This window comes from Lagenorhynchus albirostris, chromosome 2, assembly GCF_949774975.1.
Source record: "Lagenorhynchus albirostris chromosome 2, mLagAlb1.1, whole genome shotgun sequence".
Classification (NCBI taxonomy): domain Eukaryota; kingdom Metazoa; phylum Chordata; class Mammalia; order Artiodactyla; family Delphinidae; genus Lagenorhynchus; species Lagenorhynchus albirostris.
Window position 1 is genome coordinate 158347276 of NC_083096.1, and position 128796 is coordinate 158476071.

Genomic DNA, 128796 nt, shown 5'->3' on the forward strand with positions numbered 1-128796 from the left:
GCTTCCCACTAGCTATCTATTTTACGTTTGGTAGTGTATATATGTCCATGCCACTCTCTCACTTTGTCACAGCTTACCCTTCCCCCTCCCCATATCCTCAAGTCCATTCTCTAGTAGGTCTGTGTCTTTATTCCTGTCTTACTCCTAGGTTCTTCATGACATTTTTTTCCCTTAGATTCCATATATATGTGTTAGCATACGGTATTTGTCTTTCTCTTTCTGACTTACTTCACTCTGTATGACAGACTCTAGGTCCATCCACCTCACTACAAATAACTCAGTTTCGTTTCTTTTTATGGCTGAGTAATATTCCATTGTATATATGTGCCACATCTTCTTTATCCATTCATCTGTTGATGGACACTTAGGTTGCTTCCATGTCCTGGCTATTGTAAATAGAGCTGCAATGGACATTGTGGTACATGACTCTTTTTGAATTATGGTTTTCTCAGGGTGTATGCCCAGTAGTGGGATTGCTGGGTCATATGGTAGTTCTATTTGTAGTTTTTTAAGGAACCTCCATACTGTTCTCCATAGTGGCTGAACCAATTCACATTCCCACCAGCAGTGCAGCATGCATGTCCCCCTGACCAGGGATTGAACCTGGACCCCCTGCATTGGGAGCGTGGAGTTTTATCCACTGTGCCACCAGGGAAGTCCCCTACTTGGTACTTTTTAAAGGTGCTTTGGCTTATTCATAAATTTTTGGTTCATTTTTACTTGCTTGTGTATATATATATATATATATATATATATACACACACACACACACATATACATACATACATAGAGCATAAACATAAGTAAATTATATGTAGGTATATTTAAATCAACATACCCTTTACAGAAGAAAAAATACATGTGCATTCACACCTCTACTTGCAGATACACATATAACTCATTATTAAATGTATCATATTGTATTCATCCTTTTATTGTATTAAAGCTATTTTTCTCTTTTCAGTCTTAGTATGGATGTATAACCTTTATAGATTTGAATTATTCCAATTAACCCAAATTATGATGTTTTACAATCAAATTATTACAAGTTGGTCAGAAGAAAACATAGGCATAAATCATAGCAATATTTTTTGGATGCCTCCTAAGGCAAAAGAAACAAGAGCAAAAATAAACAAATGAGACCAAATTAAACTTAAAAACTTTTGCACAGCAAAGAAATCCATCAACAGTGAGAAGACAACATACTGAATGGGAGAAAATACTTGCAAATGATATGACCGATAGGGGTCAATATTGAAAATATACAAACAGCTCATATAACTCAGTAACAAAAAAACCCAAAAAACTAAACCAACAACCTGATTAAAAAATAGGCAGAAGACCTGAATAGACATTTTTCTGAAAAATATATATCAGATGGCCGAAAGGCACATGAAGAGATACTCAACATTGCTAACAGTCAGAGAAATGCAAACAAAAACCACAATGAGATATTACCTCACACCTCTCAGAATGACTATCATCAAAAAGTCTACAAATAACAGATATTGGTGAGGATGTGAAGAAAAGGGAACCTTAGCACACTCTTGATGGGAATGTAAATTGGTGCACCCACTATGGAAAACAGTGTGGAGGTTCCTCAACTAAAAACGGAACTACTATATGATCCAGCAATTCCAATCCTTTGGTTATATATATGAAGAAAACGAAAACACTAATTCAAAAACATACATGCATCTCAAAGTCTATAGCAGCATTATTTACAATTACCTAAGTGTCCATCAACAGATGAATGGATAAATAAAATGTGGTATATATATATATATATATATATATATATATATATACACACAATGGATTATTACTCAGCCATAAAAAAGAATGAAATTCTTGGGAATTCCCTGGTGGTCTGTGGTTAGGACTCAGTGCTTTCACTGCTGGGGCCCAGTTTCGATCATTGGTGGGGGACTAAGATCCCATAAGCTGTGTGGCATGGCAAAACAAAAACAAAAACAAAAATACCTAATCAGTAGGGAAATTGAATCAGTAATAAGAAGAAAATCCTCAACAAAGAAAAGCCTAGGACCATATGTCATCACTGATGATGAAAAAAAGAATGGAATTCTACCATTTGCAATGACATAGATAGACCTAGAGGATATGATGCTTAGTGAAATAAGTCAAAGAAAGACAAATACTTTGTGGTATCACTCACATGTGGAATCTGAAAAATAAAACAAACGAATACAAGAAAACAAAAACAGACTCACAGTTATAGACCACAAACTAGTGGCTACCAGTGGGGAGAGGGAATGGGAGAGAGACAAGATAGGGGTAGGGAATTAAGAGACACAAACTGAAAAGTAAATAATTTAAAATAAAATAAAATGAAATAATTGCAAGTTGGTCAGTGAGCACATCTTTAAGCTTTGGCCTTTTAGCTCTGCCCCTGACATCCTTGAAACACTCTTGACACAACAGAATGTTCCAAAGCCATACTGATTTTTCTCCTGCCCCATAGAATCATCTATTCTGCAATGAGTTCCAGATTCTTTTGGTGGGAAAAAACCACCAGAGACCAAATTTAGGTTTCAAGGGTGTACACAAGAGTAAATGTTGGGCAAAAATATTAGAGCTGCTATTGGGCCTCTTTTAGTATTGAAAAACCTGGAAAAATATATGTATTTTAAGCTTATGGCAAATCTGTAGTCATCAAAACAACATGGTACTGACATAAGTATTGACATATAGGTCAATGGAAAAAAATTGTGAGACCAGAAATAAACCTTCACGTCAATTCATTTCCACAAGCATTCCAACATAATTCAGTGGGGGAAAGAACAGTCTTTGTAACAAATGGGGATGGGACAACTGGTATCCACATACAAAAGAGTGAAGTTGGACCCCCTACCTCACACTATATACAAAATTAACTCAAAATAGATCAAGACCTAAATGTAAGAGCTAAAACTATAAAATCCTTGAAGAAGACATAGACATAAATCTCTGTGATACTGGATTAGGCAATGGTTTCTTAGATATGACACTGAAAAGCACAAGTAACAGAAGAAAATAAATTGGACATCAGTAAAATTAAAGATTCCATCAAGAGAGTAAAAATGCAACCCACAGAATGGGATAAAATCTTTGCAAATCACATATCTGATAGGGGCATTGCAATAAGAATATATAAAGAACTTTTATATCTCAATAACAAAAAGACAAGCCAGTTAAGGGACAAATGATCTGAATAGACATTTCTCCAAAGAAGATCAACAATTGGCCAATAAGCACATGAAACTATGCTCAACATCATTAGTCATCAGGGAAATGCAAATTAAAACCACAATGAGATACAACTCCACACCCACTAAGACAGTTATCAGCAAAAAGAGAGATAATAATAAATGTTTAGGGGTTGAGAAGAAAATGAAACTCTCATACACTGCTAGAGGGAATGCAAAAAGGTACACCACTTTGGAAAACAATCTCAAGTGGTTAAACACAGACCTACTATATAATTTAGCAATGCCATTCTTAGGTATATACCCAAGAGAAATAAAAACCTATGTCCACATAAGAACTTGCACCTGATTGTACATAGCAGCATTATTCATTATAATCAAAAGTCCATTAAATGATAAATGGATAAATAAAATATGGTAATCCATCCATATTAATTGGCAATAAGAATAAAATACTGATACATGCTGAAATGTGGGTGAACCTTGAAAACATGCTAAGTGAAAGAAGTCAGTCACAAAAGACCACATGTTGTATGATTCTATTTATAAAAAATGTTTAGAATAGGCAAATCTATAGAGAAATAAAGTAGACTGGTAGTTGCCTAGGAGTTGGGAGGAAATGAGGAGTGATGGCTAATAGATACAGGGTTTCTTTTTGGGGTGATGAAAATGTTCTGATGTTGATTGTGGTAATGGTCGCACAATTTTGTGAATACACAAAATCCATTGAATTGTACATTTTATTTTTATTTATTTATTTATTTGGCTGTGCCGTGTGGCACGTGGGATCTTACTTCCCCGACCAGGGATCGAACTTATGCCCCCTATAGTGGAAGCGCAAAGTCTTAACCACTGGATTGCTAGGGAAGTCCCGAATTGTACACTTTAAATGGGTATATTGTATGGTATGTGAATTATATCTTTTTTTTGGTGAATTATATCTTAATAAAGCTATTAAAATTTTTTAAAAAAGAAACCCATTCTGTGAGAGCCACTTACAAGATACGCCCAATCTATTTATTTATTTATTTTTGGCTGTGTTGGGTCTTCGTTTCTGTGCGAGGGCTTTCTCTAGTTGTGGCGAGCGGGGGCCACTCTTCATCGTGGTGCACGGGCCTCTCACTGTCGCAGCCTCTCTTGTTGCGGAGCACAGGCTCCAGACGTGTAGGCTCAGTAGTTGTGGCTCACGGGCCCAGTTGCCCCGCGGCATGTGGGATCTTCCCAGACCAGGGCTCGAACCCGTGTTCCCTGCATTGGCAGGTGGATTCTTAACCACTGCACCACCAGGGAAGCCCATGCCAACTCTTAGTTGCGGCATGTGGGATCTAGTTCCCTGACCCGGGATCTAACCCAGGCCCCCTACATTGGGAACACAGAGTCTTAGCCACTGGACCACCAGGGAAGTCCCCCGCCATTTCTTATTTTGATGATATTGTGCTAGCTGGAGAGACTGTCCTGGACCCTTTATATTTTGTCTAATTTCTGCTTGAAAACAAAATCGTTCCTTCTTTAGCTTATTTCTCTTTTACAATAGCTTATCACAGATGGTTAAAATAAATCAATAGGCACTTTTAGTATTCTTTCTGGAAATCCCCTAATCTAGGTCCACAAGTACATTTTCTTATCTTCTAAGTTAGTACAGGTACTAACTTTAAGTTAGTTTTCTATCTTAAGTACATTTTCTATCTTCTAAGTTAGTACAGGTGGCAGCACTGCCAAACATTTTGTCACTACATAACACTGGTTAGTCTTTTTCTAGCCTCCAATAACAGTTTCTTGACTGCTCTTCCAGACTCCACTAAGAGTTTCCTTGCTGTCTTTCCAGACCCTGCCTGCTGCCTGGTCCCAAAGCCAATGTTGTATGTTTTAGGTTTTAGGATTGGCAGTACTCCACTTTTAGATATTAATTCTGGAACAGATACCTATTGCTAAATAACAAAGCACCCCAGAAGTTATTTACTTAAAACAAAAACCATTTACTTACTTGTGATTCTACAATTTGGGCTTAGTTAGGCAGTTCTTCTGCCTGAGCTTGCTCATGAAGCTGCAGTCAGCTAGCAACCTGGAGGACCTAAGATGGTTCCACTCACAGGTATGGGGCCTTGGTGCTGGCCATGGGGCCACTCTTTGCATGACTTTTCATCATTCAGTTGTTTAACCCATCTAACTTTGATATGTTGTAGGAATGTTCCAAGAAAGTAAAAGCAGAAGATGTGGGACTTCCCTGGTGGCACAATGGTTAAGAATCCGCCTGCCAATGCAGGGGACACAGGTTTGAGCCCTGGTCCGGGAAGATCCCACATGCCATGGAGCAACTAAACCTGTGTGCCACAACTACTGAGCCTGCATTCTAGACCCCACGAGCCACGACTACTGAGGCTGCGTGCCACAACTACTGAAGCCCGAGGGCCTAGAGCCTGTGCTCCACAACAAGAGAAGCCACCTCAATGAGAAGCCCGCACACTGCAACAAAGAGTAGCTCCCACTTGCTACAACTAGAGAAAGCTCATGTGCAGCAACAAAGACCCAATGCAGCCAAAAGAAAAACCAGAAGCTGCAAGGACTATAAGGCCTATGCTTATAGGCCTTATTCACAAGACATCGGTTCTGTAATACTCTATAAGTCAAGATAATTCACAAGGCCCAACCCAGAAACAAGGGGTAGAGAAATAGACTCCCTTTCTTGATGGGAGGAGTTGCAAACAATACAACATATTTAACCCCCCACAGGTGACTGCAAAAATTCTAAAGCAAATATAGTATTTAATGATTTTATGTTGAAAGCAACATAGCAGGAAGAAGATACAGATGCCCAATGTCACTATTTCCATTTAACACATTGCTAGAGGTTTTAGCCAGCACGATAAGGCAAGAAAATTAAATAAATAAAAGTCATCTGTTTGGAAAGGAAGAGATGATTTGTCATTATTCTCTACATAGTTGGAAAACTAAAAAAATTTTTTAAAATATATAGATAAACTGTTAGAATTAATAAATGAATTTAGCAATTGTGCTGGCTTCAAGACCAACATACAAAAGTCAATTGTAGTTCTACAATTGAAATGAACTATTAGAAAATGAAATTTTACCATTTAAAATGACATAAAATATCAAAGATCCAGAAAAACATCTTAAAAGGATGTTAACTCTCTATACTTAAAAACTACAAAACATTATTAAATTACAGGCATTTAAATAAATGGAGAGATATACCATTTTCATGGATTGGAGGAGTCAACCCTATATAATGCTATCTTAGTTTCCTGGGCCTGCTGTCATAAAGTGTTACTAATAAAAATTTATTGTCTCATAGTTCGGGAGGCTTGAAGGCTAAAATCAAGGTTTCAGTAGGGCCATTCTCTCTTTGAAATTTGTATGGGAGAATCTTTCCTTACTTCTTCTAGTTTCTTGTGTTTAACACCAATCCTTGACATTCCTTGGCTTGCAGCACTTCAATCTCTGCCCCAATTGTCAACTGGTGTTCTCCCTTCATGTGTCCATCTCTACATCTCTTCTTATAAGGACACCAGTCATACTTGATTAAGGCCAACCCTACTCCAATATGACCTTGTCTTAAATAATTACATCTGCAACAACTGTATTCCCAAATGAGGTCACATTCTGAGGGTTAGTACTTCAACATATTTTTTTGGGGGAAACAATTCAACACAGTGAATAACAAATGGCAATTCTCCAAAACAGGTCTACAGCCTTAGTGTAATACTAAACAAAATCCTTGCTGATTCTAAAATTTATAAGGAAAATTTTGTCACATTTGGCAAGATGATTCTAAAATGTATATAAATATGCAAAGGACCAAGAAAAGCCAAGACAGTCTTGAAGAACATAATGGGACAAAGGACTTTTTCTACCAGATATCAAGTTTTATTATAAAGCTACTACAGAAATAAAGACAGTGTGATATTTCCACAAAAAGAGACAAAAGGAATTGATTACCTAGTCTTCAAACAAACCCGCATTTATGACAACTTATATATATACAGGTGATGATAAAGAACAGTGGGGGAAAGCACAGACTTTTAAACAACGGCACTTAATCAGTTTAACATTCACATGGAAAAATGAAACTTGACTTACTTCACAGCATACAGAAGATACAATTTTAGATGGATTGTAGATCTAAATGAGAAAGACAAAGTAATAACAATTCCATAAGTCAATCAGAACCTTTGGTAGGAAAATATTTCTTGACAGGACACAAGAAACACTAAGCATAAAGGTCTTTTATGTTCATCAAAGGACACCAGAATTTATATCCATAAGAAAATGGCAGACAGTCCAATACAAAAATGAGTAAGAGACTTGAACAGGCACTTCATAAAATAGGCTATCCATATATCAAAAAACATGAAAATGGGTTCAACCTCATTAGAAATCTGGGAAATCCAAAGTAAAATCACAACGAGATACCACTATACCCCCACCAGAATGGTTAAAATTAAAAAGATGTACAGTAGTAATTACTGGCAAGGATGTGGGGCAAATGGAATTCTTATAAATTGGCTGGTGGAAGTACAAACTGAAACAACCACTTTCTAAAGTTGTTTGAAATTATCCACTTAAGTTTCATATATACACAACAAGCAATTTCACTGCTAGGTATAAACCTAGCATATGTGTCACAAGAGGCAGGAATGTTCACAGCGCTATCATTCCTAATGGCCAAACATTGGAAATAACTCAAATGTCCATCAGAAGTAGACAGTTAAACTGTAGCGCATTCATAAAGTGGAATACTATACAGCAGTCAAAACAAATAAACGACAGCCTCACAGATCATAGATGTATCTCCAAAACAATGTTGAGTGAAAACACATCAAATCTTGACTTTGAACAAGTTGATGTCTTCATTTACAGCTCCCAGAAAAAAATTGTACCTCTTGGAGTTGTGATGAGCATTAAGTGGAAAGATTCATATCAAGTGTTTACCAAACACTTGGCTTAATAAATATCAGCTATTATTTATTCATGTTCTCTTGGCAGGTCACCTTTCCAGACATGGGCAATAAAGAATGGTGCAGGGCACTTAACAGCGTCATCTTACGCCCCTTAGTTTCCTCCCAACCTCTTCCTCTATCTTCTCACCATTGGGTTTTGGTCTCTTTAAGAAGTCAACCATAACTGAGGAAAGAGGAATTCTGGGAAATCCACTCAGCTCAGGTCTGGAGCATAATGGGAAAGGGGGCGGAGACCAGGGTTGCGCACGCGCAGTTGTCCGGGTGCTGCGTTGCGATGGATTAGGCGGAAAAATTCCTGTAAGAGAAAATAATCTTCGTCCCAGGGTGGGGGCCGTGGGTTCTACTCCCCCTTCCCCGGTCGGTGCTCCCCGGGAGCAGGGAAGCCACCAGAAGGTGAGCGCGGCCGGTAGCAGCGGGAGGGGCCGCGTGGGGCGGGGCGGCGGCCGCGCCACGTGACGAGGCGGGCGCTGGGCGGAAGCGGCGCAGTCGGGCGTTGCGGTTTCGCTGCAGGGACACGCTGACAGGCATTTGCGGGTCGCGTTCTCTCCAAAAGATACAACGTTGCAGCGTTTGTACCCTGTGACAGGCGTGGGAATTATTGGTGGGGACGAGATTTTGGGAGCGATTACGACACGAGAGCCCATAGATTGTAACTGTGGCAGGTAGTCCTAAATTCTCATCCCTCGAACTGGTTATTAAGCCAGTTGCCCATTTCCATGTCTGGCTTGCCTGTTTGGGTAAAGACAACTTTGGAGAGTTTCCTTTTTGCTTCAGGTGTACTACGTCCTGTTTAGGGGAAGGGAAGTCCGCTGAATGACTAATCTTGTTTACAAGAAGGAGATTAGGAAGCGGATCTCAGAGGGGCTCATTCCTGGGCATGGCCTTCGTGAGACCCTGCAGGTGGTCCACTTTAAGTAAGGGCATACCTGTTCATTTGTGGTGGCAACTTGCGCTCTCATCTATCTTTAAGCCGAGAGTTGGGGCCCTTATGGAGGCCTCTAGTGAAGGCTGAGTTAGAGGTGGGGGTGGGGAGTTTGGTGTGCCCCATTTTGAGAAATATAAGCTGAGGTGGGCCTCCAAGTACTAATTCTCATGGACTCAGAAACAGTATTTCTGAGTCCTTTCTTCTAAGAGCTTGGTAACGTTCTCTCACGTGTTGGTCTGCCAGTCTAATTACCTCAGTAACTTTCAACATATAAAAGACCAGAGTATTTGTCTTTAAAGCTATCAGGGAAGTGGGAGCTATTGCTGTAAGACTTTATGTGAAGGCAGCTACCAAAGAAGCAGAAGGCAGGAAGAAAGGAGAAGAGTCATGGCCCCAGAAGAGTTGTTTTTTTTCCAAATGCTTAGCCCTAAAACCTTGTGCTCAAAACAAAGCTTTTGATATAGATAAACATGAAAAAAAAAAAAAAGCCTGAGTACCAATCCTTTATGTTGTGTTTTAGGAATCCAACTATCCATCACTAAGAAGAAATCTATTAGTTTTAGACCGGGGAATTCCTTTACCTAAAAAATTAGAATGAAAGAACCTTTGGATGGTGAATGTGGCAAAGCAATGGCACCGCAGCGGGGGCTTCTGGACAAAATTAAAGAAGAACCTGACAATGCTCAAGTAAGCATTTCATATTTATTTTAAATTTTAAAAAATTTCTTCCTTTCTACCTGGTGAATTCAAATTTTTAGTTAGTTTCTGACTTGCAAGGTAACCCAAACTGATTTTTTCCCCATTAGATGAGTAAATCACCTATTCTGCTCTTTGAATGAAAAAAGATCTTGGTAACTCTATTATATTTCTTTTTGTGAGAAGAAAGTAACGTGTATTACCCTTTTTCCATTGGTACCTTTTTAAAAAGTTCTCTTGTATCTGATAGTAGTTTCCATTTATTCTGTATTTGTGGTCTACTCTATGCCAGGCTCTGGGGATCCAGGAGTGAGCAAAATCAGTTTAGTCCCTTCCTTCATAGAGCTTGCAGGTTAGTAGAGGAGATAGACATTACACAAGTTATTGATCACATGATATATATAATTACAAACTAAGACAAGTGCTGTGGAAGAAAAGCCTGAAATGGGGAATCTGACCTAGTTTTGATTGGGGGCAGGGGGCTAGAGAAGGATTTGTCAGCCGAATTATGAAGAATGAATTGACTAGGTGAGGGCATGGAGGAGAGTGTTCCAGGTAGAGTGATCTGCATACAGGAAAGCTCTGACTTGGGAAGATGCTTGGTTCTTTTGAAGGACTGCAGGACCAGTGGGCCTGGAACAGAAGAGGTGCAAAAATGGTGATGACGATGATAATGATGATCATAATAACAATACTAATAGTGATATTAATACGTCAATATGTAGAGTATATTATATCATAATAACATGATCTTATAAATACTAACTTACTACTATTAACACTTATATGTATTTAGACTGTGCCAGGCACCATTCTCACAACCGTATTATTATGCCCATTTTAGAGATGAGGAAACCAGGTACAAAGAGGTCAAGCAGTTTACCACAGATCACAGCTCATAAATAGCAAAGATTGGATTCAAACCCAGGTATCAGACTTCAGAGCCTATGCTATCCTACTTCTAGGATGAGGCAGTGTAGGTAGTTTGGGGCCAGATTATGCAGAACCTTGTGGACCTTGTTACGAATTTTGGTCTTCTCCTGAGAGCTTTGGGAAGCCATTGTAGGGTTTTACTTGGGAGAATAAGATAAACATGTTTGGAAAGATCATATGGCTACCTTTTAGGGACCCAGATTGGAAATCTGTGGAGATTAGTGTGGAGAGACCAGTTAGTTGTTTTGGCAAAAAATGATTTTTTTTTTCCTTCATGGACAGTTCTTTTGCTTTATACTCTAGTTATTGGCTTCATTGCATAAGCAAATCAATAATATTGAAAATATAAATAATAAAATAAGTCATAGTGATAATACTCTATTTCTCTTATTATCTCAAAGGCAGTGTCATTCCAGGACAGGGATGTCAAGTAGATGTTGTCTTGTTCATCCACTCCACGCCTTCCTAAAATGCTGTGCTGCGAAGGGTTCTGAGGTAGTGTCTACAGGATGTGGGGTGGGGGATGGTGGTATCCATGACACTTATTTTCCCTCCAGATGGTAAATTCTTTCTCTTCTCTTGACAGAGTAACCATTTGTTTGTCAAGTTTTGTGGGTTCTACCTTTTAAGAATTTTTTTTATCTTGCCCTTTCCTCCCTGTTTTATTATTTCTCATCTGGACTTTTATAACAGTTTCCTATTCATCGTCATGTCTTCAGTCACATATCTCACCAAAACTCTGTATAGTGATACTCTTTTTTTTGTTTTTTTTTGAGGAACAAGAGCCAAGTTTTTAATTTGATCATTTCTTCTATTAGAAGTACTCCTTAATGACATCCTTGGCCTGAGACTCTTTGCTTAACCACCGCACAACTGCAACCATCCACTTTACAGGGTTTTTCCTGTCTGTCAGTTTTACAGAGGCCTACCCATTCCCCTGGTTTCTTGTTACCATCAACCTTAATTAGGTTGATTTGTCATTCAGCACAAGGGCCTTTACCACCTTGACATAAGCTCATCAGAATTGGATGCAAGCACACAGAGGTGGGATTGGCACTTGTCTAAGGCTTTGGCAGCTTCGGAATGCCACATGCTAGGCCGTCCTGGATGAGGGTGGTCTTCAGCACCTCTTGTAAAGCAGTATTAATGTCCATTACACCTCCAGTGGAAATGCTTTCCTCCACCAAGGCGGTGGGTTATGGCCACAGCAATGGTTTATGGGTGGAGCCGAATCTTGAATGCACCGGGGCCTCTACCTCCCATGCAATTCCCCAGCAACAGGGAAAGAGCACTATGGTGCTCTTTATAGATCTGATGACACTGCTCTCTTTAAAGACCCTGTCTCCTCATGCAGGATAAAACATAAACTTTTTAGTGTGGCATCCGAACTATCCATGTTTAGGCCTTTGTTTTCCTCTTCAGTGTCGTCAGTCATCCTTCCCACCTTTTCTTTTCTTTCTTTTTTTTTTTAACATCTTTATTGGAGTATAATTGCTTTACAGTGGTGTGTTAGTTTCTGCTGTATAACAAAGTGAATCAGCTATACATAAATATTATATCCCCATAGTTCCTCCCTCTTGCATCTCCCTTTCACCCTCCCTAACCCACCCCTCTAGGTGGACACAAAGCACCGAGCTGATCTCCCTGTGCTATGTGGCTGCTTCCCGTTAGCTATCTGTTTTACATTTGGTAATGTGTATATGTCAATGCCACTCTCTCACTTCGTCCCAGCTTACCCTTCCCCCTCCCCATGTCCTCAAGTCCATTCTCTATGTCTGTGTCTTTATTCCTGTCCTACCCCTAGGTTCTTCAGAACCTTTTTTTTTTTTTTTAAGATTCTATATATATGTGTTAGCGTACGGTATTTGTTTTTCTCTTTCTGACTTCACTCTGTATGACGCACTCTAGGTCCATCCACCTCACTACAAATAACTCAATTTCGTTTCTTTTTATGGCTGAGTAATATTCCATTGTATATCTGTGCCACATCTTCTTTATCCATTCATCTGTTGATGGACACTTAGGTAGCTTCCATGTCCTGGCTATTGTAAATAGAGCTGCAATGAACATTGTGGTACGTGACTCTTTTTGAATTATGGTCTTCTCAGGATATATGCCCAGTAGTGCTTCCCACCTTTTCTAATCTATGCTCCTGCAAACTATTTGCATTTCACAGGAAGGTATATTCTGTTGATTTTTATTTCCTTGCCTTTGCACATGCCATTTCTTCTGCCTGTGTATCCTAAACTGGATACTTTAGCTTGGCAAAAAGTTCCTCTTCTTTTAAGATATAGTTTAACTGTCACTCAGGTAGAATTAGCCATTCTTTCTCTGTCTTTTTTTTTAAATCATGTAGTGCTTTTACATTTATTATGGCATCTGGAGGTCAATGAATTTGGTTTCCTGGGTCTCGTCTTATTTGATCTCAGTTCCTTGCACAATGACTGGCACATACTCAGTAATTAAAATAAAAGAGACTGTGTTTCACAGATGAGGAAACTGAGCCTGAAGGAATAAGTGACTTCACCAAGGTCTCATGGCAAAGCTGGGATACAAAACCAGTTTTTTAAAATTCCAGATCCAATATTTCTTTCATCGTACCTTGCCTGTAGTATAAAAATTTAAGAAATATTGTACTGTGAGTTAATTGAGTATTCTTTCTGTATAAAAATTGTGATAATGAAAATCCCGTTAACAGCTTACATTGTAAATTTAAGTGGATAGGGGCCTACTTAGTTCCTTTTGGTTTATATTAATGCTTCAAGGTGAATAGGCTATACTTTTTCATGATTGAGAGTGTGACCTATGGTGGAAAAGCCAATTGAACAAATAGTATGTGCAATTTTTCATGTCGTATTTGAATATTGGAAAATAGACAAAAAATTGAAAAGTTGAGTATTTTATGATATACTAAGGGTCTGTTCTGGATATTAAAGCTATAGTTGAGCTCTCATTCAGTCGTTCAGTGACTTTTATTCCTGTTTATATAACCTAAAGCACTTGTTGAACACCATTGTAAGCAGTTTACATGTGACGCTTACAACCCTACGAGTTAAGTATGTTATTATTCCCACTTCACATACAAGGAAACAGAGACACAGATGGTAACTTGCTAGACTAAATGTAACACAACTAGTAAATGGGTGAGTTAGCATTTGAACCCAGGCAGTCTGGTTCAAGAGCCCAAACCCTTAACTAGGATGCTAAGCTTTGTTAGTTATTTTGTTTTCAGAGGAGCTACAAAGATGAAAAGATAGGGCCTCTGCTCTCAAGAGAATTGATAGTAAGGGGGAATAAAGGTATGGAAATGGGAGAGGTAATTATTTGCTGGGTGACTTCTCCCTGCCAGAAGGTATGCTACGTATGTCTTACCTATTCTCATTTAAACTCTACAAACATAGGAGGGAAGTATCCTTACCCCATTTTACAAAGGAGGGAACTGAGGGAAGGACAGGTTAAGTAACTTACAAACTCAAAGGAAGCATCAGAACTAGAATAGGAACTTAGTTTTGACTGGCTTCAAGCATATATTCTTTCTGTTGCTTTGTGCCACTTCTATACAGATATAAAATCACAGTATTATGTAATTACTGTAATTTTAAATATTGTGTAAGGTGCATTGGGAGCACAGGGAAAGGATCCCTTATGTCTGTCTAGGGAGGAGAGGAAGGCTTCACAGGATGGGTAGCGCTTGAGTTAATAGCAATTGATGAAGAGCTTCAGACAGAGAAGAGCATGTGCCAAGTCATGGAGGGGTGAGAGAATGTGGTGTGTTTAGTGGTTGAGTATTTCACTAGCAAAGTGGGAGAAGAGAATAGATTTTAGATGTTCAGGTAGAATTGATCCAACTTAGAGATAGCAAATGAAGTATGAGGGTCAAGGAGGATCCAGGAATACTCAAGAGGTTTCTGGCTTCAGTAAGTTGAGTTTGTGACAGTACCATTTACTGAGGGGCTAGGAACAGGATTTGGGGGGAAGTAATAAGTGTTGGAATCTGTTGTGTTAAGGGGCTCGTGGGACATTCAAGTGGTAATTTGCACTGGGAGGCATTTGCCCATATGGATGTGGTATTTAGAGATTAGAGAGTTATCTACCTGTAGGTATAGTGTTGCCAGATAAAAATGTAGAATGCTCAGTTAAATTTGACTACCAAATGAACAATGAATATTTTTTCATATAAGTATGTTACATGCAATGTTTGGGACTTACTTATACTAAAGAATTATTTGTTGTTTATTTGAAATTCAAATTTAACTGGTCATTTTATATTTTTATTTGCTATATCTGATGACCCTATATAGGTGATAGTTGAAGTCATGAAGGTGGATGAGATTGTTCAGGGAACAAAAGTAGAGAAAAGAGAGTAGAGCTCAGGATAGAAAGCTGGGAACTAGATTAATTTAGTGCTTCAAAATGGCTTCAAAGTAGTCCCTCAAGCAGCAGCCTCATCATTACCTGGGAACTTGTTAAAAACGTATATTCTTGGGCCCTGCTCCAGACCTGCTGAATCAGAAATTCTGAGGCTGAAACCCAACACTCTATGTCTTAATAAGACTTTTAGGGGCTTCTGATGCCACTGAATTTGGAACCATTGACTTCAGGGGTGAATATAAGATCAATGAAGGATACTAAGAAATAGTAATGATGAATTGAAGTAATAACATAATCCGAAGACAACCAGTGGAATCATTGGCAGTGTCAGATGTATCTGAGAAGCCAAGTAAGATAAAACCTAAAATTGTTTGTTGAATTACACAATAGTGAGATGATCGGTTATCTTAAAACACCTTCAGTTGAAGCAGTAGCCTGATTGCATTGTGTTCAGGAGGGAATCAAAGTGAGGAAGTAGAGAAAGAATGGAATACTTTTTCTCTAAGTTCGGTTGTAAAGGGAGAGAGAAGAGAGGGCAGTAGTTCCTTAGGGAATAGGTTCCTTGTAAGCCGAAGGGAAGAAACCTATATGGAGGTTGTGAAAGGAACAAAGGCAAGAATGACTGAGACTGTCTTGAGGATCTCCACATTTGCTGCCCATGCTGAACTTTTGCTGAACTCTCTAACATAAAACTGCTGAATAGTTGCTGAGTTGCCAAAAGGAAAGAACAATGCTGAGAACTGGACTCTTTCTGGACTAAGGAAACCATACCTTTCCCTAGTAATGGATGAGACGTGCTTGATAACCCAATCGTATGAACAGAACAGTTTTATCGTCCAATCCAAATTCTTGGTAAACAGCTTGTGTAAGCCTGTGTGAGCTTCCTCCTTTTCCCCATAAAAACCTCCACCCATTTTCCTCCACTGGGACACTATTCTGGGTTCTTCCAGAATCTGTGATCCCTGAATTACAATTCTAAGAACCTAAATAAACTACCTTTTTGCCTCTTTACAGTTCATGCTGCTTTTAGTTGACAAGATAGAGAGAGGCTGAGGATACACAAAATCAGTATGAAGTGCTGTAAGAAGGGAGAGGGAAAGAGATCCTGAACATAAGCGCTGTTTTAGTCATGACTGAGAAGGTTGCCTTTTCCTGTAAGGTTCAAGGACAGTTTGCTGATCAATTTGTAGGCATGGTGGGGGGGGGGAATCAGAATGTTGCAGGAATTCTTACTTAGCTGCTTCTATTTTCTTGGTGAAATAGAAACATTACTGAGCAGGAAGAATGTGGGGTTGGGACTTATGAGTGATGGAGGTGTGGAACAGTTACTTTATGAAGTAAAAGAAACTGACTAGGGAAATGTAACAGGCATATTAGAAAAATACTAGAGATTGAATTGATGGTAAGACAATTTTTTATTGAGTCTTAAGTGTTCTTTTTGGTAAGTTGAAGGAGGTGTATATAGGTACTTTAACTTCCTCTTCTTTTTGCAAGTGCCAATAAGTAAATACTGTTATTTGAGTATAATGTTTAAGAACATTTGAATTGAATGAACTTGAATGTCCACTTTGAATTGAACTAACTTAGATTCATTCATTCAACAAATATTTATTCAATGTCATAATTATGAAAAGAGTAAGAGCTAGCATTTTTGTTCTTAAATCATGTTTAACTTCTGGCTAACTGCAAGGCATCACACTACACACTTTATTTGTATTAAATCATTTATCCCCCATAAATCTAGTCCAGTGGGTTAGATAATATTATCTTTATAGATAAGGAAGTTGAAACTGAGAAAGATTAAATAACTTGTTTAAGAACCGGGATCGCTAGTGTTCTGGCATTCCTGCGGCATACCCCTTTCCTTTTCTCCCCTTCTTGGGGCCTTGGGGTCATGGGCAGCATTCTGTATTCTGGCTGGTTGGCGCAATGCTTGAGTGGCCTGGCAGGGGAGTGGGCCACATGCGCGTGGAGGACACTGTGGACCGGAGGGAGGCACACAGCATGGCTGAAAATCGAGAGCCCCGCGGGGCCATCGAGGCTGAGCTGGACCCGGTTTAGTACACCCTGTGGAAGCGGCTTCCCCACTGCCTGCACCGGAAACCCAATGACATTTCTGTCAACATGAAGACTGATGTTAAGGCCCAGCTGGCCCACTGCCAGAAACTGCTGGACGGACGGGCATGGGGTCAGAACTCATGCACTGAGATCTACATGCACTGGCCATCAACTGCACCATGAACATTGCCCTACAGCTTCAGGCTGGCAGCTTCAGGTCCCGGCAGGTGGTGCCAGTACCTCCACTGTGGAGCTTGTCGTTGAACTGGAACCAGAGACTTACACGTGAGCGCTGCTGACCCAGATCTACAACAACTCAGCCATCCACATCTGTGTCTTCAGGGTCGCACCCAAGTAATTGAAATGAGGCTGTCCTGTCTTATCCACCCACTGCATACAGCTAGGCTCAGATGTGGCTCTACTGAGTACTGTCATGGACCTTCTACCAGAGGCATGTAGGAAAAAGCCTGTCCTCCTTGCAGCCCCGAGGACTATGAATTCAGAGGGCGAATATTGTCTTTTGTTGGGCCCAAGCAGTGGGTCTTTCTGAATCTTTGTGTTCTGTAACCATTGTCCTATACAGTCAAACGTATCAAGTTGTGTTGGTGCCCGGCCACCCCACTGCAAAAAAAAAAAAAAAAAAGAACCAGGACCACACCTGTTTCTGTCTGCTCCCGGAACCCATAGTCTTCTTTGTTATGTTGACTGTGCTGGGTGTTGAATGTACAGAGGTGGAAAAACAGATATGGTCCCTGTCCCTAGTGGACATGGTCCTTTTGGTCTAGTGTATGTGTGGGGGAGGAGGAGGGGTGTTAGACATTAAACAGATTATCACCCAAATAAATATGATATGATGTATTATGACAAGTGCTGTGAGTGAAAGGAGATGGGAGAAGCTACAACAGGGGAACTTAATTTCCATTGGGGACCAGAGTTTGAATTCATTATAGTAATTATGTTATATTGTATTTGTACATTTAGGAGGGAGACAGCATGGATTTTGAAACAGAGAGACCTGGGTTTGATTCCCATCTGTGCACTTAGTATCTTTGTGACCTTGGACAAGTTGATGAACATCTCTAAGCCTCACTTTCCTCATCCATAAAGAAAGTTCAATAATTCTTACCTTATAGGCAGCAGTTTGTTTGGTGCCATAACGTACATCATGGGAAGTGGTAAATTAATGCAGTGGTTCTTAATCTTTGGCATTTAATATTCCAAAGAAATTCCAAAGTAACTTTGGGAACCGATACATTTGTCATTTATTTTGCTAAGTACAGGGAGATTAAAAATACAACTACCATTTATTATCACCATTGTTTCAAAAAACTTTGAGGGCGGGCTTCCCTGGTGGCGCAGTGGTTGAGAGTCCACCTGCCGATGCAGGGGACATGGGTTTGTGCCCCGGTCTGGGAAGATCCCACATGCCGCAGAGCGGCTAGGCCCGTGAGCCGTGGCCGCTGAGCCTGCACATCCGGAGCCTGTGCTCTGCAATGGGAGAGGCCACAACAGTGAGAGGCCTGCGTACCGCAAAAAAAAAAACCCAAAAAACTTTGAGGGCTTCCCTGGTGACGCGGTGGTTAAGAATCCGCCTGCCAGTGCAGGCCACACGGGTTCGAGCCCTGGTCCGGGAAGATCCCACATGCCATGAAGCAGCTAAGCCCGTGCACCACAATTACTGAGCCTGCGCTCTAGAGCCCGCGAACCACAACTACTGAAGCCCGCATGCCACAACTACTGAGCCCATGCACCACAACTGCGGAGCCCGCGAGCCACAACTACTGAAGCCCACGCGCCTAGAGCCCGTGCTCTGTAACAAGAGAAGCCACCGCAATGAGAAGCCTGCGCACTGCAACGAAGAGGAGCCTCCACTCGCCACAACTAGAGAAAGCCTGTGCACAGCAACGAAGACCCAACGCAGTCACAAATAAAATAAATAAAATACTATAACTAAAAAAAAAAAAAGAACACTGTCATTTAAAAAAATAAATAAACTTTATTTGAAATATGTAAGACTGTTTTAACAACCCACCCCCCCCCCACCCGCCGCTCCAAAATGTAGGGTAGTTCTGATCTCAGAATAAAGGGCACTCTTTTTCAAGTTAGGTATATGTATTTTAATTTCTTTCATGATTACGTGTTATTTTAAAGCATTTTGAAGAATACATTAAAGATAAACCTGATTTAGGCTGTGTTGATTTTTTGTGTAATGAGCAGATTGCATTGAAACTCGTGTCTTCTGACATTAAGAGATATGCCACTTGCAAATCTGTTGGCTAAAATTACTAATTTGATCCAAACTCTAAATCATTCAGATTTAATTTCATTTATTGCTCCGTTATAAACACAGCCTATAAAAGGGGTAGTGCTCAGCATTGAAATAGCTGTGTATTACTCCCATATAACAAGATTACATTTGAGAAGTAGATATAACTATCATAAAAGATTCTTCAGTTCTAAAGATCCTTTTTGTAAAGATTAAATCTAGGGCTTCCCTGGTGGTGCAGTGGTTAAGAATCCGCCTGCCAATGCAGGGTACACAGGTTTGAGCCCTGGTCTGGGAAGATCACACATGCTGCGGAGCAACTAAGCCTGTGCGCCACAACTGCTGAGCCTGTGCTCTACAGCCCGCGAGCCACAACTACTGAGCCTGTGTGCTACAATTACTGAAGCCTGTGCACCTAGAGCCTGTGCTCTGCAACAAGAGAAGCCATCTCAATGAGAAGCCTGCCCACCGCAACGAAGAGTAGCCCATGCTCGCCGCAACTAGAAAAAGCCTGCGCGCAGCAACGAAGACCCAATGCAGCAAAAAAAAAAGAAAGAAAAAGATTAAATCTAGTCTAATAACTTGTAAATTTTGACTTTTGAGGTATTTGAAGGCGATTACGACTATAATGTAGAAGAGATGAATATGACAGTTATTTTTTTGTTTGAATTTCTAGTTTCCTCAGTACTAACACTGTATTCATTTCTCTGTCTTTTCTTTTTTTCTTTAAGGAATATGTACATGCTTCAAAGCCGAAAACTCAAGAAAGTGAACTGAAAATTAGTGCTGTCTTTTCAGTCAGTGACAGTCCTCTTGGTAAGAAACAGAACTGTAAGTTAGTTAGAATCAGTATTTGTTATATTCTGACCAGTAGAATTGAGGGAAAGTACCTCATGTAAGTCTTTTTCTTCCTTTAGACAAAGCAGTGCTTTTCAAACTGGCTAGCTGGTCTTGACCAGTATTTTAAAAAGTGGAATATAATTACAGTTGGTCCTTGAACAACATGGGTTTGAACTACGCAGTTCCACTTACAGGTGATTTTTTTCAATAAATATAGTACCTGTATTTTTATTCTACAGATCTGTAAATTAACTAAGTGTGGGGACATTTTTATGTTCTATTGGAGATCACAATATGTGGAATCAGAAGAACTAGGGTTTGAGTCCTGATTCTATCCAGACTGTTTCAGCTTCCTGCCCTTGGATGAGTCATTTATCAATTCTTTTGTTTTTGAGACAGAGATAGCAGGACACAGATTTTTGACTGCGTGGGGTCGGCACCCCTAACCTCTGAGTTGTTTAAGGGTCAACTGTATATCAGAGTGTGGTGCATATAGTAAGGAAGCATATTATTTCATGAAACTACTGTTTCAGTTATTAAATTTTATATACATATACACACACATGCACATACAGATGTATGTGTGTGTCTCTTGGGTTATAATGTGAAATGTAGTTCTAACTATGTGTCATGGTTCAAAAGTTTGAAGCTGCCTGTTTTAGAGTGGTTATTGCCTCAATATTGGATTTCAAGACTGAGGGAATTTGTCCTAAAAAATAGAGAATGTGTATATGTTCATGTTGATGTGAAAACAGTTTTTGTTGTTGTTGTTGTTTTTTCTTATTTTGTTTTTATAGCCCAACAGTTGACCCCAGGCTTTCAGCTCTCTCTTGCATCATCTGGCCCAAATATATCGCTTCCTTCAGTTCCAGCCGTAGCTATTCAGGTTTTTTGTTCTGGTTGCAAAAAAATGCTTTATAAGGGGCAAACTGCATTTCATAAGACAGGATCTACTCAGCTCTTTTGCTCCACAAGGTGCATCATCGGATATTCTTCACCTGTCTGCCTACCACCTCCTCCCAAGAAAACCTGTGCAAACTGCTCAAAGTATGAAATTCTTAATTATATCCCTTACTTTTTAAGTGTTTTTAGTTCAAATATGCTATTGCTATTTTAAATCTCTTTAGCTCATTTCCCTGGAAATACTTTTTAGCTAATTGAGAAGTTTGCAAATTCTAAAGTTTTGTAAAGTTAAATAAGTGACTTGATGTAAAAAAGTATTGTTTAGACCAGTTTTCCTATCTCTTTCAATTAGAAAGAAATAAATTATTTGTGAGAAACTATAGGACCACTCCTATATTGTACGTCTACTGTAATTGTAGACAACAATACTCAAAATTGTTATCTTGAATGTTATTGAAGTATAGAATGAAATAATATCACCCGTATAATAGTATATGAAAGTTATTTAATTCTTTAGAAGGTAAATGGCCACAAAAATAATGCATTTATTCCTGAAAAGTCCTTGTGAGCTTTTGTTGGGGGTCATTGTTACTTTATAATAATGCATAGATGCAGAGAGAGGAAGAAATAGCAATGAAGTTATATAAACTTCTTTCTCTGCCTCAGTAAGTTTGAAGAATTTGGCACGTTTTACCTATTTGTGTGGTAGTGCAATTCTAGGAATACAGTGTGTTGTCAGTAGTCACTAATGTAGAGCAAGGAAAGTTAAGAGCTTGGTTTTAGATTGTAGCTCTATCACTTACCAGCTATATGACCTTGGGTCAGATATTTAACCTTTCTAAGCCTTAGTTTCTTCATTGGTAAATAATATCTACTTCCTCAGGTTTTAATGAGACAGTGTTGGCACAGGACCTAGCACATAGCAAATGCTTAATAAGTGGGATCCTATTATTTTTAATAATAAATTTGGTATTATGTATATTTAACATAATTTATAGGTCTCTATTTTGTCTTTGGCGATATATGATAGTTTCTTTATCTGCTTGGTGTGTTGGCCTTAGGTATCTAAAAGTAGATCCTGTTAAAATGGAAATCCCCGACTAAAAGGAAAGAGGCATTTTAAAACATTTTACTTAAATATTCAAATTTAGTTTTGTTCCAAAATGCCCCTCTAATACCTTACTTTAACTCTTTTATGTCATTCTCATGAAACTGATCTGGAAGAGTAAATTTAGTTTTTTGTTTTTAGATATTCAATCTCAACATATCAAATATCAAAAGGAAATTAATTAAATTTTAAAGAACATAACACCGCCTATACATCCAAATACATATTCTCTTAAAAGTAGAGACTCTTGTCATTGGCTTTTTACCACAATGCTGTTGTTATTCAAAATTTTTTTTTGTCTCTTGATTTTGCATTGCCTTCAGAGGCTGTGAAACATTCCTTTAGACTAAGTTAGGTGATAAATCTATCTTTCAAGCTGTGGTTTGATTTTTGCACATTGCCAAAAGTTACTTGATGTCTTACCAGCTGACTAGTGTAGATGATTAAACTGAGTCATACTGTTAAACATGGTCTCTGACTATAAAATTAAAAAGTTGTGCTTAGAATTCTTATAAACTAAAAGAGAAATTAGAAAAAATGTTTGAGCCATGTTGTTGGGAGAGGTATGGTTTCTCTAAGGTGAATGTTAAGATGCAACATATATTTGGATGTATAAAGTTTAGAATGCATTTATATTTATGTGCACAGATTTTCATTAAAAAGTCATTCTCATTGGTTTACTTATATATATATAGCACTGGCAGATTTACATTATTAAATAAAATTCTTAATTGCTTTCATTTTAGTAGAAAAATTACTTTTCAAAATTAATACTTCATCTGCATGTAGGCATATCCACTTGGTTTCCAAGATTCACTGTCATATTAGTAAGGCTAGGTGAGTTTTAGAACATTAAAGTAGTGCTCTATTGCTGTTTTTTTATATTTTTAATTTTTTTTTATTTTGGCTGTGTGGTGCGGCATGCAGGATCTTAGCATGCGGGATCTTAGTTCCCTGACCAGGGATCAAACCTGAGCCCCCTGCATTGGGAGCACGGAGTCTTAACCACTGGACCACCAGGGGAGTCCCTGTTGCTGTTGTTATTCTTTTGTAGTTTACCATGGAGTTCTGTATAATAAAGGTACAGGATGGAAGGCAGAATAGTGGAATGATGAAGTCCATGGACTGTAGAATCAGACTGCCTCGATTTGTATTCTGGCTTCACTGCTTACCAGCTGAATGACTTTGGCAAGTCATTATTTAACCTTTCTCATTTGGTGTCCTAATAATACTTACCTTACAGAGTTTTTTGATAATTAAATTGGATAATTTGAGTAAAGAGACCAGTGTGTGGCACATAGAAATTACCCAGTACATTATTGTAGTACATAATATTATTGCCATTAATTTTCTTTACTGTGTGGTCATTAATTAGAAACTAGTGTTTCTAATTAATGACTATTTCCTTCAGTTTTTATACTTGTCAGAAGAATGGCAATAACTTAGTCTCTGTTTTTACTGGCAGTGCTTATTGTAACAATTAGCTCTTACAGAATAACTCTACAAGTCTCATAGAACAACTCAGTTATTTGTATCCTTTTTGTTTCATTCTTGTTTCCATCTGTCCTCTGATACCAAGCCTTAATAGTGCTTTTGTCTGTCATTTGTTTCTTTGGTCTCTTCAGTTATAGTGAATATTTATATACCATGCTAATTTTTAATGCTAATCTTTGGTAGTTCATCTGTTTCCCAAATCTTACATTTAAATAAAAAGTTTTTTCATTCCTTATTTCATTCATGTTTCTACTCTTGGCAGCTACTGGGTAGTAAGAGGACAAGTGTTTTGTGGTCTGGAGTTGTGGGATGGCCACTTGTTCTGTTGGCTCCAGTGGATGAAAGTTGGTTGGAGCTGGAAGCCTCAATGTTTTTTTCATGAGCATCTGGCTAGATATATTTTAAATGTAGCTCTCCTTCAACACATCTATGAATTCAGTATTATAAACTCCGTTTTATACATGAGGAAATTGAGACAGTAATTGCCTCACTCATTGTCACTCAGATGATAAGTAATAGAACTAATCATCAAACCCAGTTTCCCAGATGCCTTTTCCAGGGCTACCCATTTACTACTATACAATAGCTGCCCTTAGTAAATGTAGTTATTTTAGCTCACAAAGAGGAAGAAATTACAATTACGAAGAACACATTTCATTTTGCCTTTGTTATTTATTTTTAGAGACATTTTAAATCCAAAGGATGTGATCACAACCCGATTTGAAAATTCCTCTCCTAGCAAGGATTTCTGCAGCCAATCATGCCTTTCTTCTTATGAGCTAAAGAAAAAACCTGTTGTTACCATATATACCAATAGCATTTCAACTAGGTGCAGTATGTGTCAGAAGAATGCTGATGTAAGTTGAATTTCACCTTTATTGGGATTCTCTTCACAGATTAGATGTTTTTAACCGGCTTTGCTTATTTTGTATCTGTTTTTATTTCCTAGATTCGATTTGAAGTTAAATATCAAAATGTGGTACATGGTCTTTGTAGTGATGCCTGTTTTTCAAAATTTCATTCTACCAACAACCTTACCATGAACTGTTGTGAGAACTGTGGAAGCTATTGCTATAGTAGCTCTGGTCCTTGCCAGTCCCAGAAGGTTTTTAGTTCAACAAGTATCACAGCATATAAACAGGTATGAATATCAGTCTGTTGTGTACAGTTGGGCTTACCCCTTCTGAGATGGCTGCACAGGGATGAAGTGCAGCGTAAAAGAGTGAGCTCTTCCCATCAGTTGATCTTGGTGTGTGATTTCCCCTCCTGAAAAATGGGATAGATTCTGATGCTGTAAGGGTTGATTTGACAGTGAGATGATATAGGTGAACTAGGTCATTTTTTAGGGTTTCCTTCATGGCCAAGAATTCACAAATATAATTTCATGATTTGCTATGAGTCTGAAATATTCTGTGACATATTGATAGTGAAGAAAACCCCATATTATTGTGAATAAACTATGACCAAGAGTTAAAAGATGATACAATCAGCAAATATAAAACATCTTTTTCCTTTTAGAAAATATATATTTTAAATGTGTTTTGGAATGAATTGTAATTATTCTGGCAACATTGCCTTATTAGAATACTGTAGCTTTTTTGTTTTCTTTTTTCTATTTTCCAACTGCCTTTTTAAAATTTTAGCTAATTTTTATTTATTAGTTTCGTTACTAAATATATTAATTTGTGTCAGTTTAATTATTGCTGAATAATATGGGGTCTTTAAAAAGTTATTTTTTAAACAGGTATAAATGATAATTAAAAGTTTTTTTCAGTTAGGATGTTTGGTTTATTTTTAATTCCTTTGAGCAGTTGGTAATAGATGTTCATCTTTGGAAAGTATCTCTTTTCTAGAAACTTAGCCACTTTTTGCAGTCTGGCTACTACTTTCACAAGAATAAAATCCATGTTTTATATATATGTGTGTGTGTATATATATATATATATACATATATATATGTATTCCAAAAATCATTTCCATTCCTGATTTTGTTACTGGTATTATACCCTATCAACTGCATGAATGATGTTCGTCTTTTACCAGGAAGATTATGTATTGTAACTTTGCAATTTATATTTTCCTACCTTTTACTTCCCTATTTAATTCATTACTAAAAGACCTTATATTGTGTCAGTGACAGGGTAGCAGTTAGGAGCTTGGACTTAGGAGCCAGATGAAGTAAGTTTAGTCTCCTACTTTATTGTTTATTTGTTAATTTAAAGTTTGTTTAAATTAAAAATATATATATAATTTTTTTAAAGTATCTCACTATGTTATTGAAAGGATTTTATGGTACAGTGTATGTAAATTGCTTAGTGTGGGGCCTGCTCATGGTAAGCACTCAGTAAGTAATAACATTGGTAATTTATATAAATGGTAGCATTATTATTGTTGTTGTTTCTTAAAACATGAATAACCTTACAGGCAAATTTTATTATGAAACTCAGCTTGAACTACAGGTAGTTCTGTAGAATCTCCTAATATACATTAAACATCTTTTCTATCTCCTGATAAAGAGTCTTCCTAGTTAAGTAACCTTCAAGGTGGTAGACTCTATCCTAGATTGATGTCCAGGTCTGTCCTGAGGGTGGTCCTTCGGTTCGTGGATTACTTGGTCCTCTCTGATTATTTGTGATGAGAGAAGTATGTTATGACTAATTAGTTATTACTTTTAATGTGTTTTGTTGTTGCTAATATAGATGAGTAGTTACTAATATTTTTCAGTTTACATTTTACAGGCATACCTCAGAAATATTGTGGGTTTGGTTCTAGACCACTGCGATAAAGCAAGATTATATGTATCAATTCTTATATACACATACACACGAATATAATTTATATATATACATATTATATATATAATTGATATATATTCTTGGTTGAAAGAGGTATGTTTCAGGTCTATGTGGGTCCTTTCAAAAAGTAAAGAGCTAATCCTTAAATAATTCTAAAATAGTGTTTATAGACATTTCATCAGTTAAGAGTTTTAGAGACATGTGATTGAATTCATCCAGTTTCTGTAGCTAGGAAAGCAGCTTACTAGATAACTAACTTAGATAGATTATGTCTTTTCTTCACCTTTAGAAAGAGAGGGCCTTTATAGACATACCTCAGAGATACTGCATGTTCAGTTACAGACCACCACAATAAAGCAAATAATGCAATAAAGTGACACACAAATTTTTGGTTTCCCAGTGCATATAACAGTTATGTTTACACTATACTGTAGTCTGTGAAGTGTGCGATAACATTATGTCTTAGAAAAACAATGTGCATACCTTAATTTAAAAATACTTTATTGCTTAAAAATGCTAACATTCCTCTGAGCCTTCAGCGAGTTGTAATCTTTTTGCTGGTGGAGGGTCTTGCCTCGATGTTGATGACTGCCGACTGCTCAGGGTGGTGATTACTGAAGGTGATTACTGGGGTGGCTGTGGCAGTTTCTTAAAATAAGACAATTAAGTTTGCTGCATGGATTGACTCTTCCTTTCATAAACGATTTCTCTGTGGTATGCAGAGCTGTTTGATAGCATTTGACCCTCAGTAGAACTTCTTTCAGAATGGGAATCAATCCTGTCAAACCCTGTTGCTGCTTTATCAACTAAATTTATGTAATATTCTAAATCCTTTGTTGTCATTTCAACAGTCATCTTCACCAGGAGTAGATTCCATCTCAAGACACCACTTGTTTTTGCTCAGCCGTAAGAAGCAACTCCTTGTTCATTAAAGTTTTGTCCTGAGATTGTGGAAATTGAGTCACATCTTTCGGGCTTCACCTCTAATTCTTGTCCTTTTGCTATTTCCACCAATCTGCAGTTACTTTATTCACTGACGTCTTAAACCCCTCAAAGTCATCCATGATAGTTGGAGTCAACTTCTTCTAAACTCCTGTTAATGTAGATATTTTGACCTCTTCCCATGAATCACTTATGCTTTTAATGTCATCTAGAATGGTGAATCTTTTCCAGAAGGCTTTTAATTTACTTTGTCCAGCTCTATCAGAAGAATCACAATCTATGGCAGCAATAGCGTTACGAAATGTATTTCTTAAATAATAAGACTTGAAAGTCAAAATTACTCTTTGATCCATGGGCTGCAGAATGGATGATTTGTTAGCAGGTGTGAAAACAACATTAATATCATTGTACATCTCCATCAGAGCTCCTGGGTGACCAGATGCATTGTCAATGAGCAATAATATTTTGAAAGGAATCTTTTCTTCTGAGGAGTAGGTCTCAACAGTGGGCTTAAAATATTCAGTAAACCGTGTTGTCAGCAGATGTACTGTTATCTAGGCATGGTTTTTCCATTTATAGAACACAGGCAGAGTAGATTTAGCATAATTCTTAAGGGCCCTAGGATTTTTAGAATAATAAATGAGCATTGGCTTCAACTTAAAGTCACCAGGTGCAGTAGCCCCTAACAAGAGAGTTGGCCTGTCCTTGAAGCTTTGAAGCCAGGCATTGACTTCTCTCTAGCATGAAAGTCCTAGATGGAATCTTCTTCCAATGGAAGGCTATTTCATCTGCATTGAAAATCTGTTTAATGTAGCCACCTTCATTAATTATCTTAGCTAGATCTTCTGAATAACTTGTAGCTTCCGCATCAGCACTTGCTGCTTCACATTGTACTTTGATGTTTTAGAGATGGCTTCTTTCCTTAAAACTCATGAACCAACCTCTGCCACCTTCAGACTTTTCTTCTGCAGCTTCCTCACCTGTCTCAGCCTTCATAGAATTGAAGAGAGGTAGGGCCTTGCTTTGGATTAGGCTTTGGCTTAAGGGAATATTGTGGCTGGTTTGATCTTCTGTCCAGACACTAAAACTTTATCCATATCAGCAGTAAGACTGTTTTGCTTTCTTATCATTTGTGTCTTCACTGGAGTAGCACTTTTAATTTCCTTCAAGAGCTTCTCCTTTGCATTTACAACTTGGCTAACTGGCACAAGAGGCCTAGCCTTAGGCCTCTCTTAGCTTTCCACATGCCTTCCTCACTAAGTTTAATCATTTCTAGCTTTTGATTTGAAGTGAGAAACGTGTAACTGTTCCTTTCACTTGACTACCTAGAGACCATTGTAGGGTTATTAACTGGCCTAATTTCAATATTGTTGTGTCTCAGGGAATAGGGGGCCTGAGGAGAGGGAGAGAGATGGGAAATAGCTGGTCAGTGGAGCAGTCAGAACACATACAACGTTTATCAATTTAGCTAGTCTTAAATGGGCATGGTTTATGGTGCCCCAAAATAGTTACAGTGGTAACATCAAAGATCACTGATTACAGATCACCATAAAATATACAATAATAATGAAAAATTTTGAAATATTGTGGGAATTACCAAAATGTGACACAGTGAGCAAATGCTGTTGGAAAAATGGCACTGATAGACACAGGGTTGCCACAGATCTTCAATTTGTAAAAAATGCAGTATCTGCAAAGCATAATAAAGTGAAGCACAATAAAATGAGGTATGCCTGTATTATTGTCTGAAAGAACTTATTTTTCCTACATCCCAACTTTTAGGAAAGTCTGTACTTAGTGTAGCTGCTATCATTGTCATGCTCAAATATTTTAGCCAAAGGCTTTGGTTGTAGGTAGATTTTATTTTTCTTTCCTTAAACCATATATATATACGTGTGCTTGTACTAGGTATCTAAATCTTATTTTATTTTAATAGAATTCAGCCCAAACTCCTCCATATGCCTTGGGGAAATCATTGAGGCCCTCAGCTGAAATGATTGAGACTACGAACGACTCGGGAAAAACAGAGCTTTTCTGCTCTATTAATTGCTTATCTGCTTACAGAGTTAAGACAGTTATTTCTTCAGGTAATGTTTAAGTTTGATAAATTTATAGATTTCGTAACTGTTAAAGAAGAATGTGACTGCTTTTCTTTCACTTCGTTACAAACTAAACTGATCTATGTGGTTAAATAAAGACCCAAGGTTATTTTAGTTTCAAAGAGCTGATTTTTATTTTTATTTTCTTTGAAGGATCCATGCAGTATTTTTTTAAAGTAATTAATTAATTTATTTTAGGCTGCATTGGGTCTTAGTTGCAGCATGTGAGATATTTTGTGGTGGTGCGCAGGCTTCTCTCTAGTTGTGGCACACGGGCTGAATAGTTGTGGCGCACGGGCTTAGTTGCCCCGTGGCATGTGGGATCTTAGTTTCCCCACCAGGGACCAAACCCATATTCCCTGCATTGGAAGGCGGATTCTTAACCACTGGACCACCAGGGAAGTCCCACAAAGAGCTGATTTTTTTTTTTTTTTTGCGATACGCAGGCCTCTCACTGTTGTGGCCTCTCCCGTTGCAGAGCACAGGCTCCAGACACACAGGCTCAGTGGCCATGACTCACGGGCCCAGCCGCTTTGCGGCATGTGGGATCTTCCTGGACCGGGGCACGAACCCGCGTTTCCTGCATCGGCAGGTGGACTCTCGACCACTGCGCCACCAGGGAAGCCCAAGAGATGATTTTTAAGTGACAAAGTTTTTCAGTGATTCTCTTGATTGAAGTATTTATTTTGTAATTTCATATGTGAAAAGAGAGAAAAAACACGTATAAGTTCCAAGTTAATTTTTGCGTAAGTGGGACTTAATTGAGGTTAGCTTTACATATTATTGTAAAGTTCCTTCTTTTTTGTTTTGCATATTACTGCATATTTGGTTTTTTTACTCTCCTAATACATTTTTGGATCATTTGTTCATCTGTGTAACTTACTCATTGGTTTTTATTTTTTGCTACCAAGGTGTCCAGGTTTTGTGTCATAGTTGCAAAACCTCAGCAGTCCCTCAGTATCACCTAGCCATGTCCAATGGAACTATATACAGCTTCTGCAGCTCCAGTTGTGTGGTGGCTTTCCAGGTATGAGCTAAGGTAGTACTTTACCCTTGCAGTTCTCTTAGGCGTTGGTCTATGGCAAATGTTAACTGCTGAAGGACCATGCTTATTAAGTTAGAAAGAAAAAAATTCTATTCAGCTGTGATCCAAGAGGTCATTTCTGCAAAATGTCTGAGCCCAAGATTTGACCCTCAGTCCTTCTTAATTCAGAGTGCTCACCTAAACTACCTTTCTCTCCCACTTTCTCCGTTGGCTCTCTCCCTTTCAAAAGAATGGAAGCTAGGCTATGGTTTGGATAGGTGGCATGGTGATGTGCTCATGTGTCCCTTCGTTTCATCCTGGGCCAGATACATAATGAGTCCTGGTGTGGATATGGAAGCTTCCACGTACTTGTCCCATTCTCTTCTCTCTGATACACAGGGAAAGGGTAGAGTTTCCCATCCTCCTGGGTGGGAAGATGCCTGATGTAGTATCCCTGGCACAGGGAGAAAGAGACTACTGGTGGCCACTGTGCTCTTAATAGCCATGAGAGGCTGGTTGGTAATGGGAGTGCAGGTGAAGGGGTATCTTGGGGGAAAGGAGAGGGCTGCTTTAATTTATTAATTAGTCATGTACTAGAGATCTTTGTCTGGAAAGCCTGAATTTTAGTCCTCAATCTTTTAATGTTGCATTTCTCAGTCCTATTCTGGAAGTATGCCATTTCAACTCTTTCTGTGAACTACTCAATAAAATTTTCAAGAAACGTTTGGGGGGAATTAATTTATTAAAATGAGAAAATGAAATTGATCAAGTTACCTTATTTCTCAGTTGATAAAATCTTTGCCTTATTTGTATTCATTCAGAATGTATTTAACAAGCCAAAAGGAACAAACTCTTCAGCAGTGCCCTTGTCTCAGGGCCAAGTGGTTGTAAGTCCACCCTCTGGGTCAGCAGTGTCAGCAGGAGGAGGTAACACCTCTGCCGTTTCCCCCAGCTCCGTCAGTGGCTCTGCCGCAGCCAATCTCCAGCCTCCTTCTGCTCAGTCCCAGCAAGTTGCTTTAACCCATACAGTTGTTAAACTCAAGTGTCAGCACTGTAACCATCTGTTTGCCACAAAACCAGAACTTCTTTTCTACAAGGTAAAGAGAGATCGTGGAAGGGATTGAATATGAGTTTATCTAAAGAAGTATTTTTGTCTTTTCATCTTTGACAGTCCCTTGGTTTGCTTTGAAATGAGAAAGAAAAGGATTTCTTAACAATAAAGCAACTGTTTAATTTAATTAGATATTAATGACTGTTCTTCCTCTGCAGGGTAAAATGTTTCTGTTTTGTGGCAAGATTTGCTCTGATGAATACAAAAAGAGAAATAAAGTTATGGCAATGTGTGACTACTGTAAACTGCAGAAAATTATAAAGGAGACTGTACGATTCTCAGGGGTTGATAAGCCATTCTGTAGTGAAGGTAAAGAAAAAAGCTCAGTTTTGGCCGCAGAGCATATGGTTGTTATGAAGTAATTCATGATGAGTTGAGCTGTTAATCCACAATTAATTTTCAAGTAATTTCTTTTATGAAGTATAATTTGAAGCTTTTTTATTGAGTTTATACTTAATTCACTTTAAATTCTATCCTTTTAAATGTTATAATAATCTCAATAAAGAAAAACTTTCAAAATATAATTAGGTCAATGGTATTCGTATATAGAAAATCTCTTTGTAAGTTTAGCTATGACTTCAGAGATCTTTTTGTGTTTGCACCCATTCATAAAGAGGGTACTTAAGCAATTACTGCTTCTTGGCTTAAGAAACTTTTATATTGGGTTGGCCAAAAGGTTGCTTCGTTTTTTTCTGTATGATGGCTCTTGTAGCACTTAGTTTTCTTTAACTTCATTCGAAACAATTTTGTTAGATTGTATGTGACAGCTGTCATATCAGCGTGCATTTAAAAAAAGACTTATCAAAATTGGTGAATTTTGGGGGACTTCCCTGGTAGTCTAGTAGTAAAGAATCCACCTTTCAACGCAGGGGGCACAGGTTTGATTCCTGATCAGGGAACTAAGGTTCCACGTGCCGCGGGGCAACTAAGCCCATGCGCCACAACTACTGAGCTTGCGCACCTCAACTAGAGAGGCTGTGTGCCGCAAACTACAGAGCCCACGTGCCCTGGAGCCTGCGTGCCACAACTAGAGAAGAGAAAACCCGCATGCCACAACTGGAGAAAAGTCTGCGTGCTGCAACGAGAAGATCTCGCATGCCTCAACGAAGATTCTGTGTGCCACAACTAAGATCTGACACAGGCAAAAATTAAAAAAATTAAAAAATTGGTGAATTTTTATGTAACCATTTTAATATTGAAGATGGAAGAAAAAAGCATTTTTGGCATATTATGCTTTATTATTTCAAGGAAGTAAAAATGCAACTGAAACACAAAAAGAAGATTTGCGCAGTGTATGGAGAAGGTGCTGTGACTGATCGAATGTGTCAAAAGTGGTTTGCGAAGTTTCGTGCTGGAGATTTCTCTCTGGACGATGCTCCATGGTTGGGTAGACCAGTTGAAGTTGATAGTGATCAAATTGAGACATTGAGAACAATCAGCATTATACCACGCGGGGGACAGTTGACATACTCAAAATATCCAAATCAAGCATTGAAAATCATTTGCACCACGTTGCTTACGTTAATCGCTTTGATGTTTGGGTTCCACATAAGTTAAGCGAAAAAAACCTTGACTGTATTTCCGCATGCAATTCTCTACTTAAACGTAAGGAAGACGTTCTTATTTTTGTTTGTTTGTTTGTGTTTTGCGGTACGCGGGCCTCTCACTGTTGTGGCCTCTCCTGTTGCAGAGCACAGGCTCCGGACACACAGGCTCAGCAGCCATGGCTCACGGGCCCAGCCGCTCCACGGCATGTGGGATCTTCCCGGACCAGGACACGAATCTGTGTCCCCTGCATCGGCAGGCGGACTCTCAACCACTGTGCCACCAGGGAAGCCCTTGTTTTGTTTTTTTGAACTTGGCTTTTTTCTCTTTTTTTTTAAATAAATTTATTTATTTACTTATTTTTGTCTGCGTTGGGTCTTTGTTGCTGTGCGCGGGCTTTCTCTAGTTGCGGTGAGCGGGGGCTACTCTTCGTTGTGGTACGTAGGCTTCTCATTGCACTGGCTTGTCTTTGCTGCGGAGCACGGGCTCTAGGCACGTGGGCTTCAGTAGTTGTGGCTCATGGGCTCTAGAGAGCAGGTTCAGTAGTTGTGACACATAGGCTTAGTTGCTCCGTGATATGTGGGATCTTCCCGGACCAGGGCTCGAACCTGTGTCCCCTGCATTGGCAGGCAGATTCTTAACCACTGCACCACTAGGGAAGTCCCAGTGTTCCATTTTTAAAACAAATTGTGACGGGCGATGAAAAGTGGATACTGTACAGTAATGTGGAATGGAAGAGACTGTGGGACAAGCAAAACGAACCACCACCAGCCACACCAAAGACCAGTCTTCATCCAAAGAAGGTGATGTTGTGTATATGGTGACATTGGAAGGGAGCCCTCTATTATGAGCTCCTTCTGGAAAACCAAACGATTAATTCCAACAAGTACTGCTTCCAGTTAGACCAACTGAAAGCAGCACTTGATGAAAAGTGTCTAGAATTAGTCAACAGAAAACGCATAACCTTCCATCAGGATAACGCAAGACCGCATGTTTCTTTGATGACCTGGCAAAAACTGTTACAACTTGGCTGGGAAGTTTTGATTCATCCACTGTATTCACCAGACATTGCACCTTCGGATTTCCTTTTATTTTGGTCTTTACAAAATTCTTTTAATGGGAAAAATTTCATTTTCCTGGAAGACAGTAAAAGGCACCTGAACAGTTCTTTGCTCAAAAAGATAAAAAAGTTTTGTGAAGATGGAATTGTGAAGTTGCCTGAAAAATGTCAGAAGGTAGTGGAACAAAAGGGTGAATACGTTGTTCAATGAAGTTCTTGGTGAAAATGAAAAATGTGTCTTTTATTTTTACTTAAAAACTGAAGACACTTTTTGGCCAACCCAGTACCTCTGATGTTTCTGAATATAGACGATCTAATATTTAGAGTATATGTTTCAAAAGTGATATATTTGTTTTGTGAATATAGATAAGACTGTCTTTTAACCTAGAGGCAAATAATTGTGTCAAGTATTTAGAAATTAGCTTAAAGTTGCTATCTAAGACTGTAGAAACTCACTTTACTGTCTTCAAGTTTATATAAACTTGATGTTTCTTGCTTTTATCCCTCTGGTTCTCAGTTTGCAAATTCCTCTCTGCCCGTGACTTTGGAGAACGATGGGGAAACTACTGTAAGATGTGCAGTTATTGTTCACAGACATCCCCTAATTTGGTAGAAAATCGATTGGAGGGCAAGTTAGAAGAGTTTTGTTGTGAAGACTGCATGACCAAATTTACTGTTCTGTTTTATCAGGTAAATGTAATATATCTCTTTGGCTTTCTGAAGTTCCTACAAATTATTTTCTATTTGAAATATATTCAGATTATGTGAAGAAAAATTGGGTGTTTAGAATTGGGTAAATAAATTATGGGCTCCTAAAGCAAAATTCAATTGAATATAAACATGAAATCTTTGGGGTAAAGAGTATAGAATTAAAATAAATAAATAAAAGAATTTAAAAAAAAGAGTATAGAATTTCGGGAGACTTTGTTGTTGTTTGAAGATATGTTCCTTTAATTTTTGCTTTCTTATAAGGCACACGGACCTTATTTATAACTTTGGGTTTTTTTTAGTTAGAACTTTACATAGTTATGTTGCCTTAAGTTGCTCTCTCATTCAGAAAGTTACTCTGAGAAATTTGAAGTCAGACCTTGTTCTCACTTCATAGGTCAAATGACTCTGACCTCCTTAACCCTCACCTGCCTTCTTAAAAAAATTTTTTTTTTGAAAGGCTAACAACGAAAGCTATAATTAATTGAACCACTAATACATGTCCAGTGCTTCATAAGTGTTATTTCATTTACTCCTCACCACAATCCTAAGAGGTAGGTATAGTATTACCTGTTTATAAATAAGGAAAAAAAGTAAGGTCCAGGGAGGTTAAGTAATGTGCCCCTGAAGAAGCTGGTAGGTGATGGACAGCACCTGTAACATTCCAGTGAAATCACCTGTTTACTTGTCTACCTTCCTAACATATAACTTTCTTTGGGAGTCTTTTTCATAATTATATGACCAAGACCTATCTCAATGCTCAAGACGAAGGATATCTAGTTAGATATTTGTTGAATGAGTCAAAATCTTTATGACTCCAAAGCCCATATTCTTTATACTGCAGTAGGCTACCTCTTAACGTTAAAAAAAAAAAGCCTATCTTTAGATTGCTTCATCAGTAATTTTGAAAACAGGAGATAACTTTTATATCCTCTCAGTTGAGGGCATCTATACGAAACAAAGTGTATATATTTTTAAGTACAGTGTCTTAAGGTAGGAACCTTACATTTTGTGATCTCAACTGACTCATGTATCCTGTTTTCATAGTTCCTCCGATTTTATGATTATTGTTATATTTTCATTATTTTACAGTTTTAAGCCTATCCTGTTTTACATTTCTTTCTCAGATGGCCAAGTGTGATGGTTGTAAACGACAGGGTAAGCTAAGTGAGTCCATAAAATGGCGAGGAAACATCAAACATTTCTGTAACCTATTTTGTGTCATGGAGTTTTGTCATCGTCAGCAAATTATGAATGACCCTCTGTCACAAAATAAAGGTAAAGTTAAACTTGGCTAAGGGGGTCTTTATGTCAGTCCTAAGTTACTATCAGCACACACAGTTGTAAATAATATAATAAAACAAATTTCACTGGAGTCAAATAGCCTGAATTTCCTTAAATTTTCCTGTAAGAATTCTTAAAGATTGCTCTTGAGGGAAAATTAATCCTGATGCCTTTTGCTATCAAAATCAAACACACCAAGGAATCAGTAAACATATAAGCACTGATTTTGTAGGAAAATTAGATTTGATTGCTTTTGATTGAATTATCTGTACATAAATAACTTACACTAAGGGATATATGCTATTCAGTTAATAAACCAGAAATAAAAACAGAACATCAGGGCAAACAAAGGAAGAGGATATAAGTATGTTAATATGGTTGTTGTGACTGGTGTCAGATTTGATCCAGAGCTTGCTTGTAGCCAAGGAAAAAAGAACAACACATTAATTATATCAGAAAAAATAAAGTAGACCAGTTCTTCACAGGTAGCGAAGTTTTTCCTGGCTAAGAATAAAATAATTTTGCAAGTAGGACAGCTAATGTGGTCAGAATATCCAGATGAATAGATATGTGGCATGTTCTGAAAGTAGCTCTCTGAAGTAGCACTTCTCTGAGTTAGACTAAAAACATCTGATGTTATGTTCTCTCCTCAAAGCCTGGCATGCTGCTGAATTGACAGAATTCATGTGCTTTGACATTAAAGTCTGGCCTTTGTCTGCCTTTGCAATCTTATTAATCATCACCTTAATCACATATGCCTTGCACTAATCTTTTGTGTTATCATTCATTCCATAAGACCAGTTAGGGTGGTGGTAGAATTTTCATTGTATAATGTGGGTTAACAAAGTCACTGTTTTTATGTGGATGGACAGCTACATCACCAACTTACTTATAAAAATTAGCATGTTAAATTTTTATTTGAATCAAGCTTAGGTGTAGGAATTTTAGTATTCACTAATGGAAAAGTCCGGTTAATCCTGAAGCTGATACCTGTATTTTCACCTATTAAGTATCAGTTGAAGTTTATAATTTTAGAGAATCAGGTACCCTTTAAGTCCTAATGAACACTAATCTGAACAGAATCACCCAACCCAACATTATACAGAGTTAGATATTTGCATTGTACCTTGAAACTTAGCTGTTAAACAGGGTTTTTTTAATGTGTGTGTGTGATCCTTTTGTTTATACTAGGTCTTACCTTTTTGTCTATTTTAATCAGTAAATATTTCTAAGGCACAAACTGCTTCAGTGGAGCTCCCTTCTGCAAGGACAAATACAATACCAGTTATAACCAATGTGGTGTCATTGGCAAAAATATCTCCTGCCCAGCTCACAGAGAATGTTGTTTTAAAAGGTATGACTTGATGTAAAGGCATTTGGGTAGACTGTAGAGGTGAGTGTTGTCTAGGGTAAATAGCTCTTATTGGTAATGTTTACATATATGTTTATATGAGGAAACATGCCCCTCTGTCTCTGAGGGAAGTGGGTAGCAAGCAGGGTGGCATGTATAGGGAAGGAAGTGGCATGTATAGTTTATTTTTTTAAGAACCCAATTGATTTTATTTATTTATCTTTTTTTTGACTTTTTTTTTTTTTTTTTTTTTTTTGTGCTGTACGCGGGCCTCTCACTGTTGTGGCCTCTCCCGTTGTGGAGCGCAGGCTCAGCGGCCATGGCTCACGGGCTCAGCCACTCTGCGGCATGTGGGATCTTCCCAGACCGGGGCACGAACCCACGTCCCCTGCATCGGCAGGCGGACTCTCAACCACTGTGCCACCAGGGAAGCCCTTTTTTTGAATTTTATTTTATTTATTTTTTTATACAGCAGGTTCTTATTAGTTATCCATTTTATACATATTAGTGTATATATGTCAGTCCCAATCTCCCAATTGATTTTAATATCACTGCCTTTACCTTCGGAGATTCTAATACAGTAGGATGGGATTAGGCCCAGGAATCCCTACCTTTACCAAGCACCCCAGGTAGTATTGATGCCAAGTTTCCTTGTACCACTTTTTGAGAAATTCTGGACTAGGCTGTAGACCACCTTAGCAAGAGGAAAGTAACCTCTTGGTTTTAGTGTTTACTTCTGTATATTCTAGGGATAATGTATGTTTTAATTTATAACAGGTGCAGTTAATACTAAAGAGGCAGCAAAGATCATTGAAGATGTAAGTTTTATTAAATATTTTCCTGATTAATGCCCCTTGGGTTTAGTTTCATTTTGGATATAGCCTTCTAATATATGTCTGAGTTCATGTCTATTTGCTGCTTAGTCTTTTTAAAAAGTAGAGTAATATATTATACACTGATTTTTGTTTTTGAATCTTAAAGTTAGATCATTAATAAGAATGCATTCCTGATTTTATTATTTGTGTTCTGGTTCCTGAGTTTCTTTAAATACTTGTTAATTCCGTCTGGTTGCTTATTTTTCTCTTTTACTACATTCAAGTATTTTTCTTTTAGACTAGAAGGTCTCTTGAAAAAGTTCAGTATATTGTTGTTTTATGCATCTTTGAATTATGTGAGGCTGAAAATAGTGCAAAATAAAAATATATTTAAATTCCCACTTTATTGTGAAACTTCCCAAGATTTAAAAAAAAATTTAAGGAAATATATAATTTCAAATCTGGCAGGCTGAAAGAATTGCAGACTATCTCATTGTTGTCCTATGTCAGCATCACTTTAGCAGGAAAACAAAATTCCTATCATCCTTTATCAGTATCACACGAACCTAATGTGTCAGATCTTGAGTTAATGTTTTCAGTGACTGTTGTGTTGCTCTCTTAACATTTGCTCTTGATACAATTCAAATCTTTTTTTAAATATTGATATCATATAACAGCGTCATTCATGTTCATTAAGTGGTGTTGCTATACTAAAAAATGTGCCCCAAATTCTAAATTTGGAGCAGAAGTTAGATGTGATAAAACTTTGTGAAGAAGGCCAGACCATTGCTATGATATCTCATGCTGTTAATTTAGGAGAGTGCACCCTGCAGAGTATTAGAGATAATGCTCAAAAAACCCCAAAGCAGTATTAAAGCAGGTACATTCTTTAGTTCACAAAATTATCTTGTAACCAGGCAAGGATAATGGAATAAATGGAAGAAATCCTGGCAACACAGCTGCAAAATCAGTGCTGCCATAATGCGTCCCTAAGGCCAAGCTATCATCTGTGCTACGGCATGAAGTATTTTTGATGATTTGAAAGGAGGCGACACTGAGACAAAAAGGTTTACTGCAAGTCATGGCTGGCTTTCCAATTTTAAAGCCCACCAAGGTTTTAAGAATATAAAAATGAGCAGGCCAGCTATATCTGCTAACACTGAAGCTATCAAAACATTTCAGCTTTACCAGAATTTAAAGAGGCTTTAACTTGGAAGACACCATAACATCTGCTAATAAAGAAGCTATAAGGGACTTCCCTGGTGGTGCAGTTGTTAAGAATCCGCCTGCCAGTGCGGGGGACATTTGTTCAATCCCTGGTCTGGGAAGATCCCACATGCCGTGGAGCAACTAAGCCTGTGAGCCACAACTGCTGAGCCTGCACTCTAGAGCCCATGAGCCACAACTACTGAAGCCCTCTCGCCTATAGCCGGTGCTCCGCAACAAGAGTAGCCACTGCAATGAGAAGCCTGCGCACCGCAACAAAGTAGCCCCTGCTCGCCACAACTAGAGAAAGCCCGCATGCAGCAACGAGGACCCAACACGGCCAAAACTAAATGAATTAATAAAAAAAAAAAAAGCTATGAAAATGGTAAAGAAGGTAAATTTGTGCAAGGTTGTTGAAAGGAATGTTGAAATTTTGCTTGGGTTGTTGCCCAGGGATTAATAAAGGAAGACTTGCTAGAATTAGAAAAACAAAGGAAGAGGGCCCCAGCAATTAGCCTGGGCCTTTAACACATCAACTAACAGTGAAGTGACTGGCATAGACTTTTGACCATATTTCAGCAACCAGTTGCTATATTTGAAGATGATCCAAATGTGGATTGCGGTTCCACAGTGGCAAGGCGAAAGACGGACAGTGTGTCTGCATATCAAGAAATCCTCAGTGAAAAAAGAAAAAATGAGAAAAAAAAACAAACCACGTTAGATTCATTAGATTCATTCTTTAGCAAAAGTCTTCCAGGGAATCAGACCAGCTTTCGCCGTAATGTGGAGAGAGAGTTTATCCTACTTAGTTCGATATCTCTTAACTCTCCCATTATTAGTGTTGTTGGAAGATGGTGATAACTCTACTTAATTATTTTCAGGCAGTATACTACATTAGTTAATGAACTATCAGTAAGTTAATTTTGTGTCTATATGTATGCTATGTATTGTACATTAAATTATATCTTAAAATTACATTATTAATAGATCACCATGTTGTAGAATTAATAATTTTGTTATTAACTGCCTAACTGTATAATGAATCGTTGTTAATGTACCTTATATTAATAAGTATTATTAATATGTATTATAAAAATATTCTATATTGGTTATAGGCTTATGACTCTGATAATGCATCCCTCCTCTACTTTATATGTGTGGGACAATTAGTCTTGAATTATGTTGGTTTTGAATTGTTCAGGATTTTCAGGAACACATCCCTCATATTAAATGTGACTGCCCTATATATGTTTTCCCTATATGGAGTATTTCTGTAATTCACCAATCATTTAAACTATGTTACAGAATAGTTCTGATTAATATTTTCAGTTTAGTCTATAAAAAGTATAATAATAAATAATGTAGTATTTTTATGATTAAAAAAACCTGACAGTTTTAGAATTTTTTCTTTGTTTCTCTGGGACTTTGGTCTGAATCTCTTCAGGTTATTTAAGTGGTCTTAAATTTGGGGGAAAGGTGAGATACAGGGAAGTGCAAAGAAGAGAATATACTGCAAATGTCAGCAAACTTTTTCTATAAAGGTCTAGAGAGTAAATATTTAGACTTTGCAGGGCATACAGTCTCTGTTACAACTCCTCACCTCTGCCATTGTAGTGCAGAAGTAGCCATAGCAATACATGAGTGAGTAAAACACTGGAACAGTAAAACTTTATTTACAAACACAGGTGGTGGGCCCATGAACCGTATTTTGCCAACTCCCTGTTCTACTGTATTCCCTCCATCCAGAATTAACCATTGATAGATTTGGCTTATTAGCTCACAGTTTTTTTGTTTTTTTCTTCTACCCTCCCTTTTTTCTCCTTTTTAAAAAATGAATCACTACCTTCAGTCCTTTTTCACAACCCTAGATGCAACTACTGTTCTGAGTTTGGTGTGTGCCCTTTCAGACCATTTTTAATCTTTCACATTCATATATACACATCCATGGAAAATAATGTTATTTTTTAAAATATCCATGTGATATTTAATAGATTTGTTACATTCCCATTGCTGCTGTATAATATTTTATATAGGGACCATATTTATCTATTGCCTATTGATAAACATTAGATTGCTTCACTATCAAAAATATCTGCTACAGTGGACATTCTGTGTCTCCTTGTGCACGTGTGCAGGTGTTTGTCTAGTGTAGACATGGAATTATGGAATTTTGGCGACAAAGTGCATTTGCATTTTTAGTTTTCAAATTGCCCTATAGAGTGGCTGTTCCAGTTTTCATTCCCACCAGCAGTTTATTTTTGTACTTATTTCCCACAGCCTTATTGTTATTTTGTGTTGTCAGATTTAAACTTTCTTTTGCCAGTCTGTTTAGTAATATCTTGTTTTATTTTACATGTCACTGATTACTAGTGTGTTTGCTTATATTTCTGTTTTTGAACATTTGAATTTTCTTTGAATTTCCTGTTTTTAATTTTTCCCCATATTTGTGTTTGTCTTTTTCTTATGGATTTCTTTTTTTTAATATGTTTATTTTTATTTATTTAGTTTTTGCTGCATTGGGTTTTCATTGCTGCACGCAGGGCTCAGTAGTTCTGGCTTGTGGGCTCAGTAGTTGTGGTGCATGGGCTTAGTTGCTCTGCGGCATGTGGGATCTTCCTGGACCAGGGCTTGAACCCATGTCCCGTGCATTGGCAGGCAGATTCTTAACCACTGCACCAGGGAAGTCCTGGGTTTCTTTATATATTCTGGATTTGCCTTCCTTTCTACTTACAATTTTTACCAACACAAAAACATGCAGTAATCTTTCCTACCTGAAAAAAATCCTTCTTTAACACCATGACCTTTCAGCTACTGTCCCATTTCTCTGCTCTTCATTTTGGAAAAACTCCTCTAAGTGTGGCCTCTACTTGCTGCCACCATTTCCTTATCTGTTATCTTCCCTTAGCTCACTCTAGTCAGGCTTTTGTCTGCACCACTCCACTGAAACTGTTCTTGTCAAGATCTCCATCAGTGTTTATTTTGCCAAATCCAGTGGTCAATTTTCAGTTCTTATTCTACTCATCCTTTCAGTAACATTTGATACAGTTGATCTCTCCTTCATTCCTTGAAATACCTTCTTCAACTTCTAGGTCAATCATTTGTTCCTTTTGTCAATCTACATTTCTTTGTAGGGGACTCATTATAGTCCTGTGGTTTTAAACCACCTAGATGGTGGCTGATTACCAGATTTATTTCTCTTGCCTTGACCTCTGAGCTCTAGATTCACATATCCATCCAACTGCTTGCTTGACATTTACTCTTAGATTGTGAATAGCCATCTCAAATAAAGCAGAGCTGTTTTATTTCCCCCACACTTCCTCTCCAGTGTTCCTTCTTATCACTCCTGTTGCTGTCTTCTTAGTCTGAGCCACCATCACCTTTCTTCTGCATTGCAGTGACCTCCTACTTGTCTTCCTCCTTCCATTTTTGCCCTTTGCAGTTTTTTTCTCCACACTATTGCCAGAATGATCATCTTAAAACGCAAATCAGATTGTCATTCCAGTGCTTTAAAAACCTTCAGTGAAATTCTGAAAAAAGAAGAATAGAGAAGGGGAAGAGCTAGTTCCCAAAACTATAGGATAACTACAAATTTAAAAAAATGTTTTTAAAATTTTTATTGGCGTATAGTTGATTTATAAGGTTGTGTTAGTTTCAGGTGTACAGCAAAGTGAATCAGTTATACAACAGACTTATAAGGCTACGTAGTTGAAACAACAAGAAGCCATGGATAGACAGCTCAATAGAAAAGAAGTCTAGAAATAGACCTAAAAAATATATATATATATATATATATATGCGAATTTAGAAACAATCTAGGTGGCAGTTCAGATCAGTAGGAGAGATCTAGATTATTCAGTAAATAGTGTTGTGACAACTGAGTAGACATATGGAAGAAAATACAGTTGGATTTCTACCTCTTAAACCAAAATGATGTCTAGATGGAGAAAAGTTTTAAGTTTTAAAAAATAATGAAAGTACTAGGAAAAAGTATAGGAAAGAATTTTAGTGCAGAAGTGGGGAAAGTCTGTCTAAATATGTCACAGAACCCAAAAGCCATAAAAGATTTGTAAGGAAAATTCAACTACATTTCAAAGGCAAAGACACAGAAAAAAACAAGGTTGCAATTTATGCCATAAAAGGCTATTTTTTTCCATATGTAGAGAGTGTCTGTGAGTCAGTAAGAAGACCCAACACCCATTAGGAACATGGGCAAAAGTATGATCCATCAGTTTACAGACCAGGAAATAATAGTTCTTAAACACATGCAAACATAATTCAACTTCAAGATTAGAGAAATGCCATTTAGAACTACAGTTTTATCAGATGGCAAAGATAAAAATGATGAATTACACTGTTAAGGCGTTTTTACATATTGCCAATGGCAGTTGGTAAAACTGCTACAGAGGGCAATTTAGTAAAACCTATTAAAATTTAAAACATAAATACCGTTTTACCCAGGAACTCCAATTTTAAGAATTTATCTTTCAGGTATATTTTGCACATTCATCGTCCTTACTGCCAGTCAACCAAGAACTCCCAGACTGGTCAGAATTATTCCGCCAAGGTGGAGGCCTCTGTCAATCGCCTGGTCAGCCTGCCTCTGCTGGCCTCCTACACGTACCACTCTCTGAGCATCCATTTCCGCCGTGGTCATGTGGCTCTGGAGAGTGTGGGCCACTTCTTCCGAGTCTCCTGAAGATGCAAAACCAGCGCAGTGGCTGTATCCTCTTCCAGGGTGTGCAGAAACTGTCCCAAGATGAGTGGGGTAAAACCCTGGATGCCATGGAAGCCACCATGGTTGTGGAGAAGAGCCTGAACCAGGCCCTTTTGGATCTTCATACCCTGGTTCTGCCTGTGCAGACCCCCATCTCTGTGACATCCTGGAGAATCACTTCATAGATGAGGAGATGAAACTCATAAAGAAGATGGGCCACCACCTGACACACTGGCTGGTGTTAGGCTGGGCTGGGCGAGTATATCTTTGAGGGGGCCACCCTCAACTCAAGAAGGGCTAGGAGCCTCCAGCCCAGCTGCCTTTGAGGGGCCCCTCTGTTATCCTCCGGTGTCAGGGCTTCTGTCTGAACCTCTTCCTGCAGCTACTAGGCAGCTTTTTAACCACGCTGGAGCCCTCTCCCAAGCCATGGACCCAATGGAAACAAGAAAGCTTTTGCAGGGAAAGAGAAAGACCTTGGTCTACAGATACACTGGCACATGAAGAATCAATTTGTATGTAAGGATATTTATTGTAGCATTGTTTATAATAGCAAAAGATTTGTAACATTTAAATGTTTAGCAGCAGGGACTCTTCAAATTACATATAGTACATTCAGTGTATAAAGCTGTTACTAGGCAGCTTTGTATAAAGTTTTATGAAAATACCTCCAAGATAGTTCGCTAAGTGGCAAAGCAAGGTGCTGAGCTTTGCTAATAATATGCTACCATGTGTAGTCAGAAGCAACTTATTTAATTACATAGCCCATCTCTAGAAGGATGTATACGAAACTGGGAACACTGTGTTCAAGACTGAGTCTGGATAGATGGCAGACAGGTGTGGAAAACTTACTTTTCATGTATACACTTTTATACCTTTTGAATTGTTACGTCATTCAAAATTACTGCCTCTATCACCTATTTAAAAAGTAAATTTAAATAACAGTAGTACTCCCTTATCCGTGGGGGATACGTTCCAAGACCCCCAGTGGATGCCTGAAACCATGGGCAGTACCGAACCCTATATATACACTATGTTTTTCCTATACATACATATCTATGATAAAGTTTAATTTATAAAGTAGGCACAGTAAGAGATTAACAATAACAAAATGGAACAATTATAACAGTATACTATAATAAAAGTTATATGAATGTGATCTCTGTCTCAAAATACCTTATTGTACTGTATTCACCTTTGTGGTGGTGATATGAGGTGATGAAGTGAGGTGAAAAACGTAGGTGTTGTGATGAAGTGTTAAGCTTTTCCCTTTGCGCTTGAAGGACACACTTTAGGGCTTTTCTTCGGCATATCTGAATTGCCAGCATCACTGCTCTTGCACTTTGGGGCCATTATGAAATAAAATAAGGGTTACTTGACTAGAAGCGCTGTGACACCATGGCAATCAAGCTGACAACCAGGATGGCTGCTAAATGACTAATGGGCAGGATACGCTGGACAAAGGGATGGTTAACTTCCTGGGCAGGACAGAATGGGACAGCAAGAGATTCCATAGTGCTACTCAGAATGGTGTACAATTTAAAACTTATGAATTGTTTATTTCTGGAGTTTTCCATTTAATATTTTCAGACTGCAGTTGACCATGGGTAACTGAAACGAAGGAAAGCAAAACTGCAGATGAGGGAGGCTACTGTGTACCGTTCGGTGGTTTCCCATCATGCTTAAAGTACAATCCTAATTTTCTGTTGTTTTTTTTACTAAGACCTTCCAGGTCCTATACAAGTTGGCTTCTGCCGACCTTTCCAAATGTATCATTTTAGCCCTGGCTTAACTTTATTTCAGCCTTGTTCTTGTTGATGTTCCTTAAGCATGTCACGCTCTTTCCCACTTCAGGTCTTTTGCATCTCAGTCCCTCTGCCTGGAATCCTCTGACCTCAGGCATTGCATGACATGCTCTTTTGAATATTCATAAGGTCTTTGCTCAAATGTTTACTCCAGAATTACCTCTGCTCCACGCTGTCACTCTCCATTCTCTTATCCTGCTTTATTTCTTTCATAGCAGTTATTACTACCTGGAATTATACATTATGTATTTGTTTTACTTGTTTATATTCTGTGTCTCCCTCTAGAAGGTAAGGCCCATAAGAGCAGGACTTTGTCTTGTCTTCTGCTGTATGCCCAGGTCTAAGGACAGTGCCTGGCTTGTCGTAAACGTTCAGTAAATGTTTACTGAATGAAAGAACATGTTTTAAATACATTCTCCCACTCTGTTGTTTATCCTTCACCCTTTAAGACCTTTGTTTGCAAAAGCTTAAAACTTCAAGGTGGTCAGTTGTATCAACCTTTTCTACTATATTTTTAACTCTTTTGTGTTTTATTTAAGAATACTTCCTCTGAGTTCTGGTTATTTGAAAATTCTCCATTGATTTTAAAGTTTTATTTTTTTCACGTTGAGGTCTTTAATCGATGTGGAATATTTTTTTGCATATGGTCTGAAGTTGGATCTAAGTTTTCTGAATAGCCAATTGTCCTAATCAGATTGTTTTCTTTGTTTTGATTGCACTTATTATTGGCAGAGTATTTTTTTAAATCAATAAATGGTACTGATACTGATTGAAGAATTAGGAATTAGTATATATTTTCCAAAGCAACTTTCTTGTACCACTCTTTTAGAGAATTATATTTCTCTTGATATATGTCACCTTTCAACTGATAGCAATATTAGTCAGTGAGAAGGTACTAAAAAAAATCTCTCTGGTTTCTGGATTTTTTTAACTAGGGAAGTACACAGACAGATGCCATGAAACTTCTGTCTTCCCAGTCTTTGAAGCTTTTAAAGAACAAAGCATTATTGTGCAAACCCGTCACACAGACCAAGGCCACCTCTTGCAAACCACATACACAACACAAGGAATGTCAGACAGGTATGTGTTGTTGTGCTTTCCACATGTAGTAAGTTTGTTTTCTGTTTTGTGTGCTTGTTTTTGATTTTTTAAGAAAGGAAAAGAAAGTCATTGACAATTTCTTAAATGTGAAAACAATTCTTGGATCACATACTTTGAACATCTAATTGATTCCTTTTGTATTTATTGTCATTAACACTAATAACTACTGAATTGAATCCATATGCACGCAAAGCATTATGTGTAGAGTGGACAAGCATCTTCTGTACATGTGCACTGCTTTTCAAATGTATAGACAGGCTATTATAATTACTAAGATACGAATTTAGTTAAAAGTATTAGTGATTTAACCTTGGTTCTTTTTTTAAATACTGAATTGACTTACTAAGAGTATAATTATATGTCTGAGGTATTGGTGATTAGGAAAATTATTTGAATTCATACTTGAAAATATTGTACACTCTTGCCCCAATCCATGTTAACTGCTTTTAATCCCACTACCCTTATGTTTTCAGTTACTTTTATAGGCTACTCTGCCCAAAACATTTTTTGATTTTTGTTTTTAATGCTACTTTTACTTCATAGAATATATTTAAAAGCTTAGTCGGGGGACTTCCCTGGTGGTCCAGTGGTTAAGACTCTGCGCTTCTAGTGCGAGGGGTGCGGGTTCGTTCCCTGGTTGGGGAACTGAGATCCCACATGTGCTGTGCAGCGCAGCCAAAAGATGAAAGTAAAAGCTTAGTCTGTCAACAGCTAACCATGAGTTTTTATGTAGGATGCCTTTCTTTTGGTAGGAGTCAAGGAGAATTCTCTTTTCCTTCCTCAGTAAATTTGATTGTTTTGTATTCCTGTAAAAATGATACACTCTTTGTTTACATGAATTTATATTAAATACACATTCACATGTGGAAGGTAGTAAGGGATCTGTGGACAGCTGTATATGTGGGTATGTGTGTGCTTATACATTTTTGAATTTCTAGATTAAGTATTAGGATGTTTTCTGTATACTGTTGTAAACTACTTTTTCACTTGACATTGCACGAAAACATCATTCCACATCAACGTAAATTTAAATATACGTTGAGATTCTTAATGGATGCACAGATTCCAGTATATATAACGTATGGATATATATAATGTATATCCATCCTCCTAAGGTTGACATTAGATTGCTTCTAGTTTTTTAATATTATAAACAGTATTGAGTTAAGCTGTATAAATGGATCTTTCTCCACTTGTCTAATTATGTCCTTAGGATAAATCCTAAGTAGTGGAATTACTGATTCAAAAGCTCTCATAGAATTTTAAGGCTTAGATTTTGATATGTATTGCAAAATTGCCCTCCTGAAAAGTTATATGAATTTATGCTCCAATCAGCAATGTTTGAGAGCATCCATTTCTCTACACCTTCACTGACACTGGGTATTAAAACTAATAATTAACCCCCTTCCCCTCAACTTTAATTTTGAAAAATTCAAAATTCAGAAAGATTGAAAATACAGCACAATGAACACCCTTAGATGAATATACATAATGAATATACCCTTCATCTAGATTCACCAAATGTTAACTTTTTGCCAAATTTTTTTCTCCTCTCAGTTTTTTTCCCCATCTTTTAAAAAGTAAAATAGTATATTCTTTTTTTTTGGTGTTAATTTTTGGCTGCGTTGGGTCTTTGTTGCTGCACACAGGCTTTCTCTAGTTGGGGTGAGTGCGGGCTACTCTTCATTGTGGTGCGTGGGCTTCTCATTGCGGTGGCTTCTCTTGTTGTGGAGCACGGGCTCTAGGTGCGCGGGCTTAAGTAGTTGTGGCACGCAGGCTTAGTAGTTGTGGCTTGGGGGCTCTAGAGCGCAGGCTCAGTAGTTGTGACGCATGGGCTTAGTTGCTCCGCAGCATGTGGGATCCTCCCAGACCAGGGCTTAAACCCATGTCCCCTGCATTGGCAGGCGGATTCTTAACCACTGAGCCACCAGGGAAGTCCCTAAAATAGTTTACTCTTAACTTGGTGTATTCTATGGACATCAGCCCTAATTCCACTAATCTACTGAATACATGGCACTGCTAGGACACATACCACTGCCTACAGTTTTACTACAGTCAGTGACCAAGCTTTGGGCAAAGAGAAATTCAGTTTTTTGTTTTTTTTGTTTTTTAAAAATATTTATTTAGGCTGCACCGGGTCTTAGTCTTCGTTGCAGTATGCGGGATCTTTTAGTTGCGGCATGCGGGCTTCTTAGTTGCGGCATGTGGACTTTTAGTTGTTGCCTGCAGCCTTCTTAGTTGCCTCATGTGGACTCTTAGTTGCGGCATGCATGCGGGATCTAGTTCCCTGACCAGGGATCGAACTCTGGCCCCCTGCATTGGGAGTGTGGAGTCTTACCCACTGGAGCACTAGGGAAGTCCCAAGAAATTCAGTTTTTAATGGCATCATGGAAGTATTATGGTTTGTGTTTAAACCTTAATTAGTGTATGCTTTTGACAAATATGAATAGTAACAAAATATAAATTTTAAACGTGGGGGAAAAACATAAAGAACATTGCTTATTTGTTCTTGAAAATAACAGTGATTCAAATATTTCATTCAGATTTATCTATGCCTAATGAGAAAAATGATGCGGAACTTGATTCTCCACCTGCAAAGAAAAAAAGAATAGGTTTTTTCCAGACTTATGATGTGGAATATTTAAAAGTTGGTTTTATTATCTGTCCGGGATCAAAAGAAAGCTCACCAAGACCACAGTGTGTCATCTGTGGAGAAATTTTATCCAGTGAAAACATGAAGCCAGCAAATCTTTCTCATCATTTGAAGACAAAGCATTCAGAATTAGAAAACAAACCAGTAGATTTTTTTGAACAAAAATCTCTTGAAATGGAATGTCAAAACAGTGCTTTAAAAAAGTGTTTACTAGTTGAAAAGTCACTTGTGAAAGCTTCTTATTTAATTGCTTTCCAAATTGCTGCCAGCAAAAAGCCATTTTCCATTGCTGAAGAAATAATTAAACCATATTTAGCAGAAATGTGTTCAGAAGTTTTGGGTTCCAGTGCTGGAGACAAAATGAAAACCATTCCTCTTTCTAATAGTACAATTGGACACAGGATTGATGAACTGTCTGCAGACATTGAAGATCAGCTGATTCAGAAAGTCAGAGAATCAAAGTGGTTTGCCCTTCAGATAGATGAGTCATTAGAAATCTCAAATACCACCCTTCTTTTGTGCTATATTCGTTTCATTGATTATGGTTGTAGTGATATAAAAGAAGAATTATTATGTTGCATTGAAATGCCTTCTCAGATGACTGGTTTTGAAATATTTGAACTAATAAATAAATATATTGATAGTAAATCTCTGAACTGGAAGCATTGTGTTGGTCTCTGTACAGATGGGGCTGCAAGCATGACTGGTAGGTGTTCTGGTTTAAGGGCAAAAATTCAAGAAGTTGCCATGAATACAGTGGCATTTACACATTGTTTTATTCACCGTGAACATTTAGCAGCAGAAAAGTTGTCTCCGTGCTTACATGAAATTCTTATGCAGTCAGCACAAATTTTAAGTTTTATAAAGAGCAATGCGTTGAATTCACGAATGTTAACAATTTTGTGTGAAGAGATGGGGTCTGAGCACGTGAATTTACCACTTCATGCTGAAGTACGTTGGATATCAAGAGGGAGAATTTTAACAAGATTATTTGAATTACGACATGAAATTGAAATATTTTTAAATCAAAACCATTCAGATTTGGCCAAATATTTTTTTGATGAGGAATGGGTTGCAAAGCTGGCCTACTTATCAGATATTTTTTCACTTATAAATGAACTAAATTTAAGTCTCCAAGGATCTATGACTACTCTCTTCAATTTGTATAATAAAATCGATATACTTAAGAAAAAGTTAAAAATGTGGTTGAAGCGCATGGAAGAGAATGATTATGACATGTTCCCTTCATTTTCTGAATTCTCAAACTCATCAGGCTTAAATATGAGCAGTATTGCAAGCATTATTTTTGAGCACCTGGAAGGACTTTCTCAAATGCTCAATGACTGTTACCCACCAGAAGAAGACTTGTGTTCAGGAAATTTGTGGATAATTAATCCTTTTATGAATCACCAAAATAGTAATCTCACGGACTTCGAAGAAGAAAAACTAGCACGGTTATCGTCAGATTTAGGATTACAATCAGTATTTAAATCAATGTCTGTAACTCAGTTTTGGATAAATGCAAAGGCAAGTTACCCAGAACTCCATGAAAAGGCACTGAAATTTTTATTGCCTTTTTCAACTATTTATTTATGTGATGCTACATTTTCAGCTTTGACTGAGTCAAAACAAAGAAATCTGTTGGTTTCTGGCCCTGCCCTACGACTTGCAGTCACATCTTTAATTCCGAGGATAGAAAAATTAGTAAAGGAGAAAGAATAGTAATGTGCATATTGCTTATTATCAAAGTCTATACTTTTGTGTTAAATTTTGTATGAGATAAGTATCCTAAAATATAAATTCCTAATGTGGATGTGTGTTCTCGGTGATTAAATAAGTGTTTTAATAATTTTTCTCTTTTCATTGAGGAATTTAATAATTATGCATTTATACATAATTATATATAATAGTCCAAGGTAGAGAACTTAGCTATTTTATTAACTGATCAGATAATTTGGATTAGTGACAAAGATGTAGGTAATGAAAGGCCCAGTTTATAATGTAATAGCTAGCACACCTGGATGTTGAAACTGCTTGGTCTTTAGAAGCACATAGGACATTTCAGTCTTCAGCCTGCCGGCTACCTACCCAGCAGGTTGTGGGTAGGTAGAAAACAAAGATCACAAGCAGCTCGGCTCTCAGGAAGTGGAAGCAGCAGGAGAGTTTGAGACCCCTGTTAGGGGCCTCTCTGGCTCTCTAGACCAGGGCTTGGCAAACCTTTTTCATAAAAGGCTGGGTAATGAACATTTTAGGCTTCGCAGGCTGTAAGGTGGGAACTACTCAATTCTGCTGTTGCAGCACAAAAGCAGTAGACAATACGCAAAGTGTGGTTCAATAAACCACAGTTTATGAACTTATTTATGAACACTGAAACATGAATTTCATATAATTTTCATGTGTCATGAAAGCTGCCTTAAAATTTTTATTAAAAAATGTAAACAAACATTGTTAGCTGAGGGAGGGGAAGGGAGTAAAACCAGAGCGCTTTCTGAATTTGTCAGTTTTCTCATCCAGATCTAGATAGATTTCCAGGTAAAAGCAGATGGGCCAGGAGTGGCCTGTAGGGTTTTGTTCAGTGAAAGCCTCTCTACCCATGGCTGTAAGAACCTGAATTTTCAAACACCTTTCCCATTTTAACTTCAGCTGAGAGATATTAGAGGGAAAATACATTTCAGGCAATGATAGAAAAGAACAACTTATTTTAAAATTACTAGTTATTGATTTATTCTTAATAATTTCATAAATTTACTAATGTACAAATAATTCTGAGTTCTTACATGTGCCAGGCGTTCTGCTAGGCCTGCTCTAGGCTCGGAACTGATAACGGCATTATCCCCATTTACAGATGCAGACGCCACTGAGGCCCAAAGAGGTTAGGTGACAGCTCGGATCGCCAAGCTAGTGTGGCAAGGGCAGGAGCGACTCCCTCCTCCCCTACCTCCCTACCCCCCGCCGCGCAACGTCTTTTGACCGTAACAGAGCTCTTCTGCACGTCACGTCCATATACCCATGTTTGATTCTACTCTGTCCATACTAGCTGGGAGACTTTCCCTGAATTCGGAGGGGCCCGTTTAGTTAAGAGCAAGTGGGCCTCAGTATCCCCATCTGTGAGATGGGGCTGCCCTGCCCAAGCGCCGTCTCCTGCCTCAGCCTTTTGGTGCTGGCCCAAAAGAGGGCGGCAACCCCCTTAGGGGCGAGGAGCGGCGGCTCTGGCGCAGGTCTTCCGGCCGCCCCGGGAGGGAGGAAACGGACGGGCGGCAGGGGGCGGGTTTTCGGCGGGGCCTACCCTGAGGCGGGCGCGTCGCGGAGGCCTGCGCGGCCATGGCGCTCCCGCTCGCAGCTCTGCGCGTCCTGTTGGGCGGCTTCTTCGCGCTCACGGGGGCGGCCAAGCTCTCGGAGCAGATCTCGGCTCCGGTGTCAGAGCAGATGGTGAGCGGCGCGGGGTGGGCGGCGGACGGTTGGGCGGGGGACTGGCCGCAGGGCGGCGGGGGCTGCGACCCCGGCCGTTACCCAGGTGCCCGGCCGGCTCCCGCCTCTCCGTGCCCGCCCGCGCCCCGCGGACCCGCCTGTCTTCGGGCCAGACGGCGCTAGAGCTGGGGGGAGCACCTGGACAGCTACTTAGGCGTGGGCCCCTGCCTGGGGAGTTCCTCCGAGTTCTCTGGATTTTCCCTGGAAGGGGACGGTCACATTCCCTTCCATTCGGGCATTTTTGGCCCCAGGCAAATCTGGAGCCGATGAGGAATACTCTGGGACCCTTGGGGAGAGAGAGGGACCGAGCTCCCTTTGCGCCCTCCTTCCTTTGCTTGAGTTCTTTGGGGTGTTCATGAGGCGGGGGGTTATTAATCCCTGCTTATCAGAGTAGGAAACCTGCCCTGAAGGTGAAGTGTATCTGCTAAAGGTTACACAACTAGTCAAGAAGCAGGACCCAAACTTTAGATACTCTCCTAACTTAGAATCCAGAGAGCCCTTCCCAGAGCCTGAGAGGGAGGCCTAGAAGTCGCCCTTCGACTTCCTGTCTAGTTCCAGACTCTCCGAAAAGCTGTCATGTCCTTCTGCCCACCAATCTGCCCAGTCCCTCAGATAAGCCAGACTTCTAGATCTCTGCCAGTTTCCTTCTTCCAGGCCTGGCTTAGGGTGGGGGGTTGTTTGGGGAAGTACATCCTCAGAACCGGACAGCTTAGAGTTTCTTCCTTAGAGCACTGAGTAGGGGAGGTAGAGCTGAGGTGGGAGAGCCAGCAAAGGTAGCCAACCTAAGGGTCCAGGTGAAGTTGTCATGTGGCCCAGGACAGAGCTTGACTTAGCGAGCGAGCTGAGTCACTCACTTTGACCCCCTCAACTCCCTTTCTGTCTACTGCAATGAGAGCCAGGTCCCAGCATATGATATTGAGTAGAATCTGTTTAATGAACAAGAATCTCCCCTTCCATTCCCTTCCTCCTCACCAAATATTCCCTGCATAGTAGCCTGAAGAGAAACCAGGCCAAACAGAAAGAGAAGCGCCGGAGTTCCCAAGGCCTTGGCACTAGATGAGAAAGCCCAAGCCTAGCTTCCTCTTCCCGGAATTTGGGGCTGGGTTGTAATCTGGTGAGAAAATCAGTCCATCTCTGTACCACCATCCCACCCTTCTTGGAGCGTAAAGCCTGTTTTCTGATTCCAAAGCTCAGCCCCCCAGGGAGGCCGTCTCCTTTCCAGGCTGGCTGACCTTAGCCCTGGACCTGGCCTAGAGTAGTATCTCCTTTGCTGGGGACGTTGAGGGCACTGGCACAGAATGCCTCTGTGGAGCATCTGGGCAGTGGATCCTTGGTGACTCTGGCTGACAGGCATTCCCTGCCGCCCCTAGAAAGCCCTGTTCGTGCAGTTCGCTGAGGTGTTTCCACTGAAGGTGTTCGGCTACCAGCCAAATCCCATGAGCTACCAAGTGGCTGTGGGCTGGCTGGAACTGCTAGCTGGGTTGCTGCTGGTCCTGGGCCCACCGATGCTGCAAGAGATCAGCAACTTGCTTTTGACACTGCTCATGATGGGTAAGGGGGGTGCAACTGGGCTGGTGAAATGGGGACTTCTAGGCGAGGGTGATAGCAAAAAGTCTGGCTGTTCTCGTTACTTTTGCCACTCTTTTCCTCTGGAACCAGAAGCATTTCCTGCTCTATTGCAGTTTCCATGGTCTTCAGACTAGGCTAGGTGCTTTTTAAACTTAATATACTATAACCCTCTTCTATGTCAGATATACCTTCTATGTCATCAATTCTATTGGCTGCATGGTATTTCCATTATAAGGATATATTGTAACCTAAAAGCCCCTATCCCTTTCTCATTACCCCTACCCTGAGATGAGGGGTTGGAGTAGCAGCCGCCACTGGACTCATGTGTCTGGCAGGTGGAAACAGAGAGCAAGGAAGCTGGGCCCCCTGACCAGAAAGGCAGAGGATTTCCCTGTGGCAGGCATTCCTAGAGGGCCTCCTCTTAGTGGCTCTGCCCACAGGAACTGCTGATGTACAAAGACAGCTGCTGCTTCAAAGGCCAGACATCTTCAGGCTCTTCTGTGTCCCCTGGCCTTGTGTCACCATTGCTGCTGCCACTACCACCCTTCTTCCAGGCTTTCTTTCCATTTCCACAGCTTCCTTCATTTTCAGATCTTTCCCACTACCTCCACCACCAATCCCTGGGCCTTCTTCCCTCCACTAGGATTGAGAAAGGAGAAGGATCAGGGAGAATCTGTTCCAAAATGCCCACCTACTCACCTTGCCCTGTTTGGTTGGATTGTTGCTATTTCTTGCCATCTGAGAGGGTCTACGTTAGTTCAAGAAACTTTTGATTTCTGGTTCTGCTTTCTCTGGGAGGTCAGAGAGATGAGTGCAGCTAGTTTAGGGTGTGTGTGTTGGTGGGGGGCAGTGTTCAAGAGAGGGCTTAAGGTAGAGTGGGTCAGCTTGGCTGGAGGGCCCTGAGCTCCTGGATCTCCTGAGCATTCCCAGGGAGCCTCAGGGACCTCATTTTCCATTCCAGGGGCTATCTTCACTTTGGTGTCTCTGAAAGAATCACTGAACACCTGCATCCCAGCCATCGTCTGCCTGGGGCTCCTGCTGCTGCTGGATATCTGCTAGCTCATAGTCCAAACTAAAAAGATGTTCAGACACCCTAGGAGGAAGTCTCCAAGTGCATTCAAGGAATCCTGGGAGTAGAGTCTGTCTTGCCTCCTCATGCCATGTCACTGCCAAAGCAGGAACATGGTGGAACACAGAATGTCACCTTGTTACCAGTACACCCAAGGTTGGCCAGCGTTGAAGTAGACATCTGGTCTACCTGGCCCTGCTTTGTCTCTTGGACATTTACTGCTCTTTTTTGAGGGGTACATATTACATATTCTAGCATTCCTCATGTCATATGAAAATAGAAAATAAATTTAAATCACCCAAACTTTTAATGCCCCCAAATAACTACTTTCAATTCCTTTGTATAACTGTACCTCCCAGTTTTTTCTGTGCCTTTATACAGATGTTTTTAAATGAAAATGAGACCATATATACTACTTTATTATCTGCTTTTTAAACCTAATACACTGTAATACCATTCTCTGTCTGTTTTACCTCATTGATGTTAATGGGTGCATAGTATTCCATTGTAAGGATGTACTGTAATGTATCTATACAAGCCCCCAATGAGAAACATTTGGATTATTCCCAATTTTTTAACTATTGTAAACCTCACAGTTAATCATCTCTGCATATTTATTTTCTTTCCCTAGAAGTGAGGGTGCTGATTCAAAAGGCAGGCACGTTTTTAAGGTTTTTATTATATGCTCAGAATTTACACATCGAGTACGGCAGAGTACTGAGTATACCTGCTTCTGCCTGCTGAGCCACGTGAGGTACTCCCCATTCTTTTTTTTTCTTTTAAATTTTATTTGTTTTTGGCTGCGTTGGGTCTTTGTTGCTGCACGCGGTCTTTCTCTAGTTGTGGTGAGCGGAAGCTACTCTTTGTTGTGGTGCATGGGCTTCTCATTGCGGTGGCTTCTCGTTGCGGAGCACGGGCTCTAGGCGCACGGGCTTCAGTAGTTGGAGCACACAGGCTTAGTAGTTGCGGCATGTGGGCCCTAGAGTGCGCGGGCTCTAGGGCGCGTGGGCTTCAGTAGTTGTGGCATGGGGGCTCCGTAGTTGTGTCTCACGGGCTTAGTTGCTCCGCAGCATGTGGGATCTTCTGGACCAGGAATTGAACCTGTGTCCGCTGCATTGGCAGGCAGATTCTTAACCACTGTACCACCAGGGATGTCCCTCCCATTCCTTTTTTTAATTAGTTAATTTATTTTTGGCTGTGTTGGGTCCTCGTTTCTGCGCAAGGGCTTTCTCCAGTTGCGGCAAGCGGGGGCCACCCTTCATCACGGTGCGCGGGCCTCTCACTGTCGCGGCCTCTCTTGTTGCGGCGCACAGGCTCCAGATGCACAGGCTCAGCAGTTGTGGCTTACGGGCCCAGTAGCTCTGTGGCATGTGGGATCCTCCCAGACCAGGGCTAGGACCTGTGTCCCCTGCATTGGCAGGCGGACTCTCAACCACTGCGCCACCAGGGAAGCCCCCTCCCATTCCTTTTTATCTTGTGCACTTGAGAGTTGTAAAGCTAACAGAGATGGGCATTAAGTCATTTTACAGGACCTGAAACTGCCAGGGAAGTGCTCCTTGGCACCTAGATGGAGGCAGGGGACAGCCAACTCTAAGGCATGCTGCACGTTAAAGCAGTGCCAGAACCTGTGATGAATCCCAGAGGTCCTAGGGAGTCAGAAGGGTGTGTGTGAGAGACAATTCTCGAGGGCAAGTGACCATGTTAGGGTACCTACTATCACATCACCAACCATCTTCACCTCAGTGGGGTTCTTTTGGGAAGTGATGTACCTCCATAAGGGAAAATAGTGAAGAAAAAGAAATCATTTATTTATGCAAATACTCTGGCCACCAGCCTACAAATTGCTTTGGGGGTTAGGGAATGGCTTTTGGGAGCCCACAGGAGTGAGAGAAGTCTATGTATATTACTCCATTTCATCTTCACTATAGAAGGGTAATTTCTGCTCTGACACTGATGAGCTGGGAACCTCAGGTAAGCTGGCACCCTTAGTTAGGTCTTCTTGTGTCTGAAAGCACAGTGATGCAATCTCTCTATAGTTAGGGGTGTGTGTGTGTGTATGTATGTGTGTGTGTATACATATATATGTATATTAATACATATATATGTAGTAGTATATGTATACTACATGTACAGTGTGTCAAAACAATAAGGAAACTTTCTGTCACATAAGAGGTCCAGAGATAACATAGCTTCAGTTTCTTTTTAAAAAAAAATAAATTTATTTATTTTTCTCTGCATTGGGTCTTCGTTGCTGTGCATGGGCTTTCTCTAGTTGCAGCGAGTGGGGGCTACTCTTTGTTGCGGTGTGCGGACTTCTTATCGTGGTGGCTTCTCTTGTTGTGGAGCACGGGCTCTGGGCGCCTGGGCTTCAGTAGTTGTGGCTCACAGGCTCCGTAGTTGTGGCTCGTGGGATCTAGAGCGCAGGCTCAGTAGTTGTGCTGCTTTCAATTTATTGACTTCTGCCCTCAGGGTTACAAAATAGCTGAAGCAGCTCCAGACAACACATTTGCACATAATATCCAAAGGTGAAAAGAAAGAGGAAAGCTCTCTTAGAAGACCCTAGGTTTCCCCTTGCATCCCACTGTACAGAATTATGTCACATTTCCATTCTTAGACCAGTCACTGGCAAGGAGAATGGAATTTCCAAGTTGGACTTAGACAAGTTAAGATTTACCCACACTGGTCAAGTGGTCAGCAAAGAAGAAGGGAGAGAGTAGATAGTGCCACTTATTAACTTATTTGCAAATATGGATAATAATGGCAAATATTTTCATAGAGTTGCTGTGAAGATTTAGTGAGTTAAAGTGTTTACAGTAGTGCCTGGTACATAATAAGTGCTCAGTAAATGCTATTATTAAATAGCATTTGTTATTAAATAGCAGTTCTACAGATGAGAAAATGGATTCAGAAAGCTTAAGTGCCTATGTGTCAGACCTGAGACTAGAATTAAGACCTGGTTGACTCCAGAACCCACACTTTCCACTGCACCAGTTGCCAAAGTTGGAAGTGGGCAGGTGTGGCACCCCTGCTCTTCAACTTGAAGGTAGATGGGATGATCGGTTCAATGTAATTAAATCTCCATTGCTTCCCAGAATTGCCCTTCTGCATGAAAATTTTGAAGCCCTTGAAAGTAGAGCCTGGAAACCCTGGGATCTTGGCCTCTTACCATCTCCACCCCTTCCAGGATTCCATAGCCAGCTTGTCTCCAACCAGGACTTTGAGTAAAACCTCACACAGCTGGTATTAGATTGAAGGCTCCTATTTACCGAGGCTTGGCCTGTAAGCTGATTTAGCAGCTACAGGGCCCTTCAAGCTTGGCTGTAGGGCCCACCTAGCAGCTTCAGGAAAGGCAGGGTGCTGGAAGAGTAGGCTGGCCAGCTGGTATGGAGGAGCAGTTGGGATTGACAGCAGCAGGAGTATCTTTAGCTTTAGCTGTGCTGCCTCACCCCAAGGAGAAGCCAGGCCTTAGGAAACGGGCCCCCCAAACCACAGCCTAAGCCTTGGTCAGGTCGGCACAATGACATTCAGCTGCGAGGCCTTCCTTATACTTTGCTATCTCCCTCCCTGTGCCCCCTTGCCTTGCAATGACATTCCCTTCCCTTGGGGCCCTGGCTGCACCCCACAAACCCTGCTCACAGCTGCCACAGGTGGACTCCAGCCCTTCCAGCTGTTGAGCCCATTCTTCATGTCGTGTCTTGGGATTAGTCAGTTGATGGGAGGGCCTAGGATATGTGGGTGGCAGTGGATTCTCATCTGTCTCAGCTCCTTAAACCCAGGCCCCCAGGAACCCAAAGAGATCTGCAGCAGCCAGAGCAGCAAGAGGTAAGAGAGGAGTGATCTGGTGGGAAGGCGGGGAGAGGTTCAGGGTGGGATGGTTAGGGCCAGAGCCATGGTGGGCCGAGCTGAGTGCGAGGGGCAGAAGGGAATACACTCACTCAGGGTCCCAGAAAGGACTGGAGCCTGAGAGATTCAAAGGTAAGAAGTACAAATTTTGGTATTGGAGGAACCATGTTTTGGAACACCCTAGGAGTGTGACTATGTGCCACAAATAGGAACAGGACATTGGCTTGTGCACTTATCCCCCTTGGGGAGGGGGGAATATGCCCAGATGTGTTTGTGCTGTTGTGTTTGACTGGGGTGTCCGTGTCTCTAACGCTGTGTGTGTGCCTGTGTGAGTGTACACATTTATCTCTGTGCTTACTAGAGGGGAAGGGAGCGTATCTCCCCAGTGTCAGCCAGTGCTCAGAGTTTTACTTATGTTTTCTCATAATCCCCCCAACACCACTGTGAGGCAGGTATTTTAATCTCCATTTTACAGCAGAGAAGACAGGCTCAGTGAAGCTGAGTAATGTGCCCGAGGTCATAATGGCAGATAAATGTGTGTATCTAGGATCTGCCTGATTCCCGGGCCTGTGCTCTTTTTGCTTTGCTGTCCAAAGTTTTAAATCAGACCCAGGACTTCTTTGTGGTCAAAAGGCAAGGGGGAAGGAAACAAGACTGGAAGGCCTGTGAGACGTGAAACCTTTTCAGCTCTGCCCAGGGTGCTCCAGGCAAGCCCCAGGAGAGGACCTTCACCAGGGTAAGTCCAAGGTCACTGTGCATGGGCCTGCCTCTGGGTCACTGCATCCTAAGTCCATAACTCCATCCACGCCTCACTCTCCCCCCTACTGATCTGGATGGCACTGGAGCAGGGAGGCGTGGGCTTTTTCTAGGAAGGACCCTATATTCCAGCCTGGTTTCTCCATAACTCCCTGTTGGCTCAGCCTTGCTTAGGCTTATTAATGCACATACCTGGGCACCACAAGTCAGAACCGTACACCATCTGTGAGGGACACCTTCACCCTCCCAGTCGCCAAGGTTGGAAATTTCCAAACTACCTGGGATTCCTGTCTCTTCCTCATTTTCTACATCTTGTCACCAAGCTCATTCTACTTCAGATAACTCTGGAGCCCATCCCCTCCTCTCCATCCCCAGCTGGTGCTGGCTGTGCTCAGGCCTCAGCCCCTCGCCGGGCTTCCCACCACCACCGACTGAGGAAAAGAGGACGGGGGTCTGGTGGGGGAAGGCGGGATGGAGGGCTCTTGTATGGCTAACCTCCATGGTGACCTCTCTTCCTCTTGCTAGCCCAAGGTCCGAGATGAACAGCAGCGCTGGGGACCTGGGTGTTGGTGCTGGCGGCCGCAGCCCCTGGGGCGACCCTGCTGGCTTCATTGTGGTGCCCACAGCCTACGCCTTGGCGCCGGGCCTGGGGCTGCCGGCCAACGTGGCGGCCCTGGCAGTGTTCGTCCGCCGCGGCAGGCGCCTGGGCCAGGCCCTGCGTCTCCACCTGCTCAACCTGGCCATGGCCGACGTGCTCTTCATGCTTACACTGCCGCTGCGGCTCACCTACTACCTGGGCCCGACCCACTGGCCCTTCCTGGAGGCTGCCTGCCGCGCGGCCGGGACCACCTACTGCGTGTCCACCTACGCGGCCTTGGCCTTCGCGGCGCTCACCAGCGTGTGCCGCTGCGGCTCGGTGCGGCCGCCCAGCCCTGCGCCGCTGGGGCCCCGCCCGCGCCACGTGTGCTGCTGCCCGGCTGGCCCGCCAGGCCTGTGCCGCACCCTCGCTGGCCGCCCCGCATGCGCTGCGCCCCAGGCCGGGCAGCGCCAGCGCGGACCTGGCCTACGACACCGTGGCCGCCTTCCCCGCCGCCTTCCTGCTGGTGCTTGCGGCCTATGTGAGCTTGGCGCGGGTGCTCGCGGCGCCCTCGGGCCCGAGCCCGGCCCTCGCCCCAGACGGTCCAAACCGGCGCGCGGCCAGGACAATGGTGCTCGGGCACCTGTTGGTCTTTGCCCTCTGCCTGGCGCCCTACCACCTGCTGCTGGCGCCCTGGGTGGCCGGGCAGGAGGACACCGTGGGCCGCGACGACAGAGGGTGCCAGGCCACCTCCACGCTTGACGTCCTGCACACCCTCAGCCTGGCGCTGCTGAGTCTCAACAGCTGCCTGGACCTGCTCATCTACTGCTTCTCTGTGCGCAGCTTCTGCCAGGACTGCTGGGCTCTGAGCTGCCTCCCGGGGGTAGGGAGGTCCCGGTCACACTCGGTCTCCTCGGCCTCCACGGCCTCCTCCTAGAGGGTCCCCTGGCCTGCTGCCTGCTTCACCCCTGCCACCCTCCCAGTGGCGTCCTGGGTGGTGAAAGCTCTTTGCAAGGACCTAGACTCCAGTCCTGACGCAGCCACATACTAGCCGCCTGTAGTTGTAAACCTCCGGGCTCTGTCAAAAGGGGAAAGAACATTCTTTATTGACCCGAATGTTTCCTAGACTTTGCCAGTGTTTGGATACAGATAATATGCCATTGCTTTCAAAATCTCTGGGGATAAACCCCAAAGTCCTAAACAGGGCCTACAAGGGCTAACTGCCTCCTGCTTCTCTCTCAGCATCCTCTCATCCTCATTTTCCCTCTTCTCCTCTACCACATCTGCCCGTCTCCGTGGGTTGAGTCACCTTATCAGTCCCTGGAACAGACCAGTTTCCTCCTCTTCAAAGCCTTTGCAGCTGACTGCCAGGAATGATGTCCCTCCGTCTCCTTTGCTAAGTTAATTCCTTTCCATTCTCACTTCCTCAAACGTAGCTGTAGGGAAGCCTTTGTTGACCAGCACCACATACACCATTCCCTAGACTGGGTTAGATCTGGTTGCTCCTTTATAGCTCTTTCCACAATTGCAATCAAGCAATTAACTGGTTAGTTCTTTTTTTTTTTTTCTGTTGTTCTTTTTCTCTGTATTTATGTCGATCCATAAGAGAGTGCCATTTTTGTAGACCCAAAAGGGTTGAATAGTGGCAGTTTTATTTTTATCCAATTCAACTTAATAAATTCCATGTTTGTCATATTTACTGCTTGCTACTGTGCCTTGCATGTAGTAAGACCTCAGTATGTCAGATGAATGCATGAAACCTGAATATCATTAGCTTAAAATGCTCAAGGACTCACTCAGACATTCTAGTCTCCGGTAGATTTTCCTCAAGTGTTTCTGGGATTCTCCAAGCTTGTATTACCAGATGCATTCTTTTTGTTTGTTTGTTTTTGGTTTTTTTGCGGTATGCGGGCCTCTCACTGTTGTGGCCTCTCCCGTTGCGGAGCACAGGCTCCGGACGCGCAGGCTCAGCGGCCATGGCTCACAGGCCCAGCCGCCCCGCGACTCGTGGGATCCTCCCGGACCGGGGCACGAACCCGCGTCCCCTGCATCGGCAGGCAGACTCCCAACCACTGCGCCACCAGGGAAGCCCCCAGATGCATTCTTGAAGCAGTCCTGATGATTGCTTCCGTCTGCAGTTGCTGGTTACCCACGACTCTGCCATCACCTCCACTGTCCCGAGAGTCCTGTGCCAAGACTTGGTGATAACCAAGCTGGAGATCCATCCTGCCATTAGCTGGGACAGGGATCCGTCAGACTTGCTGCCTTCTGCTTCAGCTTAGCCGGGACTCTGTCACTGGGTGCAAATCCCTGGCAATGGTTCTGGCCACCAGTGCTTTCCCTCCTCGTGCCTTGATGACTTAGCAGTTGGCTTCAAGTGGGGGAATGGAACCACTCCCTCTCCTCGGCCATGTTATAGGGGGCCCCATAACAAGGCTGCTTGGATCTCAAGCTTAATGAGTGAGGGCAGCGTGTTCATGTTGCCAAGTCAGATGGGTCAGGAAGGCTTCACCAGTCAGCTACCATGTCTTACTGACCTCAGGTCCTATTGCTGAATTTGCCTTCTAATGGTAAGTTTGAGAAATTTCTTTAATTTTTGATACATTACCTTTCATTGTTCCCTTATTCCTTCTTTAACTGTTTTCTTTTACATTTTAAAAATAATGCTCATGAAAAGAAATTCAAAGCAGTAGAGAAAAATGCAAAATCAAAAATAAAGCTTCTCCCGGTGGTAACCACCATTCATAGTTTCTTGTGTATCTTTCCAGAGATTTTCTATTACAGTACAGATATAGGTATAGTCAATTTCCTTCAAAAATCCACAAATGGGATAGTGTTACAAGGCTCTTCTGCACTTTTCCTCATTTAATGTATCTTGTACTTCTTTTTATATCAGCACATATAGATCTACCTCATTCTTTTTAATAGATGCAGAGTATTGATTTCACTCAATTGATCCCCCTGTTGATGGGCATTTTTTTTAACATCTTTATTGGAGTATAATTGCTTTACAATGGTGTATTAGTTTCTGCAGTATAACAAAGTGAATCAGCTATACATATATTCCCATTTCTCCTCCCTCTTTTCCTCTCCTTCCCACCCTCCCTATCCCACCCCTTGGGCATTTGCTTTACTGTGATAACTAATAATGCAATGAGTGTCCCTGTCCACAAATCTTTGCATACTTGTAAATCTGTAGAATAAATTCCTGGCAGTGAAATCGCTGCGTCAAGGAGTATGTGTGTGCACTTAAATGGTTTAATTAAATCACCAAATTGCCTCCAAAAATGCAGCACCAATTACACACCCATCAACAGCTCGTAACAGTCCCTGTTTTATCACACCCTCACTAGGACTGGATATTGTCACCTGCCTCCTTCTTGAATCTGGACTCCTGTCTGCATTTCAACTGTGGGCATGGTTAATTTGCTTCTTTTTCCTAGAAGTCTTCTCAGTCTCCTCCATATCTGAAACCTGCCAGTGGGGGCAGAAGTGGGAAGGGAAAGGGTATCACCTGAGACCTCATACCAGCCAAACGCCTGTCTTGCTTGCTAGAGGAATTAAACAAAAGCCCAAATACACATTGGTAATTGTCATCTCTCCTTCCTTGGGAATTAGGTTGGCTCATTCCATGCAACACTGACCATCATCTCAGGCCAAGGCCAGGAGGCAGCCTGGGCCCACGTCATGAATTCACTTGCTCTGGTGGAATGAATTGCTTGTTGCTGGGTCTCTGAGAAATGATCTCGTGTCCACGCTAGAGCCAGCTGAATCTCCTGAGGCCAAATTTGATTCTGTTCAAATAAAAAAATGATTCCCTGTGGCATCATCCATCCCCGTGGTCTTGTACTATCTTGCTTTTGATGTGACTTTTCCCTTAGTAGTCAGTTTCCTTTGGGAAATGTCTAACTTAGTCTTCTGTGTCTGACCTGAGGAAAAAGAACTTGAGAGTCGATTGCCTCTGGGAGCTCAGACACAGTGGAAGGAAGGCCTCTGTTTGGAGTTAGTGCATTTGGGAATCACCCTCCCCTCTCCCTGGTGATTCAGGAGAGTAGGAACCTGGGGTGAGAACCCAGAGGCAAAGAGCTTGAGGGATGAGAGAGAACAGATGGCTTTGTACTGTCAATCCTTTTGGATTCTTTTTGCCTTATTTATTCTAAACTTTCAAGAATTTGACCCAAGACCCTCCCTCAGTCCAGGATGGAGAAGAGCGAGCCCAGGTTGGTCCTTGATTAGATGCTGGACACCCTCTTTCTCCAGGATCCAGGGAAAACTCATCTGCCAACTGTTCCCAGCAGCTAGGGGAGTCTAGGGTATGTTTTCAGTATGCCCTGGACCCCGCTACCTCTTGTAGGGCCAGGAACGCCCAATTCCCACCCCTACCCACCCAGGCCACACCCTGTAGCTGTGGGGTCCAAACGTGGTGCAGAGAAGATGCTCCTGACACAGAAGGAAGAACGCTTCCTTTCCTGCCGGAACCCGCTCTCTCCTTCAGCTCAATTACTGTCCAGGTCTCTGAACCCAGCCCAAGCCCGTTCCTGCCTTTGGCTAGGGCTGGTCCAGGTCCTTGGCTCTGCACACGCCAGCCTAGGGCCCCTCAGCCAGCCGTGCTTCCTCAGTGACCCTGCTTGCGTTTCCTGAGTCCGCCTCTCCAGACCAGCCTCGCCTGTTCCCTCAGCCCCTGCAGGAAGCCTGTCACACCTCAGCTTGATTTCTCTATTGTATTCAGGCCCTGGCCCCAGGCGCTCTCTCTGCAGCTGATTCTTTGCCTTGACATCTATTTCCTTCTCCTCTAGCCTTGGAAGGAGGATAGTGTTTTCCCTCTGGGTTTTGCAGATACCCCTGTGCTGCAGCTGTCTTTCACTGGTCCTGAAACCAGCTCCATGGACTACATTCCAGCTTCAGGGACTGGGACCTCCTCCCCAGACCAGTCACTCCAGGGCTCTCCCAGGCCTGCCCTTTCCCTCTGCTGGTATGGAACATGCCCACCATCTGGCCCTAGTGCTGTCGTTAAGTCATGCTTCTTTGCCCCTAATTTTCCGTGAGCACCAGGCTAGCTCTGAAATGTACTAGTGGTTGGGGTGCTGGGCTCACGCTGGCCCCTAGCATTGGTGGGGTTCTGGGTGAGCGTGCAGAAGGACGCCCAGATACTATATGTCTAAATATTTACAAGTTATAAATTAAGCAAACACATTTTTAAATGAAATGCATTCCATTCATCTTCCTTGAAAAATATACCTTCATAATGACAGAATAGAAAAATACATTTAAAGTTGTGGTTTTCAAGACTGAAAATCAGCAAATTATCAAAGGTGAGAGAATCTAATTTTACATATTATGTTCAAACATTGTATTTGGGTGGTGTATGATAAATTATTATTACAGAAAATATTAATTATTTTAATTTCATCATATAAATCACCAATATTCATAATATAAATATTTTTTACCATTTCTTCAAGCCATTTCTATACTCATACAGAAATTCTTAAGTTCTTTTTTTCAAAAATTTCAATAATTTACTGTTATTTTATTTATTTAATTTTACTTATTTATTTATTTATTTATGGCTGGGTTGGGTCTTTGTTGCTTCACCCGGGCTTTCTTTAGTTGCGGCGAGCGGGGGCTACTCTTCGCTGCGGTGCACGGGCTTCTCATTGAGGTGGCTTCTCTTGTTGCAGACCACGGGCTCTAGGCAGGCGGGCTTCAGTAGTTGTGGCACTCGGGCTCAGGAGTTGTGGCTCACGGGTTCTAGAGGGCAGGCTCAGTAGTTGTGGTGCTCGGGCTTAGTTGCTCCGTGGCATGTGGGATCTTCGCGGACCAGGGCTCGAACCCGTGTCCCCTGCATTGGCAGGCGGACTCCCAACCACTGCGCCACCAGGGAAGCCCCTATTTCACTTTTAAAACTAAAACATATATCTATACATATCAGAAAATGTTTTTTTGAAATTGAGAAACACTGCATGTGAAATATACAACCGAAGTGAGATTTCAATAAAATATGAGGCAATTAGAACAATGAAAGGAAAATGTCTGACAATGAATAAGATTCACAGACATAAAATCTCAAAACTAATTTTTATACAGACTTTTTGGGTACTATAGATTGAGGTATAATCTTGATTGAAGAGAGATCTGAACAAATTTAGCAACGAGTCGTCATTTTCTGTTATTTTAAAATAACAGTCCAGGGACTTCCCTGGTGGCACAGTGGTTAAGAATCCGCCTGCTTATGCAGGGGACACGGGTTCGAGCCCTGGTCCACGAAGATCCCACATGCCGCAGAGCAACTAAGTCCGTGTGCCACAGCTACTGAGTCTGCGCTCTAGAGCCTGTGAGCCACAGCTACGGAGGCCTCGGGCTGAAGCCCGCTCGCCACAGCTACTGAAGCCCGCGCGCTTAGAGCACGTGCTCTGCAACAAGGGAAGCCATGGCAATGAGAAGCCTGGGCACTGCAACAAAGAGTAGTCCCTGCTCACCCCAACTAGAAAAAGCCTGCGCGCAGCAACAAAGGCCCGACGCAGCCAATAAATAAATAAATAAAAGTGAAATAGTTAACTCTTATGTTTCTATAAACTTCTACTTTTTTTTTAACTAATATTTCTTTAAAATTAATATATTTTTCCACCAATGAACATAGTTTGTTCTTTAGTGGAGAATTTTATTTGTTTCATTTAACTTTTCTGGTACATATCATATCTTAAGTAAATTAAATGTAATTGATTTAATGGCATTTAGTTGAGATTTCTACCATGTGTCTGAGAGTGGTTCTGAGGTCATATTTGATGTGTTTCATCAATATATTCTATCTTTGGGCATGTCCAGAAAATATTGCGTATAATCTTTGAATTACTCCAAAAAATGTCATTGCTATCAGCACAATTGAAACTATGTCTTTTAGTAAATCCAAACTATGTACAATACATGGCCAAAGAATATTTCTGGATTTTTGGCCCAACTTTTGCCTTGTATACCTTTCTTTGTTAATCACATTAGCACCATGACCATAGATTTATCCTTGGCAATCTTTTTTTTTTGCGGTACATGGGCCTCTCACTGTTGTGGCCTCTCCCGTTGTGGAGCACAGGCTCCGGACGTGCAGGCTCAGCGGCCATGGCTCACGGGCCCAGCCGCTCTGCGGCATGTGGGATCTTCCCGGACCGGGGCACGAACCCACGTCCCCTGCATCGGCAGGCGGACTCTCAACCACTGCACCACCAGGGAAGCCCCTTGGCAATCTTTTAAATCAATGTTCAAAACTGAAAGCTGTTTTTTCGTTCTTCATTCAAATCATACTTGTATTTTGGAATTCTGATTTGCATAGGGTATAGCACCCTAATACATACTGTACTCTGGTTGCAATAACTGGAAAAAGCCAAATAAATTATAAATACCATATGTTAAAGATACTGAAGAGCTGTGGAAGCAACAATGACTAGAAGAATTGGAATTCAGACAGGGAGTATCCCTTCTAATTTGAGTTGATAGTCACTGGATGTTTCCTTCCCTGGGAACATTTGCTCATTCTGTGCATGAGTTGAGTATTGAGCTTGACCCATGCAGAGACCTTATATTGGTAGAAAAAGGAACCACATGTCTTTTGGCAGTTAAGTGGGGCTGTTGTGAGAAACTGGGGACTCTAAAACACAGCTGTTTTTAACCATAGGACATTTTCTGAGTTCTGAGTCTGAGTGTGAAAGGCTGGGAAGCTAAGCTGAGGGCTTCCAAAAGGCCAAGTGAAATCTCTCATAATCTTGAGATGCTTAGGACACAAAGTCCAATTAGGGGAATGAGGCCTGATGCAAAAACATAGCTGATATTCCCCTCAAGAAAATTTCTAGACTTTGAAGCTGTGGGAGTAAAGAGGAGGTAGGAAAAAAAGCTAAAGTGCCAGGTGCAGAGCCTCTAAAGGGCAGAACCGAATCTCCAGTGAGTCTTTCAGGATTGGGGAGACAGAGAGCAATTAGACTCTTAGTCAAAAGCCCAGGAAAGCCCAACCTGAAAGCAAGAATGAGTCGGAGGTAGACTGAATCATACTGAAATTGTCACCCAGCTCTGTCATAGGAGATATCATACAGATCTTCTACATGACTTTAACAATGTCTGACACACAATAAAAAGTCACTAGACATGCAAAGAGGTAGGAAAATGAGACTGATCATCAGACAGACAATAAAAACTGATCAATAAGTGATCCAGATGTTGCAGTATAAGACAAAGACTTTATTTATTTTTAATTAATTAATTTATTTTTGGCTGCATTGGGTCTTTGTTGCTGCATGCAGGCTTTATGTAGTTGCAGCGAGTGGGGGCTACTCTTCATTGCAGTGCACGGGTTTCTCATTGCGGTGGCTTCTCTTGTAGAATAACATGGACTCTAGGTGCGTGGGCTTCAGTAGTTGTGGCACATGGGCTCAGTAGTTGTGGCTCGTGGGCTCTAGAGTGCAGACTCAGTAGTTGTGGTGCCTGGGCTTAATTGCTCCGTGGCATGTGGGATCTTCCCGGACCAGGGATTGAACCTGTGTCCCCTGCACTGGCAGGTAGATTCTTAACCACTGTGCCACCAGGGAAGTCCCCAAGACAAGGACTTTAAATAATTATAATTAATTAAAATGATTAAAGAAAATAGAGGAAAATATGGACAAAATGAATTAAAAATAGACATTTTCAATGGAGAATTGAAATTCCCAAAAAGGAATCAAGTGATTGATTTGAGAACAATAGAGAGAAGGTAATATTGGCAAAACTTGGGATTCTTTTATTAACAGAATAACAGTTAATAAGCAGAATTCACACATATAATTTCACCCAGTCAAAAAACTATATATAAAAGTAAAACAGGGCTTCCCTAGTGGCGCAGTGGTTGAGAGTCCGCCTGCCGATGCAGGGGACGCGGGTTCGTGCCCCGGTCCGGGAAGATCCCACATGCCGCGGAGTGGCTGGGCCTGTGAGCCATGGCCGCTGAGCCTGCATGTTCAGAGCCTGTGCTCCGCAACGGGAGAGGCCACAACAGTGACAGGCCCGCGTACCGCAAAAAAAAAAAAAAAAAAAAAGTAAAACAAATTAATCGAGCTCTTGCTAGAAGCAAATCTACCAATAAACATGAGTAATTAATGTTACAAGGTAAATTTTTACCAAAGTAATTTTTCTGGGAAGAAAGAATCATTAGCATTTCAACACTGATGGCAACAACGTAAGAAAAGTCTGTCATCAAATACTTTATTGGTCTCAGGCACTTAAGACAATGAGGGGTCAAATAACCTTTTTAGTTGCAGCCTGCCAGGGCTTCTGTCCTGGGGCATTAGAGGGAATCAGAGATGGGGTAGGTTACCTTTGAAACTTCAAAAACAGCAGCAGTTTTCATGGGGAAGGGGTCACTTGTATAAGCAAACTGTCTTTGTAAAAATGTCAACTGAGAAAAAAAATGATATATTACTGTGATTTGAAAGAAAATGAAAAATCTAATATTCCAGTTAGTTCAAGTTATTTTGCTTGAATTGTTAAATTTTTCTTGGAAATTAAGGCATGACAGAAGCATGGGATACAGAGGGGGAAAACATGGGATCTGGAGTTTGAGAGACCTAGGATGAAATCCCAGCCCCACCATGTTCCAGATATAGGACATTGGCAAAGTACTGCCCCCTCACATGCTCAGTTTTACCCAGATGTAAAGGATGAGACAGTATCCGTAAGGTGTCTCATATAATACTTGGATATAAAAAGGTGTCAATAGGTGGTGGTGCTAATTCTTACTATTGTGGTGGAACTAATATTTGAAGATTAAATGCTCATTTTGAAGACTTTGTTTTTAATTTGGACTTCTTTGAGTAGATTTGCTTTTATAATGCTGTAGGAATAAAGTGCAATATAATGGAATATAAAATGTGGCATCTAAGCACTGGTCACACACTCAGGACAGACACAAAACTATACATCTACTTCTGAATATTGAATAGGAAATTTAGACATGTAAAAATGAATTTACATCTATATATTTTTCAAAATAAAACAGAGAAGCTGGAATGTAACAACAGAAATAAACTAGTAGTACAATGTCAGAAGTGGAGATGTTTGAGATTTTGTGTTATAACTAATCTTCTGCATTATGAATTTTAACTAAAACAAGAGGATGTGCTGAAAAAACAGGTTCCTCTGGCCAACCGAGTGGATTGACAATTCTGAAAATGCTGCTGTTATTAAGAGATGGGACAGGCTTAAACAAACAGGGACAATAGCTTATATCCTCTGTTAAAAGAAGTGCTCACAGATTTCCATTGCAAATGGTACAGAGAATGTTGTTTGAAGGGAGAGTTCCTTCTGGAACTACCTCCTGTTGAGGACTGATGGAAGATGACTGGTTGGAGCTGGGGCTTCCAAGTTGAGCCTGTAGCTCATTTTTGTGTAAAACCCCCATGCATCACTATTTACCAAGAAAATGAAAAATAAACTTGAGTTTCCTTTCTTTACTTGAAAAAAAAGAAAGAAAAAGAATCAAATAAACATTCTAGGACTGAAAATTACAGTGCCTGAAATTAAGAACTCATCGGATAGATTTAACAGCAGATTGGACATAGATTATAAAATTCAAGAAATGTCAATAGAAAATATCTAAATAGAAATACAAAGAGAATAAAGAACAAAAAAATTTAAGAAAAGAACACAAATGATGAGATCAATCAAAACTCCAATATGCTTGTAATGGAGAGCCAGAGAGAAGAGAGAAGATGGGGGTAGAGGGCATATCTGAAGAAATTAGAGCCAAGAATTTTTCAAAATTGATGAAATACATTGATGCACAGATTTGAGAACTTCAGTGAACCCCAAGTAGGATAAATAAGAACAAACAAACCAAACCAACCAAGCAAAAATGTCATAGGCATATTCTAGTCAAAGAACTTGAATCCAAAGACAGTAGAAAATCTTAAAATCATACAGAAGATACATTACAATTAAAGAAGCAATAATAAGATTAATATGTAGTTTTCCAAAGAAAATATGGAAGGTAGAAGACAATGGAATGATATCTTCAAAGTGCTGGGGGAAAAAAAACTGACAACCTAAAAAAAACAATCCTTCAAAAATAAAAGTGAAATAAAGACAAAAACTGAACACATCCAAAGGAGGGCTCTTGAGTGTGGAGTTCTGGAGTTTGGAGTTTTCCTAAGATTGGTTCAAGATGGCGGAGTAGAAGGACGTGTGCTCACTCCCTCTTGCGAGAGCACCAGAATCACAACTAACTGCTGAACAATCATTGAGAAGAAGACACTGGAACTCCCCAAAAAAGATACCTCACATCCAAAGACAAAGGAGAAGCCACAATGAGATGGTAGGAGGGGTGCAATCACAATAAAATCAAATCCCATAACCACTGGGTGGGTGTCTCACAAACTAGAGAACACTTATACCACAAAAGTCCACCCACTGGAGTGAAGGTTCTGAGCCCCACATCAGGTTTCCCAACCTGGGGGTCCAGCAACAGGAAGAGGAATTCCTAGAGAATCAGACTTTGAAACCTAGTGGGATTTGATTGCAGGACTTTGACAGAACTGGGGGAAACAGAGACTCCACTCTTGGAGGGCACACACAAAGTAGAGTGTGCATCAGGACCCAGGGGAAGGAGCAATGACCCCCATAGGAGACTGAACCAGACCTACCTGCTAGTGTTGGAGGGTCTCCTGCAGAGGTGGGGGGTGGCTGTGGCTCACTGCGGGGACAAGGTCACTGGCAGCAGAAGTTCTGGGAAGTACTCCTTGGCATGAGCCCTCCCAGAGTCCACCATAAGCCCCACCAAAGAGCCGGGTAGTCTCCAGTGCTGGGTAGCCTCAGGCCAAACAACCATCAGGGAGGGAACCGAGTCCCACCCATCAGCAGACAAGCAGATTAAAGTTTTACTGAGCTCTGCCCACCAGAGCAACACCCAGCTCTACCCACCACCAGTCCCTCCCATCAGGAAGCTTGCACAAGCCTCTTAGATAGCCTCATCCACCAGAGGGCAGACAGCAGAAGCAAGAAGAACTACAATTCTTCAGCCTGGGGAATGAAAACCATATTCACAAAAAGATAGACAAAATGAAAAGGCAGAGGACTGTGCACCAGATGAAGGAACGAGTTAAAACCCCAGAAAAACAACTAAATGAAGTGGAGATAGGCAACCTTCCAGAAAAAGAATTCAGAATAATGATAGTGAAGATGATCCAGGACCTCGGAAAAAGAATGGAGGCAAAGGTCAAGAAGATGCAAGAAATGTTTAACAAAGACCTAGAAGAATTAAAGAGCAAACAAAGAGAGATGAACAATACAATAACTGAAATGAAAAATACACTAGAAGGAATCAACAACAGAATAACTGAGGCAGAAGAACAGATAAGTGACCTGGAAGACAGAATGGTGGAATTCACTGCCATGGAACAGAATTAAAAAAAAAGAATGAAAAGAAATGAAGACAGCCCAGGAGACCTCTGGGACAACATTAAACAAACCAACATTCACATTATAGGGGTCCCAGAAGGAGAAGTGAGAGAGAAAGGACCTGAGACAATATTTGAAGAGATTATAGTCAAAAACTTCCTGAACACAGGAGAGGAAATAGCCACCCAAGTCCAGAAAACACAGAGAGTCCCAGACAGGATAAACCCAAGGGGAAACATACTGAGACACATGGTAATCAAGTTGACAGAAATTAAAGACCAAGAAAAATTATTGAAAGCAACCAGGAAAAAACGACAAATAACATACAAGGGAACTCCCATAAGGTTAACAGCTGATTTCTCAGCAGAAAGTCTACAAGCCAACATGCAGTGGCACGATATATTTAAAGTGATGAAAGGGAAGAACCTACAACCAAGATTACTCTATCTGGCAAGGATCTCATTCAGATTCGATGGAGAAATTAAAAGTTTTACAGACAAGCAAAAGCTAGGAGAATTTGACACCACCAAACCAGCTCTACAATAAACGCTAAAGGAACTTCTCTAAGTGGGAAATACAAGAGAAGAAAAGGACCTACAAAAACAAACCCAAAACAATTAAGAAAATGGTAATAGGAACATGCATATCAATAATTACCTTAAATGTGAATGGAATAAATTCTCCAACCAAATGACACAGGCTCGCAGAATGTATACAAAAACAAGACCCATACATATGCTGTCTACAAGAGACCCACTTCAGACCTAGGGACACACACAGACAGAAAGTGAGAGGATGGAAAAAGATATCCCATGCAAAGCAAAATCAAAAGAAAGCTGGAGTAGCAATATTCATATCAGATAAAATAGACTTTAAAATAAAGAATGTAACAAGAGACAAGAAAGGACACTACATAATGATCAAGCGATCAATCCAAAAATAAGATATAACAGTTATAAATATATATGCACCCAACATAGGAGCACCTCAATACATAAGGCAACTGCTAACAGCTATAAAGGAGGAAATCGACAGTAAATAGTGGGGAACATCAACACCTCACTTACACCAATGGACAGATCATCCAGACAGAAAATTAATAAGGAAACACAAGCTTTAAATGACACAATAGTCCAGAGAGATTTAATTGATATTTATAGGACATTCCATCCGAAAACAGCAGATTACACTTTCTTCTCAAGTGCACATGGAACATTCTCCAGGATAGATCACATCTTGGGTCACAAATCAAAGCTCGGTAAATTTAAGAAAATTGAAATCATATCAAGCATCTTTTCTGACCACAATGCTATGAGATTAGAAAACAATTACAGGGGGAAAAACATAAAAATCACAAACACATTGAGGCTAAATAATACATTACTAAATAACCAAGAAATCACTGAAGAAATCAAAGAGGAAATCATAAAATACCTAGAGACAAATGACAATGAAAATATGACAATACAAATCCTATGGGATGCAGCAAAAGCAGTTCTAAGAGAAGTTTATAGCAATACAATCCTACCTCAAGAAACAAGATAAATCTGAAATAAAAAATCTAACCTTACACCTAAAAGAACTAGAGAAAGAAGAACAAACAAAACCCAAAGTTAGTAGAAGGAAAGAAATCATAAAGATCAGAGCAGAAGTAAATGAAATAGAAACAAAGAAAACAATAGCAAAGATCAATAAAACTAAAAGCTGGTTCTTTGAGAAGATAAACAAAATTGATAAACTTCTAGCCAGACTCATCAAGAAAAAGAGGGAGAGGACTCAAATCAATAAAATTAGAAATGAAAAAGAAGTTACAATGGACACCACAGAAATACAAAGCATCATAAGAGAGTACTACAAGCAACTCTATTCCAATAAAATGGACAACCTGGAAGAAATGAACAAATTCTTAGAAACGTATAACCTTCCAAGACTGAACCAGGAAGAAATAGAAAATATGAACAGATCTTTCGCAAATAATGAAATTGAAACTGTGATTAAAAATCTTCCAACAAACAAAAGTCAAGGACTAGATGGCTTCACAAGTGAATTCTATCAAACATTTAGAGAAGAGCTAACACACATCCTTCTCAAACTCTTCCAAAAAATTGCAGAGGAAGAAACACTCCCAAACTCATTCTATGAGGCCACCATCACCCTGATACCAAAACCAAACAGAGATATTACAAAAAAAGAAAATTGCAGACCAATATCACTGATGAATATAAATGCAAAAATCCTCAACAAAATACTAGCAAACACAATCCAGCAACACATTAAAAGGATCATACACCATGGTCAAGTGAGATTTATCCCAGGGATGCAAGGATTCTTCAATATACGCAAATCAATGTGATATACCATATTAACAAATTAAGGAATAAAAACCATATGATCATCTCAATAGATGCAGAAAAAGCTTTTGACAAAATTCAACACCCATTTATGATAAAAGCACTCCAGAAAGTGGGCATAGAGGGAACCTACCTCAACACGATAAAGGCCATATACAACAAAATCACAGCAAACATCATTCTCAATGGTGAAAAACTGAAAACATTTCCACTAAGATCAGGAACAAGACAAGGATGTCCACTCTCACCAGTATTATTCATCATAGTTTTGGAAGTCCTAGCCATGGCAATCAGAGAAGAAAAAGAAATAAAAGGAATCCAAATTGGATAGAAGAAGTAAAATTGTCACTGTTTGGAGATGACATGATACTATACATAGAGAATCCTAAAGAGGCCACCAGAAAACTACTAGAGCTCATCCATGAATTTGGTAAAGTTACAGGATACAAAATTAATGCACAGAAATCTCTTGCATTCCTATACAATAACAATGAAAGATCAGAAAGAGAAATTAAGGAAACAATCCCATTCACCACTGCAACAAAAAGAATAAAATACCTAGGAATAAGCCTACCTAAAGAGGTAAAAGACCTGTACTCAGAAAACTATAAGACACTGATGAAAGAAATCAAAGATGACAAAAACAGATGGAGAGATATACCATGTTCTTGGATTGGAAGATTCAATATTGTGAAAATGACTATACTACCCAAAGCAATCTACAAATTCAATGCAGTCCCTATCAAATTACCAATGGCATTTTTTACAAAACTAGAACAAAAAGTCTTAAAATTTGTATGGAGACACAAAAGATCCCGAATAGCTAAAGTAATCTTGAGGGAAAAATACGGAGCTGGAGGAATCATACTCCCTGACTTCAGACTATACTACAAAGCTACAGTAATCAAGACAATATGGTCCTGGCACAGAAACAGAAATATAGATCAATGGAACAGGTTAGAAAGTCCAGAGATAAACTCACGCATCTATGGTCAACTAATCTATGACAAAGGAGCCATGGATATACAATGGAGAAAAGACAGTCTGTTCAATAAGTGGTGCTGGGAAAGCTGGACAGCTACATATAAAAGAATGAAATTAGAACACTCCCTAACACCATACACAAAAATAAACTCAAAATGGATTAATGACCTAAATGTAAGACCAGACACTATAAAACTCTTAGAGGAAAACAGGAAGAACACTCTTTGACATAAATCACAGCAAGAACTTTTTTTGACCCATGTCCTAGAGTAATGGAAATAAAAGCAAAAATAAACAAATGGGACCTAATGAAACTTAAAACCTTTTGCCGAGCAAAGGAAACTATAAACAAAATGAAAAGGCAGCCCTCAGAATGGGAGAATATATTTGTAAATGAATCAACGGACGAAGGATTAATCTCCAAAATATAAAAACAACTCATGCAGCTCAATATTATAAAAAACAAACAACCCAATCAAAAAATGGGCAGAAGACCTAACTGGACAGCTCTCCAAAGAAGACATACAGATGGCCAAGAAGCACATGAAAAGCTGCTCAACGTCACTAATTATTAGAGAAATGCAAATCAAATCTACAGTGAGGTATCACCTCAAACTGGTTAGAGTGGGCATCATCAGAATATCTACAAACAACAAATGCTGGAGAGGGTGTGGAGAAAAGAGAATCCTCTTTCATTGTTGGTGGGAATGTAAATTGATAGAGCCACTATGGAGAACAGTATGGAGATTCCTTAAAAAACTAAGAATAGAATTACCATATGACCCAGCAATCCCACTACTGGGCATATACCCAGAGAAAACCATAATTCAAAAAGAATTATGCATGACATGCACCCCAATGTTCATTGCAGCACTATTTACAATAGCCAGGTCATGGAAGCTACCTAAATTCCCATCAACAGACAAATGGATGATGAAGACGTGGTGCATATATACAATGGAATATTACTCAGCCATAAAAGGGAACGAAATTGGGTCATTTGTAAAGATGTGGATGGACCTAGAGACTGTGATACAGAGTGAAGTAAGTCAGAAAGTGAAAAACAAATATCATATATTAATGCATATATGTGGGATCTAGAAAAATGGTACAGGTGAACCAGTTTGCAAGGCAGAAATAGAGATACAGGTGTAAAGAACAAATATATGGATACCAAGGGGGGAAAGTGGGGGTTGTGGGGGTGGTGGGATGAATTGGGAGATTGAGATTGACATATATACACTAATATGTATAAAATAGATAACTAATAAGAACCTACTGTATAAAAAATAAATAATTAAAATAAAATTTTTAAAAAATCCCCCCAAAAAAGACAAAAGCTGAGGACATTCATCACTAATATGCCTACAATATAAGAAAAACTAATTTAGGGTAGACTATCATAAGTTCAGGATGCATACTGCAATCTCTAGGGTAAACACTGAAAGAATTATAAAAGAATGTATAACATAAAAAGGTGATAGAGGTGAAAAAAATAAAATAAAAAATATCTGATTAATTTAAAAAAGGCAAGTAAGCAATGTAAAAGAACAAAGAAATAATGAGACAGAGAAAACAAATAGCAAGATGGTAGATTTAAGCCAAACTATATCAGTGATTACATTAAGTGTAAATGACCAAACAATAACATTAAGAGACAATGTTTGTCTGATCAGATAAGAAGCAAAACCCAACAATTTGCATTTTATGAGATACACTTTATATAAAAGGATGCAGACAGGTTGAAAGTGAAAACATGGAAAAGATATACTATATAAATATTAATTAAAAGAATGCTGGTGCAGCTATATTAATACCAGACAAAGTGTACTTTTAGTCAAGAAGTATTAATAGAGAAGAAAAGGGACATTTCTTAGTGATGAAAGAGTCCATCCAAAACACATATATAGCAAATCTAAATTTATATGCACCCAATAATAATACATCCTCAAAAATATGTAATGGAAGGGCTGATGGGACTAAAAGGGAGAATAGACAAATCTACAGATTGGAGATTTAGCATATTTCTCTCAGAAACTGATACAACACATAGACAAAAATTCAGTAAGAATATAAAGTGTTTAAATGGCACAATTAATCAACTGCATCTAATTGACATTAATAAAACATAATATTCAACAACATTCTTTTTAGGTGAAATAGAACATTTAAAATATGATATAGCAGAAAACAAGTCTCAGCAACTTTCAAAAATTGACCTAACCTGATTCTCTGACCACAGTGAAATTATACTGGAAACTGGAACAACAGATAAATAGAAAATCCTCCAAATATTTGGATTTTAAACAATTCAGTCTTAAATAACCCATGAGTCATAGAGGAAATCACAATGTAAATTATAAAATATTTGAGCTGAATGATACTGCATTTTCATTATCATTTAACTCCAAATATTTTATTATATTTGTTCTTAAAATTTATTTATATTGTTTTTTTGGTAAGTTTTTGTTTTGTTTTTCTTTTTTGGCTGCACCATGCAGTATGTGGGATCTTAGTTCCCCAACCAGGGATCGAACCCTCACCCCCTGCATTGGAAGCGCAGAGTCTCAACCACTGGACCACCAGGGAAGTCCCTTATCATACTATTATACTTGTGAGAGTCAGCTAAAGCAATGTTTAGAAAGGAAATTGCAGCTTTAAGTAAATATATTAGAAAAGAGGAAATGTTTAAAGCCAAATGATCTAAGCCTCCATCTCAAGAAGCTACAGGGACTTCCCTGGTAGTCCACTGGTTAAGACACCATGCTTCCACTGCAGGGGGCACGATTTTGATCCCTGGTTGGGGAGGCATGGCCAAAAAAATAGGAAGAAAAAAAAAAAGGTAGAAGAAGACGCTACAAAAAGAAACACAAATTAAACCTAAGGAAAGTCGAGGAAAAGAATAAGAAATAAGAGCAGAGAACAATGAAAATAAAACAGACATTCAAAAGATAAAATCAACAAAGCCAAAAGTTGCTTCTTTGAAAAGATTGATAAAATTGGCAAATAACCAGCAAAACTGATAAAGAAAAATAAGATTGAAAAACAAAATTATCAATATACATAGCAATAGGGGAAGTAATTATAGGAAATATTTAAAAGATAATAAACCTGAAATGGGCAAATTCTTTGAAAGATATAACAATTCTGACACAAGAAAAAAGTAAAAATTAGAATCTCTCTCTATATATTAAATAATATGAACCCATAATTAAAACCTTCCCACAAAGAAAGTTCCAAGTCCAGATGACTAGTGAATACCTTCAGAATTTAAGGAAGAATTAATACCATTAGTCAAAAACTCTTCCAGGGAATAGAAAAAAGAGCAAAGACTTCTCAATTTATTTTGTGAGAACACCATAGCAATGATACTTGATAAGGGCATTACAAGAGAGGAAAAATTACACACCAATATCTTTCATGAACATAGATGCAAAAATTCTAAGCAAGATTCTGACAAACTTATTTCTATGATATACAAAAGGGATAATACATTCCAAGTGAGAAGGTTTTATTCTAACAATGCAAGTTGTGGTTTAATATCAAAAAGCAGTCCATGTAATTCACCACATTAGCAGAATAAAGAAAAACTAATAGATATCATACCCATTTATGATAAGAAGTCTCAGAAAATGAGGAATGAAAAACTTCCTTATTCTGATGAAAGTTACTTGCCAAAAGCTCTACAGCTAACCTTATTCTTAATTATGAAACATTGAAACCTTTAGCCCTGAGATCAGAAACAGATAGGGATGTCTGCTATCACCATGTCATTCAACATTTTACTGGAAGTTCTAGCCAGTAAAGAAAGAAAGAAAACAATTTTAGCAATAAAGAAAGAAAAAGAAATGTGTTAAAAAGATTGGAAAGGAAGAAGTAAAACATCAATATTTGTAGATGATTGCGTATGAATCCAAATTGACAAAATATTAGAATTAAAAAGTGAACTTACCAAGGTCACTGGGTACAAGATCAATATGCGAAAACAATGGTATATCTATATAACAGCAGCAAACAGTTAGAAAACAAAACAAAATAATATCATTTACCATAGTATGCACACACACAAATTCTATTAATAAATCTAATGAAAGATGTGCAAGACTTTCTAAACTGAAGTATCTTAAGATATTCTTAGGGAAGATCCAAGTAAATAAAGGGATATACCACATTCACGGATTGGAAGTCTCAATGTTATTAAGATGTCAGTGCTCCTCAAACGGATCTATAGATTCAATGCAATCTCAGTTATAATCTAAGCAGGGTTATCCTTATAGAAGTTGACAGCTGATTCTGAAATTTATATAGAAATATAAATGACTTAGACTAGCCAAGGCAGTCTTGACAGAACTTAATTTTGAGGACTTACACTTCCAGATATCAAGACTTTTTTTTAATATAATGCTTGATTCAGTTTGCTAATATTTTGTCTAGGGTTTTTTGTGCTTATGTTCATGAGAGATATTGATCAGCAGTTTTATTTTTTTGAAATATCTTTGTCTGGACTTGATACCACAATAATGCTGATCTTATAAACAAGATGGGATGTTTTCTCATCTATTTTCTCAAAGAGTTTTGTGTATGATGGTTGTCTAATCTCATTCGTGAGGGCTCCACTCCCATGACCTAATTACCTCAAAAGGCTCCACTTTGTAATAACCATCACATTGAGGAGGGGGCAGGATTTTGACAGATGAATTTTGGGGGACACAAACATTCAAGTCCACTGTATTTCATTCCTGTCCCCAACCTCCTGCCAAATTCATGGCCTTCTGATAACCAAGTATGTTCAATCCAGCCCAACATCTGCAAAAGTCTTACCTTGTTTTAGCATCAATTCTAAAATCTAAAGTCCAAAGTCTCATCTAAATCAGTTATGGATGATCCTCAAGGTATAATCCAACCCAAGAAAAAATTATGCTCCAGATTTGAACCTGTGAAACCAAACAAACCACTGTATGTGTTTCCAAAATACAATGGTGGGTCAGGCATAGGAGAGACACTCCCGTTCCAAAAGGGGGAAATAGGAAAGAAGGAAGGGGCGATGGGCCCCAAGAAAGCCCAAAATCTAGCAAGGCAAGCTCCACAAGATTTTAAGGTTGGAGAAAAATCCTCTTTGGTTAGATGTTCTGCCATTCACACCCACTGGGGTGGCAACATTGCCTCCACAGCTTGGCAGGGTTCTACCCACTTGAAATTGCTCCATTGAGTCTGTTCATTTTTCCTAGTCTTTCTTTTCCCCCCTCTCTCTATTCCTTATTTTGAAGTTTTATTTTGTCTTCAACTTCACTGATCTTTTTTTCACCAGAGTCTAATTTGTTATTAATCCCATCCAGTGACTTTTTCATGTTGTATTTTTTATGTTTAGAATTTCCACTTAGTTATCTTTAAGTCTTCTATTTACCTCCTTATTATGTTCATGTTTTCCTTCACATTCTTGACTATATTAAACATATATATGAGAGTTATTTAAAGTCATTGTTTGCTAATTCCATTATCATTCTCATTTCTGATCTTTGTATCTATTTACTAATTTTTTTCTTTTGATTATGGATCACATTCTCCTGGCATATCTATCGTTTTTGGATTGGATGTCAGGCATTTTGGAAGTTATGTTATTGAGTTTCAGTGTCTTTCTAAAGAGCTTTGTACTTTGTACTATGAGGCAACTAAGTTATTTCAAATCATATTGATTTCTTCAGCATTGTTTTAAAGTTTTATCAGGACTAGTTGGGAGTAATCTTTACTATAGGGATAATTTGGCCCTACTACTAATGCATGATCCTCCTGAGAGCTTTAGTGAATGCCACGGGTGTTCAGTGAGGGCTCTCCACTCTAACTGGTCAGAGTTTGAATGTCTCCCAAACTTGTGTGAGCTTTGATAACTTTTTTAAAAAATTAATTAATTTTATTTTTGGCTGCATTGGGTCTTTGCTGCAGCACACGGGCTTTCTTTAGTTGTGGTGAGCAGGAGCTACTCTTCATTGTGGTGTGCGGGCTTCTCACTGCAGTGGCTTCTCTTGTTGTGGAGTGCGGGCTCTAGGTGCATGGGCTTCAGTAGTTGTGGCACGTGGGCTTAGTTGCTCTGCAGCATGTGGGATCATCCTGGGCCAGGGCTCGAACCCATGTCCCCTGACTTGGCAGGTGAATTCTTAACCACTGCACCACCAGGGAAGCCCAAGCTCTGATAACTTTTAACCTTACAATTCCTTACATGTTCTTTGCCCTGTGGTGTTCCCCTTTTTGTGCATGACTTGGGGGTTAGAATAAACCCAAGGGAACCTTTAATCAGATTTCTAGAGCTCTTTTTTTCAGGGTTCCTTTTATTTGTAACTTTGCCCTGTGAGTTGCAGCTAGGTCAGGCTCCACAAATCCCAATTTCTATTTTCCTCAATTAAACAAGACTTCCATACTCTGCTTGGGATAAGATCGTCTACTCTGCACCATGGTCCAGAATGCATCTCCAGGCAGATTGCTGGGGAATTCATAGGGCTCACTATGCTTGTTTTCCTTCTCTCAGGTTTACAGTTCTGCGCTATGTGTCCAATGTATGAAAACAGTTGTTGCATATACTTTGTCAAGTTTCCTACTTCTTTTTTTTTTCTTTTTTTTCTTCTTTTTGCTGTATGCGGGCCTCTCACTGTTGTGGCCTCTCCCGTTGTGGAGCACAGGCTCTGGACACGCAGGCTCAGTGGCCATAGCTCACGGGCCCAGCTGCTCCATGGCATGTGGGATTTTCCCAGACCGGGGCACGAACCCGTGTCCCCTGCATCAGCAGGCGGACTCTCAACCACTGCGTCACCAAGGAAGCCTTCCTACTTCTTTTGGTGGAAGGCTAAGCATAGGTCCCATAAGTCCATCATTGCCAGAGGCTGAGGTCAAGGCAGACATCGCTTTAAGATACTTTGTAATTGGTCCAAAAATTGACAGTTAGCTCAATGGGGCAGAGTAGAGGAGAAGAAATAGGTCCACACTCATATAGTCCTCTGATTTATAAGTAAAATGCTGCTGTGATTCAGTGGGGGTAAAAGTGGGTCTTTTAAATAAGTGATATGGGAGAAAATTAACCTTGATCCCTACCTCACACTCTACTTAAAAACTAATTGGAGATGAAGCATAGACCTACATGTGAAAGGTAAAATGATAAAGCTTCTAAAAGAAACCAGAGGAGATATCTTCATAAACTTCAAGTAGGCAAAGATTTCTTAAACAGCACTTAGTTTAAGGACTATAGTTAAGAAATAATCATAAAAAGGAAGATTGGTAATTTTGACTTCATTCACATTACAAATTTCTCTTCAACAAATGACAAAATTAAGGGACTGTAGAAGCAAAACACAGACTTGTAGAGAATGTTTGCAACACATATTTGGAAAAAGAACTCATAACAGGAATACATCAAGAACTCTTTCATGAGCAATGTAAAAAAACTACAACTAAAAACTTAAAAAGATAAAAAGTCTTGAATAGGTTGCTTACAAAAGAGGATATCCAAATGGTTAGTAAACATTTGTAAAAACTGTTCAGCATTATTATCTTTCAGATAAAGGCAAATTAAGACTGCAATGAGAAAAAAAAGAAGACTGCAATGAGATACCACCTCATACTCACCCGATTTTAAATGGCTAAAATTAAAAGAACTGAAAACTCCAAGAGTTGATGAAGATGTAGAGAAACTAGAAGTTTCGTACATTGCTTATGGGAGTATAAACTTGTACAAACATTTGTAAAACTATTTGGAAGCATATACTAAAGATTAACAAACATACTGCCTATGTTTTCTGCTGGGAGATTTATGCTTTCAGGTCTTACATTTAAGCCTTAATCCATTTTGAGTTTGTTTTTTTTTATATGGTGTGAGAGATTAGTTCAGTTTGATTCTTATGCATGTAGTCGTCCAGTATTCCCGACACCATTTATTGAAGAGGCTGTCTTTTTCCCACTGTATATTCTTGTCTCCTTTGTTGTAGATTAATTGAACATATAAATGTGGGTTCATTTCTGGGCTCTTTATTCTGTTCCATTGGTCTATGTGTCTGTTTTTGTGCCTACCAGACCATTTTGATTACTGTAGCTTTGTAGTATAGTTTGAAAATTAGGGACTGTGATACCTTCAGCTTTGTTCTTTTTTCTCAAGGTCATTTTGGCTATTCAAGGTCTTTTGTGTTTCTCTACAAATTTTAGAATTATTTGTTCTTGTTCTGTGAAAAATGTCTTCGGTATTTTTGTATTTTGGTATTTGACAAGGATTGAATTGAATCTGTAGAATACCTTGGGTGGTATGGTCATTTTAACAATATTAATTCTTCCAGCCTATGAGCCTGGTATATCTTTCCATTTGTTTGTGTCATCTTCAATTCTTTCATCAATGTCTTAGAGTTTTCTGAATACAAGTCTTTTACCTTCTTGGTTAGATTTATTCCTAGATATTTTATTCTTCTTGATGGAATTGTAAATGGGATTATTTTCTTAATTTCTCTAATAGTTTGTTGTTAGTGTATAGAAACACAACAGACTTCTGTATATTAATTTTGTATTCTGCAACTTTACTGAATTTATTTATTAGTTTTTTTGGTGACATCTTTAGGATTTTCTATATATAGTATGTAGGAATCTGTTTTAATGTAAAATACAGACAAAACTACTGTATGGTGATATAATTTAGAATAGTGGGTAATCTCATGGGAGATATTAAGTGGCATGGTACATAAGGAAATCTTTCTGCCATATTGGAAATGTTTACCTCTTCACCAGGATAGCGATTACATATGTAATAATTCATTGATCTGTACATTAAGGATCTGTGCCCTTTCCTGCATATGAAGTATATGCCAATAAAAAGGAAAAAATCTTGGTTTTCTAGCAATGGTATAAAACTAATTATGCAATAATTATTTTTGACTTCCATATTTTCTTTTAGTAGTTCACAATATATGTAATATTAGTTTGCTGTTCAGGAGGATTCTGGGAAGATGGTAGAGGAGGAAGCACCAGGAATTTGTCTCCTACCTAGACAGCAATTGCTTTGGCAGAATATGTCTGCTGTAACTACTTTGGAAATCTAGAGTCTGTTGAGGCCTTGCAATTTCTTGTGGAAACTTGGGCAGTAAATTATAGTTAATTTTGGTTAATTTCAGCTCTTAGCACAATAACAGTGACCCATACCCACCCCTCAGCCAGGTGGCAGGCAGTTGTGCAGGTATTCCTAGAGAAGTTTGCACGTAGCATGTGGTAGCAAAAATGATCTTGTCTGCCAAATATAGTTGGTCTCTGCTCTGATTGCTAATTGCTGCTTCTTATCACAGTGGTGATAAGAGGTAGGCATTCATTGTTGTTGCACCTTCCCCCCTTGTTGCAAGACCCTCCCCCTTGGCTGAAGTGACTTTCAGGGGATTTAAAGAACCAGTGCCCTTTTCCCCCTCCTTCATTTTTCACTTTTTCCCTTTTGGGAGCCAGACATTAAAGACAAGCACATTCAAAAGAAACTGCATTTACATGGAGAATTAAATAATGACCACACAGTGCCACAAAAAGGCATAGAAAAGATCTAAGAAGACATTAAGTTTACAACTCAGGCCGATCATCAGCATAAAGACAACCTACAACAATAAAAAACAAAAACAAAAAAAGAAAAAATAGGGCTTCCCTGGTGGTGCAGTGGTTGAGAGTCCACCTGCCGATGCAGGGGACATGGGTTCATGCCCCGGTCTGGGAAGATCCCACATGCTGCTGAGTGGCTGGGCCTGTGAGCCATGGCCGCTGAGCCTGCGCATCCGGAACCTGTGCTCTGCAACGGGAGAGGCCACAACAGTTAGAGGCCTGCATACTGCAAAAAAAAAAAGAAAAAAGAAGCAAAAACCCAGAAAACCCTGAGGGTGGGAGAGGTTCTGATTTCCAGAGTTACCACATTATTAGAGTAAAATGTACAGTGCTCAACAAAAAATCACAAGGCACACAGAGAAACAGGAAAGTGTGGCCCATTCAAAGGAAGAAAAATAAACCAATAGAAACCGTCCCTAAAGAAGATCTAATGGAAGATATACTAGACAAAGACTTTAAAACAACTGCCTTAAAGATGCTCAAAGAACTATAGGAAGATGTGGAGAAAGTCAAGAAAACAATGTATGGACAAAATGGAAATATCAAGAAAGAGATAGAAAATCTAAAAGAAACCAAAAAGGAAATTCTGGAGATGCAAAGTACAATAACTAAAATGAAAAATTCACTAGAGGAATTCAAAGACAGATTTGAGCAGGCAGAAGAAAATATCAGTGAACTTGAAGATAAGACAATGAAAATTGTTGATGCTGCAGAAGAGAAAGAGAAAAGATTGTAGAAAAGTGAACAGAGTCTAAGGAACATGTGGGACACCATCATGTGGACCAACATATGCATAATGGGAGTCCCACAAGGAGTGGAGAGAGACAAAGGGGCAGAGAGAATATTGGAAAAAAATACTGGATGAAAACTACTCAAATGCGATGAAAGACATGAATATAAACATCCAGGAAACTCAACAATCTCCATGTAAGATGAACTCAAAAAGACTCATGCTGAGCCACATTATAATCAAACTTTCAAAAGACAAAGACAGGGAGAGAATCTTAAAAGCAGCAAGAGAGAAGTGACCTGTCACATACAAGGGATTGTCAATAAGATTATCAGCAAATTTCTCATAAAAAAAGTTGGACACCAGAAGACAGTGATCAATATATCTGAAGTGCCAAAAGAAAAAAAAACCTGTCAACTAAGAATCCTATATTGACAAAACTGTCTTTCAAAAGGGAGGGATAAATTAAAGTAAGACATTCAGATAAACAAGACCCGAAGGAGTTTGTCATGACTGTATCTGCTCAAGGGCATCCTGAAAGGTGAAATGAGAGGAAACTAAACAGTAACTGGAAGCTGTATGGATAAACAAAGATCTCAGTAAAGGTAAATGCATGGTCAATTATAAGAGCAATTATTATCGTAACAGTGGCTTGTAACTGTATTTTGTTTGTTTTTTATGTGATTTAAGAGACTAATACATTAAAAAAACTTATTAGTGTAAAATCTGGTATGACTGTAACTTTGGTTTGTAACTCCAAATCTTATTTTCTGCATAATTGGATACTGATGCATTTAAAAGAACTATTAGTTTATGATTTTGAGCACAGAATGTATAAAGATATAATTTTGTGACATCAACAATTGAAAGGGGTGGGGACAGCCCTGTAAAGGAGCAAAGTTTTTGTATGTTATTGGAGTTAAGCTGGTATAAATACAAATTATAGTGTTATAATCTTAGGATGTTAAATGTAATCCCCATGGAAACCACAAGGAAAATAGCTCTAGAATATACATAAAAGGAAATGAAAAATCAAAATATTTCTAAATTTCTAAATAAAAATTTCAACTAAACACAAAAGAAGACAGTAATGCAGTAAATGAGGGGCAAAAAAGATAGAAGACATATAGAAAACAAATAGCACAATGACAGAAGTGAATAGCAGTAATTACTTTAAATGTAAACATTTTAAACTCTCCAATCAAAAGACAGAGCTTAGTAGCTCTGTAAAACACATGACCCAACTATATGCCGTCTACAGGAGACTCATCTGATATCCAAAGACACAAACAGGTTGAAAGTGAAAATATGGGAAAAGACATTTCATACGATAGTAACCAAAAGAGCACTGGTATGGCCATACTTATATCAGACAAAATAGACTTCAAATAAAAAAGTTTACAAGATACAAAAAAGAACATTATATATTAATAAATGGTTTAATACAGCAAGAAGATAGAACAATTATAAATTTTACCACTTAATTACAATAAAAATATATGAAGAAAAAGCTGAAAGAATTGAAGGGAGAAACTAGCTCCACAATAATAGTTGAAGACTTTGGTACCCCACTCTAAATAGTGGATGGAACAACCAGACAGAAGTAAAGAAATAGAAGACTTAAACAGAACAATAAACCAAAGTATTCTAACAGACATATACAGAACACTCTATCAACAACAACAGCATGCATACTCTTCTCAAGGACACATGGCTCATTTTTCAGGGTAGACTATACGTTAGGCCACAAATTAAGTTTCAATAGATTTTTAAAAGATAGATATCAACAAAGTAATCTCTGATCACAATGGATGAGGTTAGAAATCAATAACAAAGATAAAACTGGAAAATTCACAAAGTTGTGGAGATTAAACAATACTCTTTTAAGAGTATTTAAGAAGAAATCACAAGGTAAATTAGAAAATACTTAGGTGGAAGTGGTCAAGATGGCAGAGTAGGAAGACCCTGAACTCACCTCCTCCCACCGACACACCAGAATTACAACTACTTACAGAGCAACTCTCTATGAGAACGACCTGATGATTAGCATTAAAAATTTTCCACAACTAAAGACATAAAGAAGGAACCACAACAAGACAGGTAGGAGGGGTGTGGGATAGTCAGGACCCACACACCTGGGTTGACAATCCACAAAAGGGCAGAAAATCACAATTGTAGAGGTCTTCCTGCAGGAGTGAAGAGTCTGAGCCTCACATTGGGTTCCCCAGCCTGGGGATCCTGCGCCAGGAAGACCAGACTCCAGAACATCTGCCTCTGAAAACTAGTGGAGCTTACATTCAGGAGGGCTATAGGAAACAGAGACTCTGCTCTTAAACAGAGCATGCAAAACCTCACATGCTCTGAGTCCCAGTACAGAAGCAGCAGTTTGAAAGGAGCCTGCATCAGACCCTCTTGCTGATCCTGGAAAGCCTTCTTGAGGGGAGTGAGGCAACTGGGACTCTTTCTGGGAGATGGAGATGCCGGCAGCAGCCATTTTGGGGAGCTCATTCTACTGCAATAACACCAGTGCTGGCAAGCATCATTCTGGAATCCTCTATCTAAACTATTAGTGCTGGGGACCTGGTCCCACCCACCAGTAGTCTGGTACCAGCCCCAACCACCTCTCCCCCTCCCCTCGGCTACACAGCCTACTACACAGGAAGTCTACCCCACCCTCCAGTGGGTCCACAGCTATTGCATGAGCCTTGGAGGCAACTGGACCAGGGGCCAGTCCCTCTTACCATCGTGTCCACAGTAGTTGGCTCCATCACAGCCGAAGAGCTCATGCAGCCCACATAGGGCCCTAGAACATATAGCCAAGACATGGAGACAACCTAAATGTCCATCAATAGATGAATGGATAAAGCATACGTGGTACATATATACAATGGAATACTACTCAGCCATAAAAAAGAAAGAAAGAATGCCATTTGCATTATTGGATGGATGGACCTAGAGATTATCATACTAAGTGAAGTGAGTCAGAAGGAGAAAGACAAATAACATATGATATCACTTACATGTGAAATCTAAAATATGACACAAATGAACTTATCTATGAAACAGAAACAGACTCACAGACATAGAGAACAGACTTGTGGTTGCCAAGGAGGAGGGTGGGTGGGGAAAGGACGGATTGGGAGTTCGGGATTAGCAGATGCAAAGTATTATATGTAGGGTGGATAAACAACAACGGAAATAAAAATACTTTTTATTTTTTGAATTGGAAGTGTCAAATCATTGATATCTATAACACTGTGGGGCTCAGTCAACCTCGCTATGGCTGCCCTCCTCTCTTCCACTGAACATTCATCAGGACAGTCTCTTTCTTACTTCCAAGGAGTGAAGCCATGGATTCTTGGCCATGAGTACAGTACAGGCTCTAAGTTTCATGACCTTCAGGCTACAGCTGAATTCCAACTCTACCAGCATGTGGCATGGCTGAGTTCCTGCTTCATTGGTTCCTAGTGGTGGTGGTGGTGATAACATCGATAAGCATGGAGCTTCAGCAGGAGTATGACTCTCATGGAAACGTTAGGGCCTGAGGTATGGAGTCCCCGCCTGTATATCCATGGCAGTGAGGAAAAGAATGACATAACTAACAGCTCAAGCAATTTCACTGCAGGACCTCTCCAACTGAGCATTACATAGAAAAAGCTTTCTCTCCATTTCACAAGAGATAACTTTAATCTCAAGCCAAAGCAGCAGCATTTTAATTCCATTAACAATGGCACATAACAATGATGGGGGTGCCAATGCCAGTGTGGAAGGGAGCTTCCACAAATGGTTGGGCTCTGACTGAGCAGGTTTCTGGCTTGGCTAGCCACGGGTTAAAGCTCTCACTTTTTGCTTGCTTTCAAAAGACCTGGGTTTTAAGCTACCAAGATTTAGTTGTGAATGTTAATGGGTGACATTTGTATTCACCTCCTGGCAAAGTTTGACACTTCTGATTATCTTTGTGAGATTTTATATAAATGTGTGTGTGTGTACATGAAATCTAGTCTATATCCACACTGTTGTTAAAATGCTGTTTCTTGGGCTTCCCTGGTGGCTCAGTGGCTGAGGGTCCACCTGCCGATGCAGGGGACGCGGGTTCGTGCCCCGGTCCGGGAAGATCCCACATGCCGCGGAGCGGCTGGGCCCGTGAGCCATGGCCGCTGAGCCTGCGCGTCCGGAGCCTGTGCTCCGCAGCGGGAGGGGCCGCAGCAGTGAGAGGCCCGCATACCGCAAAACAAAAAACAAAAAACAAAAAAATGCTGTTTCTTAAAGCAGATCTGATCATGTCAGTCTTGCCTAAATTAAAACTTCGCTGACTCCACATTGCTTAGGCATCCAACTCCTCAGCTGGGCTCACCAGACCCTTTATAATCTGACTCTTGCTTTTATGACTAATCTCATCTCCTACCATTATTCCCACAGTCTCATCATCTTGAAATGGTACTTGGATTCCCACTTTCATTGACGAACTTTTATTTCAATTTTTCTACAACTGTTTGGGAAGTAATATATTCTATTTCTATTCTTTTTTTGATTACTCTAGAAAATTTAACATCTATACTTATGAAAGTCTGAAGTTAATCGATCTCTTTATCCTCCTCTCATCAAATACAGTGGTCTTAGATACTTTAATTACATTTTTTTCTTTCTTTTCCAGAGATATATGCTATTGTTGTCATATGTTTTAATTCTATCTTTGAAAAACCCACCATCCTGTATTATTACTGTTTTATACAGTCAAGGCCTATTTATATGTATCTGCATATTTACCATTTTCTTTGTTCTTCATTACTTCTTGCATCCTAAACCTTCATCTGAGATCACTTTTTACATGAGAAGATATTTTGTCTAAAGAACTTCCTTTATAATTTTCTTTATTGAGGTCTGCTAATGGCAATCTTTCAATTTTTTCTTCTCTGAAATATCTTTATTTCACCATGATCTTGAAAAGTCTTTTTATTTTAACATCTTTATTGGAGTATAATTGTTTTACAATGGTGTGTTAGTTTCTGCTTTATAACAAAGTGAATCAGCTATACATATACATATATCCCCATATCTCCTCCCTCTTGTGTCTCCCTCCCACCCCTCTAGGTGGTCACAAAGCTCCGAGCTGATCTCCCTCTGCTATGCGGCTGCTTCCCACTAGCCATGTATTTTACATTTGGTAGTGTATATATGTCCATGCCACTCTCTATTCTATTTGTTAAAATTTGGGCCTTTTAAAATGTCTTGGCAGTATGTGCATACAGAAGCTTTTTATTATCATTAAGATGATGTATTCTGGAATAAAATTGATGGTTTTGTGTATAGCAAAAAAAAAAAAAATGTGAAAAGTCTTTTTTAACTGGGCACAGATTTCTAAGTTGACTGTTTTGTCTCCTTAGCCTATTGAACATACTGATCCACTGTTTCCTGGGTGTCTGTTGTTGCTGTGTGAAGTCAATTGTTAGCTTATCTATTGCTTCTTTGAAGACAACCTGTCTTTGGCTGCTTTTAAATTCTTCTTTTTATCTTTGGTTTCACAGTTTTAATATAATGTTGTAGGTGTGGATTTCTTTCTATTTATTCTACTTGAAATTTGTTGGGAATCTATAGTTTGATATATTTATCAGTTCTGAAAAATCATCATTCTCTCTCCATATATTGCTTCTGCCCTATTCTCTCCCTCTTTTTTGGGGGATAGGGCTTCTGATTAGAAGTATGTTAGGTCATTTCATGTTCCCTTCGTGTCTCTAAACCCTTCTCCCTCAGAGCTTTATTTCTCTATGATGTTTCCTGCATATATTTTTTCAGTCCTATCTTTCTGTTTCACTGGTTCTGTTAGTACCTGCTTCCACTTGGCTGTTAAACCCATTTATTGAGTTTCTAATTATAACTAGTATATTTTTCATTTCTAGAAGTTATATTTAGTTCCTTTTCTTATCTGCTTGGTCATTCTTTAAAATTCCTTGTTCTTTGCTCATGTTTCAAAATTGCCTTTAATTTTTTAATGAATCTGAGACACAGAATTGGATAAATCATAACCCTTAGTTCATGGTCACTGGCGTCATTGGACATAGACCTCTTATTTGTGTATGAATGAATGTTTGTATGTATATATAAAAGAATGTAGTGAATACCTATAATCCCACCATCCAACCCCACAGCTGGAAGAGCTATCTACCTACTCCTCTTCATCCTATAACTGTGCTTCCCCTTTCCTAAATTTGTGATGATCATTCCCTTTCTTTTTTGTTTTTATAGTTTTATAACATGTCTATGTGACTTAAGTATATTGTTCAGTTTTAGTTGTTTTTGAACTTTATGAAAAGCGTATTAGCGTGTATATAATCTTCTGGGACTTAGAGAAAATTTGACGTTATATTAACTAAGATTTATCCATATTTCTACATGCTCTTTATAATATTCCATTGTGTGACTACTCCATGATTGTTTTATCTGTTCTTCTGGTAATAGGCATTTTGACTGGGCATTAATATCTAACAGTCTTGCTATGAATATTCTTGTACCTATCTCTTGATAAACATGAACAAGTTTCCATTGGTATGTAAATAGGGGTGGAATGCTGAGTTGTACTGGAAGTAGCATTAGTAACAAACCAGTGCACAGCAGTAGCACTATTGGCTAGCATCCAGTCTGGTTGGCCAGGCATCTGTTCTAATTTGTCCGTATCCATGTGGTATTGGTTGTTAATACCCTGAATATTATCCTTGAGGGTCTGTGTAATGGCAAACTTTGTAAATTAATGCCAAATTATTTAAAAATCGTTGTTCAGATTTATACCTCCACAAGAAATATAGGAGATTCTGTTGATCCACATTCTCTCCAACATTTGGAATTGTCAGATATCTTAATTTTTGCCCATCAAATGGGTGTAAGTTGGGCTTCCCTGGTGGTGCAGTGGTTGAGAGTCCGCCTGTCGATGCAGGGGACACAGGTTTGTGCCCCGGTCCGGGAAGATTCCACATGCTGCAGAGCCGCTGGGCCCGTGAGCCATGGCTGCCGGGCCTGCGCATCCAGAGCCTGTGCTCCGCAACGGGAGAGGCCACAACAGTGAGAGGCCCGTGTACTGCAAAAAAAAAAAAAAAAAAAAGGGTGTAAGTTGGTATCTCAATGTGATCTTGATTTGCATTTCCTGTTTACTAATAAGTTTGAGCATCTTTTTGAGTGTATATTAACCATAGGCCTTTCCTCTGAGAATTCCCTGCTCATATATCTTGCTCATGTATTTTACTCTTGTATCATATATTTTTCTATTTGATTATCTTTTTCTCATTCATTTGAAGGAACTCATATAAAGAAATTAAAAAATTCTTGATGCCAATTCTTTTTAAATTGAAGTTTAGTTGATTTACAATGTTGTGTTAATTTCAGCTGTACAGCAAAGTGAGTCAGTTATATATATATATATATATATATATGTATACTCCTTTTTTTTTTTTTTTTTTTTTTTTTTTGCGGTACGCGGGCCTCTCACTGTTGAGGCCTCTCCTGTTGCGGAGCACAGTCTCCGGACGTGCAGGCTCAATGACCATGGCTCACAGGCCCAGCCGCTTCGCGGCATGTGGGACCTTCCTGGACCGGGGCACGAACCCGTGTCCCTTGCATCGGCAGGTGGACTCTAAACCACTGCGCCACCAGGGAAGCCCATATATTCCTTTTTATATTCTTTTCCATTATGGTTTACCCCAGGACACTGAATATAGTTCCCTGTGCTACACAGTAGGACCTTGTGGTCCATCCATTCTATATGTAATAGTTTGCTTCTACTAAACCCAAAATCCCAGTCCATCCCTCCCCCAACCACCCACCTCTTGGCAATCACAAGTCTGTTCTCTATGTCTGTGAGTCTGTTTCTGTTTGATGGGCAGGTTCATTTGTGTCATATTTTAGATTCCACATATAAGAGATATAATACGATATTTGTCTTTTTCTGACTTACTTCACTTAGTATGATAATCTATAGTTGCAACCATGTTGCTGCAAATGGCATGATTTTGTTCTTTTTTATGGCTGAGTAGTATTCCATTGTATAATATGTATATATGTACCACATTTCCTTTTTCTTTTTTTTGGCTGCGTTGTGTGTTCATTGCTGTGCGCAGGCTTTCTCTAGTTGTGGAGCATGGGCTCTAGGCGTGTGGACTTCAGGAGTTGTGGCTTGCGGGCTCTAGGGTGCAGGCTCAGTAGTTGTGGCACACGGGCTTAGTTGCTCCGCGGCATGTGGGATCTTCCCAGACCAGGGCTTGAACCTGTGTCCCCTGCACTGACAGGCGAGTTCTTAACCACTGAGCCACAAGGGAAGTTCTGGAACATTTTCTTATATTAGAAAGCAAGGAAATCACCAATATTTCTGGGGTTGCAAAGTGCCCAGCAGTCAGCTTAAAGAGGCTCTCTTTGGTCAAAGATGGGAAAAAGAGAGCAAAATAGAATAATTAATTCATGGATTCAATGGATTTAAATACTTTAAATATATTTAAATCCATGAGTTTGTAATGAGATTTTTAAAAATTTTGTTTTAATTAATTAATTTATTTATTTTTGGCTGGGTTGGGTCTTCATTGCTGCATGCAGGGTTTCTCTAGTTGCGGCAAGCGGGGGCTACTCTTTGTTGTGGTATGCGGGCTTCTTATTCCAGTGGCTTCTCTTGTTGCGGAGCATGGGCTCTAGGCACCCGTGCTTCAGTAGTTGTGGCGTGCAGGCTTCAGTAGTTGTGACTTGTGGGCTCTAGAGCACAGGCTCAGTAGTTGTGGTGCATGGACTTAGTTGCTCCATGGCATGTGGAATCTTCCCAGACTAGAGCTTGAAACTGTGTCCCCTGCATTGGCAAGTGGATTCTTAACCACTGTGCCACCAGAGAATCCCATGAGATATTTTTAAAATATTTATTTATTTATTTGGCTGTGCCGGGTCTTAGTCACGGCATGCGGGATCTTCGTTGTGGCATGCTGGATCCATAGTTGCAGCATGCGGGATCTAGTTCCGTGACCAGGGATCGAGCCAGGGCCCCCTGCATTGGGAGCACAGAGTCTTAGCCACTGGACTACTAGGGAAGTCCCTGTAATGATATTTTTAAAATCCTCATTGGTGCCCTTAAGAATGCTAGTGAACCAAATCATTACTTTTATTTGATTATCTTAATTTTGTATCGAGTTTAAAAAGACACAATAGAGTGCATTTAAATGTATAGATCTAAATATGTACAATTGAAAGTATTATCTTAAATGTAAAGATTGATGAAAATTTACAGTTATATACATCTATGCGACTATCACTCAGAACAAGATATAGAATAGTGTTTCTCAAATCTCAGTGTGCATTTGCGTCAACTAGTGAATTTGTTAAAATGTATATTCTGATTCAGTAAGACCGTGGATCCTGCATTTTTAACAAGCTCTCAGGTGATGCTGATACTGCTGGTTTGTGGACCACATTTTAAGAAGCAAGGTTATAAATCTTCACTGTTGTAACATGTAGCGGTAGTTTGTTCTCTTTATTACTGCATGATTTTCCACTGTTTTAATATTCTAACATTTATTTACTTATTTTACCATTGATGGACATTTTGTTGTTTTCAGTTGGGGGCCATTATGAATTAAGTTGCCATGAACATTTTTGTACATGTCTTTGGGTGGACATATGCGCTCACTTTGGGGGGATATATATCTAGGAGAAGAATTGCTGGGTCATAGTGTAGGTATATGTTTAGCTTTAAGAGATATTGTCAAACAGTTTTCCAAAAATGATTGTACCATTACACACTTACCAGTAATATATCAGAGTTCTAGTTGCTCCACATTTCACCAGCACTTGGTATTGTTCTTTTAAAAATATAGCCATTCTGGGCTTCCCTGGTGGCGCAGTGGTTGAGAGTCCGCCTGCCGATGCAGGGGATACGGGTTCGTGCCCCGGTCCGGGAAGATCCCACATGCCGCGGAACCGCTAGGCCCGTGAGCCATGGCTGCTGAGCCTGCGCGTCCGGAGCCTGTGCTCCGCAACAGGAGAGGCCACAACAGTGAGAGGCCCGCGTACCGCAAAAAAAAAAAAAAAAAAAAAAAAAATATATATATAGCCATTCTGTTGGGTGTGTGGTGGTATCCAATTGAGGTTTTCTGGCCAGTGAGAGACCTTCTTTTGAGAAGTAGTTACTCAAGTATTTTTCTCATTAAATTTTTTTGTTTGTTATTTTGTTTCATGTTGATTTGGAGGGATTCTTCTTATATTCTGGATATGAGTTCTTTATTGGATACATGTATTGCAAATATTTTTTCCCAGTCTGTCGTTTGCCTTTTCATTCTCTTAATGGTGTCTTTTAGTGAACATCTGCTTAATTTTAACAAAATCCAATTTGTTAATATTTTTCTTCAATTAAAAAAATTGTTGTAAAATACACATAACATAAAATTTACCCTCACAACCATTTTAAAGTGTACAATTTAGTGGTATTAAGTACATTCATATCCTTGTACAACCATCGCTACCATCCATATCCAGAACACTTTTCCACTTGCAAAACTGAAACTGTATACCTATTGAAACAATTACTGTCCATTCCCTTCTCCCTCCGATGAGTGGCAATCACCATTCTGTTTTCTGTCTCTGTGATTTTGACTACTCTAAGTACCTCATATAAATACTACCTCATGTAGTATTTATCTTTTTATGACTGGCTTATTTCATTCAGCATATGTCCTTCTTTGTCTCTTGTAATGCTTTTTTTTTTTTTTTTGGCCGTATGCGGGCCTCTCACTGTTGTGGCCTCTCCTGTTGAGGAGCACAGGCTCTGGACGTGCAGGCTCAGTGGCCATGGCTCACGGGCCCAGCCGCTCTGCAGCATGTGGGATCTTCCCGGACCGGGGCAAGAACCTGTGTCCCCTGCATTGCCAGGTGGACTCTCAACCACTGCGCCACCAGAGAAGCCCTCTTGTAATGCTTCTTGATTTAAATTTTATTTTGTCTGACATTAGTATAGCCACTCTTATTCTTGCATTATTGTCTTCTTTTGTGTTTAGGTATTTTTTTTTGTAATGAAACATTTAAATTCCTTTCTCATTTCCTTTGTGTATATTCTAGAGCTATTTTTCATTGTAGTTACCATGGGGATTTCATTTAAAATCCTAAAATTATAACAATAATTTGAATTTATACCAGCTTAACTTCAATAACATACAAAAAAACTCTGTCTGCACCCCTTTCGGTTGTTGATGTCACAAAATTTTGTCTTTACATATAGTGTGCCCCATAACATAAATTAATAATTCTTTAAAATGCATTAGTCCCTAAATTATGTAGAAAACAAATTTGGAGTTACAAACCAATTTTATAGTAATACTAACTTTTACACTAATTTTTTCTTTAAATGTATTAGTCTCTTAAATCATGTAGAAACAAACAAAAAATACAGTTACAAATCATCATTACAATAATACTAGCTGTTATAATTGTCCACGAATTTACCTGTAGTGAGATCTTTATTTCTCCATACAGCTTTGAGTCTAGTGTCCTTTCATTTCAATCTGCAGGACTCCCTTGAACATTTCTTGCAGAGCAGGTTTACTGGTAACAAGCTCCCTCAGCCTTGTTTATCTGTGAATGTCTTAATTTCTCCCTCATTTTGAAGAACAGTTCTGCTGAATATAGGATTTTTGGTTGATAGTTTTTTCTTTTAACACTTTGAATATATTGACCACTTTCTTCTGGCCTCCAAAGTGTCTGATGAGAAATCTGCTTACTATTTTATTGATGATCCCTTGTTTGTGACAAATTGCTTTTCTTTTGTGCTTTCAAAATTCTCTCTTTGTCTTTTGAAGTTTGATTATAATTAGTCTCAGTGTGGGTCTCTTTAGGTTCATCCTACTTGGAGTTCATTTAGCTTCTTGAATGTTTATATTCATGTCTTTCATCAAATTTGGGAGATTTTTAGCCAAATATTTGAAGAGTCCTTTCTCTTTCTTGTCCTTTCTCTTTTTTGTCTCCTTCTAGGATGCCTGCAATATGTACATTGGTCTCCTTTATGGTGCCCCACAGGTCCCTTAGGCTCTGTTCATTTTTCTTCCTGTTCCTCAGCCTCAGTAATTTCCATTGTCCTATCTTCAAGTTCACTTATATTTTCTTCTGCCTGCTCACATCTGCCTTTGAGACACTCTAGTAAATTTTTATTTCAGTTATTGTATTTTTTTTCAATTAATTAATTAGGCTGTGTCAGGTCTTCATTGCAGGATGTAGGATCTTCATTGTGGCATGTGGACCTCTTAGCTGTGGCATGCAGGATCTTTAGTTGAGGTGTGCGGGCTCTTCTTTGCAGTGCACGGGCTTCTCTCATTGTGGCTTGCAGGCTCCAGAGTCCAGGCTCAGTAGTTGTGGCACATGGGCTTAGTTGCCCTGCAGCATGTGGGATCTTAGTTCCCCAACCAGGATTGAACTTGTGTCCCCTGCATTGAAAGGAGGATTCTTAACCACTGGACCACCAGGGGATTCCCCTCAGTTATTATATTTTTCATCTCCAGAATATCTTTTCAGTTTCTTTTTATTAAGACAGTTGTTCTAAGCCTTTGGCTGGTAGAGCCACCATTAGTTCTTTTACAGGGACAGTTTCAGTTGGCTTATTATTTTCCCTTGAATGAGCCATACTTTTCTGTTTCTTTGTGATTTGTGGGTTTTTTTGTGGCTTTGTGATTTTATTGTTTTTGTTGAAATCTGGACATTTTAATCTAATAATGTGGTAACTCTGGAAATCAGATTTTTCCCTCATCCTGAGGGTTTGCTGTTGTTTTTTTAAAATAAATTCTTGTAGGCTGTTTCTGTACCAAGGATCAACATGAGGTGTAAAGTTGAGGTCTTCTCAAGTGTTTTCTGAGCCTGTACCTTTTCCTGGGCATGGATGGTGACACTCTAATTTCTCTTGAATATGTAGTTGCTTTTGAATATCTTAGTCTTTAATTCCTGTGTCCCAAAAATGGAAAAGAGGAAAATGAATGGGGAAAAAATCTCCAGGCCCATAAATCTCTGGAAATCACTTTAGCCAGAGGGGTAGGGTCTTGCAATAATAGGTGGAAGTCCAACAACAATGGACACTTCCTCTTTGTCTATACCTCTATTATTAGATATGGCTTCATTGAGCAGAGCATAGATCTCTGATAGTTGGAGAACAGGGCCCTTTCTGCACCCTGGCTTATGCAAGCTGCTCTAGGAATACATGCACAGCTACCTGCTACATGGCTGAGGATGGGGAACAGGCCACTGCTACCGTACTAAAAGCTGAAATTGACCAAAATCAATAGCAATTTACAGTCCAAGTTTTCCCCTGAAAGTTTCAAGCCCTCAATAGCCTCCATAGTTCCAAAATAGTTATATCAGACAAATTCTCACAATGCAGATGTATAGGTGGGAAGACAGATTCTTGGTGCTTTCTACTCCACCATATTCCCATAATCTTCTTTTCAATATTTTCTTATACTGGTAGCACATTTTGCATCCTGCTTAAGAAATATTTGCCCATTTCAAGGTTATAAAGATATTCTCCTATATTTTCTTCTGTAAGATTTAATATTTTACCATTCACATTTAGGTCTATAATCCATGTTGAATTGCTTTTTTTATAGTCAAAGATTTTTTCTTCTACTTTTTGAGGTCAAGATTCATTTTTTTACCCAACTCATTGTTTAAAAGACTGAAAACTGAAGGGAAAAAAAAATCACGTGTTTTTTCTTCTTTTCCTCTACAAACTTTACATTAGGGCAGTAAAATAATAGAGGAGAGAAGTTTCTTTTGATAGAAGTATTTCTTTGTAAAAGTGCTCCAGCTAATAATTGAGGAGGGTATTATAAAATTGGTATACCACCATTTTGCAGCCTCTAATGCAGAAAAAGGAGACATCATAAAAAGAGAGATTATGATAGAAATATATAACATTACTTATGAAGAATTATTGCCCCAAAGTTGAACCTGCATCTGATCAAACTTCTAGATCTAATTAGCAATGTACAAAAAATATGAGGGATAAAGAAATATGATAAATAACTCTGCAGGTAAAAAGATCCAAACTGTAGGAAGTTCTCAAGATTAACAATCTTGTTTTTTGCAACAAATAAATTTGCTGAGAAAAATGGAGAGAGGGAATCTAGATATTAAAAAGACTTAAATGACATCAGTCAATTACAGCTGACCCTTGAACATTGAACAATGTGGAGGTTAGGGAAGCTGACCCTCCGAGCAGTCAAAAATCCACTTATAACTTTACAGTGGGTCCTCCATATTTGCTGTTTCACATCTGTGGGTTCAACCAACCATGGATCATGTAGTACTGTAGTACACATTCACTGAAAATAAATCTGTGAATAAGTAGACCCACACAGTTAAACCTGTGTTGTTCAAGGGTCCACTGTACAATGTATGAGAAATGAGAAATATTTGATTGGCTATTTCCCTAGATGTTTGATGATATTAAGGGATTATTGTTAAATTTATTAGATGTGATCATTATATTGCAATTAGGTTTAACAAAAAATTCTTGGGTTTTGGAGATACATACTAAAATATTTATTAACAAAATATTATGTTTATGACTCACTTTAAAATAATACAGAGAGGGAGAGTGGGAGATATATAGATTAAACTAAGTTGGCCAGGAATTTATAATAATTGAATTTGGGTAATAGATACATGGGGGCGGGGGTGTTATACTAGTCTTTCTACTATATATTTGTGTGTGTGTTTGAAATTTTTCATGATAAAAAGTTTTTAAAAATGTGCCTTAGTTGTTCTTGGTTCTTTATTTTTCCATAATGATTTTAGAATCAGCTTATCAAATTACATTTTTTTTTTTTTTTTGCGGTACGTGGGCCTCTCACTGTTGTGGCTTCTCCTGTTGCGGAGCACAGGCTCCGGACGCACAGGCTCAGTGGCCATGGCTCACGGGCCCAGCCGCTGCGCGGCACGTGGGATCTTCCCGGACCGGGGCACGAACCCGTGTCCCCTGCTTCGGCAAGCAGACTCAACCACTGCGCCACCAGGGAAGCCCTACACTTTTAAAAATTGAAATAGCATTGAATGTAGGGATCAATATGGAAAGAACTGACATCATTACAAAATCATGATTTTTTATCCATGAATGTGAAATATCTCTCCATTGATTAGGTCTTTTTTAATGAATTTGAGTAAATATTTATACTTTTATGTATCTTTTATTAGATTTATTATTAAATATTTAACACCTCTGTAGCTATTATAAATGATGTACTTTTACAAATTACATGTTTTATTATTGTGTTAATGTAAAAACATGCAAGTGACTTTTGTATATTGATCTTCTATTCAGATACCTTGCTAAATACAATTACATCTAATAGTTTGTCTTTAGATTATTTTCTATGTGGAAAATTATGTCATCTGAAAATAATGATAGTTTTATTTTTCCTCTTTAATCGTACCACGCATGCACCTAAGAAAGTAATCTTAAGATAAAGAAAATTTGATAGGGCTACAATATGAAATCCACAAATCCACCTTACGATGGGAGATTTCAACACATTTTCTTAAATTGCTGATAAGTCAAGCAGATAAAAATTCACTAAATATATTGAAGATATAAACAATAAAATTGAACAAACAGAAGCATGACTGTACATAATTCTCCTTTCTACAATAGAGAGTACAAAATCTTCTTCAAAACTGTCTTAGTTATCCACTGCTGCACAAACTCAATAGTGTAAAACAAAAATAAGTATTTTTTAAATCTCTAAGTGTCTCTGGGTCAGGAATTCAGGAGCAGCTTGGCTGGGTGGTTTTAGTTCAATATGTCTCATGAGATTCAGAGAGATGTTGTCAGTGGCTACAGTCTTCTTGACTGGAGCTGGAGGATCTGCTTTCAAACAGGTTCACCCACATAACAAGTAAACTGGTGCTAGTGGTTGGAAGGAAGCCTCAGTTCCTTCCCATGTAGGACTTTTCACAGGGCTACTTGAGTGTCTTCATGACATTGCAGCTGGCTTCCCTCAGTGTGAGCAACCTCAAACCAAAAGATGGACACTGCAACGTGTTTCACGATGTAGCCTCAGAAATCCCGTACTGTCATTTCTGCAACGTCATATTGGTTGTACATAACAGCCCTATTATTCAATGTGGGAGAGGACTACCCAAAAGAATAAACACCTTGAGATGAGAATAATTGGGGGCCACCTTGGAGACTAACTACCATAAGCACACATGTAACATTTACAAACATTGATTATATACTAGTCACAGAGCAAATTTCAAACAATAACTATCATACAGGCAAGATTCTTCGATCACAGTGCAATTAGGTTAGAAGACAATAACAAAAACGTACACTAAATACTGCTATTTGGAAATGATTAACACACTTCCAAATAACTCATAGGTCAAAGAAGAAATCTCAATGGAAACTTAAAAACACTCAGAATTGAATGATAATGAAAACATACGAAATGCAGTGAAAATACTTCTTCAAGGATAATTTTTTTTTTTTGCCACGCTGTGGCTTACAGGTTGTTAGTTCTCTGACCAGGGATCAAACCCGGGCACTTGGCAGAAACTACATTTCCAATTTAACCAGTGAGTTAAAGAAGGAGTAGACTTAAAGAAGATAGAGGGAAGTAGATAATAAAAATAAGAGCAGAAATGAAGAAATTAGAAAAGATACAATAGAGAAGAGCAACAAAACTAAAAAAATTGCTCCTTTACAATAATTAAAATATGGACAAGTCTCTGGCAATGAGAATCAAGAAAAAGAGAGAAGGTACAAATAAATATTATAAAAGGGGGGACAATTGCAGAGGAAGCAGATTCCAAAGATGATAGAATTTTATCATCAACTTTATGACAATACATTTGAAAACTTAGAAAAAATAGACATTCTTAGCAAGATATAAATTATTAGAATTGATTCAAAAGAAATAGAAAACCTGAAAGAGTCCTATTAGGGAATTCCCTGGTGCTCCAGTGCTTAGGACTCGGTACTTTCACTGTCAGGGAAATAAGATCCCGCAAGCCGCACAGCACGGCCAAAAAAATAAAAATAAAAATAAAATAAATGAATAGTCCTGTTAAAGAAACAGAAGCAATAGTGAAACAAAACAAAACAAAGCAAAACAGAAAACTTCCCATTAAAAAAAAAAACACACCAGTTCCAGATGGTTTTACAGATGCGTCTCACCAAAATTACAAATATCTGACCATCCCAATCTTATACAAACTTCTTCAGAGAAAAGAAGAGGGATAATATTGCCCCAACTCACTCTATGCAGCTAGGATAATTTAGAAACCAAATCCTAGACGAAAAAAAAAAAAAACAGGAAAATATCAGGCTCATTTTACTTATCAATATAGGATGCAAAAATCCAAAACAAAATTTTAGCAGATCAAATCCAACAGTATATGTAAAATAAACCATTAAGCTCTTCAGGTAAGTTGGGTTTATCTCCGGAAAGTGAAATTTAATGTTAGGAAAATCTCTAAATGGAATGATGACAACAGATTAAAGGAGAAAAGCCATATGATCATGTCAAAAGATGCAGAAAAAGTCCTTGAATAATTCAACATATATTTGATTAAAACTCTTAGTGAATTAGAAGTAAAGCGGAACTGCCTTTACCTGATCAAGAGAGGTGTTCAAAAATCCTACAATAAGTATCATCCTAAAGAAAAAATGTCAGAGCATTAAAGTTATGAATGAAACAAACATACCCGCCGTCACCACTTCTACCTAACGTTGTACTCTGTTGTACTCTGGCCAGCACAATAAGACAAGGAAAATAAGCCAAAGGCAACAGGATTATTTTATTTCTCTAAATACATTAAACATAATTATTTTATGTTCTGTGTCTCATAAGTCTAATAACTGGGTTCTTTGCAGATGCATTTCTGCCATTTGTTGTTGTTCATTTTCTTTGGAACTTTATCTGTGGAAATTATTTGAGGCCTAAGATGAAAGTGAGTTCCTCTAACAAAGATTTACATTTGCTTCTGCCAGGCACCTGGGGCACTACCTGTCTGGGAACAATTTATACTAAATTTTTGGTTTCAGGTTTTTCAGATCACCTCGGTAGAGTGAGTTTGATTGCACGTGAGGTCTAAGTTGTAGTTATGGAATCTCAGGAGGTGACTCTTCCTCCCTACACTCATTGTTATTGCCAAGGTTTAAAACAGATAATTTTCCTTGCAATTTCCTACATGTGGGGATGGGGTGAGTTTTTTCCTAGCTCACCTGTACATTAGAGTAGAGCCCTTTAGGGTTCTAAGTTTAAACAGGGAAGTATTTGCCCAAGTTAAACCCTGTGCTTCATCTTCTTTCCCTCATGTCCTGTCCTGTCTTTCCCTCATGTCCTTCTTTCACAAAAAGTGAAGTTCAATTTCATATGTTAGCAAATACCCCTGAATCAGTTATTTATTGCCAAAAAATTGTGATATAACACATTATTCAAAAAATCAGTGGCTTAGGGCTTCCCTGGTGGCGCAGTGGTTGAGAGTCCGCCTGCCGATGCAGGGGACACGGGTTCGTGCCCCGGTCCGGGAGGATCCCACATGCCGTGGAGCGGCTGGGCCCGTGAGCCGTGGCTGCTGAGCCTGCGCGTCCGGAGCCTGTGCTCCGCAACGGGAGAGGCCACAACAGTGAGAGGCCCGCGTACCGCAAAAAAAAACAAAAACAAAAAAATCAGTGGCTTAAATTAATAAGCATCTATTATTGCTCAAGAGTCATCAAACTGACTGGGTGGTTCTTCTCATTCAGCTGGTCTCACTTAAATATCTGCAGTCAGCTACGGTTAGGTATATGTCTCTGTCGCTCTCGGCGGGACTCTCTCACATGGTTGGGGGTCAGCTGGCTATAGGCTAGTCTATGATGGTCTTGTCTTGGATAGCAAAGCTCTCTTGTATCTTGTCTCTCATCCGACAGCAGGTTACCAGGCTTGTTCTCAGAAAGGAGGCAGGAGACCAAGAGAAAGAGCAGAAGTAGGCAAGCCTCTTATAGCTTAGGCTTAGAACTGGCGCACCAGGACTTCTTCCACATTCTATTGGTTAAAGCAAGTCACAAGTCCACCCAGATTCAAGGGGTGGGAAAATAGAGCGCCCTCTTGATGCAGGAAGTTGCAAAGTCATATGGCAAAAGACAAGGATTCAGGAAGAGGTGAGCCCCTTTTGCAACCAATGTGTTACAGCTCCCAAGGCTAACAGGCTTCAGTGCTCTGCTCACTTCTCTGGTTCTGCCTTCACTTAGATTTCGGCTGGAGTAATTTTTATTTTTTTTGCCAGCTCATTGATGAATTTAAGAAGATTTAAAAGTTAAAAAAAAATCATTTATCATGCTTTCAGCGGGAGGGTGAACCAAGCCCCTGGTCTGCCATACTGCTTGATTGACATTTTGATGAATTTCTGTCTCTGTACATGTGTGGCTCTCTACCCTAATTCTCTCTACCAATCTTTGAAACTCTACTCATATGCTTCCGTTATGCTTCTTTACTTCTTTGACTGCCCTTCTTCACCCAGACAGAGCTCTAGACGCTAAAAGTATTTAGCGTCCCTGGCTTGAATCCGTCATTTCTACTAAGGCCTGGCATTCCTAATACAGCAGTCATAATTTGTGGAGTGCAGGGTCCCTTGTTAAAAAATTATTAAGAATTTCAAGACAGTGACAGCACAGCATAAAGCCTTGTAAGCATGGGGCTCTGTGTGACTGCACCGTTCACATTCCCATGAAGCTGGCTCTCATAGTAATGATTGATTTACGTCTCCATCTCCCTTATACATCACTGGATGGATGTGGGAGAACACTGTCTAAAGTCTGTCTGACTAATCTTTATGCCTCAATGGGCTAGCAAGGTGCCACGTACAATCAGTAAGTGTTTGTGGAATAAACAAGTGAAAACTACACTATTTCTCAATTCTAAAACACATCAGCTCTTTTATACAACTGTAAGAGAAACGTAGAACACCATATAAAATGTCCCTATCCATTGTAAGATGCTCTTCCAATTTCAGAATAGTTAACAAAGTATACATCTTAGAACTGAGAAAACATAGTGGTGCCTTTTAGCATCCTAGATGATAGCTGTTCTTATGCTTCATGGAAAGTGAGATGCTTCTTGTAGTTCTAAGGGGGGTTCCTAGGATCAACTTTAAATCTTATTTTCCCTGATATCTGCTCTTGGCCGATCCCTAGGCTGGGGAATTATCTGCAACCTTAGCTCATGTTGAAACGTCTTGACTGAACAGGTCATGTGGGCAGCAGGACAGGTGACCAGTCTGCCTATCTCCCACCAGAACTTTATGTCATGTGGCATCTTTAAACATCTTCTTGGGAAATGGAAAAAGGGCTTGACTCCCAGTTTTAATTCACTTGGGCCTGTGACTTCTACTTTCTCTGCCTCAGTCTCCCCCTTTATATGAGGAGGAGAGCCAGTGACCCCAAAGGGGTACAGGGAGAAGGAGGTTGTTGGGTGGGTATTCAATCAGAACTACTCCAAGGTCTATTCCTAGAGAGGAGGATGGTCAGTGTCCCTAGCCTCCCAAGCCCACACCTCACCACCCCAAAGCTTTCAGGACCAGAAAGTGTGGAGGAGGAAAGAGGGCAAGAAGGCTTTAAGGTTGCCCACTACTCTCCACCCCAACTTTCGGAGCCTGGGGCAGTGCTCTCTTCACACTCACCCAGGGAAATCGGAATCCAGAATGAGCCCCTCCCCAAGCGGCTTCCCCAGTGCGCGCGCCCGCCCCCCCATTACAGCATCGCTCTGGGCGCCAAGACGGATTCAAGCCAGGGACTGCTGCAGTCAGCTCTCCTCCGCCTCTCCTGTCTCCTGCAGCCTGTGTCCTGGCTCTGCAGCCTCCGGCTGTGCTTCGGACCGTCCCCTTTCCCTCCCCCGCCCCCGCCTAGGCACGACCCCTGGCTCAGGGCCTAGCGGTGGACGGGCACAGTGGGTACAGGTGGGGGCCCCAGCAAAGTCGACAGGTCTAGCGGGGTTCTCGCTCCACACTGGGGATGCCTGGGCTGGGTGGACTGTGAATGGGGGATGCCTGTCTGTGGCTCTGAGGCCCGGCACAGCGCCCCACCCTGGGAAACAGAGGAAGGGGGCTCTTAGACCCGAGGCCAGGAGCTGAAATCGAGTAGCTCACCCGGGAAACCCGAAGAGTCTCCTAGAGGGATGTGCCCGGGGGGCTGTGTGTGACATTCAGGGTGTGACTGTGCCTCAGTGGGGCGCGAGACCGTGTCTGGGAGGCTGTGTGACTGTTTCCCTAACCGCCCGCCTCTGGGCTGGGGTCTCTGTGCCTAGGCGGCTGTGCGTGACTGTGACACTGTGTGTGCCCGTTCCTGGGTCCCCGGCGGTCCCCGGGGGGGGGGGGCTTATTCGCCCCCCCACCTGGGTCTCCCCAGCGCTCTCGCTCAGCTGAGCGGGGGCTCCTCTGAGACCCCGGCGGCCGTTCGCGAGCTGCAACCTCGGCCCTCCTGGGTCCCGTGCGGGGGCGGGGAGCTCGGTCCCCTCCCTCTCGCCGGCTCCGGGCTAAGCGGCCGTGCGCGGGGGCGGGGGCGGGGGCGGAGGCGGAGCGCGCGGGCGGGATCCCCCCCGCCTCCCCTTCCTGGTCCCCGGGAAATCCAGCCTCCGTGGCTTGGCCGCCTCCCGCTCCCGCGCCCGCAGCCGCTCGGCGCTCGCTCGGGGCTCAGCAGCCAGCGTGGCCCCTCAGCCTGGGGCTCCGCAGTGCCGGGCCCCGTCCTTGCCCGCCCGCCAGCCGCCGCAGCGCCCCCGGCCCGGGCCGCCGGCACCATGTAACCCGGCCGGAGCCCAAGCCTGGCCAGGTAAGGCGCGGAGAGGGGTGGGGACGGGGTCTCGCGCGCCGCGCCCTCTGCAGCGCCCCCCAGCCTCGGCCTGGCTGCGGCCCCGGCGCCGCCCACGCCCCGGGCTCCGGCGGCCTTGGCTCCCGGCCCCGGGATGGGGGAGGACTGGGCCTCCTCCGCCGCCCCCGCCCCGCCCCGGCTGCCCGCGGGCCTGACCGGTGGCGGACCACGCGGAGCGCGGACCGGCTCTCGGGGTAGAGCCGCGTGGCCGCCCGCCCCGGCCCAGCCCTGGGCCGCTGAGGCTTGGGTCTGGGAGGGAGTAGCCAGCTGGGTTGTGGAGGGCAAGTGGCGGTGTCGGGGAGATCCAGAGAGAAGTTTCCTCTGCAGGTGTGTGAGTGCGCGTGCGTGTCACCGTGGGTCTGTGGGTGATTGTGTGTGCCAGTGAGTGTATGCAGCGAGTGTGCGTGTGTCATTGTGGGTGAGTGTGTGTGTGTCAGTGGGTGTATGCCGTGTGAGTATGGAGGGTGTTGCTGTGTATGTGTCGGTGGACATGTGTGTGAATGAGTGTGTGTTGTCACTGTGTGTGTGTCTGTGGATGTCCCTGAGTGTGTATGCGAATGGATGTGTGTGTGCCGGTGCGACTGTTTCTGTGAGTGGGTCCAGGTATCTGTGGCCTGTGTGAATGTGTGCGTGTGTGTGTGTGTGTGTGTGTGTGAGAGAGAGAGAGAGGAGAGAGAGAGAGAGAGAGAGAGAGAGAGAGAGAATGTATCCGAGCAGGGTTCACTCTGAATCACTCGCACCTGGGCTTTGTCCCCTCCTCTCCCAGGGGATTTCTGGTGGTATTGGGGATGGGACAGGGAGAGGGGACTTTTCAGAGGTCAGCTCAAACCCCCTCCCCAGGGACTCCTCACCCCTGACTCAGGCAAGAGCTGCATTGCACTTTCCACGTTGGTTCCCACCTTCACCTACCCCATGGGGTACCCTCTGTGATGCTACTGGTTGTGTCCTAGCTGCATGCTGAGGCCCTTGGGCCTGTGGGTGGGGGAGCTGTAGTGTATGTGTCTGTGTGTGCTTCTCCTTCTTGGGGCCTGGAACTTGTGTCACCCCAGTACTGTTTCACCAAGGGCCCTTTAGAGCCAGGAGCTCAGGAGGCCAGGTGGAGGCTTCTGTCCTGTTCTTAGTCATCAGAGCAGGTGGCTGTTTCCAGACTTCCAATCCCTAAATTTCCAAGTTCTGGGTCATTGGTTCAGCCCACTGACTCTGGTGGGTCTGTGCAAAAGCTCTTTGAAGTAATAATAATTAAAAAAAAAATGCCCTTATGTCAGTTCAGGGCTTTTAAAAAACGCTCCCTTCTCAACACTTTTCTCATCTTCCTAACAATCCCGGGAAACAGGCAGGGCAGGTTAAGCCATATGAAATTGTCAATATTCAACTGTTTTTGTTTTTTACCTACAAAACAGCAATTTCATGTGGTTCAACTTAATATAATGCCAATTTACAGATGAGGATGTTGAGGCTTGAGAGGTGAATTGCATTCCCCACAATCACACACTGCTAGTCAGTGGTTCGGAAAGACTCCAACCCAGGTCTTTTGGTGACTCAAAGAGCTGGGCTGGGCCAGGGTTAGAGAGTGGTACTCCCTGGTGTGCTCTCTCTGACCCTGGTGGCACTGCCCTCCACCTCCACCCAGCATTCCCTGAGTGCTGGGGCTACTTCTGCACCCAGCTGCCAAGGCCTAAAAGGGAGAGAGGAGGAGAGAAGAGGGAGGGGAGGGAGAGGCTTCGTGAGTTGGCAGTGAATCAGGGTCTAAAAAGGGAGCCGGGAGGGCTAGGGTGGCAGGTGTTTCTAAAAGGAACATGAACATAGGATGAACAGCCTCAGATACAACCCCCGCATCCCCCACCCCCAGCCCCACTGATCTGGCAGGCAGTGCCCACTGCATTTTATGCCAGGGGGCTCACATCCAAGGAGTGCGCTTGTATGTAGCTCTAGAGTGATGGCCAGGGGAGGAAGCTTAGAATTGACTTGGTCCAACCTCTTAATTACAAAGTGAGGAGACTGAAGCCCAGAGAAGGGAGAGGACTTGCCCAAGGTCACACAGCAAACTTGTGGGTTCCTGGCTAGTTTTAGCCTAGGAACTTTACAACCTTCCATGTTGCTTTCCATTCCTAGAAACCCCCAGTCTCACCCCACACTCTGCTCATCAAAACTGAGCAGAGGGGATTTGGGGAGAAGAAACAAAGACTCAGTAACCTTAAGGCTGTAGACCCTTCAACCTGGGACCCCTTTCCAAAGAGAAGGAGTTACAGATGTTCCTGGGAATGGGGATTCCTAGCCATACCCACCACTGAGGTAGGCCATTGAGCATCTCTTAATTCCTGCTGAGGGGTTGAAGCTGCTGCAGGCCAGACTCCCAGACTTTCTTCTGTGGCAGCAGCTGCCTTCATCTCTCTCCAGTTGATGTTGGAACTTGGGCTGGCTGAGCTCCATTTGCCTTCATCCCATCCAGTTTCTGATGCATTTTGCCTCATTGGCCTGATGGTTCCTTACTTCATATGTTCCTGTTAGGTAGAGAAACTTCTGGGGCTTGTCTGATTTTGGAGGGGTCTGTGGTTACCCTTAAACTCTTTCTAATTAAGCCTTCCAGGAGCCTGGGCTAAATGATAAAGATAAGTGTTCCCGGGCTTCCCTGGTGGCGCAGTGGTTGAGAGTCCGCCTGCCGATGCAGGAGACACGGGTTCATGCCCCGGTCCAGGAAGGTCCCACATGCCATGGAGTGGCTGGGCCCGTGAGCCATGGCCGCTGAGCCTGCGCGTCCAGAGCCTGTGCTCCGCAACGGGAGAGGCCACAACAGTGAGAGGCCCGCGTACCGCAAAAAAAAAAAAAAAAAAAAAAGATAAGTGTTCCCATTTTACAGGTGGGAAAATCAGAATTCATAGAAGTGCTTCCTATTTGTTTGGTTTCTCTATTAATCTACTGAGATCAGTAGAAGAGGTTCTTTTGAGTGAGGGGACAAAAGAGCAAGTGACAACAGGAGGTTTTGTCCAGAGGGGCTTCTACAGACCCCTTCCAGTGTCTTCCCTCCCCATGGTCAGGAAACCGTTCCAGCATCTGATTTCATTCCACTTGGTAGATTCAAAGCTTTGTCTCTCAGTGGGGGTTGGAAGAACAGCTGCATACCCTCCACTCTACAAGCAGTACGTCTTGATTCCCTCTTTACCCCCCCACCGCTCCCCCAGGTCTGAAGGCTGCTGGCTCAGCGGGCCTCCTGCCGTCTGGGGAGTCTGGGTTTGAGCTGGGGTGAGGTGGTGGCACCATCGTTATGGCAACGCACTGCCAGCTCATCGTTGCTAATAACTTGTCAAGTCCCTGGGCTCAAATGCAGCATGCCTTCCCATCAGTCCTTCTCCCCATGTTACAGAAAGAAAAAGTGAGGCTGTGAGGGAAGGGCCTGTGAAAAGGGAATCTGGGGAGGTGGGTGGCCTTGTCCTTGGGGTTTTAGCTGGAGAGCTGCGAGGAGGTCGCTTGGGGACTGGTTGACACATACGATTATATAAGTTTGCGTATGACTGCATGGGCTGTTACATGTGGATGCACTCAGAACATACTTGTATAAACCTGTACATGCTAGCTGACATGTTCATGTGCTGTTACACAGCGGTCCACATGCAAACACTCCTCCAAGCATCAGAACGTGCTTGTGCATGAATACTGCCTCTGCCCTCTGAACATAAGGCACCCGAGAAATCTGGGTTTGTGGGGGTGTCCAGGTATGTGGGTGGGGATCTGATCTTTTTCTGATGCTGCTTCAAAGTGTCTTGTTAACAAAGGGACAGAATGGTCCCAGGGTTCCTTTTTCCTTCCAGTCAAGAGCTCAGAATGGGAATGGGCTGGGGATGGTGTGAGCTCCTAGCTCCCCAAGGCCCCTGCGTTTATGCCCTTTGAGCTCAGGTATCTCCTGCCCCCCTCACTCTCTGTTCTTTCTCATCCTTCCCTCTTCCTGTGTGTAAATATTAAAGAGCTGAGCCTGCAGGGCTGATGTAGACATGGGGAGAGAATGAAATTGAAGGATTCCCTCGCCCCCATCCCGACACCCCCCCCGCAGTCCTCCGCTCCTGCCTCCTCCCCTCTCCCTTCTCCCCTCCCCTCACTCAGTGCTTCCACATGTCTCTCCTCCCCCCAGTCCAGATGGGAGCTGGCTCCTTCGGAAAGGGGGCTCAGAACGGGGTGTGGGGAGCTACCTCTCTCTGCCTCCCCATGCCATATCTGCTTACAGGGCTGGGGGCCCCCACGTGAGTATTTATTTTATTTTATTTTTGGGGGGGTGGTTGAGAAGGAAAGTGGTTTTAGAACCAGCTGTGAGTGGCGTTGAGAGGCTCAGGGCTGAAAGGAGGTGGGTGGGGTCCTCTCTCTAGGCTCACTCGGGGAAGCCTGGAGTCTGGGTTTCTTTTCTTTCTTTGGACATAGAGGGAAGAGAGGAGTACCAGGTGCCTCCGGTGGATGGGAGCGAGTGTGGGAGGGGCAGGGGAGAGGGGCTTCTGTACTAAACCGGGGGTGTAGTGGGGTAAGCCTTTCGTTTCTGGCATCCTGGGTTTCTGGCAACAGGACCGCAGAGTGGCTGGGAGCTGTCCCAAGTGCTGAATTGGACTCGGTGGGATTTGCTCCTTTGGAACTGTCCCGGGTATTGAATGGGGCTGTGTTGGGGGCCCAATGATGGAAAGGCTGCTGGGCAGTGCTGAGGGCTCACTAGAAAAATTCTCCCTGATGACCTACTTTCCAAGGACAGGATCCCTGGACGGAAAGATAGATTTTGGGGTCCTTCCTCTGACCTTAGGCCTCACGGTTCCTAATGGTATTTGGGAAAGGGACTCCTCTTTTCCTGTTTCAGTTCCCCTCCCCTTTCCAAAACCACCCGACTGTTGGTGTGGGGGTAGGGATGGAGAGTGATGTTGCGGTTGTGAGCTCTCTTCTCTTGGGTAGTTTTTAGTGCAATAAGCTTAGGGGTATTGGCACCAGCCTTTCTCCTACTGGGTCCCAGAACTTCAGGCTCAAGGCAGATCTGGATTAAGAGACTTCAGGTTTTGCTGGTTAGGCCTGGGGTGCGTAGAGCTCAGGAGTTTAGGATAATTTGATTGACCATGTAGCATCCCCCTGCCCACCATACTTTCAAACTCAGGACAGGAGACAGTGACATTTTCTGCAAGCCTGTCTCATGCTTTGCCCACCCCAACCAGAGCTCAGAGCAGCATTTGGGAGAGACTTTGTTGGGGAGAAAGATTTCCAAGCAAAGGACTTAAGGAGTGGGTGGGATTGTTCAGTGCCATGCAGCAGAGAAGGAGGAGGCTACTAGAGATGGGGCAGTGGGAAAAGAGAAAAATCTGGGGGGGAGAAAAATGATTCAAATCAGGGGATGGGGGTCTGGATTTCAGTTCTTAGCTCCCTTGTAAATCTTTCCCGCACTAATCTAGGGTCAGGATCATCTTAATTTTCTGGGTTCTTATGCTCCATCTTTGTAAATCTGAAGGGAATAGAGCAAGGACTTATTTTTCCAGGTCCCTTCCCTTGTCATCCCAGGGGGATGAGAGCCAAAAGTCAGGACATGCAGATGAGGCTGTGGGGGAACAACAGGCAGGAGTGGATGATAGCAGCTTCACCTCCCATCCCCAAGGAACAATCAAATATTCAAATGGGATCCTTCTTGAGGGGAGAGGAAGGAGAAAGTTTCTGGATGCTGGGCAAAAACTGGGTGTGGCAGGGAGTTCAAAAAAAAGGGGAGGTATTTAGGGACCCCAAACTGAACCAGTTCATCCCTTTCCAGATGTGACTTCTACTTACTAAGGAGCCCCTCACCCATCATGTTTTTGATGTAACTCATCAAGATGATTCCTCCCTTCTCTAGCTGCTTGGGAGGAGCTGAGTTCTCCTATGCTGTGGATGCTGGGAGGTGGTGGGTGTGGGTGTGGGTGCCTGTTTGGGGAGGGGAGGTGTTTGTGCTCCACTCAGCTCCCTTGGTTACATAACAGCTTTGATAAGACTTTACTTTGGAGCTGCTGCTACTGCCTGAAGCAGTCACCCCTCCACCCCCACATGGAACGTTGGATGTCCACCCCCTTCTCCCTGGCCCATTGGAGGGTCCTGCTATTCACGACCCAGTGTTCCAGCAGCTGCCTTCCTGTTGGGAGGTGTCTTCAGCTTGCTCCCCTGCTCCCTACCCAGCTCCTCTTTTCTAAATACTTGCTTCTTTTATTATTGTGAGCCGAGATCACCCCCTGCCCCTTTACGTTTTTAAGCCTCCAGGTCTACCCTGTCTTTGCTGGGGCCCTTGGCTGGGGTGGGAGGGGTTCACTGAACGTCATGAAGCTGCCCTCTAGGGAAGGAGAGAAGCATCCCCAAGAAGTTTTAAGGCCCAGAGATAATTTTCTTACTGTTCCTCCCTCTGCCCCAATAGCTGTTTTGGAGTCTGGGAGCCGTGGACCATACCCAGAGATACTGGGAGGAAGAACTCTGGCCTTGATATTTTCTCTTCATTTCCCCTTTCAGAATTAAAAAGTTGTATATATATGGGAGGTGGGGGCTGCCTGTTGGGTGGAAAAAGGTGCACCTATTCTGAGGTGTACCTACTCCATTGTTCCCTGCCTCCCAGGTTGTCTGTGGAAATATTGGTTATTCCAGGCATGAGACAAGGGGATGACAGAGCCCTTTTTTGGAATGACTTTTGTTTTCTTTGAGTGGGTAGGAATGGAGTATATCCAGGAGTGGGGCATATCCTATTGATAATAGGAATAACTTTCCAAAATGAAGTGGGAGACTGGCAAGAGGAGAGAGCAAACGCAAACTTGTGATGTCACTTGGAGAGAATGTGGACTCCTGGCTTTGTGCACATCTCTGCTATTCCAGTGCATGTCCATGTGTATTCCTGCCTGTGAGTGTGTATGTGACTGTGTATATGTCCATACGTATGTGTGAGTATGCTGTATGAATGGGTACAAACACACTTATGAGTTTGTGTATTACGTGTATATGTATGTATGACTCTGTGTATGCGTCTATGTATATATGTGACTATAAAGGCAATTACTTAAACCCGTGTGTGGGAGGGTGCTCACCCAACCATACATATATGTGAGTGTAAGTATGCATGTGAGCACGTATGTGGGGGCACATGAATTAACAGCATGTGAATATGTGTACATAAGTTGAGTCATTCATGTGAATAAATGTGACAGAAAGAATGAGATGGAGAGATTCTGACTAAACATTGGGACTGTCCAAAAGTTGTTTTCACACAAGCTTGAACTTGATCCACTCTCATGCCTGTGGCTCTTTTCCAAAAACCAGGCTCCTCGAGGTGTCTCAAGTTATCTTCTCATGGGGACCCAACTCTTCCCTGCCACCATCCGTATGGAAGGATCTTGCAGAGGAGAAAACTGTACAGGCCTTGGGGACAGCTGAGAAAGGGAGCTGAGCTCAAGGTGCATCAGATGCTATGGTGCTCAGGGGTGTATGTAGGGGAAAGAGTTTGGGAGCTTGAACGTTACTGCTGAAGTTTCAAGAATGAAGCAGAACAAGCTGGGCTTAGTGGATGAAAGGGGTAGGGATTTTTAGGGAGGCCCACGTGTGTGCATCAGCTTCACACATGGGCGTGTGTACATGTATATGTGTGCATTACTTGTCTATGCCTTAATATGCATGTCTGAACATAAATGCACTTTCTAAAATGTATACATACACGTGAAAAATCTACAGGAATGTACATACCAACAGAGGGATTTGTCGACATGTACATACATGCTAACACACATATGCATATAGACAGAGTAGAAGAAATACGTGGGCATGTGTTAATACTGGCCTGATTGCCACCCATGATGACATACACGTGCACCTCACTCACCCAGGTTAACAACAGCCTACAAATAGTCCCTGTTCCATCACATGTGCCTCCCCCAAGTCATCCATTCATTCAGCCAGCGTTTTTCTTATGTCGGTGATGTGCCACATACCGTGCTGGACACTGGTGATGGTCCTTGACCTCAGGTAACTTACAGTCTAGAGAAGGTAAAAGACCTGGACCCAAGTAAGGAGAGTGTTCAGGAAAGTAGGAGGACATAAGTGTTCACGGGGGCAAGTGGAGGCCTATGGAGGGCTTGGTCAGTTCTGGAGCAGGGAAGGGAGGGGTTTGGTAAAGGAGCCATAGAAGAGGAGGCCTTTGAGCCAAGGCTTGAACAGGTGTTCACCAGGTGGGCAGAGGCAGGAAAAGGTGGTTTAGTGACAGGAAATGTCCCACCTGGTCTCCCTACCTCCACCCTTGCCAGCCCCTCCTCCGGAGAGTCTCCCCACAAAAGCAGCCAGCTTAAGATGAGATCATGCCTTTCCAGTGGCTTTCCATCTCACTCAGAGTGAAATCCTAAGTGCTTAGTGGGGTCGGAGTGACATAAGTGCTGTGTGTAAAATAGCCTCCAGGGACCTCCCTGATCTCAGATGCCACCCCTACAAGTGCCTCCCTTCGGTTCCACAAAGATGCTGAGCACAGCCTCACGTTGGGGGCCTCTGCTTTTCCCTCAGCCCGAAACGCTCTCCCCTCCAGATACCCACATGACTTGCTCCCTCGCTTGATTCAAGTCTTTGCTCAGAAGTCACTTTTTTGGAGAGGCCTCCCCCACAGTCTTTTGTTTGTTTGTTTTTGTTTTTGCGGTACGCGGGCCTCTCACTGTTGTGGCCTCTCCCGTTGCGGAGCACAGGCTCCGGACGTGCAGCCCCAGCGGCCATGGCTCACGGGCCCAGCCGCTCCGCGGCATGTGGGATCTTCCCGGACCGGGGCACGAACCCGTGTCCCCTGCATCCGCAGGCGGACTCTCAACCACTGCGCCACCAGGGAAGCCCCACAGTCTATCTTAAATAGCCCCTTGTCATGCTGTCCTCTCACCTCCCCTTTTAAAAAAATAATTCAGCACTTACCACTTCCATTATTTCATATATTTGTTCATCATCTCTTTGTCCATTAGGAGAGAAACTTCATGAGAATGGAGCAAGAGAATGTTTTGTTCACTACTGTACCTACTGTGTCCAGAAGAGTGCCTGGCTCGGAGGCACTCAATACGTATCTGTTGAATAAACAGATTTTAGGAAGATCGCACTGGCAGCCAGTGAGGAGAGTGGATCGGGCTGGGCCAGGATACAGGCAGGGAGATCAGTTAGGAACCCATTGTAAGAGCTTTAGTGAGAACTTAGGATGAGGGCAGCCTGATGGAGAACATTGGGAGTGGAGGTGGAGACAGGGAGATACAGTGTCCAAACACGCGCATGTATGCACACACAGGCGCACGTGTGCACATGTCATATTTTAGCCAGTGACATCTACTATCTTAGTCGCGGAAGGCTAAGGAAGAAAGTAAAAGTGTCTTTATATGTAAATTGGTACGTATGTCATGAACACCCAGTGACAAGCGGGACAGCCTCCAGCTAACCCTGGATGATGGGATCTTCTCACCACCACCCCACATATGTCTACCCCTGTCAGCCAGGCTGCGAAGGGCTGCCAGGCAGGTTCCATTTGATCAGTGACGCAGGGCCCCTGCCTGAGGGAATAGGGATAGGGCACAGGGTGCTGAGCGGTGGAAAGGGTCTTTGGAAGGCAGAGTCACAGAGCCTGAGAGACACACGGGGAGAAACACGTGGACCCTGAGAGGGGTGCTCAGAGCCCGTGAGGAGCTCAGGCCTGGCCGAGACTTCCTGAGGCCAGATGTGGTGGGAGGCAGGACAGCATCCTCAGGCAGCCTCCACTTTCTAGCCCTCACCTTTCCCTGCCCCCACTCCTCTCCCTCTTCCACTCTGGTCCCGTTTCCTAGCCGGGTGGGTGCCTTGACCAAGTATGGGCTTAGGAGTGAGTGGTTCCCCACTAGGGTGTGGGAGTTCCGGGATGTGGGGACACCCAGGGAACTGGGACCCGATTTCTAGCGGACAGGCTGGGGCTTTGGCGGTAGGGAAGGAATCTCTCTGAGAGGCTCAGCTGTGTCTGATTTCCTCTCTAAGGAAAGAGCATAGAGACTTGAGCTTGTGTTGCAGAATGAGGAACTGAGGTTAGACCTCAGGCACGACCATTCAGCTTCTAGGGTGAAGTGACTGAAACTTGGTACCTGGGGAACGCTTGGAGGCGGGCTGGTAAGAAAAGGAGGAAGAGGTGGGACCTGTGGGTCAGCCCCGCTCGTGCCGCTGCCTGACCTGCGTAGGGGGCGGGCCCTGAGGCCTAAAATCCGCGTTGAGAGATCCTCCGCAACCCCTCCAAGAGCTGGGTTGCCTCATTTCCAAGAGCTAGAGCCCCTTCCAGGTTCCGGGGTGTATGATGGGGACCTTCTGCCAATCTCTCCTCTCATCTGGACCAGGGGCGGGGGCGCTGCCGCCGCTCCCCTCCCACCTGGGCTCTGAGCGTGGGGGTTGGGCCGAAAGAGCCGCCAGAGCCGCCCACCTGCCCGCGGTGTCATGGCAACGACTCTGCCCACGTGGACGACGAGGAAAGGGAGGAGAAGAGAGGAGAGGAGGCACCACAACAGACAGGAGAATGGGAGGGGGCTCCTCAGGGTCTTGCACGCGGGAGCGCCCATCCCTCCAGCTTGGCCCAGGGCCCCCGGGGCAGGGTGGGGCTTGTGCTCCCGGCCTGGCCTCAGAGAGTGCGTGTCCTTGGGCGTCCTGAGTGATGACAACCTTGGCCTCCTGGGCTGGGCGCCCCCCCCAGTGGAGTCCTGGGGGAGATGGGGCTTTGGCATGTGCAGACCTCTCCTTCTCGCCCCACCCCACAAGTCCGGGATGGTGCCTGGGGTTGAGGGGATGAGAGCACGACCTACTTCTCCATTTTCTCACTATTTTTCAAAAGGAAAATGACCCACTTTTCAGCCAATCGGACTGGGGCCTTTTCCCAGGCTCATTCCCTGAGCCCCCCTGCCCAGGCCTCTGCTCCATCCTCAGCCTGTTAGTCACGTGCTGGACCCACTTCCTGAGGGAAGCAGGTGCACCTGTGTGGAGGGTCCGTCCCTGGCATCTGCGGCAGGCAGGGGAGGGGCCTATCCCAGGGGTGGCCAGGGCCTGAGTGATTTTATGTCAGCCCCCCTTTGGGCTGACAGTCCCCATTGACGGCCATGGTCCTGGGCACTTTGAGTGTCCTGTCTGCCATCCCCTTACACTGCTAGGACGCACGCCGTGGAGGGGCAGGAAGGACTCTGGGGAGGGTGGGAGAAGGACTGTACCCCTCCTCTCACTCTGTATTAGTGGGTGATGGTGGGCTGTCTTCCCAAGCTGCACCATTTCCATGTGGAAAGGGAGAGCCGGTAGCACTGGAGAACCATGTCTGTCTGTCTGCCTTCCAGAGAACCCTCCTAGAGGGTTCTGTCTATGCCTCTCTTCCCAAGCCCCTCCTCCTCTCTAGGATATTGGTCTGGGCCTCAGAGCCCCCTCCCTCCCTCAGCTATATTGGCTTGGGCTGGCTTGGGGGGGGTGATTAGGGATTTAATTATTTAGTTTCTCCAGCTCAGTAGATTAATTCCATCCATCACAGGCAGGCTGAACCATCTCCCGATCTTTGGGTTGCCTGGCCAACCCCAGAGGGAGGCAGCATCATTGCTCACCTGGGCCTAGTATTGGATCTGGGAACAATGGATAAAGTTCTTGTTGGGGGAGGATTTAGTGTATGACATTGAGCAGATGTGGGTGCTTAAGTGATGTGAAATGAACATGTATGTCGGTTGTGTGGGGATAAACATGTGAACGTGTATGTGAGGTTCTGTATCTGCACAGCTTCTGTGTGCACAGGCATCAATGTCCATTGGATGGAAATGCACGTGCGTGTGGACCCTTGTGGGAACAAGTTTGTATATATCTGTGCACATTATGTGATGATGACTAGCTATTTGAGGACAAATGCCATGTGAGTTGCGTTGGATGAGTCTGCATGGCTGTGTAAGCTGCTTCTGGAGAACACGTGTGTTAAATTGTGAATAAGCAGTCTTGGGACCGGATGCCCATGTGCAAGGGAGGGATGGCAAGGGTGGAGGTTTCCTGAGGCTGAGTGATGAATCAGGGCACACTGAGGGTCCACCTGGTGACCTCAACAGACCAGTTTGGTCAGAGAGAGATGCTCCTTTAGACCTGCCAGGGGTTGGTCTCCTAGTGGTTGAGAGTGTCAGGCCAGGACTAGATCCAGATTCAAATCCTCCACCACCTGTGTGACTTTGGGCAATGTTCTTTGCATTTCTTAGCCTCAATTTCCTCATCTGTAAAATGGGAATAATAATGGAACCTACTACAAAGGATGGTTGCGAGGCCTACACAAAGAAGTACATCTAAAGCACTTAACACAATGCCTGTTCAGTTGTAGGCATTCAAAGAGCTGAGCCTTACACTTCAGAGTTGAAAGGTACCAGAGGGTGTATGATCTGAAATGTGTTCTGTGCTTGAATGCGTACTATACCATCCTCCAAAGTGGTCCTCCAATCTCAGCTTATATGCCTCCCTGGACAGGACACTCCCAGCTCTTCAGGAAACCCACGTCACACTTTACCAGCTCTGCCTGCTGGAGAGTTCTGGTCCGGCTGCAGGGAGTCATTTCCCTCATGCCTTCTCCCATTTCTCTCCTTATTTCTATGCACCAGCCGAGGGGTGCTGCTTCTTGATGGCTCAATTATTGATCTTGAACTTATTGAGCATCTACTATAAGCCAGGTTTTGTTTATACAGAGATAGATCAGATGGATCCTGGTTTTCAAGGAGCTCACAGCCTGCAGACAGCTATTTATCCTACTGTGTTGAAGTATGGGACCTTAGAGAAGGTAGCAACTGCTGTGCTCTGGGATTGATGAGGAGGGCACGCTTAGGTGAGGTTTCTCGGAAGAGAGGATACTTGAACTGCATCAGAGGCAAAGTTGGGAGGACAGGCTTTCCATACGGAAGAATCTCATAGTCTGTGCTGACTCCTCTCCCCATACTCTCTCCCGTTGTGGTCCTAGCTCCTGCTAAGCCCGGAAGTCCAGCGAGGAGAGCAGGGGTTAAGAGACCCTGGCTCCTGGGGGAGGATCAGGCAGAGCAGGGGGGAGGGAGGTGGCACCACGTCAACCTGGCAGTTAGCCAACCAACTAGCCCTCATCGGGTCCCCTGGGGGCTGGCTCTGTGCTTGACTTCCCTGTAGGAGAGGCCCAGAGAAGACAGACCCTGGTGCGGGCAATCCTGGCCCCACCTCTCACAGAGAGCTTCCAGGACAGTGTGCCAACCCAGGAGGCAGGCTTCATGGGGCAGCAAGACACCTGGGCCAGAGAGTAGCACAGGCCACAGGCCTGGCCTGGCTGAGAAGCTGCTGCCCAGGGGACCCTTGCCATGGACTTGGGATTCTACCTGTTGTTTTCTAATGGCCCTAGAAGGTTCAGGTCTGGCAGCATCCTGGAGGCCAGGGCAGCGTCAGCCCAAATCTCATCAAACACATACAAATAAAAGAAGGCACTAGGGTGCTCACGTCAGGAGAAGCCAACGTGTGGAAACATATGTGCCAGTTGCCTTGAACAGATCAGCTTATTTTCTCATTGCCACAGCCTTAGAAGGTAGGTATCGTTATCCCTATTTTACAGATGACCAAATTGAGACTCATGGTCACGCAGGTAGACTGAGATGAAATGGTCGGAAGCAGATGATTGTCTTTTCAATACCGAGCAATAAGTTCACCGGGCTTTCCCTCCCGGATCCTTGGAGTTGGAAGAAAGACCACCAGCCCTGGCTGCGGGGATCAGTGGGGTCTACAAGTCAAGGGCGTCTAGTTCTCTCAGATGCCATCATCTTTGGCCACCAGAGCTGCTCTGCTGTCTTCAGCATGCTTAAGGGGTGGGAGGTCTTCAAAAGGAACCTAGGCAAACAGAAAGTCCTGGGTGAAGCATGAAACAAATGAGTATTCAGGGTTTTGGATCTCTGATCCATACCTGATTCAGGTATGGCTACAGCCTCTGACTGAGGCTGTCTGAGGAACTCTCAAAGGCGCTGCTCCCAGATCGCACATGTTTTAGTGTTTTCTCCCTGGTAGTCAGGAGCTAACCCTCAGCTCTGTGCTACTTGACCCGCAGTACCTTAATCCTCATGACATCATGGTGAGAAAAGAGCTAGGCTTGTCCCCATTTGGAAGGTGAGGAAACTGAACTAGAGAGAGATGCAGGGACTTCCTTAAGGCCACGTGTCTAGTAACTGGTGGACCTGGGACGTGAACCCAAACAGTTGTCACTCGGGACCCATCACCCACAGTCTCTCTCGTTAGCTGGCCCTGACCAGGGTCCTATAGGAGTCTAGTCCTGGGATCCTGCCTCTCAGCGGTTGGCTGGGATGACTTCCCCAAAGCAGACTCCTGGAGACCTTCAGGAGGGGGAGCAGGGACAGGCTGAGCAACCTGAGGATTGATGAGTTGACAGAAAGGGCAGAACGGGCCAAAAGCAGTTGGCTGTGGCCGCAGCTAGCGGGTATGAGGGGTGAGGCTGGTCAGGCGGAACTGTATCTCGTAGGGCATTTGGTAGCCCTGGAGAAGCCTGAACTTTGCTTCTGGTGCCTCTGGGCTATATGGCCCCAGCTGGGAGAGAAGCTGGGACCCAGAGAGGCTGGAGGAAGAGACCTACTTGGGGCTGGGAGATTCCCTCCTCACGGTCTCCTCCTTCTGCTCTGCAGTGTGGGGAGTGTAAATTTCCCCCCTTCATTCCTCTTTCCCCTTGCTGCCTTCCTTGAACTCTGCCAAGGGGCACACCTCGAGAGCCCCAGACATGGCTGGAAAAGAACCATCTTTACCTGCCATTTGAGAGGGGCTGGATAAACAGTGACGAACAGGGCTGGGTTTGGTGGCGGGATTTCGAATACCAAATCCTCCAGGGGCTCTCCAGAGCCCTTATAGGGAAAGGAGCGGAGGTCCTTTCTGTGGGCTGCTGGGCACAGGAGTGGAGTGGAAAGTGACGACATTCATTCATGCGATAGATACTTTTTGAGCACCTGTTCGTGCTAGGCATTGCTCTAGACACTCAGAATACTGCAGCACATAAGACAGACTTAGTCCCTGCCCTCCTGGGGCTTATATTCTGCTATGGGGAAACATACTATAAACATGTAATAGATAAAGAAAATAATTTCAAAGAGCAATAGTGCTATGAAGGCAATGAAACCGGGTGATGTAGAGCGTTTCTGGGGGCTGGAGTCCGACTTTAGTTAGAGAGTGGTCAGGGAGGGCCTCTCTGAGCTGAGACCTGAGAGATGAGACAGAGGAAGCCATGGGAATATCTGGGGCAGAGTGTTCCAGCAGAGAGAACATCAAGTACAAAGCCCCCTGAGGTGGGATTTTCAAAGAGATTATGGGTAGTGTGGGTTATTCATGGGCTGAGCGCTGTCCAACGGGTCAGGAGATGGATTTAGACTTGGATCTTCCTGTGTCTCAAGTGTTTTGGAGCAGAAAGCCCATTTTCTGTAAAATTCCTACCCTAAACCCCTAGGAAGAGTTGATTAAATGAAGTAATAAAGGTGAATGAAAAAGATCCCAAACCTCCCTCCTGTTCTGTTCCCCCTCCCTTCTTTCCACTTTCTGGGGTAGTGAGAGGAAGAGAAGGCTTTTCCAGGGTCCTAAGGGTGGGGGCTGGGCACGAGGCCTGCCGAGTCTTCAGTGACAGAGCTGGGTAGCGAGGTTGCAAGAGGCCAGGGGTGAGGAAACCAGCCCAGCTGTGGAGATCCTGCCGAAGGCAGCTGAGAAAAGCCAGTGCTGAAATGGTCAAGGGGGCTGGGACAGCCCTGGATGCAGGAAAAGGCTGGGGCTGAGGAGGAATTCCTATCCGTGGGCATGGGAGTGTGGGCTACAGGTCAGAGGCTCTGTGTTAGGGCCCCCCACTAGCTGGCCCCTTCACCGGGGATGGAGCCCCAGCCTCTGAGCTGCTGTCAGGATAGGGGGTGGAGGAGGACTGGAAAGGGAAACTGAGGCAGAATCCTGGCCAATCTGGTTAGGTTGACACAGGGAAAGGGGGTGGGAAGGCAATGCCTGAAACTTTGAGGTCCCAAGGGCACACGTAGCTCACCCGCAGGTGTGGAGGAGCCTGGGCCTACAGCAGCAAAATGAATTCCAGGCCTCACTTGCTGTAGGTTCTGCTATGTTGGAACTGGCGAGGGGATGACCTCAGAGGCTCCAGTGTGAGGGGACTAGAGAAGGCTGATCCACAGCAAGAGAGCAACTGTACCCTTTTGCTGCCATCTGGACCATCATGTCCAGCTTGTAGCTCTTCCAGACAGCTTCTTGGGGGAAGGCATGAAGCAGTTAATACTTGATTTCTGAAATCTTTATCTTTGCCCAAAGCATCACTTTGTGTCAGCCTGTGAGACCCTGGCTTTTGTCGAAGGCACCTTGCTCCTTGGCTGCCCAGGTGTGGACAATCTTGAGTAAGAACTGCTTTTTTCCAGTAGAATACCTTCGGTCTTATATAGCTGTCCCACAGATACTAAGTGACCTACTCAAGGTCACACTGTAAACCAATGGAGGAAGTCATAAAAATGAAAATGCAAATACGGATAGCTACCTTTATTGAGTATTCACCATGTGCCAGGTGCAGTATTATATGCTTTACCTGGTTAACCATCACATCCTTCATCCCTTTCTGATGGTGCTAATATTATCCCCATTGTACAGAAGAGAAAATAGGCTGAGAGAGGTGAATCACCTGCCCAAGTACACACAGCTAGTAAGTGAATGGAAAGGGACTTAGTAGAGTCTGACAACAGAGGCTATACCAATAACTGCTTTGATCCAGGGAGTTTGGGAGTCACCTAGGTCTCAAGAAAGGAAAATCAGCTGGTTTGGCCACACAGGGTCCTGGGGGAGAGGACAAGAAACAGCTGTGACTCTTTCCTCTGCAGCCCTTTTCCTTCCTCCATTTCCCATTGTTTTTCTGGAAGGTAATTGCTTGGGGCAGTGACAACCTCCTGGCGAATTACACAGCTGGTTTCCCAGTGAGATTTGTAACAACAACTCTGCCAGCCTGGCAGCCCCCAGCAAGTTCCAGTTTAAGACACTAATTGCTGGATTGTGTAGTTGGTGCTAAATTGGGTAATTTCTCGGTGACAGCATGTGTGCCACTTCTTCCAATCCCAGATAGATGCGAGCTGCATCAGAGAATGTGTCACTCACAGCACCCTCCTAGCCTCCTTCACTCCCCACTTCCTAGCCAGCTACAGGCAACTGCAAAAGCAGCTGCTTCCCTGGGCTCAGAGGTTCACCATCTGGGCAGCTCTCTGTGTGCTGGTGGCCTGGGATAGTAGATAGATGACCTGGTGCAATAAAATGGGGGAAAGTAGCACCAGCACCCAGAGTTGTCAGAGGGTTTCAGGGAGCTTCCTTTATTCTGTACTTATCTGACCTTGGACTTGGAACAAATTCAGTACTCACCACTCAGGGGAAAAGGCTAAACCACACTTTGGTTACCTCTGGAGTGTGTAGTATGTGTGTGGTTCTTAGTCGTTTGTTTCCTTTTTAAAAAACAAAACAAAAAAACCAAATTCATTACTGTGTTCCTTCAGAAGGGTGTTTGATCCGTTTGGCTTCCCTGAGCAGCAGCCCAGGTATGAGGAAAGCTCAGGCCTTGGAGTGGGACTACACTGGGTTTGACTTCTGGGTTTGTCACCAACTGTATGACCTTGGGACGGTCAGCCCCTCCAAGCCTCAGTTTCTTCTTCTGTAAATTGGGAGGTGGGGATAATATCTATCCCTTGGCATAGTTGTGGGAATTAAAATGTCATAAGTGAAAAGGATCTTGTTCTTTATAGGCTCACATTCACTCAACAAACACCTGCCATCTACCAAACATTGTTCTAGGAGTTGGGGGGGGGTAATGCAGTGAATAAGATGGATGAAATTCCTCCACTTACATGGAGCTTACATGCTCCATGTAAGAGAGACAGACAATTTCTGAATCATACAAATTGACAATGGTAATGATAGAAGAGCTATAGAGGTACACAGTGCCTTGAGAGCACACAGCAGGGGGATCTGACCTAGTCAGGGAGGCCAGAGAAAGCTTCCCTGAGGAAGCAACAACCGGGCTGAGATCTGAAGGGTGTGTAGGAGTTAGCAAGGCAGAGGTGGACGGGAAAAGCTTTCTGGACGGGTGCGGGGTGGGGAATAGGCCCCGTGATGGGAGAGATCATGGGACTGCAGAAAGACTGGCCTGGCTGGAGCAGAGGAAGCAAGGGGGAGAGTGTTGTGAGCAGAGTTTGGAAGCCCAGGAAGGGCCAGAGCCTGCAGGTCTTGTTGGATGGGTTAAGGCATTTTATCCTAAGAACATCAATAAGCCAGTGAAGAGTTTTAACCACAGAAGTGACATGATCAGATTTGTGTTTCCAAATGACCATTTGGATTGGAGCCGGGTAAGAACGGAAGCAGGGAGACCATTTAGGAGGCTTTTGCAGACGTCCAGGCAGGAGATGATGTTCTGAGCTAGTTGGATTAGTTACCAGTGTTTTCTGCTGCAAATACAGAAAATCTGGCCAACAGTGGTTTAAATAAAGAGTTTACTCCTTCCTGCATTTAGGCCTGGAGGAAGGCAACTGCTTTATGTCGGAGCCATGGCTCAGTGACTCCAGGGCCAGCATTTCTGTGGCAAGACAGCTGCCCTAGCTCCAGGCATCATGATTGTATTCAAGTTGAAAAGAAAGGGAGGAAGGATGGTACTTGCAAGCCCCATCCCTTTTATTATAAAGGCAAAAATCTTTCCCAGAATCCCTCATCACATTTTTATGTATATATCGTTAGCTACAAGTGAATCATGTGGCTTCTAGGTACAAGGGAGGCTGGGAAAGGGGAAAGGAGGTTGAGAATGAGTTTTGGCTAGTCAGCCGACAGTGATTTGGTGCATATGGAAATAAGTGGGCAGATCTATTTTTAGGAAACGGAATCCATAGGACTTGGCGATGGATTGAATTATTAGTCCCCTCCTCGCTTGTTTTTCCTGCCTGTGGATTATGTTTAGTAAGGGGGTGGCAGCAGAAGGTATGTGATCATAAGTGTGATATATAGGAGGAAGTTTATATAATGGAATCTATATCAATTAAATCTTCTCTTTAGGAAATCCATCAATTGGATATCTTCTTCTCCCAGTAATTTGGATTTGATTGTATTGTTTAATATTTGGACGTTGGGGATTTGGGAAGTCCAAAATGAAGGCTTCACATGTGGGATTATATTGTGTAACCTTTTAGAGTTTACAGAGTGGTTTTGTATCGCTTGATACTAAAATCCTTGGAGATAGGTGAGCAGGTATCATTAGGCTTAGAGAGGGTAGGTCACTTGTCTAATGTCACACACTTTCTGGTCTCAGGGCTTGAGCTTTTTCCACTAGCGAGTACTGCCCTGTAGGACATGGGTAAGGGAGTTGGGGCTGGCTTGTCTGGAGAGAAGCAAACACAGGGACCCATCTCCTTTGAGACTAGAGCTGGGAGGACATGGATTGATGCTAAAGAGACTGATAAGATCTTGATGAAGGTTTAGGGCTGGCAGCAGCACCTGTGTGGTGGTGGAGGAAGGGGGGAAACCTGGGAATGCCCACCATTGGTGTGGACATTCCCAGGTTTGATGTGGCCACAAAGAAAGCAAATGGGATGGTCTGGGTTTCTGTCAAAGTGGCCTTCTGTGCTGTGA

The 128796-nt window shown here is 41.8% G+C and overlaps 3 protein-coding genes and 2 pseudogenes across 12 annotated transcripts; 4 read left to right on the forward strand and 1 right to left on the reverse strand.

Annotated features, from left to right (window-relative positions):
• Nucleotides 1-8442: 8442 nt before the first annotated feature.
• ZMYM6 (zinc finger MYM-type containing 6) lies at nucleotides 8443-51823 on the forward strand. 8 transcript variants are annotated; one of them, XM_060140584.1, is made up of 17 exons: nucleotides 8443-8578; nucleotides 9631-9797; nucleotides 11141-11234; nucleotides 20166-20250; nucleotides 21072-21321; nucleotides 24462-24636; nucleotides 24729-24920; nucleotides 29453-29603; nucleotides 30527-30642; nucleotides 31461-31736; nucleotides 31909-32059; nucleotides 34873-35045; nucleotides 36191-36341; nucleotides 37567-37701; nucleotides 38476-38516; nucleotides 47171-47315; nucleotides 49880-51823. In XM_060140584.1, the coding sequence occupies exons 2-17, from the start codon at nucleotides 9721-9723 to the stop codon at nucleotides 51709-51711; spliced, it is 4044 nt and encodes a 1347-aa protein (XP_059996567.1). In that variant the 5' UTR covers nucleotides 8443-8578; nucleotides 9631-9720; the 3' UTR covers nucleotides 51712-51823. The 8 variants fall into 8 exon arrangements, with proteins under 8 accessions (XP_059996567.1, XP_059996572.1, XP_059996568.1 ...); XM_060140585.1 differs by lacking the exon at nucleotides 8443-8578 and adding an exon at nucleotides 8660-8786; XM_060140586.1 differs by lacking the exon at nucleotides 8443-8578 and adding an exon at nucleotides 8682-8753.
• On the reverse strand, nucleotides 11554-11935 carry LOC132516472 (small ribosomal subunit protein eS12-like; annotated as a pseudogene).
• LOC132516288 (ribonuclease P protein subunit p20-like) lies at nucleotides 16761-17971 on the forward strand (annotated as a pseudogene).
• A 1459-nt stretch (nucleotides 51824-53282) lies between the features above and the next one.
• On the forward strand, nucleotides 53283-56700 carry TMEM35B (transmembrane protein 35B). The gene is made up of 3 exons (XM_060140596.1): nucleotides 53283-53418; nucleotides 54828-55008; nucleotides 55988-56700. The coding sequence occupies exons 1-3, from the start codon at nucleotides 53311-53313 to the stop codon at nucleotides 56083-56085; spliced, it is 387 nt and encodes a 128-aa protein (XP_059996579.1). The 5' UTR covers nucleotides 53283-53310; the 3' UTR covers nucleotides 56086-56700.
• Nucleotides 56701-56885: 185 nt separating this feature from the next.
• Nucleotides 56886-62966, forward strand: LOC132514965 (transmembrane protein-like). Of its 3 annotated transcripts, none has more exons than XM_060140594.1 (3): nucleotides 56886-59917; nucleotides 60535-60674; nucleotides 61220-62966. In XM_060140594.1, the coding sequence occupies exon 3, from the start codon at nucleotides 61233-61235 to the stop codon at nucleotides 62031-62033; it is 801 nt and encodes a 266-aa protein (XP_059996577.1). In that variant the 5' UTR covers nucleotides 56886-59917; nucleotides 60535-60674; nucleotides 61220-61232; the 3' UTR covers nucleotides 62034-62966. The 3 variants fall into 3 exon arrangements, with proteins under 3 accessions (XP_059996577.1, XP_059996578.1, XP_059996576.1); XM_060140595.1 differs by having other exon boundaries at nucleotides 60572-60674; XM_060140593.1 differs by lacking the exons at nucleotides 56886-59917; nucleotides 60535-60674 and having other exon boundaries at nucleotides 61194-62966.
• The last annotated feature ends 65830 nt before the right edge of the window (nucleotides 62967-128796 follow it).

What these genes read in the sequence shown, in the direction of transcription:
- ZMYM6 (XM_060140584.1), top strand. Translation starts at nt 9,721, where the DNA reads ATGGTGAATGTGGCAAAGCAATGGCACCGCAGCGGGGGCTTCTGGACA. An exon ending in GTTGTGTGGTGGCTTTCCAG is followed by an intron (nt 30,643 to 31,460) that starts GTATGAGCTAAG and finishes GTATTCATTCAG; the next exon opens with AATGTATTTAACAAGCCAAA. An exon ending in ACACAAGGAATGTCAGACAG is followed by an intron (nt 47,316 to 49,879) that starts GTATGTGTTGTT and finishes TATTTCATTCAG; the next exon opens with ATTTATCTATGCCTAATGAG.
- TMEM35B (XM_060140596.1), top strand. Translation starts at nt 53,311, where the DNA reads ATGGCGCTCCCGCTCGCAGCTCTGCGCGTCCTGTTGGGCGGCTTCTTC. An exon ending in CTCCGGTGTCAGAGCAGATG is followed by an intron (nt 53,419 to 54,827) that starts GTGAGCGGCGCG and finishes TGCCGCCCCTAG; the next exon opens with AAAGCCCTGTTCGTGCAGTT. An exon ending in TTTGACACTGCTCATGATGG is followed by an intron (nt 55,009 to 55,987) that starts GTAAGGGGGGTG and finishes TTTCCATTCCAG; the next exon opens with GGGCTATCTTCACTTTGGTG.
- LOC132514965 (XM_060140593.1), top strand. Translation starts at nt 61,194, where the DNA reads ATGGTGACCTCTCTTCCTCTTGCTAGCCCAAGGTCCGAGATGAACAGC.